Genomic DNA, 144,179 nt, shown 5'->3' with positions numbered 1-144,179 from the left:
TGTATTTTAAGCATGCTTTCCTGAATTACTATTTAACAGGGTAGAAGAGAGGGTGGAGAGAGAGGAAATGTGGAGAGACCTGAAATGAACTGAACTGATCAGGACTGGACTGATCTAAAGAAAGAACAGGTTAGGAGAAGAAAGACTGTGCAAAAACATACAGGATAGATAATAAGTAATTCTTAAAGAGTATTAATTGTGTAGACCCCTTAGCACTAATAATTATTAATTATTAATATTTCTTTCAACAATTTGTTTCAGTGTGTCATAAAAGGTAAAAGAACAATTTAGAAACAAGTGAACTGTTTACATTATTACACAGTTGCATGAAATCCATTGTTGACATACTGTTTTGCATACTTTATTGAGGAATGGATTTACTGATGGAATATACCTGGTCGATGTCCTTTAGTAAAAGCTCACTATCACTATTTAGGTCACCAACAGTCATTCTGCAGAATTGGGTGCACCCTTTGTTAAATATATATATATATATATATATATATATATATATATATATATATATATATATATATATATATATATATATATATATATATAATTAATTGGGCTGAGCCCCGGATCCTTACATACCCAGGCAACGCCCCTGCTCAGTGCAATTACATACTACAAAAAATATCACAGCAGCAATTACATACAACATAGTGCAGGACAACATAGTGCAAGACGGTCATGGTGCAAGCCAGGCAATAGACATTAAATAAGCAAAGTAAAAAAAATGTAAAATAGATAACAGTATAAGGTATGAAATATAAAAATATAAGTACAGTATGTACAGTGTGTGTGAGGTAAGTAAATGGGACAGGGATAAAGTGCATGGTGCATGGTGCCAAAGGGCTGGTGGACTGGTCTCTGGACTGGTGGCAAATCTGAGATATAGTCAGGGGGAGGTAAGTCTATATATGTCCAGTTTGAGGGAAAGTGGCTGGTGACAATAGCTACGTTATTTTTGTTACTATTAAAGATAAGTACATTATTCATTAAGTATTATAAAGGTTAGTACCTGTACATTAATGCTATGGATGGATTTTCTGTTTATGTAATTGCCTTCATGTTCTAATGGTGCTGGAATAGGTAGCATATGTAGGTTCCATCAATGCAGCCAATCACTCTAGGAAATCCTTAAAATGTAAATGGAAGTTTGTTATATACTGCGTCTCCTTTGCTTAATTTCTTTATTGTCCGTGTGAATTAAAGACAAACCAACGATGCTGTGGAATTCCTCTTTGATGTCCATAACTGGCTTATGCCCAGGAAACACCACAAAACTGGGCACTAGTCATTTTAATGCCAGACATAGTTTTCGGACAGACCGACATACAGTAGCTTTGCTGACAGATCCCGCATCTCCTACACTATAAAAAAAACTTCCACTAGCAAAAAACGAAGAGCGATGTATAACAATCTGGAGAGAATTTAGGTCTGATCCACGATGTGTAATATTTGAAATGTGACGCTTAATAATTTTATTGATGTAAGTAATGGATTGTGCTGAAAAACGATAACGTTCATAAAAAAATAATCCGAAAATGATAGGCCTATGTCTATTTGGGGTTTTATAAGGCGTTCTCGACGAAGAGCTCGGCGAATAAACTGAGCTTCAATATCCACATGATATATCGAGGAAAGGACACGTCATGATGACGTGTTTGTAACTCTGGTTCAGGTCCAGTGAGCAGGTTAGTTTCAGAGCATAAGTTTCTGGAACGGAAAACCTCGAGTTTCCATGAACTCTCCCGCTTCTTGGAATACCCCCCAGGTGCAGCGCTAGCTTTAATATTTTCTTTAAATATTACTGTAATTTTATAAAGCTCAGACTTAAAAAAAAAAAAAAAAAAAAAAAAGCTCAGACAATGTAAAAATTTTAAATCAGTTTTAATACATTAGGTGCTTGACAACATGTGCAAAGTTCTCATTTGAGTACGAACAACAACAAAAATAAGAATAAAAATAAATAACTGCACCATAACCTTTACTTAATTTTCATTTACATTTGAAGATAATCAAAACCTTCAGAATTATAATCCTACAAATTTACAATAGTGGCATTTATTTATATTATGTGCCTTATTTTCACATTTGAGTTAAATACAGAACACCGTGTTAAACACACACCTGTTGTACTGTAATCTGTGGTGAAATCATTTGTAGCAGCATGCTCAGTATTTAGTAAAGCAAATATACTAGAAATGTGTGACAAGCCAGTACCTTGGACAGAATTTAGTTTTATAAAAGGCAATATTACAACACACTCAACTTCATCAAGCCTACATATGGACCACCAAGCTCAAGGCACCATATACTTAACGACAAATTAACTTGTCCATTTTGCATCAAATAAACTAAATACCATAGTGTCATTAAAGATAGTTCAGTACTTTTATTCAACAAAATGTAGCCATTTCTTATTTATTGTGCCATAGACATAGCTGACAACTTGGTTTGTTTAGCAGCAAAAATGCACTAATGGTTGCTTTCATCAAACAGTGATCGTGAGTTAATTTGTCAGTTACTAGGAAATGACCGTTTCTTTAAACAGCACTAATATTAAAAGGAAGTGATGTTACACAGGCAAGCAAAGACAGCCATGTCCTTACTAATCTCCTCAACCAGCTGGGTGATCCTTCGTACTGAAAAGTTTGTTCTGGAGTAGAAGTGACGGCTTTGGGCTTTTCACATCAAGTGTTCCTTGTCTGATGATAGATTTACAGGTTGTGCGCCCACAGAGTGACAGTCTTGTCTGCGGAGGAGGACAGGAAGGACAGGTCTCGTGTGTGCCACCGACACTGAATCACTTTGTCTTTGTGTTCACCAGCCACCGTTACTGGGAGCGGCTTAGTTAGGTCCCCTGTGGACACAAACAGTACCAGCTTTGTAACAATCGGTACAGGATGTACGTTACAGCAGACCTCCATATCCCAGGCATATACAACAATCTCAGCAATTTCTGCAGTTATGATCTTAAAAAAGTTTTAAAAGGTAAGAATAACTTGGAAAAATATGTTGCACTTCGGCATGTATGATGTAGGAGAGCTGCTGTTTTTGCCCATGTCACATGACCAGCTCTGAAAAACAACAAGGAAAGGTTCTTGTGCACTGCCACACTACCTACCTTGTAGATCAGTGATCATGACTTTGTTGTCATAGGAACCAGTAAGCAAGTAGTGTGCTCCAGGGGAGAAGCGGACCGAGCGAATATCACTGGTGTGGGGGTGGTACGCTTGCACCGTTCGACCCCCTCTGATGTCATACAGCAAGCAGCGGCAATCTTCCAATCCCACGGCCAGGAGCCTCCCACTGGGGTCCACCGCCACCGAGGCCACAGCACTTCCTGAGTTTTGAACAGAATTCACTGTCTAAGGAATGCTTTAAGACATTCAAGGCAATTCAGTAATAAACACAAAAAAATACATTCATTTACAACCTGTATTTATATCATTTATATCCTGTATTGTTCACCATCGCGCACAGTGTCAGTTGCTACTGATTCATTTTAAATGTTAAAAGAAATTCCCACCAGTCCCATGCAGGGTGGTTCCAACGACTTTCACACAGCTGGGCACACGTAGGTCCCAGAAACGAACAGTCTTATCCTGAGAGCCTGATGCTACCATCCAACCACCCCAAGTATAGAGGGACAGAATGTGCCCTAAGAAAACAGAGGATACATTCGTTTTCCAGGAGGCTTGGGTCCTTTTCTCTGGTCCTTTTCCACTAATCGAGTGATTGACGTTTTGCGAGTGTGTGTACCTGTATGGCCGCTGAGGGCATGCAGGCCCTGTCCTCGCTGGCAGTCAGTGGTGTAGATGTTACAGTCCCCTGCTCCAGCACTGATGAGGATGGCCCCACCACTTTCTGGGCCCTCCATGAACACGAGGTCACGGATGGTCCCGTCATGCATGCTGAACTCCAGGTCTGGGCCTGTGGATGGTTAATTAATTAATTAAACTGCCCCTTTGTATCTGTAAGAAACGAATGAACTATCTTAAGATACTATGAAGCAGTTGTAGTCACGTTAAACAAATTCAAACAAATCCTGCGATGATTTTGCATCACCAGTTCATTACTGGTGATTACTTCATCCTGCATGGAGTAATCAAAGATGCACTGGTATCCACAGCTGTGTACAAAAAGCAGCTGTTACCTGTGGCATTGCAGGTGTCAGCATTAAAAGGCAGAACTTTAATATATTTGTCGTTGGAGCCCGTAGCTAGAAGCTGGCCACAGGCGCTCCATGCCACACAGTAGATGGAGCCTTTATGGTGCTTGTTGCGTTTGAAGCAGACATCTGGCTGCCTCACTGGGCTTTCGGTGCTGAGTCAAAGAATCAGGCATCAGAGACCGGAGAAGGTACATGAGAAGTCCAATATTTACCACGTTCCATGTAATTTCACACCGTAATGATGTACATACTAAACATTTGCAATGATGTACCTGTGTACAATTATGTACACAACTATACTTTTATAGAAAAATGCACCTTTCCTTTTTGCAGTACTTTTCTGAATGCAGTAGTGGTTATAAAGGACTGTGGTTATAAAGCTAGATGACAGTATACCTGGTGCTTAGGTTCTGAGGGTAGGTACACACACGCAGGGTTTTGGAGTTGGATCCCACAGCGTAGAGCGTTCCGGACGGGTGAAACGCGACTGCTCGCACGGCCTGCGTGTCTTCCAGCGTGTGCACCACCACAAACGAGGACTTGGGCTTCTCATCCTGCAATGCACTGGAACGTCATACCAACAGCTCACACACTCCACCTGGGCCACAGTACTAACAGACATTAGAGCCAACAAACTTACTAAAGTGTGTAACGGGGACGGAAGGGAGGAATTTCACAGGTGTTGGGCAAAGCTGTGACGGTGGACTGCTGCAGTTTGTACGTAAAATTTCTCTCACCTCCTGCTGATGGGCACCGGGGACTCGTCCAAGGAGGGCCTGCCCAGGGTGCCTCCCCTCTGTGGGGTGCTGCTGGTGACGGCGGACCAGTCTCTGCCAAAGGCGTCCGGAGTGGTGCACGCCTGGGGTGCGTTAGTGGCCTGAGTGCTGTTACACTGCTGGGCCAAGGCCTGCACATCCTCCCCCAGGTCCTCCATGCCCACGTTCAGTTCCTCCAGCTTCTGAATGGACCTATCCAAATGCCCAGAGCGTTCAGGGCACAAAGAACGGCTGGATTTGAACATATTCACTAAAAAAAAGCAGCAATTTAAAAATTTCAAAATTCTGTTTACTCAAAATGCTATTCAAGTCCATTAAGGTCCAGATTTTAGAAGCCCTCTGATATTCAGAGTCTAAAATGCCTCTTAAAACTGAACTAAACATTTCTCATCATGTGTGCCACGTTGCCTTCTCCATGTTACCTTTCTTCTGTTCCCACATTTCTAAGTAACGTATAAAGGAAACAGCACGATGTCCAATCAATCTCTCATCAGTTTATTCAGCAGTCAGTCGGAGGCCATCCTGACCTGCTAAGAAAGGTGTGTGTGAGGTTGTGCTGGCCAGCGGCGGTGAGTTGGTCGGCACGCTCCACGCCGCCCTCCAACAGCATCTGCTGGTAGAGTTGCGTCTGCTGCTGCTTCTGTACCAGGTGCTGCTGTACGCGCATACGCTGCCGTTGGAACTCCTGTAGCTGTTCCTACACACACACACACACACACACACACACTTTCAGGCAGTTATCGCACCTAACTCTTCAAGCGTATAAGGTACAGCAGCAAGGTACTGCAACACTCACACACAACCACATACACACACACAGACAAATTCACAGCCTTCCAAAAGACCATGGGTGTATAAAAGGCGATCACCAGTGTAGAAGACATGAAGGCATTTTCCTGGAAGGCATTACCATAACTGCACAATTCGGCTTTATGAATGACGATCTTTATACAGATCTGAAACATTACCTCGCTCTTCTCAGCTGAATTAAGAGCGCCATTCATTCCAGAGGGTGGAGTAGGGCAGAGAGAGTTCAGACCTTCTGAGATGTTCAGTCTTTCTTCTTGTGTCTGTGACCTGGAGGTACAGGAGCAGCAATCAGGATCAAATCAACTCTATGGACGCGATCCAATAAAATCTGCAGGGCTTTAGTTAAGTAGGTGCATGAGGACTAGATAGGTGCCGCTTGGCCTTATGGTCAATTTCACTGCTGACAATGACACCTCTTAGCAGAGGATGCACTCACAGGTCACAGTACCAATAACAACAACAAGAAGCACAGCAAAATAACAGAACAAAAACAAAAACGTGCTACGATTTACTCAACCAGCAAGGACAAAGGGGCCATACCCATTTGGGGAAGCTGCAAAGTCGCTATTGTCCGCCACGCTACGGCTGCCATTCGCGCCAAAGTTAGCGAAGGAATGAGACATGGCTGCCGGTTCATCGCTCTTCTTCTCCTTGCTGGCCAGGCCGTGCGACAGGCCGTCCAGGGCCGGGTTTAGCGAGCGTGACATGTAGGCGTCAGCCGACTGCGGGCGCCTGAGCGGCGAGGTGAGGCACGGCGAGAGGCGGGCCAGTAGCGGTGCCAGCAGGTCGCCGCCCCCAGCCCGTGCCGGCCTGGCCAGCCGGTCCACGTGCACGTGGAGCGTCTTCTGCTCGAAGGCGCACGCGAAGGCTGCCACGGGCAGGTTCTGCAGCCACGACAGCACGCTCAGGTCGGGCTGGTCGCAGCCGGCTCCGCTCAGCAGGTCGGCGGCCAGCAGCGCCTCGGCCTGGGCGATCTGCTCGCTGGTGGCGCGACTCTGGCAGAAGTCCACGCAGCACTCGTAGAGCACGCCCTTGACGAGCAGCTGGAAGAGGCGGTCGCCACTGGCGCGGAAGCCCGCCTCGCTCAGCTTGCGGTCAGCGGGGATGAACTCAGCCACCATGGAGCACGCCTCTTCAAAGCAGTGCACGCGTGCCGTGCTGGCGTTCCAGTCACGGAAGTCGGCGTGGTGCGTGAGGCGTGGCAGTGTGAGGAGAAGACACAGCTGGCTGTAAGCCTCCTTTGACGGGCTGAACTCCTCCAGGGCATGTAGGGACTTCACCGCCTCCTGCATGGTCAACTCCAGCTGAGGCAGGGAGGACAGGACAGCTAATCACACGACACTCTGCTGTTTTGAGAACACAACAATTAAAAAACTGTGACAGAACAAATACCAATACTTCTATGCTATCTACATTTCTATAAGGTGAATGTGTTGTAGTGGCAGTATCCTGTGCAAAACAGAATGAGATAGCCGACAACAATTAAACCCATTTTGTTTTAATGACACCTTTCTGTCCTTTCTGCTGCTGTGCATCGCATTTTGAATCAAGATAATGCAGTAATGCAATAAGGATATTTATTGTGACACATGCGTAATCACATGTGCAAAACACAATCAGATGCACACAGAAACTCACGTTTTGAGGATCCTCCGATGCAGATATGGCATTATTCACACAAAGAGCTTCAAGAAATTTCTGTTTTAGAATTATGAAACGAAACCTTTGGGGCAATGAAAAGTAAAACACCAATGACAACATATATAGGTGCAAACGTAGAGTGGGTGTAATCAGACTAGGGCAAGCAGTAAATAATCCAAATCTTATTGCTATAACCTCTTCCTGTCAAATTTGTCCAAGCATTCCAAAGGCTGAATGAACTGGAGAACTTCATCCCACTGGCCATCTAATATCAGTTGCCTTGGAAAGAATAAAAAAAAAAGCATAAGCAAGTTACGTTAAGTTGGACCCATATGATTGTAAAGCTGCTTTGTGACAACGTGTGTTGTGAAAAAGCGCTATTTAAATAAATTTGACTTTGACTTTACGTAGACACATGTATTTGCAACACTTTCCGAATAGAACCCACCTGAGGAAGAGCATATCGTCAGAGTACAGGCCATTGATGACACCACTCTCCTTCTCCAGAGCCAACATACTGACGTGAAGCTTCCGGGTGTTGAGAAAGTCCAAGATCAGTTTGAGGATCTCTGCCTCTTTAATGTTAATCGTTTCTTCTGCAGTCATGGTGTTTGATTCCTATAGAGTTCCATAAGTACAATATTTGTGAAAATATACCCAACATACTACCAAGACAGTACATTTTCAGTATATGCAACACATGGTGGTTTCTGTTCTTTTGAGGTCTTTCTTGCCAAGCCTTGCATAACTGATTAGAGTAGTGATTCGACTGGATATGGCGTTTAATAAGTTTGTACTCCCTATTCTAAATTTAAACTACTAAACTTTTTGGGAATGTACTGGTTTAACATATCGACATCACATAAAGCATACCAGACCGACCTCAGTGCGTGAGCCTCGTCTGACTGCAACAACTTCAGAGCCACTGACACCACTGTAGCTACAAATGCTGATACACTGCCTGCCTGTCTGGCTCCCTCTATGAAAGAGCCTACATAGCCACTACCTGCACATCTTATTGAGACACTGTCATATTCCTTTATTTACAGCGTCAAAATAAGCAACTAGATACGCAAGTTTAAACACCCTTGTAGAATGATGTTGTAATTGACCACAACGTCAGCTAAATTATTGTGTGCATGAGAACAGCAGCGGTGACTTGATTATTCTGGCGGTTTTGCAGCATGATTGTGGTTAGCACTAACAGTGCGTCTGCTAGCCATCGCCAAAGGTATTAAAACCCTTACCTAAAACCCCTCAGTAAAAACATAAATCTTACCTAAAAACCCTTACCTAAAAAACATAAACCGTCGATTATTCCTTGCGACGTTCTGTGAAACCGGTTTAACGCGCGCGCAGCGCTCCCTGACAACGTCACGCGCGTTTGTCCGACGTCCCACCAGCGGCGCGTGCTCGGTTGCCAAGCGCTTAACCGCAATCCCACCAATCACAATTATGGGGTCAAATCGAATTCAAAAATCGCGAGCGCGGAAAATCACTTCGCGGAGAGGGAAATACAGACGTTTGGTCACCCTAGTTAATTTCTCTTCCTCTGCTTTGTTGTCTCTTCCCTTGTTTTTGACAATTTTCCTGTACTTCTCATGGAGGATCATGAAGTGATTGACTGCATTTTGTCTAGTAAGTGTTTTAATCCTTTCCATACTGCAGAATGGGCTAGAGACCTATTGTCACTGTTGGGATTCTTATTTCTCAAATGCAGGAAATACTGGAACACCTGGCGATTAGTAGGAAGTTGACAGCCACTGATGCTGGAGCTGTTCACTTGTATCGCTGACCACTTTCCCGCTGCGTAGTTGTCTTCCAGATGCCATGATCACAGCTCAGTTCACAATCTTAAATGAAGATATAAAATTTAATTGATTCAAACCTATTTCTCATTGTAATATGTGATCATTGTGATATATGTACAATAGAGTAAATTTTTAGGCATGTATCATATGATGTCATCCTTTCCAATCATCAAAAATATGTATGTTTTTGCATTAAATATAGTTAAAATGTACATAGTGTCTATGTGTTTATACCACATAAAAGACAATTTTATTACATATCATTTGGTACCAATGTCAAAGCTACACTGTAAAAAAAAAAGTCGTAAAAAAACGGTAACATGTCCGGCAGCAAAAGTTGCCAAACAGTTACCGTAAAATTACAGTAAAATACCACACATAATTCAACAATGAAATACTGTAAAATTATAGATTTCCCCTGTATTTATTCTTTGTAATTTCACAGCCAAATTTGAGTAAAATTACTAATTTTCGTTGTAAGAAAACACAGCTAGAATGTTAAAATAACAGCATAATTAGGTTACTTCATGGTATTATTTAAACAATCTACAAATGAACTTGTCAAAGTACAGAGGTAATCTGTGAATATATGTTCATATCCTATAAACTTACAGTGGATAACTGTTAAATGTTGGTTGATCAACGCACAAACTCTTACAATGTACTGTTTATCAATGAGATTTCAACATTAAAATAATTGGATTCTGTTTTTTAAATACACAAAAATAATGTAAAATTATATATTTTTAACCCTATATAAAAGTAGTTTCAAAAGTTATGTGTTTAATTTAACATCCAATGGTCCAATAAATATGCTACTCTTTCCTATTAATTTACGGTGCTTGGGATATATTAACATGTTAAGTTTCTGTTAAAACTACCAATATTACAATACATTTCTGTAAACATAAATATTTTTGTGGTTATTTTGGTCTTTAAATTCCAGCTTACAAGAACATTTTACAGTTACCTTTTATTTCAGCAGATAAAAGAATGGTGTACTTACATAAATTAACAAACAACATTTTAAACAATGTAAAAACATTAACCAAAACAATAAAAGCAATAATAAAAGCTCAGCCATAATACATACTTTCAATCTCTTTATTTTGACAGTTGAACTTCAACAATCATGACAACTGAACTGACTCTAAAAAAATATAAAAAACACAAAAAGATGGTTACTATGGATTTTTACAATGTTCTCAAAGTTGAAAAGATTTATATTAAATGGGATTGTAAAATATAAACAATAATGTGAACTAACAGCACTAGTTATCTTATATCATTCTCAGTTTATTGTGTAGTATTGACTGTAGCAGCACGTGCCAATTAAAAGATTCAGATTAGGATTGCTTGGGAAAAATGTTTTTGTTTCATTTACACACCCAGTAGAAAATCAACAACTTGAAAAATTTAGCTACACTGAATATGCTTCTACAACGAGAACTTTTAATTGGTTAATACAAAGCACAAGGGCCAATCACAGAATCTAATACTTCAATAATTGTTACAGATCATAAAAGGGCTTACACAGTTGTTTAAGGCATTTTCAACAGTAACAGTAAGATGTTAAAGGTGCTTGGCTTGCTCACTGGGGGCTAGGACTCGGCACTTGTAAAGCTGCTTTGTGACAACAACTGTTGTAAAAAGCGCTATATAAATAAAATTTGATTTGATTTGATTTGAAATTATCTTAAGAATTGCGCCTAGCTATATGAAACGATCACATCAAATATCTCATAGAACAACATCACTTCATTATCACTGTGCACTTGTGTTCAGTCCCAGTTCACACACTGTTAGCTGTCACTACATAACAGTTTATCATTAACTTTATCAAAAAAGATGTCGTATTAGGACACATCCAGAAGGAAGAAAATTCCATAACTCCAGGTTTTGAACATTATGGCAGTTTCTCTCAATGATCTTGTTAGGCATCTGTCACGTAGGGCTACGCCCCCTCTCCTAGCTGTCACTCCAGTTTCCCTGTTCCTCGTGTCTGTAGTTCCTTGACCGTTAGTCCCGCCCAGCTTGTCTGTTTCTATGGTTTCTCATTGTCTTCCACGCCCTTGTCATCAGTGTTGTCACCTGGTCCTAGTCTAGTCCTCTGTATTTCCCATGTCTGGTTATCGGTTGTTTTGTGCATTCATGTTCCTTGTGATCTCTAACGTTCGTAGTTTTCCGTTTCATGTCTCGTTGTTTTCCCCATGATCTCCGTGTGTTCCTGCCTGGTCCGTGAGTCCTCCTAGTTGTGTTTGTAATTCATGTCCGGATTGCCTGCCCGTTTTGACCCGCGCCTGTTACCTTGACCACGTCTTTGGAATTCCTTAGAATAAATCTCGCTCTCCTCAGCGTTTGTGTCCGCCTCCCTGTTCTGCCTCACACAGATCGTTACAGCATCATTAAACCAGTGCCCACTGCCGCATCTGTGAAAAGAGAAAATCAAATGTTTCTGTTTTAACCTGCAACCTGTAGGCTATATAGTAATTCTGGGACATCATGTGCACTTTTTAATCAATTTAGAATGCATAACATTGTAACGTAAAATGCAAAACAATTCTGAAATCACAATAACCCTAAATATCAGACAGTTTTGTTTGACATCCAGGAAGATACGAGGCATGTTGGTCAGAATTGGGCCTGATTTTGGCAGCTGTGTATGGTTTTTTTGACATTTTTACAGGGCTTGCAGTTGTAGAGTTCTTGCCCCATTATTCAGTTTCTAAAGTAAACCCATCCATTTCTGACCAGGCTTTTATTGGAGTTTGTGATTGCTTAAAGTGGAACAACTTTCAAAAGTGACTGCACATAAGCTCATCATGGGACCATTTAAAAGTCATACAAATGTTTGTATACATAACCAGAAAAAATAGCTGTTTATCAAGGGTTCTGACACGCAGGAGAAAGAGAGATCATATTACACCTGCACTCCACTCACTGCACTGGTTACCTGTCAGCTTTAGAATATATTTTAAGGTTCTAGTCATGGTTTTTAAATGTCTTCATGGTCTTGCCCCTCTTTACCTAAGTGAAATGATGGTTAGATATGTTCCAGTCAGGTCTCTCAGGTCTTCAAACAGTAATCTACTGGTCATTCCTAAAAGCCGATTAAAGATTGGCGAGGGTGCTTTTAGCCACTATGGCCCAAAGCTCTGGAATTCTCTTCCTGAAGAGCTCAGAGGCATTTCATCCTTGCATAGTTTTAAGAGCAGTCTCAAAACATTCCTGTTTAGATCCGCTTTTAGTTAAGAAACTCTATCTTAATAGGTTTATCTTATTTACTTTACGTTTTATTATCTTACTTACTTCACTTTTTACTTTTTATGTTACTTTAATATTTTTATCTTTAATTTCTTTTAACATTTTCTTTTTGTCTATTTGTCTTTGTCTTATCTCCTTTTAATGTTTCTTTTATTTATACTGTAAAGCACTTTGAGTTACATGTATGTATGAAAGGTGCTATACAAATAAAGATTATTATTATTATTATTATTATCAAGTATTGAAATAGTATTACTCATACTGGTGCCTTGATTTGTGTGCACATACTAGTCTTGAAAGAGGAGTTAGCAAAGAACATAGTAGAGGTGAAACAAGTGTAGATAGGGTGATGTGTCTGAAGATAGAAGTAGAAGGTCTGACATTGAATGTTGCCAGTGGTTATGCTCCACAGGTTGGATGTGAGGAAGAGGAAAAAGAGAAGTTTTGGAAGGATCTAGATGAAGTGAAAGTATTCCCAGTGAGGAGAGAGTGGTGATTGTAACAGACCTATATGGACATGGTGAAGGAAACAGATGATGAGGAAGCAATGGGTAGGTTTGGTGTCAAGGAAAGGAACCAGGAAGGACAGATAGTGGTGGAATCTGCCAAGAGGATGGAAATGGCTGTAGTCAACACTTATTTCACACAAAAAGAAACATAGGGTGACCTATGAGAGTGGAGGGAGGAGTACACAAGTAGACTACATTCTGTGTAGAAGACGAAACCCGACAGAGATTGGAGACGATAAGATTGTGACAGGAGAGAGCGTGGCCAAACAGCATCGTATGGTGGTGTGTAGAATGATGTCAAAAAAACGTCAAGCCAGAGAAGACCAAATGGAAACTGAAGAAGGAAGCAATGTGGTAAAGAGTTAATAGAGGAGCTGTTAAAGGCGCTGGGTTAGACTTGTTAAGGATAGGAATGGTAATGTTTTAACAAGTGAGGAGAGTGTGATGAGAAGATGGAAGGAGTACTTTGAGGAGCTAATGAATGAAGAGAATGAAATTGAACAAAGAGTAGAGTTTGGAAAGTTTTGGAGGGGATGAAGAAGGGAAGGCAGATGGACCTGATGACATACCAGTGGAGGTATGGAAATCTCTAGGAGAGATAGCAGTGAGGTCTTTGACTCATCTATTCAATGGTATGGTTGAGAGTGAGAAAATGCCAGAGGAATGGAGGAGAGGTGTGCTGGTACCCATTTTTAAGAACAAGGGTGATGTACAGAGTTGTAACAACTACAATGGAATTAAGTTGATGAGCCACACATTGAAGATCTGGAAGAGAGTTGTAGAAGCTAGACTTAGACAAGAGGGAACTATTTGTGAGCAGCAGGGTGTCATGCCAAGAAAGAGCACCACAGATGCCAACTGCTTTGAGGATGGACAAGTACCGGTAGGGTCAGAAAGAACTCCACTGAGTGCTGTCTGCTTTTAGAGCTTGTCAAAGCAAGCTATGAACAAAAGGGAAAGATCTGACTTATTTTTATATTCCCTCATTCCGTACATGGAAAAACCACTACCACACTGGCAAAGGATACTGGTTTGCGTTATTTTTAAGGAGGCTGCCGGTCTAATTAATTTACATTTCAACACTTTAACATTGTTGGATATCCTGATATCGATGTGAAACACAATAAATTAAGATTCAAATACAGAAATGTAATGTCTCTCTGAACAGCAGCATGTTAATTTGTTTTGTTTTTTACTGTGTAATGAATCCAGAATAATTCCAAATATTTTGCAGGTTTATTCAACAATAGATGAAATCTAAAATTAGATAACACGTGTACAAGTAATAATAGTGCAAACATTTTGTGCAAGGCTGTGTTCTCTCAACATTTAGTAATAATAAATAATAATAAAACATAAGTAAATAATAGAAAAATAAGGTTAAAAAATAAAATACAAACAAAAGCTCTCTTTTCTGGTAATAGCACAAACTTTTTATAGCTAGAGCTCAGCATCACAGAAGCAACATAGCCAACATAAAAGCACAAAAACTTGCAGTTTTTTCTAAAAGTTAGGTATACTCTGTAAAATGCTGTTTGTCTGTACAACCTAAAAAAAGACATTAAAAGTATTTATTTAAAGTTGATTAAACACTTGGCCTGGCTGTGCTCATTTTAACTATGTTTATACTTTCGAGACTGACCGTAGCGCGCAGGCCAGAACATATAAAGTGAGGGGGCGTCAGAAAATTTCGGGGGGGCGAACGTAAGTTGTTGAGGGGGGGGGGAGGGGGGGGGGGGCGGTGCGTGTAACGATTGTCGAGCGGCCGAGGGGGCACCATGTAGCGATTGTTGTAAAATAAATGGGTCTTATTTTTTACATTGAGGGGGCAGGACACCTCGCCTGAGGGGGCGATGCCCCCATTCGCCCCCCCCCCCCCCCCCCCCCCCCCCCCCCCCCCCCCCGTGGCGCCGGCCCTGGTTGCCACCTACTCCCCTCCGCACATCGCCACATTCTTTGCAGTGTTGTCCGTAACGATATGTGATAGTTATAAAGAAACACCCCTCAAAAACGGGAAGAAACATTTACCTGATGAATTTTAATGTTGCTTTGTGTTTCAGGTTTGAAAAGTGCTGGAATTTAGGCTAAAGTACTTGAAAATGCTTGAAATTGAAACTACTTCGTTTCACAACTGTCTGACTGAACAGTTCCCTTGTATAACCTTAACAAATACGAGCCTCTTGTAATTCCAGGACGAAACATGAGAGAACGTGAAGACGTTAAGATTTGGCGTTTTGAAAATAAACAACCATTAAATAATGTGATAAAAAACGCCATGAACAGATCAAAATAAACTGGCTAAAACACGTTTGAAACCAAAACTACTATAACACAACATGTCAGACAACAACTTGTCGTCAGAATGCTACTCATAATTCAGTTGATATTGAACACAGACACTTGGCGTGAACTGGTGCTTCTGTGCTTCAGTCGTGCTCGTCTTTACCTGCGATTCCGTGAATAACTGAACGTAACGTCTCCAGGCACCTGGCGCTGAAATTCAAAGTAGTGGTTCTCGGCATTCATTGGCTGAACAGACCAGGCACCCACGATTCTGTCCAATCACCACACAGAACTGTTTGCTGATCTGTTTCCTGATGGATGAATGTATGGATGGGTCTGTCTGTCTGTCTGTCTGTCTGTCTGTCTATCTATCTATCTATCTATCTATCTATCTATCTATCTATCTAACTCACTCACTCACTCACTCACTCACTCACTCACTCACTCACTCACTGGGAAATTTAACATAATATTTTACTTCAAATCTTAATTCATTATAATTCCAGCTTTGGTCAAATGTAGATGTTAGGCTGCTGTTTTTGGTTAAATATAATTTCTTTGATAACATGCAATTTTAATATGCCATGAATTTACTGTTTGAAAATGGAAAATTACTGTGAAGTTACAAAAGGCATTGTTCTGTGTTTTTACACTGAAAACTGTATTTTTACACTGATAACTACTAAATTAAAACTCAAGACCCTTAAAAAAATATACAATCCTGTTATAAAACAAGAAATTCTTGTAATTTAAATTTACAGACTTTGACTGTATATTTAAAGGAGTTTTCTTAAAAAAAGTCATTTTCCTGTATTTTACAGGTATGTTCTCTTATTATGAAAAAGACAGAAAAATACTGTATTTATTTACAGTAAATATCTGTAAAAAATGTTTTTTTTACAGTGTATAACATCAATCTCTGGGAATCTACAATGAAAACAAGGTCATAAAATCCTGAATTTTGAAGCGTTTTTGAAAAACGTCAACAATAAAAATACAGGGCTCTTGAGGTAGGCATAGCCAAGGTCCAAGATCAAAGTAACTAATATATTTAGTTAATTTAGACCTTGGAGAACAGGAATAATATCAGTTTCAATAAGTTTAATGAAAAAGTAATTTTTTTAACAGGTCTACAATAACATAATACAAAACTGTATCATCCCGCGGTAGGTTGTTCTTCACATGTGTGGCTACAGACGACCGTATATTCGTCATGTTCATTTCGCCTTTCAACCCGGCATGTACCCATGCCATAGACACAGAGTGTGACAAATTTTCTGAGCATCACGCCAGTTCTCGTTAAAAAAAAATGTGTTGAACATTGTCCGTGTAGCCTGCCAAATGTGTCCGGATCTTTGCAAACTTCTCAAACCAGGTGTGCTCCTTGCTTGTGAGGGAAAATGTGGCTTTGCCATAAGTTCCCATTGCTCTCTGGTTGCTGACATTTTTGATGCGGTGGTCTCCCTCTTGCTTTGCAGACTGCACTTCGTGAACTGTGATATCGCCAAACACGCAAGGGCAATGCCCAGAAACAAAGCCTGTGTAGCCGGCTAAAATGCCAAACAGCAGATGGCGTGCAGAGACGTCGTCAGGTTTTTCCATCAAGTCTTCTAAAAGTTCTGGAATGGAAGCAGATGCCTCCCCCTGAAATCTTTTCAGGTCCACTACACTGAGCATCTTCTGGCTTTTCTCTTCCTGGACATTCTGCCGATGGATTGCCATCTCCATACTTAGTGATTGCAGCTCCATGGACAGAATGGACAGGAAGAAACTTGAGGTAATTCTCTTGAGGCGCACGTATATCCTGATCTCATATTCTTCTATATAGTGAAAAAAATTGTAGACTAAATATGTAATGACATTGTGTCATCACTGTTTTCTCTCCTTGCTTCTGAAACCATAGTTTTAATCTGTCCTCATCTTCTATGAAGGAGAGGTCTCTTCCAATGTCGGATGTGCTGTTCCACATAAATGTTAAACATTTCATCACATGATTTCCATTTAGGTCTTGTCCCCCCATGGAATCTGCGAAACTTAATGAGTACTGATTTGATTACTGATGATTTTTTTGAGTCTTCAGCTGTACTCGGTTCTGTGCTTGGGTCATGGCTGGTTTTCCCCCAGGTTTCTTCACTGGGTGTTTGCGCTTGGAAGTTTGCAGGTCCTCACATAGCATGTTGAAGGCAGACATTCCTGAATGTAGCCTGTCTGTAGCCTGTGTAAAGAGTGATAGCACAAGGAAGCTGTTGCTTGATGACCCTGGAGGGGAGGGAAGGTACCTCACCTCATCACCTCACCCATTCACCTCACCTCATCACCTCACCCATTCACCCCACCTCATCCATTCACCCCACCCATTCACCTCACCTCATCACCCCACCCATTCACCTCACCTCATCACCTCACCTCATCACCCCACCCATTCACCTCACCTCATCACCTCACCTCATCACCCCACCCATTCACCTCACCTCATCACCTCACCCATTCACCCCACCTCATCCCTCACCCATTCACCCCACCTCATCCCTCACCCATTCACCCCACCCATTCACCTCACCTCATCACCTCACCCATTCACCTCACCTCATCCCTCACCCATTCACCCCACCCATTCACCCCACCCATTCACCTCACCTCATCACCTCACCCATTCACCTCACCTCATCACCTCACCCATTCACCCCACCCATTCACCTCACCTCATCACCTCACCCATTCACCTCACCTCATCACCTCACCCATTCACCTCACCTCATCACCTCACCCATTCACCCCACCCATTCACCTCACCTCATCACCTCACCCATTCACCTCACCTCATCCCTCACCCATTCACCCCACCCATTCACCCCACCTCATCACCTCACCCATTCACCCCACCCATTCACCCCACCTCATCACCTCACCCATTCACCCCACCCATTCACCTCACCTCATCCCTCACCCATTCACCTCATCTCATCCCTCACTGGGTCTTAAGTAGTAAGGAAGGAATGGTGTTGTGTTCCACTCACCTCATCCTGCTCACAACGGACCTTTAGTATCTGGTGTGATGGGGAGGTGAGTGGCTACAGCTACAGATGATGAGGCACCAGAGGCTCCTGTCTGGGTCCCACTGGGCAGCCATATACAGGGCAGTTGTGTACAGCACAGGATCTGCACCTGGATGAAGGGAGCAGTTTCAGCACCTTGGACAGCAGTCAATCTAGGAGCTACAAGATATTTTGACTGTGTCATTGGTATATAACTCAATATGTTTTACTAAACACTGTCCTTATTCAATGATGTTTTTAATAACATCTACATCTCTAAGCACAAAGTTATTGATAAACATGATCTCTTGTTAAGTTTATGTTTAATCTATGTTTACAACATCAGGTCTTTGTCCATCAGTGCTTATTGTGTGAACCATGAGAACTGAAGCTACCACAGACACCAGACCACAAACACGTGTCTGTTCTCTAGGTGTTAAAGCAGCTCGGTTTGCACATGTGGAACTCATACAGGACACAAGACGTTCTCTTTATGTATTTACAAATCAGCCTCAAATAAAGCTTCCAGGAGTAGTAAAAATAAGCAGGAAAGTCATTACATAACACAAGATGTAAGTTCAGTGTATGAGTGTGTATGTGCGTGTGTGTGTCTCATAGTTTAGTTTAGTTTGATGGTGGTATATACTTGTATATACTGGTTGTGTTACTCCAGTCTACTATAGAGTACATCACATCATCCTGTAAAGAGAACACAGCAAACATTAATGCTCACAGACCACCACACAACCACACAGTCTGGCACTGCTGTCTCTGAAGGGAAGTTCCAACACATCCTTTATTACTTTAGCTAAGGAACGATGTGCCTTTATCCTTCATGGTCCTACACCACACCATGTACGTCTGTGCAGACCAGCCACTGTGCAGATGTGCTCCACTGTCACAATGTTCATGTTCATATCCATAAAACGGTTGTGGACAGTTTGGGTTGAGTTGCGACTCATCTCCATCAGGCCGAAAACCTGTTACAACATTCAGGTATTAGAGACAAGCCAAGATGGATGGTATGTGAACACTCACCTGTGTCTGCTGAGTGTGTTAGTGTTTGAAACTGATGACAAATATCACTTGTCACTGTGATTTGTGTGTGTATGTTTGTGCTAGTCAAATCACCTGTCCATCATCTCGTTGTGGTAATGTTTTACACATGTGGCTTGTTGTTTTCTGGTTAGGGGTGTGACGAGATGTAACTCAGCGATATTTCTCGTCGCGTTAAAAATCATCTGTCTCTCGGGATTTGTTATCCAGCAAGCAGCCAGAATGACGTCGGAATTACAGCTATTAATATTTAAAGATGCACCCGCCACTTTCAAATCGTTTGTTTGGCAGCATTTTGGGTACCCGGCGGAAATGATAAATGGCAAGAGAGTGACTGATAAGACGCGGACCATATGCAAACATTGTATAAAAATAATGCCGTACACCACGGCCAATACGAGCAGGATGCAGACATTTAAGCACACCGCAGTCAAGCTATCCACGCTTTTGCGATTCATCCGTGCTTTAAATCTGATTGCGCCTATATGCTTGATTTTACAGTATTTTGCTGCTCACCACATACTAAGGCTGTCTAAGCACCGAGAAACTCTTTGCTATTATTTAAAGAGCTTTCTCTACATTCATAAATACTTTACTTGATTTAACTAATTTACTTGCAACATTAAACACAATTAGTAATGTATTTCAATTGCTTAATAAACACTGAACAAAATAGTTTTAATGTTTGTCTTTAGTCTATTGTAGGTGTAACGTTGGCAGGGGACAGGTGTGACGCAAATGCAAGTTTAGGGGTTTTAATAAAGACAACAAGAATAAACCAACACCAGACAGTACTCTAAAGGGAAACACTCAAAGAGAACAAAATCATAAAGACCACAACGGAACAGGATACAGCGTAACACACAAACAAATGCTACTTGAAAACCTAGGGAGGGGATACAACAAAACGGGTATGCTAAACAACAGGGAACATGAATACATGAGGACGTACAACTAATAAACCGTGAACACATGAGCAACATTGAATACAGGGGCAAAGAGATATAAGAACAACAGGAACACGACAGAATAACCAAACAGAGAACGAATACATTAACTACGTATACATACTGAGGACGGGGAACACACCAACAAACACACAGGCGAAACATATAAGGAACAAAACCAACACAAGAGTAGAGGGAGCAAAACCGGACGAGAACCAGAGAAGGGAAGCAAGACAGAGGAGAGACTAGGAACTCACGCACAAGGAATGACCGACACGGGGGTAAAACACTAGGGGGTTTTTATGCACTGAAAACAAGACGGTGAAACGAGAGTCAGGTGTGTGAGACTGACGACGAGGGCGTGACAGACAGACGGATGGACGAATGGGAGCGGGGCTAGGCGGGACCAGGGAGGAGGGAGGGGCTAGACGTGACAGTAGGGCTCGACTACCAGCAATAATGGAGTATTGCAATGCTGCAAATGTTCAGGGCAGGGGGTTACTCCATGACTATACATGTTTTTAATAAATCTAGTCCTTGTATTTGTAATGATGTTTAAATGTTTGTTTAATTCTGAGACTGTGGTTTCCTATTTGTCTGAATTTTCCCATAATGCCAAAAAAATTCTACTACCACCCAAGAGTGGGTAGCCTTTGTTTATCCCCGGTGCAAATGTAGACAGATTCTGCTGTACCATTTTTCAAAAATCCACATTGAAGTCTTAATGTTGTTAGGGCTTGGAGATAAATTTAAATGACATGATTTAAAGCACTCATGTCAAATAGGCTGAATTAGGACATCAATTTCTCAGAAATATCCCTTAATGCCAAAACAATTCCACTGCTGCATAAGAGTATACACTCTTAACTATCATCACAGTAAGTTTGAACAGGTTTCACTGTATCATATCCTCATAAATCCATTTTAGGTTCACAATGCATTTAGGCAAATTAAAGCACTCATGTCAAATAGGCAGAATTAGGACATCAATTTCTCGGAAATTTCCCATAATGCCAAAACAATTCCACTGCTGCATGAGAGTATGAACCCTTAACTATCATCATAGTAAGTATGAAGAGGTTTCACTGTATCATTTCCTCATAAATCCATTTTAGGTTCACAATGCCTTTATGCGAATTAAAACACTCATGTCACATAGGCTGAATTAGGACATCAATTTCTCAGAAATCTCCCATAATGCCAAAACAATTCTAGTACTGCATGAGAGTATGCATCCTTAACTATCACCACAGTAAGTTTGAACAGGTTTCACTGTACCATATCCTCATAAATCCACTGCATTTAGGCGAATTAAAGCACTCGTGTCAAATAGGCAGAATTAGGACATCAATTTCTCGGAAATTTCCCATAATGCCAAAACAATTCCACTGGGGTGGAATGGTCAGGGGTAATTTCTTGACTTCTTGTAATTTTAACTTTTTCTTCTTCTTCTTCTTCTTCTTCTTTCGGCTATTCCTGTTTAGGGGTCGCCACAGCGGATCAAACTCCTCCATCTGGTCCTGTCCTGAGTGTCCTCCACTGACACACCAGCCACTCTCATATCCTCTACCACTGCATCCATAAACCTCCTCTTAGTTCTACCTCTCCTCCTCTTGCCTGGAAGTTCCATCCTCAAGACCCTCCTACCAATATACCTCTCCTCCCTCCTCTGTACATGTCCAAACCATCTCAATCTCACTCCTCTAACTTTATCTTCGAAACATGCTACATGTGCTGATCCTCTAATAAAATAATTTCTGATCCTATCCTTCCTCGTCACTCCAAATGAGAATCTCAACATCTTCATCTCAGACACCTCCATCTCCCTCACCTGTCTCTTTGTCAGTGCCACTGTCTCCAGTCCATACAACATAGGAGGTCTCACTACTGTCCTATAGAACTTTCCTTTCATTCTAGCCGACACCCTTCTATCACAGATCACCCCAGACACTCTACACTACCCTGCCTGCACTCTCTTCTTTACCTCTCTTTCACTTCCTCCATTACTCTGTACCCTCGACCCTAAGTAGGTAAACTCGTCAACCTTCACCAAATCAACTCCTTGTAACTGGACCTGTCCACCGTCTGCCCTCTCATTCACACACATGTACTCTGTTTTACTCCTGCTCACTTTCATTCCCCTGCTCTCCAATGCATATCTCCATCTTTCCAAGCTCACCTCCACCTGCTCCCTACTCTCACTACAGATCACAATGTCATCAGCAAACGTTATAGTCCAAGGGGACTCCTGCCTAACCTCGTCCGTCAGTCTGTCCATGACAATTGCAAACAGGAAGGGACTCAGGGCTGATCCCTGACGTAGTCCTACCCCCACTTTAAACTCGTCTGTCATTCCTATCGCACATCTCACTGCTGTCACACTGTTCTCATACATATCCTGCACCACCCTCACATACTTTTCTTCTACTCCTGACTTCCTCATACAATACTACAGCTCCTGTCTCGGTACTCTATCATAAGCTTTCTCTACGTCAACAAACACACAATGTAACTCCTTCTGTCCTTCCCTATACTTCTCCATTAACACTCTCAAAGCAAACATAGCATCTGTGGTGCACTTAGCTGGCATGAAACCATACTGCTGCTCACAGATCTCTACCTCTCCTTTAAGTCTAGCTTCCAATACTCTTTCCCACTGTTGACTGATCAACTTTATTCCCCTGCAATTACTAGAGCTCTGAACGTCGCCCTTATTCTTGAAAATCGGCACCATTATGCTTCGTCTCCACTCCTCAGGCATCTTCTGAACTTTCAAGATTCTGTTAAATAAGCCAGTCAAAAACTCCACTGCTGTCTCTCCCAAACATTTCCATGCCTCCACTGGAATACCATCCGGTCCAACTGCCTTACCACACTTCATTCTCCGAATTGCAGCCCTTACTTCCTCCTTGCTCACCTGTGGCACTTCCTGATTCACAACCTTTACCTCTTCTAACCTTCTTTCTCTTTCATTCTCTTGATTCATCAGTTCCTCAAAATACTCCTTCCACCTTCCCAAGACACACTCCTCACCACACAACACATTTCCACCTTTATCCTTTATTATCATAACCTGCTGCACATCCTGCCCATCACAGTTTCTCTGTCTGGCCAATCTGTACAGATCCTTTTCCCCTTCCTTAGTGTCCAACTCATACAGCTTGCTATATGCCTTCTCTTTAGCTTCTGCCACTGCTCTCTTTGCCTTACGACACATCTCCTTGTACCTCTGTCTACTTTCTTCATCTCGCTGAAATCCCAATTCTTTTTAGCCAACCGCTTTCCTCTCAAACTTTCCTGAACTTCCTCATTCCACCACCACGACTCCTTGTCTATCTTCCTCTGTACTGAGGTCACACCAAGTACCTTCCTAGCCACATCCCTCACTGCATTTGAAGTCTCATCCCAGCAGTGGTGGATGCTGGTCTTTCAAGGAGGGGAAGCTCAATTTCGGCTTGAGTGATAGAAGTCAGTCTCCAAACACAAGCTGCTACAACAAAAACCACCAGAAATAGAAGCTTGATTTGTCGCTAGTCGTTTTTAACGAAGAAAATCCCACTAAGAGGATTAGTGCTCCCGTGGAGGTTTACACCAAAAGATCGCTGATTCATTCATTTCGCTGTCATTCAAAAAGGGATTCTGCCTCATACAGATCATCCAATCATCATGCAGATGCTGTGCGTCCAGGCCAGCCGAGTCCAGCCCACTGCCCCATAGACCCCCAGAGACGCTGAGCGTCCGATGTGCGGAACAAAGCCCAGCATTTATCCAATGGCTCGTCTCGTTTCGCTGCACTCTTTGCTTCGCTATTGAACTCTGTAGACGCTCAGCGTCCACACCGTTTAAAGCACCGTGAAGCTGCGGGACTGAGTGAGAGGAAAGCCGCGTCGTTACCAGTGATAAGAAGCTGATTCTGAACAAAAGTTGCGCGCGTTGTAGCGCATATTTAGTCAATGACATGTACACACAACAGTATATGTTTGATCACTTATTTTTGACATTTTAGGGGAAGCTGAGCTTCCCTTGCAGTCTTAGAGCAATCGCCACTGCATCCCAGGTATCCAGAACTCCACCACCATTACTCAGTACCTGCCTCACCTCATCCCTGAATTTTACACCACAGTCCTCATCCTTTAACTTCCACCACCTGATCTTAGGTTCCACTCTCACTCTCTTCTTCTTCTTCATCTCCAAAACCATCCTACATACCACCATCCTATGCTGTTTAGCTACACTCTTCCCTGGTAACACCTTGCAATCACTAACTTCTTTCAGGTTTCGTCTCCTACAGAGGATATAGTCGACCTGTGTGCATCTTCCCCCACTCCTATACGTTACCCTGTGCTCTTCCTTTTTCTTAAAGTAAGTGTTAACTACAGCCATCTTTATCCTTTTAGCAAAATCTACCATCATTTGTCCTTCTGTATTCCTTTCTTTAACACCATATTTACCCAACACCTCCTCATCACCACTGTTCCCTCCACCAACATGTCCATTTAAATCTACTCCAATAACCACTCTCTCTTCTTTAGGAACCTGCAAAACAACTTCATCTGACTCTCTCCAGAATTCTTCTTTCTCCTCCACATCACAACCTACCTGAGGAGCATAAGTACTGATGACATTTACACAGATCACCCTGTCACTTACTCTCTTTACCTCCACTACACTCTTACTAAACTCATCCTTCAGGATTACCCCTACTCCATTTCTCTTCCTGTCTACACCATGATAGAAGAGTTTGAAGCCACCACCAATGCTCCTGGCCTTGCTCCCCTTCCACTTGGTCTCCTGTACACACAGTATATCTATCTTCCTCCTCTCCATCGCATCACCTAGCTCTCTCCCTTTACCTGTCATAGAGCCCACATTCAACGTACCAACTCTAACCTCCACCTTCCTGCTCTGCCTCCTCTCCTTCATCTTCAGAACCCTCTTCCCCCCTCTCCTCCTCCTCCTCCTTGTCCCAACAGTAGTCCAATTTCTGCTAATGCCCTGTTGGACAACAGCACCAGTGGCAGTCGTTGTTAACCCGGGCCTCGACCGATCCAGTATGGAATTTCTATTTTTGATCCGCATCATTTGATTTGCCGCAGTTTTTACACCGGAAGCCCTTCCTGGCGCAACCCTCCCTATTTATCCGGGCTTAGGACCGGCACTAAAATACACTGGTGTGTGCACCCTAGTGGCTAGGTTATTGGCTATATAGTTAGTGGCTATTTGACATGAGTGCTTTAATTCACCTAAATGCATTATGAACCTAAAATGGATTTATGAAAATATGGTACAGTGAAATCTGTCCAAACTTAATGTGATGATAGGTAAGGGTACATACTCTCATCCAGCAGTGGAATTGTTTTGGCATTATGGGAGATTTCTGAAAAACTGATGTCCAAATTCAACATATTTTACATGAGCGCTTTAATTCGCCTAAATGTGGTATGAAGATAAAATGGATTTATGAGGAAATGATACAGTGAAACCTGTTCATCCTTACTATGATGATACGTAAGGGTTCATACTCTCATGCAGCAGTGGAATTGTTTTGGCATTTTGGGAGATTTCCGAGAAATTGATGTCCTAATTCTGCCTATTTGACATTTAGTGCTTTAATTTGCCTAAATGCATTGTGAACCTAAAATAGATTTATGAGGATATGATACAGTGAAACCTGTTCAAACTTACTGTGATGACGGGTGTATACTCTTATGCAGCAGTGGAATTGTTTTGGCATTATGGGATATTCCTGAGAAATTGATGTCCTAATTCAGCCTATTTGACATGAGTGCTTTAAATCATGTCATTTAAGTTTATCTCCAAGCCCTAACAACATTTTAAGACTTCAATGTGGATTTTTGAAAAATGGTACAGCAGAATCTGTCTATATTTGCACCGGGGATAAATAAAGGCTACCCACTCTTGGGTGGTAGTAGAATTTTTTTGGCATTATGGGAAAATTCAGACAAATAGGAAACCACAGTCTCAGAATTAAACAAACATTTAAACATCATTACAAATATAAGGACTAGATTTATTAAAAACATGTATAGTCATGGAGTAACCCCCTGCCCTGAACATTTGCAGCATTGCAATACTCCATTATTGCTGGTAGTCGAGCCCTACAATAGACTAAAAACAAACAGTAAAACTATTTTGTTCAGTGTTTATTAAGCAATTGAAGTACATTACTAATTGTATTTAATGTTGCAAGTAAATTAGTTAAATCAAGTAAAGTATTTATGAATGTAGAGAAAGCTCTTTATATATAAAAGAGCTTTATATTATTTTTGATAAATAATATCAAAGAGTTTGTCTGTGCTTAGACAGCCATAGTATGCGGTGAGCAGCGAAATACCGTAAAATCAAGCATATAGGCGCAATCAGATTTAAAGCGCGGATGAATCGCAAAAGCGCGGATAGCTTGACCGCGGTGCCCGACCGCCTTGTGCCTAACTCAAGGACACCTCAGTTATGGCCTCAAGGCTGGGAATCGAACCCAGGACCCTTTGGTCGCAAGATCAGTTCCCTAACCACCAGACCATAACTGCCCCCACAGTTTGTGACATTTATAATAAATCTGAGCAGAGGTGTGTGTGTGTGTGTGTGTGTGTGTGTGTGTGTGTGTGTGTGTGTGTGTGTGTGTGTGTGTGTGTGAGCGAGAGAGAGAGAGGGGAAGGGATGTATGATGTTCAAGCGTGCCCATGTGTATGATGTGGCTCTTTGCTGTAACACAGTAAAAGTGGCTCTTGGTCTCTGACGGGTTGGCCACCCCTGGAATAATAATGATAAAAATATAATTTAACATTATAAAAGAATATAAAAATGTGACATAATAGAAATGACATCAAATTTACTTCACAAATATTTAACACTGTACACTATATAAATAAATAACGAATAATTGTCACGAGTAACATAATTAGATGTAGTTAGTATAAAGATTCATGAATACAGAGGGGGGGTAGCGATTTCTTGAAGACACTATTTAGTACTTAATACTTTAAATACTTATCTTCTATTAAACTTTGTTTTACTTTGATATATTACCCATACTTCCCACTAAGGTTTAAATTGCAACGACGGGCATCATTACATGTTCAGACAACGTTGCGTGTACAGATGATATAACGTCAAAGTCAAAGTAAAATTTATTTATATAGCGCTTTCCACAACACATGTTGTCACAAAGTAGCTTTACAACGTGTGCAGACGATATGGCTTAGCCTTCAACACTTTTCCAACACAGAGGATATGTCCAACACAGAGATTACATGGTGATGTTTCACCTTAAGGCTACACCTAAACCCAGTCTGTGAAGAGCGTGCACATACTTGTTCTCTGATCCATTAAAGCACATTTCTGATAGAATATTCAACGGTGGCCACACTGAGGTAATTGGGTCTTAAAAGCTCCAGTCGTGCTGTTGCTGCAGTACCTGCCTGACCTATTGCGCTACTGGACTCGGGCAGTGACCCGCAGTATCTGTGATGTGAGGTGCATTTCACCAATTAGTTCACATGCGATGTTACGTATTCAGTTTTACGGCTGCAGATTACCAGAGGTGGGGACTCGAGTCACATGACTTGGACTAGAGTCAGACTCGAGTCATTAATATTAAGACTTTTGACTTGACTTGAAAAAATATTCAGAGACTTAGACTTGACTTGGACTTTTACACCAATAACTTGGGACTTGAATTGGACTTGAACCTGTTTACTTGCAAAGACTTGATTTTTTTAAACCCCAAATCTAAATTTTAAAACGCATATTAATATTTAGAAAGTGCACCCCATTAATTTCCTTTCCGTCCTTCTGACGCAGACCGGTGTTACACCAGATTCTGTGACCGTCGAGTTTTGTGACCACAGGGGGCGCTATTTCACAGTTTCTGTTCAGAGGCACAAACGCTTTACGAACGCTGATGCACTTTCTTTACTCGTTTTGTTGGTGTCCACGAGCCAAAATATGACAGATGTTTATATTTACATTTTATCGTCTCTTAATTACATAAATGTACTTAAACAAGATTTACCATCCCCTCACCATTGCAGCCAACAAAGAAATCATGAATGGGATGTACAGGTGAGCCTTTTTAACTGGGGTCACCAATTCTGACGGCAGCCATCAGAATATGTGACCCCACTGAATCTCCAGGTAACAATAGTAGCCTACACCGTGACCCCACAATAACAGAAAACAATGAAAAAATAACCCTAACCTTTTATTAGTCTATATTTAAACATTTTATCCAAATGTTTAGAATAACCATTCGTAATGACAGCATCTTGCTTACAATGAAGCTTGCTATTTTCGTGTAAAATGATGTAACGAAACATTCTTGTTTAAGTACATTTATGTAATTAAGAGAAGATAAAATGTAAATGATCTGTCATCTTTTGGCTGGCAGACACCAACAAAACGAGTAAAGAAACGCATCAGCGTAGCATTCGTAAAACGTTTGTGCCTGTAAAAAAAAGACTCGAAAGGACTTGAAATTCCAAGTTTCAGACTTGGGACTTGACTTGATGGTTGCCTGTCTTGACTCGAGACTTGACTTGAGTTGGCTGTCTTTGCTTGAGACTTGACTCGGGACTTGAGGATAAAGACTTGGACTTACTTGAGACTTGCAAAACACTGACTTGGTCCCACCTCTGCAGATTACACTAGTGACCAGTTCAACTCGTACACAATGTTTCCAGAGAAACAGGACGTTTCCTCATTAGCTATCTAACCAAAGTGCTTCATATTTTTATTTTATATATATAACATGTTGTTTCTCTCATTTTCTCTGATTTGTGGACTATTGTGGACATGTTGCTCCGAACCTGTCCCGCCCCTCCTTTTTCACACACCAATCATGACATCCTTTTATGCAATGGAGAACTTGAATAGTTGCGCAAACGCTTTCAATTGGTGCGTGTGTGAATAAGACCGCGCGGGGATCTTCTGAAGTGCCTGCTCACAGATGCACGCCAATGGCTACGGTCCGCTGCTAGAAGGAACACGACCCTGGCCATGTCAACAAAGCTACACTCACGATGACTCCTCAACATGAGTACTCTTCTTTTGCGACCAAGGAGAGTTCATATATTCGTTTGCATCACGCTTCTTGTGCTGTGGACACAGAGTAAGTACATTTTTGCAAGCTATTTACACTTGATGTGACGGGTGGTCCACCTGATGATGCTATGATGTAAATGAAGATGATGATGTATAATAATATGATATATAACACCATTATTATTACTATTACTTTTTAATTATTATTACTAATATTATTGTTGGATTTCTGCTCTGGGAACACTATCTGTCTAGCTATCTGCCTGTCTGCCTGTCTGTGTCTCTGCCTATTGTTGCTGTGGTTACTGTGGTGTTGGAGGTCATCATAGCAGTAGATGTGTTAATACACAGGGCCTTTATTATTTTATTAATAATATTATATATATTTATTATTATTTTATCTTATTAGGTTTTATTAAGTTCAGAAGTTCTTCTTTTTAACCAGAGCAGCTCAGTCATTTTATATGAATAAGTGTTGCAGAACACCCAGACTGTCATTTGTTTATGTGATTCATTTTGGGATCAGTTTCTAGCCTTAATTTTGGCATCAGTGACAAGAGATGAAAGAGGGAGAGAGAGGGAGAGAGAGAGGGAGAAAGCATCAGAGTGAGCATAGCGAGAAGAGGTAAAAAAGGCACTTAAAAACATAAAAGGCCAGACTTCAAAGATTCAGAGATCTCTCATTTCTATGAGACGTAGTTGACATCAAAACCAACACTTGTTTAGGCTTTTAAGCCTAGATGGGTAATTCATAGTTCTGCCTTGTGTACTTAAATGAATGTGGGAATGTATTTTTAATGCCCTATACAATCTTACAAATGTAGAATCCTTTATAGATTGAAAGTCTATGAATGTGTTAATGTGGCTAGAGAAATTCAAATTTTGGGTTCAGCATCCTTTTTTTTTTTTTTTTTTTTTACCAAATATTCAGGGGTTGTGCTGTGAACTGGTCTATATAAGCTGAACAGAAATTCAACATATGTACACATTCAAAGTTGACCAAACATGCTATATTCTTCTTATATTATATTCTATTCTTTTTAAACCATTTTTAACTTCAGGTCTAACTATACCTCAGAAATGGCACTACATGTCTAAAAACAGTTCCCAAAGACATCTTAGTGGAGATATTTGGAGTTTTATTATTATTATTATTATTTATTTTAAGATTTGCTTTTTTATTATTGGTTGGTAATGATGTGTGTGTTTTTGATGCCATTTAATGCTTTGATTTGCTCACTCAACAGACTTCATCATAATTAGCCAGATAACAGGTTATAAATACTCCATACTCCACTCTCTGTGTTACCTTAGTGACATTCAGTCCATTTTCTGTTACATAAAAAAAAAACATTTGTGATCATGCCTGGATAAAATTATGGCAGATGATTGAAGCGGTGTGATTTTGGCCAAATGGTTTTTTAAATATGCTGTTGTGCATGTTAATGATATGAGGGCTCTCCAAAAGATATATCCACTTCAGTAGTATATTGCAAAACTATTATGCATGCGCATAATCTTTATATGGGTTCTCTTAACCGACCACAATGCATAAAGAGGCAATTCTGCTCCTCAGGTGACCGCATCGCTGGCCTTAAAGACATGGTCTGTGAATGTATGTCATTCATGTACTGATAGCATGGCCTTCGCCCACAAAAACCCCATTAGTACCAGTGGTGTTTGCCAAGGCTCAGCGCTCCACCTGAGGAAGGGAGACAGTACTGTCTGAATGGTGTGAATAGAATGGTAATCGCCTCCAAAATGACTGACTTATGTCTGCGATCCATCACCATAGCAACCCAGCAAATGGAGAGACATGAGCGTGGAATTTGTTGCCATGGTGGCATGATCTGATGCTTCGTCTGGGCCCCTAAAGTTTGCAAATGTCCTTATTGCGCTTGCGGGAAGAGAAAGGAGCTTTTCAGAGAGCGAGAGGCGTTTCTCGCTCTGATAACAGAGCACGGTGGCTACTGCCATTCTGAACAATGAGCCCCTGAACAGGATAGAGACTAATGGGGTCTATCTGTTTAGATAATACACAGGGGAGTGACACACATTTTAGATGCTTGGTGACACTATTACGTTCTTGGTATAAATTATTTCTCTAGCATCATGTAAAAGAAATGGGCTTTGGGCTCAATGCACAATTGTCAGTGTTGGATCTTGCAGCTTGCTGTGTTCTGTTGTGGTCTGGTAATAATGACGGTGTGTACGTGCGTAGAGGTGGAAAGTGAGTGAATGCTCCATCTTTCAGACTGTCACAATGAAACTGTTTAGTGCAAGTTCAAACAACTCTTATTTAACTCTTAAATGTTCTAGTGCCAGGACTTTAGTGTGCCAGGAATCAGCAGTCTAAATAGGGAATGCCAACAAACTCCTATATGTTTCAGACACACAGAGGCAAAACAGAGGTAGGTTGAGGGCTTTCAGAAAGAACAGTGGTGATGTTGGGGGGGGGGGGGGGGGTATGTTGAATGTAAAAATAAAGCAGAAACAGGGAGACATTACCAATGTGACAATAAGATTACTTGTGTACAGCTATAAATTAAATTCTGCAGAACAGCACTGAGGGCATAGTGTTACATAGTGTTACATAGTGTTACTTAGTGTTACATAGTGTTACATAGTGTTACATAGTGTTACTTAGTGTTACTTAGTGTTACATAGTGTTACTTTCAGGAGAACGTTTTTTTTTTTTTGTGGACTGTAGTGCAAACACATCTTGGAGTAGCCTTATGGAAAATAAACGTTTCATAGTCACAGCAGCTCCCAAAGACTCTAATTTGTTTGCTAAAACCAGGTAACTGACCAGCTAGAAGAAACGTTTGTTGAGGTCACATAAAGAGACGGTTTCTAGGCTTTCATGTCACCAAGCAGGGAATGTCAACAACCTCTCAAACAGGGACCTCAGACACATGCTGCTGGCTCTTAGCCGTGCTGCAGATGGAACTGTTGTTGATTGAAGTGCCCGTAAGTGTCTCAGATGACTGCATGACTTGCCCAACTGACAGTAGTGAAAGACCTGATGAGGTCTCACACTGGCTCCGCCCACCATGCTAATGGCAGCTCATACATATAAATACACTCATATACATATACCCATGCATATAAATACACTCATATACATATACCCATGCCATATAAATACACTCATATACATATACCCATGCATATAAATACACTCATATACATATACCCATGCCATATAAATACACTCATATACATATACCCATGCCATATAAATACACTCATATACATATACCCATGCCATATAAATACACTCATATACATATACCCATGCATATAAATACACTCATATACATATACCCATGCCATATAAATACACTCATATACATATACCCATGCCATATAAATACACTCATATACATATACCCATGCCATATAAATACACTCATATACATACACCCATGCCATATAAATACACTCATATACATATACCCATGCATATAAATACACTCATATACATATACCCATGCATATAAATACACTCATATACATATACCCATGCCATATAAATACACTCATATACATATACCCATGCCATATAAATACACTCATATACATATACCCATGCATATAAATACACTCATATACATATACCCATGCCATATAAATACACTCATATACATATACCCATGCATATAAATACATATACCCATGCCATATAAATACACTCATATACATATACCCATGCATATAAATACACTCATATACACATACCCATGCATATAAATACACTCATATACACATACCCATGCATATAAATACACTCATATACACATACCCATGCCATATAAATACACTCATATACATATACCCATGCCATATAAATACACTCATATACATATACCCATGCATATAAATACACTCATATACATATACCCATGCCATATAAATACACTCATATACATATACCCATGCATATAAATACATATACCCATGCCATATAAATACACTCATATACATATACCCATGCATATAAATACACTCATATACATATACCCATGCCATATAAATACACTCATATACATATACCCATGCATATAAATACATATACCCATGCCATATAAATACACTCATATACATATACCCATGCATATAAATACACTCATATACACATACCCATGCATATAAATACACTCATATACACATACCCATGCATATAAATACACTCATATACACATACCCATGCCATATAAATACACTCATATACATATACCCATGCCATATAAATACACTCATATACATATACCCATGCCATATAAATACACTCATATACATATACCCATGCATATAAATACATATACCCATGCATATAAATACATATACCCATGCCATATAAATACACTCATATACATATACCCATGCATATAAATACACTCATATACATATACCCATGCCATATAAATACACTCATATACATATACCCATGCCATATAAATACACTCATATACATATACCCATGCATATAAATACACTCATATACATATACCCATGCCATATAAATACACTCATATACATATACCCATGCCATATAAATACACTCATATACATATACCCATGCCATATAAATACACTCATATACATACACCCATGCCATATAAATACACTCATATACATATACCCATGCATATAAATACACTCATATACATATACCCATGCATATAAATACACTCATATACATATACCCATGCCATATAAATACACTCATATACATATACCCATGCCATATAAATACACTCATATACATATACCCATGCATATAAATACACTCATATACATATACCCATGCCATATAAATACACTCATATACATATACCCATGCATATAAATACATATACCCATGCCATATAAATACACTCATATACATATACCCATGCATATAAATACACTCATATACACATACCCATGCATATAAATACACTCATATACACATACCCATGCATATAAATACACTCATATACACATACCCATGCATATAAATACACTCATATACACATACCCATGCCATATAAATACACTCATATACATATACCCATGCATATAAATACACTCATATACATATACCCATGCCATATAAATACACTCATATACATATACCCATGCCATATAAATACACTCATATACATATACCCATGCCATATAAATACACTCATATACATATACCCATGCCATATAAATACACTCATATACATATACCCATGCCATATAAATACACTCATATACATATACCCATGCCATATAAATACACTCATATACATATACCCATGCCATATAAATACACTCATATACATATACCCATGCCATATAAATACACTCATATACATATACCCATGCATATAAATACACTCATATACATATACCCATGCATATAAATACACTCATATACATATACCCATGCCATATAAATACACTCATATACATATACCCATGCCATATAAATACACTCATATACATACACCCATGCCATATAAATACACTCATATACATATACCCATGCATATAAATACACTCATATACATATACCCATGCATATAAATACACTCATATACATATACCCATGCCATATAAATACACTCATATACATATACCCATGCCATATAAATACACTCATATACATATACCCATGCATATAAATACACTCATATACATATACCCATGCCATATAAATACACTCATATACATATACCCATGCATATAAATACATATACCCATGCCATATAAATACACTCATATACATATACCCATGCATATAAATACACTCATATACACATACCCATGCATATAAATACACTCATATACACATACCCATGCATATAAATACACTCATATACACATACCCATGCCATATAAATACACTCATATACATATACCCATGCCATATAAATACACTCATATACATATACCCATGCATATAAATACACTCATATACATATACCCATGCCATATAAATACACTCATATACATATACCCATGCATATAAATACATATACCCATGCCATATAAATACACTCATATACATATACCCATGCATATAAATACACTCATATACATATACCCATGCCATATAAATACACTCATATACATATACCCATGCATATAAATACATATACCCATGCCATATAAATACACTCATATACATATACCCATGCATATAAATACACTCATATACACATACCCATGCATATAAATACACTCATATACACATACCCATGCATATAAATACACTCATATACACATACCCATGCATATAAATACACTCATATACACATACCCATGCCATATAAATACACTCATATACATATACCCATGCATATAAATACACTCATATACATATACCCATGCATATAAATACACTCATATACATATACCCATGCATATAAATACACTCATATACATATACTCATGCATATAAATACACTCATATACATATACCCATGCATATAAATACACTCATATACATATACTCATGCATATAAATACACTCATATACACATACCCATGCATATAAATACACTCATATACACATACCCATGCATATAAATACACTCATATACACATACCCATGCCATATAAATACACTCATATACATATACCCATGCATATAAATACACTCATATACATATACCCATGCCATATAAATACACTCATATACATATACCCATGCCATATAAATACACTCATATACATATACCCATGCCATATAAATACACTCATATACATATACCCATGCCATATAAATACACTCATATACATATACCCATGCCATATAAATACACTCATATACATATACCCATGCCATATAAATACACTCATATACATATACCCATGCCATATAAATACTCTCATATACATATACCCATGCCATATAAATACACTCATATACATATACCCATGCATATAAATACACTCATATACATATACCCATGCCATATAAATACTCTCATATACATATACCCATGCCATATAAATACACTCATATACATATACCCATGCCATATAAATACTCTCATATACATATACCCATGCATATAAATACACTCATATACATATACTCATGCATATTTCCCCCCTGTGTTCACTCTGCTGTGTGGAAGTGTTTTTGCCTCAGTGCTTAATTGCTGCTGGTCCTCCTCTGTTGGCAGGTGTGGTGCTGCTGAAGGTCTCCTCTCCCTGTCAGTCTAAACCCTGTCAGCATGGCGGCGAATGCCAGGACGACCCCTCCGCCTTCCTCTGCCAATGTCAATCTTCAGCGCCGTCCGGCACGCCGTGCACGTCTTCCAACGCCCTCTGCCAACCCCCCATCTGCCAGGCCGGCGCCACGTGCCAGCACACTGGCGCCCGGCCCGGGGAATTAGCATGCCGTTGTGGGGCAGGTTCGCGCGGGCACACCTGCCCCGCCACCGCTCAGCTCTGCGCACGCAGCCGGTGCGGCGGGAGCGTCCGCTGCCTGACCGTGGCACGCGGGGGCCCCAGGTACGTCTGCCTGTGCCAGCCGGGCTACGCCGGCGCCCAGTGCCAACGGCGGGTCGACCGGTGCACGCCCAACCCCTGCCGCAACCACGCCATCTGCAGGGGTGAGGCCGCGGGGCCCGCGTGCTTCTGTGTGCCTGGCTTCCAGGGCGAGCGCTGCGAGATAGAGGTGAACGAGTGCGTCTCGCAGCCCTGCAGGAACGGAGCCACGTGCGTGGACCAGGTCGGGCACTACGCCTGCCTGTGCAGCCCAGGGCACACGGGTCAGTCACACACGGACACGTGCATTGCTTCAACAGAGTGGAAGTGCTCAGAAATGTAACGTATGTTTATGTGGGCAGAAATTAAATCAGTAAGACAATTTGTTTGGAATTTTTTTTAAAGACATATTTGCATATGTGCATATGAGTAAGCAATATGTGCATATTAGTTGGGGGAATGCATCATGTTGATATATATCGGGTATTTAGTCTCAATGGAAGTTCTTAATTTCAAATATTTCTACCTGTCACCATCTAGTGGTACAATCTTAGTATTACATACTTTAACGACGCAGTGCTCCAGTCTTACCAATAGAAGTAATTCAAAGCATTTTGCATACAAAAAATTATGGTATGCAGGGCTTTAAAGGAATTTAAAGGGCTTAATAGAACAAGATAAATATATTTAACATTAAGAGTACATTACATTAATTACATTAAGACCTGTTAAAGGATGACAAGCAGTCCGGTTTAGGAATTTATGGATTCCTTTAATGAAAGAGATATTAAGGATTTAACCCATAAAACATTTCGTTATGAAGAGCAGAGACTTAGATAACATTCTTTACAACAGCTGAAATTAATACAGAAAAATAATTGAGAAATTAGGATAATTTTGCAAAATACTTTTCTGTAGCTTGTTAGGAGTACCAAGGGCAAGTGTGTGTTAACTGGCATCTTCTCTGTTATTGCAGGTGTCAGCTGTGAGATCCAGATTGATGAGTGTCAGTCCCAGCCCTGTCTTAATGGTGGCAGTTGCCATGACCACGTCAATGGCTTCTCTTGCACCTGTCCAGCTGGTTTCCAAGGGGACCATTGTGCCATTAATGTAGATGATTGCATAGGCCACAGATGTCAGAATGGAGCTTTGTGCGTCGATGGAGTCAATACGTAAGATGCAGTTTCATTGTTTTCAAAAATAGTTTTACAATTAGGTATTTGTTTATATTTCTACAGAAATTGTGTATTTGAGATGTTTGAAACCTCTTGCAGCTACAGTTGTGATTGCTCCCAGAGCGGCTTTTCAGGCTCGCATTGCGAGGTTCCTCTTTCACCGTGCTGGTCCCAACCCTGCCTCAATGGCGCCCTCTGTCAGGATGAAGGGGGGAACTACACTTGCAAATGTTGGCCAGGTAACCATTGCAATAGCACACCAATGAAACTGTTGAAAGCATCTGTATAAAAAAAAAAAAGTATATTTATGAGGCTTATATTATTAAATATCTGCTTTAATACATTAGATTTAGAGATCTGTATTTTATTACTTTTAACCTGCATTTTACAACGTCAGCACTAAGTCAGCACTAACACTGCAGCCGAGCGTGCAACGACAAGCCCTGAGTCCTAGAAAAAAGTCTCTTAACCAAAAAAAAAAAAAAAACCAACAAAAATAACCCATATTTTATGAGCATGTGGGGGGAGGGGGGAACAGAATATGCACAGAAGCAAGAAACAGTATCTACACTGTTCATCACTAATCCTGCAGGGACTGTGGTGGATATCTGTAGAAAACAAAATGAAAAGATACAGTCATCAATAGCTTGGATTACCTAGACCCAAACATCACTTGTCTCAGGACCCAACGTCCAGGTTCATTCTAAAAACTATGATGGTCTTTGGCTGCTACTATCCGTTCATTTCCCTGTTCTGCTCATTTCTGCTTGTCACATGGTCATGTGACTTACATTGCTCACGTGCATGATGGTCTCATCTGACGCGCTGGATGATGTTTCCGGTCCTGGACGGCAGGGTTCGAGGGCCCCCACTGCGAGCTGGAGGTAAACGAGTGTAGCCGCGGGCTGTGTCGAAATGGAGGCGTCTGCGTGGAGCGCTGGGAGCCCCGCTATGGCAGCGAGAGCCTGCCACCTGACCCCCACGACCCCAGCCGTGCGGCTGGCTACGTCTGCCGATGTCCACCAGGACTCACAGGTCAGGAAGTGACATGGTGGGGGCAATCGCAGACCAACATGCAGTCTGCCAGCGTCTGGGTGCACGATACAGTGCAGCGAGGGACGGTAACAGATAAAACGTTGCATAAACGTGGACATACAAGCATAACTACTTATACTTTTGTATGTATTCTAAGGTGTATGAACTGGTTTGGGTTCATGAGATACTTTGCAGTCATCTCACAGCACTGCGATGGATTATGAATGTACAGGATACACTCTGGGAATACCAGGCCAATTGCTAAGATAAAAAACGGGTTGTTGTTTTCATGTCTTTTGGGTCATCAGGTCAACAGTCTAAGAAGTGATTTAGGTATATGTTGTAATTGGATCTTGCATTTGTGAGATGCTCAATTTGCATTTAAATATTCGGACACTCAGACTGCTTTTAGTTAGTTCTGCATTGAAAGACTTGTGCATATCCTAATTGCATAATCAGATTGCATGAATATAGTTCTTCATTAATCTGCATAATCCTGCAATATGACTGCAGTAAAATGGCATTACGGTGGCAGGGATTAGAACCAGACACCAGGATTTAGCAGGAAAGCAGTGTGCATGTCGGCCTGTGTAAACGGACCATGTGCAGAAGGAACATCTGCACACAGAACCACAACCACATTAAGGGTCGGTGACTACTGCAGAATACAGTGCCATGAGGAGGGGTGGGATTTCAGTTCAGAGGTACCTAATTCCTAGTCTGTACTCCGTGGCAGCGGTGTGCAAATCTGCCAAAAGCAACAGAAATAAATAAATAAGTGAAGCGCAGGTAGGATCCTGACTGGAACAGTTTTGACAGTTTTATAAAGTGGACCTGTGCTGGGTTTGTGATAGCCGTTTCCAGGACTGTTACTGCAAAGGTTTCTTTTTTCCGCCTTAAAGAAAGGTTACGTAAAGAGTGTGTACTTACGTAAAGGTTTCCAGACCATTTCATCATGGAGCATTTTTTTAAAACTGCAATTAATTGAGTGGAATGGGTTTTGCTCATTTTGGGGCACGAGACTGAAAGTGTGAACTTAATAATTTAATAATTATAAGACTGCGCCAGTTGGCAGCATTAAACTCTGGGCGTTATGAAGCCCGTTTTGCATGGCGGTCTGCTTGAGGAATGATCAACTGACACATTCTCAAATTCCTTGGCATCAGCTGTCAGAGAAAACTTTCTACTCTCTCCCACAAATGCAGAAATCAAGGGAGTTGATTTCTTATTGAAGATGTGCCAGTTCAGAGTAGTTCTTGTATGGCGGATCGATAGTTAGATATTAATGTTGTAGTTATTAGTATTAATGTCATAGTTAGGTTGAAATCTTGATTGTTTTGAAGAGCATAACAGGGATAGCTGTATGATCTTCATCCTGGTCATGCCCATTCAGGTGCACTGTGTGAGGAGGACGTGGATGATTGCTCTTCATCTCCATGTCAGAATGGCTCCTCGTATGAGAACACTCCTGGCGGCTACATCTGCCCGACGGGGTGGAACTGCACCGAGCTCCTGGTGGGCCGCGAGTCTCACAAGTGCCAGCAGGGGGCAGCGTGCGTACTCTCGTTCCATAGCGGCGTGCATGGGTGCTCCCGTCCGGCGGGGCACACCGGCTCCCACTGACCGACGTCCACCGTCTTCTCCTTCGCATCCACCGGGGTCCACGTGAACCCGCGTGAGACTCGCCTGGACGCGGACATCCTCTCAAACCTCACGCTCAGCTTCCTCACCGCGCTCCAGGACTCGGTGCTGGTCCAGCGTGTGGGTGGCGGGACCGTGCTCACCCTGGAGCTCCGGGGGGGCCACCTGCAGCTCACCTTGCAGAGGGGGGCGGGACACGAACGGGTCCCGAGGTTACCCCAGCACGTGGCCGACGGCGAGTGGCACACCTCGGAGGTCGTGCTGGGCGCCAACACGTTGCTCCTCCGGATCCTCCGGCCCCGTCGGGGGGAGCAGTGCAGGGCGGACGCTCGGGCGGAAGGGGCGCCGCCCTCGGCCTTCTGGACCACCGTGATAGGAGGCCGGGTGGAGGGAGGAGCTTCAGGCTCGTTTGTCGGCTGCATGAGGGACCTGTTTGTTGACTCGCAGCTGCTGGGGCCCGAGGACTGGCACGACACTTCGGTCATGGACGTCATGCAGCGCTGCATAAACGCTCCATGTGAAAATCAGGAGTGTTTCCACTTGTGGCAGGGCTACCGGTGCAGGTGCCAGCGGCCGTATGACGGGCATTGTGCTGATGGTGATTTGCAAATTTGCAGTTTTTTTCCCCAATGGTTTCCTAACTTTCCTTAAAAGTTCTGAACTATTTTTGCACGATTTGAACTTTATGACAGAAAAGCAGATCAGTAAATGCATAAACTTTTAGGAGTGCCGTTGCTACACTCCGTTATATCCTAAAGTTTCCCAGGTTCGGTCCTAGAATATTGCATTTGAATATTTTCCTGCACACATTTTAATCTTCTTGGTGCCTAATTAACAAGCAGTTTGCAGTCACATAAATGTGCACTGCAAGGGTCACAAAAATCCAGCTGTAAGGAGGCAGTGGCCTGCAGGAATACCCCACCAGTGTTTCAGCTGCACACGTGATCATGTCCCTTTTAACGTAGGTGGAGGGTCAGACTCAGACATGTCACATGGGAAAAGGTATCTGAGCTATTTTGTTTATGTCTGTCTTCATTTTGCTTATAGAATATATCCCTGCCGCTTTTGGCCAGGACGACGCGTGGAGCTACGCCGTCTTCACCATCGTCGACGAGCCCGACCGGGTGGTCGTCACCCTCTCTATGCTGCTGCGTGTCCAGGGTGAGTCGGGCCTGCTCCTCGCGCTCGCCTCCGGGACCCGCCCCTACCTGTGGGTGTGGCTAGAGCGCGGGTGCCTGAAGGCGCAGGTGGACGGTGCCTGGGGCGCGGCGGGCGGATGCGGCCTGAGCGGCGGCGAGGTCCACTTCATTAGCGTCGCTGTTGGGCGGGGCGGGATCACCCTGCGGCAGTCCGGTTTCACGGTTGGCCACGTTGACGTTGGACCGGTCCATGTTCGTGCTGGCGACAAGGTCTATGTGGGGGGCGTGGACGACGCGGGGACAGCGGCTGGGTTTGGTGGCTATTTTAAAGGCTGCATACAGGACCTTCGCCTCAATGAGCAGAGGCTACAGTTCTTCCCGCTTAGCACACCTGTGCCACCGTACAGCGCCGAGCACCTGGTTAACGTCTCTGAAGGCTGCACGGGAGATGACTCCTGTGCTGTAAGTTACAATGTCATATATTCTAATCTCGTAGTTAACAGCGAGCATGTACACACCAGTTTAACCAGTTTAATTTCATTTAGCATATTGGTTTACTTGTTCCCTTGATGTCATTTGATGAATGCTTTGGTCCCGGATTGCACTGGAGATTCTTTTAAGTCTTAAGGCTTCGACTTCATCTAGTTCGGGGAAAGTGGCCCTGTGACTTTGTCCTAACTAACGTTCTCACCAAAACTGCTGAGCGATCAATTCCAGCTACCTGCGCAGCTTTTTAATTGGCCCTCTTTTCAATCTCTCCTCCTCAGGGCAGCCCCTGTCACCACGGAGGGGTGTGTGTCTCCGCGTGGGGGGGCTTCATATGTGCTTGCACCCGCGGAGCCTTCGGCCGTCGCTGTGAGGAGGTTCACAGGTGCCCCCCCCCAGCACACCGTAGGCCTGTCCACCATGGCTTCCAGCGTGAGTACAACCTGCTGGTGTAACCGTTGCCTCAGACTGCTGCTCTGAGAGGCAGTTTTATTCTTTTTTTTTTAAATAGTTTGCATGAAATATAAAGACTATCTATTGTTTTTACTAGAATGGTGATACGGGTGTATTCATTTTTGGTTTTCTAGATGGTCCATCTACCAGAGTTGGTCTAATTGGTAGTTGTGTTGATACTGTGCTGTTCAGGGTTACAGTTGGAGAAGCAAAAAGCAAGTGCAAGCCACTTTCTGTTGAACATTAATAAAGTACATTAATGAAGTATATTAATAAATTATATTTTAATGTAGGCCCTCAGTACAATGTTGAGGTCTTAATTAGATTAAATCAGGACATATTTCAATGGCATCACATCTCTCATAATGTATTTAAACTCAAAATGCTGTAGGTAATCAAAATGTAACTGATGTAAATGAGCATATGTGATATCAGTATACAAGACAAACACAATAGACATATCTAATGACTCCAAGTTTCCATGGAAAGGTCAGGTAGATCCTGGACATTTTGAGGTGATGTGGTGTGGGATCACTTGAGAAAAGCTTCAAGTAATTTACCATTTTGTCACTTTTTTCTAGAAGTGGATGAATACAACCAGATCCTAAATCCTGAATGCAAAGAAATGATTGGACGATATAAATTGTCCCCAGTTGGTAAATCTAGTCTTGACAACAGATGAGGAGATTTGCTTTTCAAATCTAACTTTGGAATCATAAATGGTACCATGATTCATAACATGGTAACGTTATTATGAGAGTACCCCTAGTTTTATTATTAGGGGATTAAGGTGCAATAAGAATGATAAAAAAAATATGGAGATTTATTTCAGTTGGCCATCCAATGCTTTTTAATATTTTATTTTAATTTTAATGTTATGTTGGTTTGCAACCTGAGCATTTAGGTCATTATTCATTAATTTCACTATTTTCCAGAATTTGATAAACCTTTGATGAGAATCATTTATAAATTCAGTTTACATAATTTTACAATACATTTTCTTGGAAAATATAAAGCTAGCAAAACATGCAACAATTCTCAATATCTTTATATTTAGAATCTTTATATACTATACTAAAGAGAATTATTTACTTCTAATTAGGACCTCCTAAAGAGTACAGACTTCAATAAATTACACCATAAGGGAACTGTCAAAACATTACATAACCTGAAACCCTGCCTGAAATATTTTCTTTAGTTGCAGGCATTTCCAGCGTTACGTTTCAGAATGGCGTCACTCTGACATTCCGTGGCAACGGGCTGATTTCACGCAACATCACCACCATCTCCTTCAGGATTCTCACACGGCAACGCAACGCAGCCGTGCTGCGCGCAGACAGCGGCTCGGGCTTCGTGACCGTGTCGGTCCGCGACGGCTTGTTGGCGCTGGAGCTGCTTAGCCCATCTTCCTCCTCCTCCTCCTCCTCATCTTCCCCCCTGCTCCTGCGCAGTGCCAGGCCCGTAGCCGATGGCATGTGGCACAGCGTGGAACTGCGCATGGTTGCCCCCGCAGCCAACGCATCCCAGTGGGCTCTGCTTCTGGAAGACGACGGAGAAGAGCCCGTCACGTCCGTCTCGGAGGCGGGCAACCTGGATTTCCTCCGTGAGGGCGTGGACATCCTGCTCGGGGGGCTGGGCCCAGGGGCGGGCCAAAGCGGGACCGTGTGCCTGAGTAAGGTGGAGCTGGGCGGGATCGTGCTGTCCCACTGCGAAGCCAAGACGGACCCCTGTGCCCGTCTCTGCACGCACAACTTCACTGGGCCTAACTGCACGTGAGTGGGGGGGGGGGGGGGGGGTCTAGGTCGCCCCTGCATACATGTGACCAGTTGGTGTGACCAGTTGGTGTGACCTCATTAAGATGTTCTGCATCACACATCTTAAAACCGGACTGATCACGAACTTATTGATCTCAGCCAAAGCAAGAGAGACATACCAGACTTCACTTAAATCAGACACTCATGAAAGCAACATTCTCACTAAGCCGTAGGTGGGCTTTTCAAAAGGAGAATCTAAAGCCATATTCTGTGCTTTGTCCATTTGAATGGGACATAAACTCTCATATAAAAAGCACAACAGCATATCTCTTGACCTAACCACCTCAGGGAATGATCTGCCACCCTGAAAATGCAAAAAGGTTTTTTGTGGTGTTACTTCTGAGCGAGAGTGGATTTGTGGTGATGTGACTGCCACCATAAAAGTCATTTAAATGCAGCGACATCAGTTGTAACAGGGCTCTCTGGTGAAGAAGCCTCCTCCCTCCCCCCCGTGAAACTGCTTAGCCTGTGGGGCAGCATCAGAGGCTCGCTTGCAACCATTTATCTCGTAAACGTATCGCGCTGCCAGATTTCATCCTTGTACCCCTTTGAAGGTGTCTCACCCATCCATCTTTGCTCCCCTCCAGAGCAAGAGGGACATCTTTTGAACACACTACCTGCTGCCTGTTCGCTTTGCCCCACTCACAGGGGCCGAGAACACGGCCACTTTTATCCCTCTAGTTGTTGGTGTCCTTTGCTAATCCACAACACTTCTTCACAGCACAAGGAGCAACCACACAAACTCAGTGGTCCTGTAGAGGTCAGACATGCACACGCACGGCCATATGAACCACAGGCACGAGCCCAACTGTATCTGCACCTCTGTATTTACCATATCTTCCCCTCACCAGTGCACTGATGTCGACTGTGCCAATGTTCATCTTAAGACTCAATAGCTATTTAAAACACTCTTGTTGTTTAGCGGTTGGGGCTCCATTGAGATGCTAATTTCATTTCCCTGCATGCTGGCTAATCTGCTTATGTCCCCAGTAGAGGAGGGGGGGTGTCTCCTGGAAGTAAACAGGGCTCGTCTGCTTCACTTTCATTTATTTTCCTTTCTTTCTCACCCCAGAGGCTCCAAGCTCCCGGTGTCCATCTGTGGGGATGAGACGCAGAACTACACATGCTTCATTGGGGGTGACTGCTCCGACGTGGGCTTCACGTGTGACTGCCTGCCTGGCTTCCCAGGACCTCGGTCAGCATGGCATTGTTCACACATTCACTCCTTTTACTTAGTCTCTTCTTTCTCTCTTGCGCACTCTAATCGAGGGAGCCGATTCGTTAACACCGTTTGGCCCATGAATAACAAATCGCTGCTGTGGTTAATTAATAAACCGAGTTCCAAGGGAGGAAGCCATCATGGCAAAGGCGGTTTTGCAGGGTGACTAGAGGACGTTTTCTCTTCCACGTGCAGGTGCGAGGACACTGGCCCGTGTTGGAATGAGGTCTACTGCCTTCGTGTGGAGGGAGGGTTCCCCTGCGCGTGTGAGCTGGGCTACGCGGGCGACGCCTGTCAGATCAACGTAAGCCGCACCGACTGTTGCCTGATCTGCTGGGGTGGATCCTCAACCAGCCGCTCTCCTACAGAAGCTGGAGGATGATGCACCAGTAGATTCACAGAACAGTCACGCAGATGCGCACGCATGTGTGCTGCGTGTGCGTATGTGTGTGCGCGCGTATGAGACAGACAGTGATCATGACCGAGAGTCTAACTCTGGCTCTCCACACTGAAACTATCAAACACTGCCTATATTTGCTGGTTTTGCTTGAATTTATACAAGTAGCACAAACAAAATGCATCTTATTGTCAGAGTCCGCAAGAGAAAGTTTTTTCTTCATAAGTCAGATGTGCTATCAAAGGCAGTAAAGCGTATGTGCTCACCTCACAGATCACAGCTCAGGTGGTGGTGGTATCAACTACATCTAACTGTAGATATCTATCTATAGATAACCATACATATAACCAAGCTACATTGCATTTGTTGCAAAGTTCCTATACAAAACAAGCACACCTTTTAATCAACAGTTTTGTGCCTTCATATCATTTAAAACTATTATTACAGCACATTTCTAAACATCAACCTTTTCAAATATGATAAAACGACATTACAATGCAGCTTAATTAGCTATCTGCTAAGAACAATAAGAAAATTACTATTAAAACTATTTAAATAGCTAGTGTGTACGGAATATGGCATAAAACATGATTGTTACATTTACTCCAGTAAGGAGGCACTTGTAATAGTGTCCTACCCTTAGCTTCTATTTACTTCTATGTCTATGTTCTTGACTTGCTAAGGTTTTGTTAGAGTTTAGTTTATCGTAAAATAGACATAGCATATTAAAATATATCCCATTAATGTCTGTTCCATATCTGCACCATTATATTACACATATAGTCAACTCTAGAAACATTGGCACCCTTCTAGAAAATGAGCTACAATTAACATAAAAACAAACATACAATGAGTGATATTTTAGACCTTGTGCTTTTTTTTGTGAAAAAGATTTTTGGAACAAAATGTTTCATTCAGTGACTCAAATTTTCTTAACAATGCAGAGTTCTATCTCACTGTTGATTTTGAAATGGTGAAATCCCAAGATGGAACTACACTTAGCAGTTGTGAAACTGATCTTTGAGCTTATTTCCCTTTGTGCATGGAGACAGTATGCAGATTTGTCCCTTTCATTTTCATTTACTACAAATACAAATTGTAGTTACTATAGCCCTACGTGTTCTTTCTGGTCATTTGTAGTTACTAAAGTCCTACATGTTCTTACAGGTCTTTTGTAGTTACTATAGTCCTACGTGTTCTTACTGGTCATTTGTAGTTACTATAGCCCTACGTGTTCTTTCTGGTCATTTGTAGTTACTATAGACCTACGTGTTCTTACTGGTCATTTGTAGTTACTATAGCCCTACGTGTTCTTACAGGTCTTTTGTAGTTACTATAGCCCTACGTGTTCTTACTGGTCATTTGTCGTTACTATAGTCCTATGTGTTCTTACTGGTCATTTGTAGTTACTGTAGCCCTACGTGTTCTTACTGGTCATTTATAGTTACTATAGTCCTACGTGTTCTTACAGGTCTTTTGTAGTTACTATAGTCCTACATGTTCTTACTGGTCATTTGTAGTTACTATAGTCCTACATGTTCTTACTGGTCATTTGTAGTTACTATAGCCCTACATGTTCTTACTGGTCATTTGTAGTTACTATAGTCCTACGTGTTCTTACTGGTCATTTGTAGTTACTATAGCCCTACGTGTTCTTACTGGTCATTTGTAGTTACTATAGCCCTACGTGTTCTTACTGGTCATTTGTAGTTACTATAGCCCTACGTGTTCTTTCTGGTCATTTGTCGTTACTATAGTCATATGTGTTCTTACTGGTCATTTGTAGTTACTGTAGCCCTACGTGTTCTTACTGGTCATTTATAATTACTATAGTCCTACGTGTTCTTACAGGTCTTTTGTAGTTACTATAGTCCTACATGTTCTTACTGGTCATTTGTAGTTACTATAGTCCTACATGTTCTTACTGGTCATTTGTAGTTACTATAGCCCTACATGTTCTTACTGGTCATTTGTAGTTACTATAGTCCTACGTGTTCTTACTGGTCATTTGTAGTTACTATAGCCCTACGTGTTCTTACTGGTCATTTGTAGTTACTATAGTCCTACGTGTTCTTACTGGTCATTTGTAGTTACTATAGTCCTACGTGTTCTTACTGGTCATTTGTAGTTACTATAGCCCTACGTGTTCTTACTGGTCATTTGTAGTTACTGTAGCCCTACGTGTTCTTACTGGTCATTTATAGTTACTATAGTCCTACGTGTTCTTACAGGTCTTTTGTAGTTACTATAGTCCTACATGTTCTTACTGGTCATTTGTAGTTACTATAGTCCTACATGTTCTTACTGGTCATTTGTAGTTACTATAGCCCTACATGTTCTTACTGGTCATTTGTAGTTACTATAGTCCTACGTGTTCTTACTGGTCATTTGTAGTTACTATAGTCCTACGTGTTCTTACTGGTCATTTGTAGTTACTATAGTCCTACGTGTTCTTACTGGTCATTTGTAGTTACTATAGCCCTACGTGTTCTTTCTGGTCATTTGTAGTTACTATAGCCCTACGTGTTCTTACAGGTCTTTTGTAGTTACTATAGTCCTACGTGTTCTTACTGGTCATTTGTAGTTACTATAGTCCTACGTGTTCTTACTGGTCATTTGTAGTTACTGTAGCCCTACGTGTTCTTACTGGTCATTTATAGTTACTATAGTCCTACGTGTTCTTACAGGTCTTTTGTAGTTACTATAGTCCTACATGTTCTTACTGGTCATTTGTAGTTACTATAGTCCTACATGTTCTTACTGGTCATTTGTAGTTACTATAGCCCTACATGTTATTACTGGTCATTTGTAGTTACTATAGTCCTACGTGTTCTTACTGGTCATTTGTAGTTACTATAGTCCTACGTGTTCTTACTGGTCATTTGTAGTTACTATAGTCCTACGTGTTCTTACTGGTCATTTGTAGTTACTATAGCCCTACGTGTTCTTTCTGGTCATTTGTAGTTACTATAGCCCTACGTGTTCTTACAGGTCTTTTGTAGTTACTATAGTCCTACGTGTTCTTACTGGTCATTTGTAGTTACTATAGCCCTACGTGTTCTTACTGGTCATTTGTAGTTACTGTAGCCCTACGTGTTCTTACTGGTCATTTATAGTTACTATAGTCCTACGTGTTCTTACAGGTCTTTTGTAGTTACTATAGTCCTACATGTTCTTACTGGTCATTTGTAGTTACTATAGTCCTACATGTTCTTACTGGTCATTTGTAGTTACTATAGCCCTACATGTTCTTACTGGTCATTTGTAGTTACTATAGTCCTACGTGTTCTTACTGGTCATTTGTAGTTACTATAGTCCTATGTGTTCTTACTGGTCATTTGTAGTTACTATAGTCCTACGTGTTCTTACTGGTCATTTGTAGTTACTATAGCCCTACGTGTTCTTTCTGGTCATTTGTAGTTACTATAGCCCTACGTGTTCTTACAGGTCTTTTGTAGTTACTATAGTCCTACGTGTTCTTACTGGTCATTTGTAGTTACTATAGTCCTACGTGTTCTTACTGGTCATTTGTAGTTACTGTAGCCCTACGTGTTCTTACTGGTCATTTATAGTTACTATAGTCCTACGTGTTCTTACAGGTCTTTTGTAGTTACTATAGTCCTACATGTTCTTACTGGTCATTTGTAGTTACTATAGTCCTACATGTTCTTACTGGTCATTTGTAGTTACTATAGCCCTACATGTTCTTACTGGTCATTTGTAGTTACTATAGTCCTACGTGTTCTTACTGGTCATTTGTAGTTACTATAGTCCTACGTGTTCTTACTGGTCATTTGTAGTTACTATAGTCCTACGTGTTCTTACTGGTCATTTGTAGTTACTATAGCCCTACGTGTTCTTTCTGGTCATTTGTAGTTACTATAGCCCTACGTGTTCTTACAGGTCTTTTGTAGTTACTATAGTCCTACGTGTTCTTACTGGTCATTTGTAGTTACTATAGTCCTACGTGTTCTTACTGGTCATTTGTAGTTACTGTAGCCCTACGTGTTCTTACTGGTCATTTATAGTTACTATAGTCCTACGTGTTCTTACAGGTCTTTTGTAGTTACTATAGTCCTACGTGTTCTTACTGGTCATTTGTAGTTACTATAGTCCTACGTGTTCTTACTGGTCATTTGTAGTTACTGTAGCCCTACGTGTTCTTACTGGTCATTTATAGTTACTATAGTCCTACGTGTTCTTACAGGTCTTTTGTAGTTACTATAGTCCTACATGTTCTTACTGGTCATTTGTAGTTACTATAGTCCTACATGTTCTTACTGGTCATTTGTAGTTACTATAGTCCTACATGTTCTTACTGGTCATTTGTAGTTACTATAGCCCTACGTGTTCTTTCTGGTCATTTGTCGTTACTATAGTCCTATGTGTTCTTACTGGTCATTTGTAGTTACTGTAGCCCTACGTGTTCTTACTGGTCATTTATAGTTACTATAGTCCTACGTGTTCTTACAGGTCTTTTGTAGTTACTATAGTCCTACATGTTCTTACTGGTCATTTGTAGTTACTATAGTCCTACATGTTCTTACTGGTCATTTGTAGTTACTATAGCCCTACATGTTCTTACTGGTCATTTGTAGTTACTATAGTCCTACGTGTTCTTACTGGTCATTTGTAGTTACTATAGCCCTACGTGTTCTTACTGGTCATTTGTAGTTACTATAGCCCTACATGTTCTTACTGGTCATTTGTAGTTACTATAGCCCTACGTGTTCTTACTGGTCATTTGTAGTTACTATAGCCCTACATGTTCTTACTGGTCATTTGTAGTTACTATAGCCCTACATGTTCTTACTGGTCATTTGTAGTTACTATAGTCCTACGTGTTCTTACTGGTCATTTGTAGTTACTATAGTCCTACGTGTTCTTACTGGTCATTTGTAGTTACTATAGTCCTACGTGTTCTTACTGGTCATTTGTAGTTACTATAGTCCTACGTGTTCTTACTGGTCATTTGTAGTTACTATAGTCCTACGTGTTCTTACTGGTCATTTGTAGTTACTATAGCCCTACGTGTTCTTTCTGGTCATTTGTAGTTACTATAGCCCTACGTGTTCTTACAGGTCTTTTGTAGTTACTATAGTCCTACGTGTTCTTACTGGTCATTTGTAGTTACTATAGTCCTACGTGTTCTTACTGGTCATTTGTAGTTACTGTAGCCCTACGTGTTCTTACTGGTCATTTGTAGTTACTGTAGCCCTACGTGTTCTTACTGGTCATTTATAGTTACTATAGTCCTAAGTGTTCTTACAGGTCTTTTGTAGTTACTATAGTCCTACATGTTCTTACTGGTCATTTGTAGTTACTATAGTCCTACATGTTCTTACTGGTCATTTGTAGTTACTATAGCCCTACATGTTCTTACTGGTCATTTGTAGTTACTATAGTCCTACGTGTTCTTACTGGTCATTTGTAGTTACTATAGCCCTACATGTTCTTACTGGTCATTTGTAGTTACTATAGTCCTACGTGTTCTTACTGGTCATTTGTAGTTACTATAGTCCTACGTGTTCTTACTGGTCATTTGTAGTTACTATAGTCCTACGTGTTCTTACTGGTCATTTGTAGTTACTATAGCCCTACGTGTTCTTTCTGGTCATTTGTAGTTACTATAGCCCTACGTGTTCTTACAGGTCTTTTGTAGTTACTATAGTCCTACGTGTTCTTACTGGTCATTTGTAGTTACTATAGTCCTACGTGTTCTTACTGGTCATTTGTAGTTACTGTAGCCCTACGTGTTCTTACTGGTCATTTATAGTTACTATAGTCCTACGTGTTCTTACAGGTCTTTTGTAGTTACTATAGTCCTACGTGTTCTTACTGGTCATTTGTAGTTACTATAGTCCTACGTGTTCTTACTGGTCATTTGTAGTTACTGTAGCCCTACGTGTTCTTACTGGTCATTTATAGTTACTATAGTCCTACGTGTTCTTACAGGTCTTTTGTAGTTACTATAGTCCTACATGTTCTTACTGGTCATTTGTAGTTACTATAGTCCTACATGTTCTTACTGGTCATTTGTAGTTACTATAGCCCTACGTGTTCTTACTGGTCATTTGTAGTTACTATAGCCCTACGTGTTCTTTCTGGTCATTTGTCGTTACTATAGTCCTATGTGTTCTTACTGGTCATTTGTAGTTACTGTAGCCCTACGTGTTCTTACTGGTCATTTATAGTTACTATAGTCCTACGTGTTCTTACAGGTCTTTTGTAGTTACTATAGTCCTACATGTTCTTACTGGTCATTTGTAGTTACTATAGTCCTACATGTTCTTACTGGTCATTTGTAGTTACTATAGCCCTACATGTTCTTACTGGTCATTTGTAGTTACTATAGTCCTACGTGTTCTTACTGGTCATTTGTAGTTACTATAGCCCTACGTGTTCTTACTGGTCATTTGTAGTTACTATAGCCCTACGTGTTCTTACTGGTCATTTGTAGTTACTATAGCCCTACGTGTTCTTTCTGGTCATTTGTAGTTACTATAGCCCTACGTGTTCTTACAGGTCTTTTGTAGTTACTATAGTCCTACGTGTTCTTACTGGTCATTTGTAGTTACTATAGTCCTACGTGTTCTTACTGGTCATTTGTAGTTACTATAGCCCTACGTGTTCTTACTGGTCATTTGTAGTTACTGTAGCCCTACGTGTTCTTACTGGTCATTTATAGTTACTATAGTCCTACGTGTTCTTACAGGTCTTTTGTAGTTACTATAGTCCTACATGTTCTTACTGGTCATTTGTAGTTACTATAGTCCTACATGTTCTTACTGGTCATTTGTAGTTACTATAGCCCTACATGTTCTTACTGGTCATTTGTAGTTACTATAGTCCTACGTGTTCTTACTGGTCATTTGTAGTTACTATAGTCCTACGTGTTCTTACTGGTCATTTGTAGTTACTATAGTCCTACGTGTTCTTACTGGTCATTTGTAGTTACTATAGTCCTACGTGTTCTTACTGGTCATTTGTAGTTACTATAGTCCTACTTGTTCTTACTGGTCATTTGTAGTTACTATAGTCCTACATGTTCTTATTTTTGTAGCCATTGCCCAGTCAGTGCCACTCAGCAGCTGTATTTTTTCTCATTTGAGCTGAGAGCTCTTGGGTCATAGATTGATGACCCATTCAGGGATTTTACACATGTTCCCTCATGTTTAGGTCATAGACAACAATCCTTCCTGTACACTGAAAGCAAAATCAGGAAACATTTCTCCATGATTATTTTGGTTTTATTAATATTATTCTTCCAGGGTGTCAATAATTTTGCTACGTATGTTTTTGACAGAATAAAGGGGTCTGAGGTATTATCTAAATGTATCATTCTTACTGTTCATTTGTGTTATTTTACACGTTAATACTCATGGCCTCCTCAACAGGTTCCTTCACCAGGTTCTGTCCTCAAATCAAATGTTCCTCCACATTCTGTCCATCCTCACATTGTTTGTCCTCCGAGAATGGAGTTGCTGTTTCTGCCGCCTCCGTCCTGCTCTCTGTCGCTCAAGGACTGTGATCGTGTCTGGAGCTCTTCATGTAGCACGCGGGGTGCTGCTGCCCCATTGGGAGAGGCAGCCCCACTTCAAGCGGGCACGTCGAGCTCGCCACCCGGCAGTGTGCTGTCAAAGCAGGGGGTTGCCACACGGCACCATGCGCTTTACGACTGCCATGGGTGTACCGCTCACTTTTGAAATAGCTTGACATTATTTGAAACAGGAACGACGTCAGGGTTCAGACTAGTACTAAGAATATTGATGTTTTGTTTTTGGAATTCAACAGATGCAAAATGTTGCTCGCAGTCATTCACAGGATTCACATTCAGTCTGAATTTGAGATTTGGACCATGCGTGTGTTTTATTACCAAGAACTCAGGACAGAGTGAAACAGAGGCGTGTGATAACTAGACCTTAAGTCTGAGAAACAGCTCTGAGAGATTTCTTCTTCATCGTTTTTTCAACCTATGAGTAGTGGTACACTTAAAAATAGCCTCTTTGCTAATCCTCACTGACAGGCAAGATACAAGACTGGGAAGACACCTTACAGTACCCACAATTCTGAGATCCACTGTGACCCCAAGAGCTTTCATATGAGGGGCAAATTTACCCAAAACTCTACTTATTGACCTACTGCCCCATCAAAAGCAGCATGTCTGTTAAGTCTCTTTTTAACATGTAATCTCAGTTATGTTACAGTGCTTTGAGTTTAAGTTAGGAGGTTAGGAGCCGAGCCATTGAAATCACAATATCTAAAACAACCGGAAAATCTTAATCAAAAATAGAAGGTAAGAGAGTCAAACTGGAGAGGATAATTTATTATGAATGTTGGGGTGGGGGTGGGGGGGGGGATGAGTTCCTCTTCATGCGAGTCACAAATCGTGTGACAGGGAAGAAACCGCTGTTTTTTAGGGCCAGTTTTGTGCCTGCTGAAGCATAAATCTCAGAGGATGTGTGTGTCTGTGGCAGCAGCTGAACGCTAGATGTGTGCGCCTTCACAGTGCCGTAATAGTGCTGGGCCAGCAGAAAGACGCCACACGCTCTCCTGTGAAACGCAACTCAGCAGAGCACTGGCAGCGTCGCTGCAGGTCGGGGAACGCGGGGTGGAAATATGGGAGCAGCTTATCTCCCTGACAGGGTCGTTCGTCTGGAGGAAGTCACGCACGCACGCGCACGCACGCACTCACGCACGCGCACGCAAACACAACACCCACGGTCACAGAACAGGTGATGAGCTAAGCTCTGCTCTTTCGAAATTAAGTCTCGAGGGCCTTTGAGCCCATGTCTGTCACTTATAAAAGACCAAAGTAAACGTCTCAAGAAGGAAGCAAAGGGGAACGGTTCGTTCGGCTTGAAAGGACAGACTTTCGTTATTTTGGCTATGCAAATACCAATAAGCCACAAGCATAGTTGTCTGCAGCGGTAATTTAAAGTGTGACTAAGTAATTTAAGACGTGCGATACCTTAGGTGGCGCTGTTGCTTCCTGTGGGTAGTCAAGAGCAGCAGTTCTGCAAGCTTCCTGGAGCTTCTTCTTCTTGTCCTCTGGGAACCATTTTGTTCCTGCAGTTCTAAATGGCTCCTGGCGATCAGCATGCAGAAGTGTGCTGGGCCAGGAGAACGGAGGAGAGAATATGATGCATGCGTGAACTACACCTTCATGACATTCATCATCCCTGCATATAGTTTAGAGAAACGCGTAAAGCAACAGCCGTTTCATACAGTGGACCATATATAAAGTGTAGTAATAGATGAACTCACTGACAGGTCTTCACCATTGCATAAGCTTAGATATGGAAGGAAATCTGGATATTTCTTTTAAAACCACCACTCCATTTTAATGCTTAAATTTTTTAGGGTTAGGGTTGTTGTTTAATTTTTAAGGTTTTAACAATCATTATGTGAATGATGGATAAAACCACCAATCTTGTCTTCCACCAGATACATTTATATAACTTTTTAAATACTAATTATGCATGTACATAGTATTTGAAAGGTTACAGAACATGATATACAGAACATTATTAATCAGTGCACCGTATAATGTTAGTTGTTGTGCAGTAGAGTCCATCACAAAGCACTGAAACCAACAGGATTTAATCTCCTGACGCTCAGCTGTGAGCATCTGTCTAGTTCTTAGCTTATTCTTGCATGTCATTTTTGTCTATTATAAATTATAGTGTCAAAAATGGGGTTTCCACCAAAAATCCCATTCTCAGTGCGTCTGCGCTCTGTCCTCTTCTAGATGACCAGGACGAACTGGACGGCAGCATTGGCGTTGTGGGTGGGCCTGGCATTAGCCCCACTGGCAGCGGGCACGGCCCTGGCACTGGGGCTGGTGCGGCGTCGGAGGGCCACGCGTGGCACCTACAGCCCCAGCCGGCAGGAGAAGGAGGGCTCACGTGTGGAGATGTGGAACATCTCACAGCCGCCGCCCACGGAGAGACTCATCTGAGCAGGGAGGCGTCCTCCAGAACGCTCCCAGGTGACAGGGTCTGCGATCAGACTGCCAAAGGAAGCTCCTGCTCAGACAGCTTAGGAGAAAAAATAATAGAGAGAGAGAGAGAGAGAGAGAGAGAGGAAAAAAAAAAGAAAAAGCATCTTGCGAAGAACTGGCCCAGTGGCAGCTGCAGAGGTAGATTGTGAAGTTGTGTAAAGGTGTGTAGTTGTGTAAAGGTGTGTAGTTCGCTTTCTCAGAGCAAAAGTAGAACTTGTGGAATTTTGAGGAGGGGAAAAAACAAACAAACAAGTGTTTACATTGTTGAGTTCAGATATACGTGGCCAAACCACTGCTTCACGTTAGACTAGAACAATCTCAGTGTAGCGCTTTATGTCAGTTTGTTACCACATTTTGGGTTAATTGCCCCAGTTCTTCTCCTTATACAAGTCCAAGAGGCGACGGACACATTAAATTTTTTAAAAGGTCAATTCAAGGTGACATCAAACTGGCTTATGTGCAGGAGGCATAAAGAATTACAACCGCATGAAAGTTGCATAAACATCTAGAATTTATTCTGTTCACAGTGAATATAGTTGAACAAGTGGTTCCTGAATTAACAGTGTCAGATTAGCATACACTGTGCTTTGAACACTGTTACTTCAATAGAAGACATGCAACTACATCTGGAGGTACTTAGGACCAAAAGTCAAAAGGATACACTTCTGCGATTATTGTACCTGACACATCAAGATAGTTCTTGGTGAAATCTTTGTGCTTACCAGGCAGTGTTCATTACTGCTCTAGGAAATGTTTTTCATTTGATTAGGGATTGTACGTGCCAGTATGTTGAAACAAAAAGACATTGTTTAGTTTCAATATGTATAATTTAGAACATTCATTTTTCTTATTCGTTGCACCCAGACTCAAAGTTACAAAGTTAATTCAGCTTAAAGCCTTCTGCCATGATCAGGCTTTCTCCTCGTATCTAGACACTGAGGCACAACGCCTGGAGTGAAACGTCTGCCCTGACTGAAATACCTGGAGTCTGAACACGAGAGCGCACATACGGCCACAAAACACCATACAATGGGTACAATGTACAGAACCGTTGTTACAGCGCTGCCTAAACGCTCAAGGGCACGCACAGGTTTACACAGAATAACTCAGACGAACGATTTTGATTCCACTTTGTTTGAACATACTAAAACACATTCTGGAAAGCAACAGTTCCATTAAAATATACAATGTTGAATACCTGCACAGTAAAATCAATAAAACAATAAAGCTAAATAACAAAAAATATTATTATATATGAAATCATGAATATACTCAAAAACTTACAATACAGCAAGTTTATTGCATTAAAGATTTTTTCATGCACTTTCGTAAAGCAACTCAAGTATTGGGAAAGTAAGAACAGTAGTTAAAATCTTTCAAATTATAAGACAGCAGAAATGGATATTTTTAGTAGCACTGGACTTTACTAAACTGGCTGTACCACAGATCAAGTATTACCCATGTACTTTAAAAACTGGCTTTCTTCTGAACATGCATTTGCCAACTACCTGGTGCCCAGTAGTGTTATGACTGTGGTTGGGTAAACTTGGTAATGTATACAACCAGATTTTTGTATACTAAAATGATAAAATATACTTCTACAAGTTGCTTTATGTGACGACAACAAAAAATAAAAAATAAAAATTACATATATCAGAAAAACGAGGGGCAATTGATCAGTTGATGCATTACCACCAACATGCACTGTCTGAACCATCTCAAAAAGATGTACCTCAAATCTGAACCATCTCAAAAAGACGTACCTCAAGTCTGAACCATCTCAAAAAGACGTACCTCAAATCTGAACCATCTCAAAAAGACGTACCTAAAGTTTGACGTCACAAAAACGGAGTAAATTAAATAAATTAAAACAATTACACCAGTGTAGTAAACAAATGTTTTTTTTTGCCTTTTTAAACAAAGTGGCATGTGGTGAAATGCTTTCAGGCAGGTTTTAAATGCTTAATACTCTAAAACACAACCACAGATCCTGTGTTCATTTGATGGGTGTGGGCTTGTGGTATTACTTCCACTCTACTGACACGTTTACATTTTATCCACCTAATGTCTCATGTTCTAACCGTCATGTAAGAGCTGATTTAACACTGACATTCAACTCTACAGTGTCAGTTTAAGCTCAGCTGCATGTATTCGGTTAGATCTTTTTTTTTTAAAGGGGAGATTTAAAAATTGTTTAATACAGACATTATGTGCATGGAAAGTGAAACACTGAACTAGAGGCAAACTGCAGAAGGAAATTCAGACATGTCTGGCATAAAGTAACGCACCTACTCGGTGTTGAGAAGCACTCACTTCACGCAAGGCACACCCTTGAATTCCAACTCCAGGTCTAAGCAGATTATGCTATTGCTTTCATGACACGTATGAATGGCACAGACATGGAGAAACCTCGTATAAAAAGGTTTTCTATAAAGTTCTCTCTGGATTAACAGCTATATCAAGTTTATGACAAAACCATCTTGCTGATATTATTCAGGGAGCAGGAAAAACAAAGGTTGTACATAATATCAGCAATATCTACACTCAGCAGCGCCTTCATTAAACACCTTCCTTGTGCCAGCGCCACTGGCCACGTCATTAGGTATTAGCATTTTAGAAGGGTACGATTACAGACCATCTATAATTGGTCCATCTGTTGGCATGCTCAATTCTCAATGAAGACTACCATCTTCTTCACTGGTCAGTTTTCTGCCACAAGCCCCCTGCTGATTGGATATTATTTGGGTGGTTGAACATTCTCAACACAGCTTGTCCATGTTCACCAGGCATAGCACTAATGCTGGTCCATGTTCACCAGACACAGCACTAATTCTGGGCTTTGTCCAAGTCGTTGCTGAGCTAAGAGTAGTCTGGCACCCAGAAACATCAGTCCCTTAGTCACAAACTGTCCACCGGTCAAAGGCAAGAGGATGGCTAAGACGACTGTGCTTGCAAACAAAAAACTATACACCTGCATTGTGCTTTGATTAAACTGGCTGGTGGGTGAATATCCTATATAATTCAGAAAACACCAGTGTGATTAAGAATGAATAAAAGATCAGGAAAAACACTCTTCTGTTAATTTGCCTATTTGCTTTACACATTCATTAGCAACTTGAACTTTTTCCATTTTGAATCTTAGTACCATTCATATGTTGAGATTCAAAGCTCCTCCATAGCAGCAGTTTAGATTACAGCTAACTCTTTTAAAACTGACATATTTAGCTGCATTTACCATCTAAACTTCATGAGAGATTCATAATATTCTATTATTGCAAAGAAGAAATACATGGCCGAAACTATCCAAAACGCATTTGCATAGTTCTTCAGGGATCCATTCAAGGTCCTGCCTATATTTTGAGGAAAGTGCAAGGGAACGTTCTCGTGTATCTGTTCATGGCGTCTTCAGGCTCAGCTTTCGCCATTCAGAGAAGGAACACTACAGTGGCATTATGGGATGACCAAGCTGAGTGGTGGCAATCCAGTTTGGATGAAAAATGTCTTAAAAAAAAGAAACCGGTGTGCAGAAGGCCATTAAAATACCTGTGCAAATGGCACGTGGAATTAATCACGATCCCTAAATACCTGAAAAGAACTGGCCCAAAAGAAACAAGCAATCTGCAAAAGCGAGATGCCCCCCTCACTCGATACCTTCAGCAGTTTGGGAGTGAACAGAAAGAGGGTACTGAACTGAAATGGGATCAAAAGTACCAAAACAATCATTAAACAATGGTCACTGTTGGGGGGGGGGGGGGTTACCAAATTTGCAACCAGTTTTTAAGCACATGTCCAGCACAGTAGGGGTCATATATTTCTGAAATAGGCAAATGGGCAAAATGTTAATGAAGGTGCTGTGTCCTTGTACATTGACCTATAACTCTCAGTTATTTCAATACGTTTGCAGCCTATTCTACCACAAGGCAAGTCCAGAGTCAACATATAAATACTAATTAGACAAAAAAAAACCTGAGAATAATCTTGGAAAAAAATACCTCTAAAAATAAACATTTCATCAATTACTTACGAAGCAACGACATAGCCCACAGTAACTCTCTGAGCTACATGCATACACCTCCACAAAATTCATCATGGAGGAATAAAACTGACCCACAGTTCCAGAGGGGGCAAGCTAGCGTGTGTGCGTGTGTGTGTGTGTGTGTGTGTGTGTGTGTGTGTGTGTGTGTGTTCTCATGATCCCAGAGTGACACACACATGCAGCAGCAGAAGCAAATCAGGTTTAAGGTTTAAGGCATCTTGTTAGGCTAGAATTTGAACATTTGTAAAAATACATTAATCTGGACACTTGTTCTTAAAACAGTTACAGTGAGCAAATAATTGTGCAACTACTTTGTGTATATGTGTGTGTGTATATATATATATATATATATATTATATACATATATACACACACACACAGTTGTGAGTGAAAGAGAGAGATGAAGATAGTAGAAAACGGTAGCTTTTAAATTCACTATATTTTCCCTTTTGACATGCCTGCTTTACATGCGTTTCATACAGAACGAGGGTCTAATATTCACAATAACTTGACGGAACCCTGAAACACAAGTAGAGTGAGCGCTGAACACCCTGTAGTCTACAGTAGCTGAGCTGCGGGGGGACGGGGAGGGAGGGGTGGTGTGCCGAGACGTGTCTGCACTCTCAGCTCTCGTCCAGGCCGGTGCTGTTGTGGACTTGTGTGAGCTGCAGACTGGAGTTCACGGCCATACTGAGGCGACACACAGCCTCGATCTCCTCCAGCAAGCCTTTCTCCTGCACCCCTAGCGTCTCCTGGACGTCCTGCATACCGTCCCCGCTGCCCTCCTTCTCCCAGGGCACGAGCATCGAGCACTGCCTGCTACCCTGGCAGGCTGCTCCTCCTTGCTGGGAGCGCCCTTGGTAGTGCCTGAGGGTCTCTCTGGGGAGGACCTTCCTCCGGAGGGCCCCGCAGGTGGCCGGCCGCTGCCCGTCCGGGTTCGGCTGCGGGTCTGAGAGGCTCTCCGGCTGAGTGGGAGGCTCGGTGACCTCGCTCACCTCTGAGGCCGGGGGCTGAGGGGATGGCTCGGCGGGGGAGCTCCTCTGGGGGGGCTGGGGGGGCTCCGGGCCAGGGAGCTCCTCGCCGGGTTTGGGGAAAGGAGTCGGCAGAGAGCGAGTGCTGCCGAGGCGACGGGGTGACGGAGGGAGGTGCTTGCCGTGGACGGCGCTGTCGTCCTGCCCCGTGTTCCGGACGCTCGGTTCGTCGCCGACCACCCTGGGCACCGCGCCTTCCTGACCCGCACTGCTCCCACGCGGACACTTGGCCTTGCTCTGAAACACACACACACGGCCGAGACGGCGGTGTCCACGGTGTCATTCCCGGGTGTCCAAGATTTGGAAACCAGGTGAAAGTTTAACTAGAAGCAGCTAGGTCAAAGCAAACAGAAGAGCATAAACGGAGCGCCCCTCACCGAGGAGCTGCACTCAAGGTCCTCCATGGACCTCAAGATGTCCAGGCTCTTGGCGGCGGAGAGCTTGCCCTGCTCCACACTGGAGGTGTTCAGGGAGTCCAGAATCTCCTCCAGCAGATTCATCTGCCCCGCCTTTTCAGTCTCTGCCTCCGGCTCACATGACTCATCGCTGTCCTCTGTGTAGGACGGTAACTCACCACTGTCCTCAGAGGAGATTCTACAGTCCCCCACACACACACACACACACACACACACACACATCTTTATCTATATACATAGTAGCACCAAATCTAGCAACAAGACTTCACTGTTATCACAATGAAGTAAACAAAGATCGAGTATCTCTGGCAGGAAAACTGAAAGGGACTTTCAGTTTTATTTTATGGCATAATTCATTTGGTTAGATGAGAAATCATCCTTCACAAAACCCCTCTACCTCCTTATATCACACAGAATGCCCAAAAGTACATCCTGTTTAAGAATAGTAACAATCAGGGTAACAATGAACACTAGATGGCAGTATTGCTATGATTTAAGCTGCACTCCAGATTCGACATCCTGCTCATGACCAGCTCAGACTGCTGTATTTGTAGCAAAGTGAAACCACTGATCATTTGATTTCATGGCCTTACTTGCTGGCTGCATCCAGCTCGTCTTCCCCATCGATGACGTACTCCGGAAGGCCGATACTCATGGGGGACTTTTGACGCTCGTGCTGAAAGGCAAGAAGGGGAAATCTTAAAAGCCGAACACGACCTTGGCGGTCATGTCGGGAAGCTGAAACTAACTCGGCGTCCGAGTGCCGTGCGTGCGTTTATTTTCCGTGGGCGATGTGCGGGCTGCAGGGCTGAATGCAGGGTTTCCCACCACACCTGTGTGGAGCTTGTAACCCACGATCGAACGTGGCGAAGCAATACAGACGGCAGTTCCACGCCAGGCCCAGGGCCCGTCATTAAACGCCCTTTCCGTGGCGCCCGTATGCCTAGGCCAGCTGCCGGGGGAGCCCATAAACCGCCGTTTGCCACATTATCAAAGCCGGCCGTTAAAGTGCAGGCCGTCTACGGTGTCCGGGGGCTGGAGTGCAGAGCAGACGCTCCTCACAGACGTCTGGGCCGGCCCAACCTTGACCAAGGTGCCTCTTTTGAAGGGTATGGCCATGACCTCCGCACCCCACCACCTTGGCTACACAGGCCTTCTGAAAGGGTTAGCCACCATCCTCTCTGCAGAGCGAAAAACACAATGCAGAGAAAAGCGTGCTGGCCACTTGCTGTAGGAATAAACAGGAACACATGTGGGGGGCACTGATTGTCCCGCTTGCTGGTAGCTATAATGAAAGCGATTACAGGGGACTTTAGGACTTAAATTCCCCAAAAGGCTTTGATGGATTCCTGTGTCAGGGTCATAAATCTGGGGCGTGAGCTGTTCCGGTACGAGTTAACGTGCCGCGTGCACCTGCACACCACGGGTCCGTTCACCCAGACGCTTCGGGCAGTCTAGTCTGCAGGCTGACTGCAAAAGCATCGTCCAGGTCTGGTTTATGTGTGTTGCTATTTGCCCTCTAACCCTGTTTGGTCATTCGTTTAGGCAGCAGGGGCGTGGTGTGCAGTCAGTGTCCCCACAGCTCTATGAGTGGAAGTCTCTATTAAAACAATGTGAGTAGAGTTTAGCCATAGCCAGGGACACAGGGACACAGGGACACACCCCTCTCCACATGGCAGTGATCAGGACACACAGCTCACCGTCAGCTCTTATCCTGACCTAGCCTCACAAAACACTAAACAATAATTAGATGAAATGAATCTACACTTGTTCAAGCTCAGTTTGTGTGCACGCTCCACGTCAAAGCCGATCCACCACTGTACCGCGCCTGAAGATCAGAGCAGGGGTGTGTGTGTGTATGAGAGAGAGAGAGAGAGAGAGAGAGAGAGAGAGAGAGAGAGAGAGAGAAAGAGAGAGAGAGAGAGAGAGAGAGAGAGAGAGAGAGAGAGAGAGAGAGAGAGAGAGAGAGAGAGAGAGAAAAGCAGTTTTAGAAGTGTAGGATAAATAATATGAATTGGCCCTTTAACCTCAGTACTCCACTGATTGGGGGTAAGGGGGTTTTCTTGTAAACAGATTACACTGCCACTTTGCCTTTCATACTTTCCGTGGTTATATTAAGCGTGCAGAGAGATGCCAAGAAAATACACATGAAATAAAAAGACCGAAAACGGGTTTAAGCCATCGGGCCGAGGCCGGCCAGAAACCGTTGGTCTGGAAGGAAAGGAGGCATTGGGCTAGCCGGTCCCACCGGCCCGCTCTACAGACACACTAAATCAGCAACACCACGGCGGGCAGCTCTGGGTCAGCGTCTCCTAGCGCCCCCCGCAGGTCTTGGTGGGAAAAGAGCCGAGTCAAGACACAGCAGCACCCCGGCACACGAAGAACTCAGCTCCCCGGGGCCAGGATGAGCCAGTAATGCTCAACCTCACGATGTCCACAAGTCTGGTGAACGCGGATGCATTTGCATCTAGAGGGCAGGAAGCAACAGAATAAAACTAGAGTTTGTCACGTCTTCAAAAAAAAAAAAAAAAACAGCAAAAAACAAACATGTTTAGCATGACCTAAAAACATATTTATTTTGGTAATCATCACAGGGAGATATCTTCACAGAGTCCAAGCTGTACGAAGCGATCACAGAGTGGCCCGATGCAGACACTCCCCTCAGCCTCCCATTATACGTCTCACATGCTGTTTCAGACCACTGATCTCACCCGCCTGGCAGCGTTTTGGAGGCAAAGGCAGGCCTGGAAAACGCTAAACAAAACTCCAGTGCTTTGGAGCCCAAACCGCAGCCAGCGTCTGCTTAGACGCTTGGTCCCCCTCCTCCGAAATAAAACCCAGGATCTCGTCCCCGGCGTGGCCCGTTCCAACTGGCTCTCGGTGAAAGTCGCTTTCAGGACCATCAGAGTGAGGCGCTTCCGAGCACCGTGCCGCTCCGAGCCAAAGCCTCGCCGGCCGCAAAAGCCGGCATGTGCGCACTGACCCGAAGCGTCCAGTAGATGGCACTTTGGTTACGGGCCAGGCGCTCTGCCCCCCCCCAGGAGGAAGCCGGGTGGCGGCTGGTCCGGAGGCCGCTGCCTGCCAGGCAGCCCAAAGCCTGCGTGGTGGTGTGGCCGTCTCGCTGGACCCGTGCAGATGTGTTGCGCTCGCTCTGATGCGTGCGGACCGGCCAATATCGCTTCCTCTATTTGTATGTCAATGTTTTTTGACACCCAACAAATGGCAGTCCTCCAGACTCTCTCTCTCTCTCTCACACTCACACACACACACACACACACACACACAGCCATATAAATAAAGATCAGCCAGCATGGATATAAAAATTAAATAATTTTGAAAAATAAGGCAAACTGCTCTAAATCTAAATCGTTAGTACAGCATGCACAAGGAACAGACACTGTTCTCAAACTTACATTATGGATTTGAAATTTCAAACATTTGCTTATACTGAAAGTCTGAAAGGAGACAGAAGAGGGGAGACAGAAGAGCCCAATAAAATGTTGGAGTTTTGCTGTTGAGAGTTCACAGGTCTCAGATCAAGCGCTGTGGTGGGAGGAGTTGCGAGACGAGGACGGTGGTGTGCGGGACGTTCACGGCCAGAGGAGGGCCTCTAATATGGCCACTCCATAAAGCCGCATGGAAATGAAGGCAGAGGAGCTGGGAGCTGCAGAGGAGATGGCTATGAATTATACACTACTTCAACCGGCCGTTCTGGGCTTTAATATGCAGAGTGCTTCCACTGGTCCTGGCTGAGGGGGATCCATCTGCCTAGTGTATCCAGCACCCGTGTGTGTGTGTGTGTGTGTGTGCGTGTGTGTGTGATCCTCCCCCAGAGGCTATGTGACACTCCGAGGAGTTGGCCACACACACACACATCATAAATACACTCTCTCTCTTTCACTCACACACACACACACACACACACACACACAGCTTCATTCGAGAGGAATGAGTGGCAGAGCTGTGCTGATGTGTGGGAATCAGTAGCGTTGTGCTCAGGGCAGCTGCGTGGATGTCCAGGCTGGGTAGCACCACCCCTGGTCATGCCAGCCTCACCACCACCCTCTCACATCCACCCGTCACGTACGCACTCCTCCCACACCGAGGAGCCTTGCCCTTTAACGACCTTAACGCCACACTACAACCACCAGCTAGCCCACTTTCACATCATCACATGTCTGGTGTTTATAATATAATAATAATAGTAATTATAATATCAACGTCCGAACCCCAAGCGGAGTTGGGCTGTGAGACCGAGCCGTGGCCCGAGTTGGGACCGGTGGCTGATGTGTGAGCAGATGCACATGGCCCGTTTGTCAGGAGTTCTTTTGAAGAGGATCATGGCACCAGTCCGCTGATTGATTTGGTCATTGATCGTACAGAGGGCCTTCGTGTCAGCACTAGCCATGCTTGTGAGCCATACACAAAACCGCATTCACAGTGATGGACATGCCATGCTGTGTGTGTGTGTGCGGCGTCCCTAGGGTCCCGTTACTGTGGAGCTGAGCGGAGAGGGTGGAGGTGATGGTGGTGGAGAGTGGGGATGGGGTCCAGACTTCTTCTGAAAGGCTTTAATTGGAAGACCTCTGTCTCTACACCTTTCTGTACAGCTTAATACTACTCCCCCGCCACCAGAACACACACACACACACACACACACACACACACACACACACACACACACACACACACACACTCACACACACACACACAGCAAATAACTGTGCTAATTAACACACTAGAAAAAACACAGGGAAGGTGGCCGAGGGCAGGAAGGGGGCGGGGTCAGGCCAGGGTCCGCCCACCACCCAAAACAAAGACTGTGGAGGAGCAGGACATCCCACAATGCCGTGCCTGCAGGACATTTTTTAATGGCACCAAAAACTTCAGTTGTTCTGCCCTCTATTCAGAATTTGGACCAGCTTGAAGACAAACCTTCAGGCTGCCTTTCTGCTAAGAGAGATTTGTGAGGCAAGTTTTGCTGTGATGTTCACAGGCACCTGTCTGTGGGCGTCTGCCAGCTCGTACGGGGCGTGAGGACATTTGTCTGTGACAGTGGCGAAAGTGTGTGGCCTTTTCCTGACGGCACAGGAAGTACAGAGTCAGAACACACTGGTCTGCAGATGGACTCAGGAACTCAGGAACTCAGGACTGAACTGACTGAGTTCGTGTGTCACAGTCCCACTGGTGAATTTAAAATGTTAAATGATCTAAATGAAACTCAATTATGTTATATTTACAGTTATCCTCATCTTTTCATCCCAGAAGGAGTGTTCTTGGTAATAATCCAAAGTGTGTGTGTGTGTGTGTGTGTGTGTGTGTAGGGTTCTTGTGCAGCCGCTGCTGAAGCAGTGTCAGGCTGAGCAGTGACACGGGTGTGGTGGGGGTGGTGGAGGTGTGGGTGGGGATGAAGGACTGGGTCGATGTAGTCAGCACAGCACTGCAGTCCCAAAGGCTCTATGCCACCATCCATGGGTGAGAGTCTCGCAGAATGTGTGTGTGTGTGTGAGAGAGAGAGAGAGAGAGAGAGAGAGAGAGAGAGAGAGAGAGAGAGACAGAGTTAGAGAGAGAGAGAGAGAGAGAGAGAGAGAGAGAGAGAGAGAGAGAGAGAGAGAGAGAGAGAGAGAGAGAGAGAGAGAGAGAGAGAGAGAGGGGTGGGGGAACAGGAGTGGAAACGGTGGCTGACATCCCCAAAGAACTTGAAGACAGAGCTGTACAGGCCAATACCCAACACACACACACACACACACACACACACACACACACACACACACACACACACACACACACACACACCCACGCGCGCGCACCATACCAACACACACAAGCAATACCAAACACACACGCGCAATGCTCAACACACACAACACCTGCACAGTAACACCAACACACACTAAATACCCAACACCCCCTCTCTCACACACACAAACAGAATACCTACTTTGTCTCACAGGCAAAATACCCAGCACCAATTCTCTCACGCACAACTGCTACACACACACACACACGCGCACATGAATTTTTAAATGTATTAACACATTATTAATGGGTATTAAAACACAAATACAAGAACCACATTTAAATGATAGAATGATGCATGAAAATCACTACTGTAGATCTATGTATCAGATGTGGAATACACACATGCTCCTATAGATGTGTGGACAAAAGGTCTTAGGAACAAATCTTCTGAACGCATATCTGCATGAGCTTTTTTTTTCATGAAACAGGTTTTCAAAAAATTTATAACAATGATATTCCCTCATTATATATATATATATATATATATATATATAAAATTAAAAAAGCGCACACACAGTCACAAGCTGGGCCCTCAGCAGCAGAGCGTGGTGTTGGTGGTGAGGAAATGGTGGGGTATCTGTGGCCTATTTGAGAGTGAAATGGAGACAGGATGGAGAGGACCAGGAATTGAGGCCACCTCCTGTGCCTGTGAGGGGCTCGCGTCTCCCTGCCTCAGCTTGGCAACACATCACTGAGCCTCACACACACGCGCGCGCACGCACGCACGCACACGCACGGAGCGGCCAGCCACTCCACAAGGCCGCCTCAGCCCCAACTGTCAATCAGGCGGCCTCCGGCCTACTGGTGTGCAAATGGGCGATTCTTTCAAGGGCTGGACTGTCCGGGAGCTCATTGGCGCAAGTGTGTGTGTGTGTGTGTGTGTGTGTGTGTGTGTGTGTGTGTGTCCATACTCACCCTTCTCTTCTGAACCCTCCTGGGTGAGAGGCTCTTAGTGCTGGTGGGAGAGTCGGCACAGTACGGACCATCGTCCTCCTCAGCATCCTGCAGACAGAGGAAAAGAAAGAAAGAAAGAAAGAGAGAGTGGAGGGGGGAGATAGTGGGACACAGGTTGAGGTAGACAGACAGACAGAGTGAGTGACTGAAACTGACAGTGAAGAGAGGCTGATAGACAGACAGTGTGTGTGTGTGTGTGTGTGTGTGTGTGTGTGTGTGTGTGTGTGTGTGTGTGTGTGTGTGTGTGTGAGAGAGAGAGAGAGAGAGAGAGAGAGAGAGACAGGAACAGGGTGCTAGAAATTACAGACGTACAAGTGGAAGAGACCCAGCGAGACGGAGGAACAGAAGGGCTGCCACCACTGACACACACAGGTTCACGTTAAGCACCTGAACCTGAACGCTGGGGCTTTGGTCACATACATTCACATACGCGTCTTTCACAGCCACGTTCACCGAGCTCGGTGGGAGGGCAGAACCCAGCGGACTCGCACAGCACCACCTACAGCTGTCCAACATGCCCTAGTCTGTGGAGGCGGAGCTAAACTGAGGGGCGTGGCCCAACCGGGGATCCCGGGCGGAGGCAGGGGCCACCGCCTCACAGGCCCGTACCGCCGTGGCTTCATCAAAGTCAGTGCCGCTATGGAAACATACAGCTCGTTACGCTGCCTTTGATGAAATCACTCGCTCGTTGATGAAATATGCAAAAACCATGAAGGGGCACCTGAGAGAGCACGTGTGTCATGGCAGCTCAGTGCCTGAGGCTGGCTCGTTAAAAAATGTACACTCACGAACACAGAGTCGCTCCGGAGTCCATTTGATACCTTGAGCTCGAGCCTTACGTTCAGACACACTGTGTGCGTGTGTGTGTGTGTGTGTGTGTGTGTGTGTGTGTGTGTGTGCGCGCATGTGTGTGTGTGTGTTGTGTGTGTGTGTGTGTGTGTGTGTGTGTGCGTGTGCGTGTGAGGGTGAGTGTGTGCGTGTGTGTGTGTGTGTGTGTGTGAGTGTGTGTGTGAGTGTGTGTGAGTGTGTGTGTGAGTGTGTGTGAGTGTGTGTGTGAGTGTGTGTGTGTGTGTGTGTGTGTGTGTGTGTGTGTGTGTGTGAGTGTGTGTGTGAGTGTGTGTGAGTGTGTGTGTGAGTGTGTGTGTGAGTGTGTGTGTGAGTGTGTGTGTGTGCTCACCTTGTGTCTTATCCTGTCCTTCACACCCCGGAAACCTTTTGTCGCACGAACTTTGGCCTAAACAACAGTAGAAAGAAAAATGTTCGATTCAGTTTTTTGGCCACCATGAGAAACATTTCAGGAATCTGGCTAACACAAAGTTTTGGGGCAGCGCAGAAGGAGAGAACGCTGACAAAACCTTCATTTACAGTGCAAGAAATACCACATTAGAGAATATGTTAGCGTTGCTGAATAGCCCAACGTTAAAAATTATGAAGTTTAAGAGGAAAAAAAAAACGTACATTCTTGTATGCAGATTTCACAGCTGGGCTTGCCTTATTCACTCCTTTCTGTGCAGCATTAAGAGAGAGAATAAAAACAGAAAATCATTTGAACGGGAAAAAATGCCTCACCGACATTTTTCATTAGTTGTGCTCACTGAACATAACATGAAATGTCATTACTGAAAAATATAATTTAATGGACATGTCGCGTAAAAACCAGGCTGCCAACATAGTGCTTCAAATCATTATCAGGTGAATTAACAACTTGTGCCTTGAGCCAAAACTTTAACGACGGTGCCCCCCGATGTATGTAAAATTGCTCCAAAAATAACGCGTTTGGCGCCATTAAATCCAGCTATTAATGAGGCGAGCTCCCAGAAGGCTGGGCAGGCTAAGCTGGTGTCACACTGTGTGTGGACCAACAGAAACGGCAAGGAGTCGCTAGAGGAACTCCACCCCGGTCCTGCTCCACGCCCACGGAACCCTCAGAATTGGGTGGAGCGATGCAAGCTTGGCGCGCTAAACGCCTACGGAGGTGCGCGGGCGGAGGCCTCCCTTATGGATCTGTGTCAGTCAGAGCACGTGAACTTTGAACGGAACCTGTTTTCGAACAGCACTGTTCAGGACCAATTCAGCACGGGGCTGGCGGTGGTGGTGATGGGGGTGCTGAGGGTGGTTGACGTGTATCGGGAAAGGGGGCGGGGGAGGGGTAGGGGGCTAGGGGTGTGTGAGGGCTTCTCCTTCATCCAGTCTATTGAGTAATGGCTGTGTTTCCTGCCAGAATCCATGTGTCATCTTGGATGACTGGCTGTCACATCATATCAATGCCGTCTCGACATCTCTAGCGTCCCCCGCGCTCGTCTCCCTCTGACTTTCACAGCACGTCCCCCCCCCCCCCCAACTTTCTCACACTTCAAGAGCAACTGGGTATGTTCGAATCACTTAACTGTCAGCGAGAAACAATACCTGCAACTCAGCAACAGGCCCACTCACAGGTGGGATGAATATTCATTAGATACACAAATTAATCGGCGAATGCCGCTTACCTTCACCGAGTGCATCCACTGCTGATAAGACCATGAGTTACCTGAGGAATAATGTGGGAGGGAAGGACTCCTGTTACCACACTGGGCATATTAAACTACAACACACAAACTGGGCATATTAAACTACAACACACAAACTGGGCATATTAAACTACAACACACAAACTGGGCATATTAAACTACAACACACAAACTGGGCATATTAAACTACAACACACAAACTGGGCATATTAAACTACAACACACAAACTGGGCATATTAAACTACAACACACAAACTGGGCATATTAAACTACAACACACAAACTGGGCATATTAAACTACAACACACAAACTGGGCATATTAAACTACAACACACAAACTGGGCATATTAAACTACAACACACAAACTGGGCATATTGAACTACAACACACAAACTGGGCATATTAAACTACAACACACAAACTGGGCATATTAAACTACAACAGTTCTGTGATCTCAGAAAGGACGTGTTGTTCTTAAAAGTACATTCAGGCCTACATGAGGGAGAGAACTGCACTTACTTAGTTTACCTCAAGACTGGGCATTTTTGTGCATCTAGTAATGTAGTGCGTGAACCTTTCATGCAACCCCCTGGGCTATGCCCTGAGGTAAAGGTGTTGGGCCTGCTTCATCTCCCCTCCATTTCCACCTCCGAACAGAGAAACGCCACTCACTTCCACAGAAGCCCCCCTCTGTGATCTCCTCCTCAAAGACGTCTGTGAAACCTCTTCCTGCGTTTAATTTGGTCAGTCTGCCATCAATGAACTGCAAACATAAATCAGAGTATCACAGGTTATTAAAATAGAGAGAGAGAGAGAGAGAGAGAGAGAGGCTGGAGAACACCAGTGAAATTCCATCCAATCTGTTCCATACAGGTTCACTGAGTGTGTGTGTGTGTGTGTGTGTGTGTGTGTGTGTGTGTGTTTCTGTAATTCACATCAGGTGGACGATTAACATGGCAGACTGGCATCTTGCGTCTGCAGTGCTTTTTGGGAAATGCAATTTCCTCCCTTGTCACGTAAAGGTTACGAAACAGCATTCAATACATTTGTCCAATAGTTCCAGGCCAGTGTCTGGCCTTCGACAATCAACAGGATAAAGCTGAAAGTTCCCCACGCAGTTTCCTATTACCGAAGTCGCTTTTACTCTGATCACCACCACAGAAGCCTCGGAGTGCGGGGACAATTCTCCGGCGAGCCCAATACCAAACGCAATGTGTCAGGAGGTCGTGGTCCTACGTGAAGCGGGGCGGAGCAACCCGGAGCAGGGTGGAGCCACCGGCGGCCCAGGATTTCACAACACGTGCGCTCAAGGTCTCGGGGGTCCGGGGGGCTCCACGCTGGCCGCTGACGAGAGGACGCCGTCGCGCCAGTGACGTTAACGAGCGAGGAGCCCATGGGACCCCGCCTCTGCCGGCGTCTAATTAGGGCACATAATCACAGCAGATTAACACGCAGACGAATCCCCGCTCATCCCCTACAGGGTCACGTTACGCACACACACCCCCGCTCCCCCAACCACGTCCTCCGCCGCGCGGACACATCTCTCCACGGCTGGCTATTTTTTTCCCTCCTTTGTCTGCTTATTTTATTTCTTTTTTTACAACCAGCGAATAAGGTGCATTAATTATGGTTTTGAGCGATATTCAAATAAGCTAACCCTGATAATGCACCCACATGGCCATTACACTGTGTCGAAATGAAAGGTTACGGGGTGGTTACAATCAGAAAGCACGTACCTGCACACTGTAAACAACACAACAACATCCACATACTCCACACGTGACCTATGCAGCCCTTTTACTGTGCACTGTAATAAGAGACAGATGCTATTACAACTTCTTCCTTCACCATAAAAAACATACCCTGCAGCATGATGGAGAGAACACACCAAGATCCAGCTTATATGTAACAAAGCTGTACACACACAAGGGAAAAGAAGAGGAAAAAAAACAACAACAAAAAAAAAAAACAACAAGAAACGAAAACACATGTCGTCCTACACGAGAACACTAAATGGTTAACGAGATGAGAGCTACGAAACGGTGCCAGTTAACTAAACTAGGGCACGGTGATGTGTGCGGACGCTCGCGTGTGTGTCGGGGTGCGTGAGTGCATGAAACTTTCTCGCAGGCAGTGTGAACATGAACTAGCGTCAGAGCAGGAGCAAAGCTCGGCAGCGCGCGTGTGTGTGTGTGTGTGTCAAGAGGAGGGTCAGAGATAGAAAGCAGGTCGTCGCCGACAGGCTTCCCCCGCCTTTTCTTGGCAGCTAGCCTCTGCGCGTTTCTCGGCACGGCTGCCCCCCCCACCCAAACAAGCGCAGCGGACGCGGTTCATGGCCAGAACAGGGCACGGCCGCCCCGGCCTCCCCCGGCCCGGCCCCGGCCCCCCGATAAGGGGGCCCTCCCGGAGCTACCGCGCGGGCAGGAGACCTGAGCCCCGCGCCTTTGAACCGCTGGCCACTATCTGTAGAAAGTTATGCGGATGGAGCAGCAAAGGCGTGATTAAGCTCACATCCACTCCTTCCAACAGATAAATTAAAACTTATCCGGGGGGTGGGGGGGGGGGTACAGAGAGCCACTATCAGCACTATAAATAGAAAGGGAAGCAGAGATACACTGCAAACTGAAAGAGCAGGAACTGGGCTCTTAAATCATGGATGCTCGGAAACCAGTGATAAAGGGTTTGATTAAGACGTACTTTCAGTTTGGGTTTGGTTTTAAGAAGTACTGAGGACAGAGAAACCGAAGATCTGAGATCCTTATCATAATCTCAACACACCTCGCTATCAGGGACTGATTAGCAGCGCAATCACCCACTCAGTCAAGAGTCGGGTCATTTTCAGGACCCCAGCTGAAGGACAGGCTGGCTGAGGTGACGGAGGTAGCGGGTCTCCACCTCTTACCTGCTTGAAGAGCTGCAGGTTCACGGCCATTTCGAGGAAACTCCGCATGGTGCTGGAACGGTGCGCCACGAAGCTCTCCTCGCAGAACGTGATTGGCTCGCCCTGGAAAGAGGGAGGGCAGCTTCGGTGACACTCAGGCTGTAATAAGGCTAAAAAGCAGGGGAACGATCTTTCACATCTTTGTGCAATGATATTTCATAATATCTGCACAGACCTTCGCATGCAACTATTCACACTTTTTCAATTCGCCCTCAAGTTGCCAGAATAAGAAATTGACAATGAGTAGAGTAGAGTAGAATGAAGATTAATTTACATTTACGGTATTTGGCAGACGCCCTTTTCCAGAGCGACTTACATTTTTATCTCATATTTATACAAGTGAGCAATTGAGGGTTAAGGGCCTTGCTCAGGGGCACCTCAGTCATGGCCTCAGGTCTGGGAATCGAACCCACAACCCTCCGGTCACAAGACCAGTTCCCTAACCACCAGGCCATGAATTTCATGTTTGCATGGATGTGCAAACAGAAACATCAAAGTTCATATACCCATTTCATTTCAATCGTTCATCTGAAAGATTCAGTCCCTCATTCCTGTAAACACATGAGCAATGTCCCTTTCTCTGTTGTAACTACATCTTCAATACGTTAACGTATGTGTCGGGGCAGCGTCGTGATGTAGATTCGTTGATGGGGGGTTAAAGCGCTCTGATGAGCACGGGCGTCGACCCCCAGCCTCAGAGCTGCTAAGATGCAGCATCTCGAGTTAAACGTTTACGTCCGTTTCGTGACCTTCAAATGACACATCAGTTTCCAACACTGACGGAATGGCACCAAAGTGCATCATCACGTGCACAGATTAACAAACGTCCTGGATGCATAATTAGATGATCTGAAATGCAGGCTAGATTAAGAATAACCCATTTAAACGATAGCTTTATATGTGAAAACAACAGAAAAAATTATTTGAATTCTATAAAGATTTGAAGCAGCTGTGCTCAATTGAGACAGAGCTTTGAAGGTTAAGAGTTGTGATTTTATTTTATTTTTTTTAAATCTTTTTTTTATGATCTCAAGTGTTTTTCCATCGAAGAGAAGTCAGTTTGTGCACACAGCACCGTTACAACATCAATTATGTATCCTCATGCTGTGGGTCTATGCAAACCAATTATTCTCACCCTTTCCAACAAAGACACTCGTATTTGACAAACAGGGAGCGGACTTTGTTTTTGGCCGGTGCTGGGTGCCACTGCTCAGCTTCAGGAGCTCAGAGGGCCGGAGAAGAATACCACACCAAAGCTGAAAGAGCTTCAAAGAGACCATCCTGCCTTTTCAACTTCTGACATTTCACTGACACAGACAGGCCCACCTTAACTCTCGCCTACCCCCACCCATGCCCCCTTCTTTACTGAAGACGGAGGGCTGCTTGGCTTTCCTTCAACGGCCATTTGAGGACTGGAGGCCAACCCGACCCAAGGAACATTAGCCTGGGGTCTGTCCAAGACGACGTTAACCTGGGTTCTGTCCAGGACAACGTTAGCCTGGGTTCTCTGCGGGATTTTTTTTAAAGCACTGACTGCACAGGGAAAATATTACACGAAGACTGCGGTCGTTAAAACGGCCCGAGAATGTTTTACCAGGAGGCGGCTGGTCTTGAAGTCAGCTAACGATTCAAATGCAAAGAGGCCACACTAAGCTGACTTAGCTGTGGCATAACTGGACGGGTGTGATTGGCGACTGTCTGCTGTGAGAGAGGGGGTAGGACAGTGGAGGAGAGAGAGGGGAGGACAACGGAGGAGAGAGAGGGGAGGACAACGGAGGAGAGAGAGGGGAGGACAACAGAGGAGAGAGAGGGGAGGACAGTGGAGGAGAGAGAGGGGAGGACAGTGGAGGAGAGAGAGGGGAGGACAGTGGAGGAGAGAGAGGGGAGGACAACGGAGGAGAGAGAGGGGAGGACAGTGGAGGAGAGAGGGGGGAGGACAGCGGAGGAGAGAGGGGAGGACAACGGAGGAGAGAGAGGGGAGGACAGTGGAGGAGAGAGAGGGGGGGACAGTGGAGGAGAGAGGGGGGGGGACAGTGGAGGAGAGAGAGGGGAGGACAACGAAGGAGAGAGAGGGGAGGACAGTGGAGGAGAGAGAGGGGGGGACAGCGGAGGAGAGAGAGGGGAGGACAACGGAGGAGAGAGAGGGGAGGACAGTGGAGGAGAGAGGGGGGAGGACAGCGGAGGAGAGAGAGGGGAGGACAACGGAGGAGAGAGAGGGGAGGACAACGGAGGAGAGAGAGGGGAGGACAACGGAGGAGAGAGGGGGGAGGACAGTGGAGGAGAGAGAGGGGGGGACAGCGGAGGAGAGAGAGGGGAGGACAACGGAGGAGAGAGGGGGGAGAGGCTCACTGGTTTGTATCTTAGAGCGTCTCGGTAGGAGCCAAACAGCGCGGCCTGGCAGCGCAGGAAGGCGCGGGCCACTCCACTGCCTGTGGCCGTCGACTGCTTCTTCAGCTTACTCTTCAGACTGGAGACCTGAGGGGGGAGAGAGATAGAGAGAGAGAGAGAGAGAGATAGAGAGAGAGAGAGAGAGAGAGAGAGAGAAAGAGAGAGAGAGAGGGGGGGATGGGTGGAGGGCAGAGAGATAGAAATGAGAAAGAGAGAAAGAAAGAGAGAGTGTTAAATTAGCACCTCTGAAATTGGTGGAGAGAGAGGTAAAACCATTCAGGGTGTGAAAGTGTCACATTTGCAGGTCACCCCTGGAAAAAAGAGGAAGAAAAAGAAATAAAGAGGAGGCTCCACTCCCCTGGCCACTGTGCACGGCTCCGGCGGGAGCACCTGCTGCTCTGTTAATTGAGGCAATGGCAGGACACGGAGGTGGAGCTGTAAGGGGGGGTGATAGCTGAAAGCAAAGAGACCTCAACAGGGCATCTCTCCCTTTACCACCACCCCCCCATCCTAACACTACCTCCACATGCAGAAGCTTTAATTATTTGGCCATCTTCCTAAAGTTACTGTACCACAGAATGAAAGACAGAGTGAGAGAGAGAGCGAGAGAGAGAGCAAGAGAGAGCGAGCAAGCGCAAATGGCAATGAAGTGCATGCGGTTTCCAGAGAAGCAGGATATTTCGGACAGAGGGACGGAGGGACGGAGGGACGGAGGGACGGAGGTCCTTCATGATTGTGAAAGTTGTTGTCATTTTCACCAGTTCTTCATCCTTTACTTCAGTAACCCGCGGTTACTCCATGGCATGGATAAGGGTTAACGAAAATGGATGCAAAAGTCAACATATTTCATAAACAAAGAAAAAACACACACACACACACACACACACACACACACACACAAGCCTATTACAGGCTACTTTACATATTCTTGGTTACTATAGGAGGCATTTCCACCCAAGAGTGGAACTAAACAGAACTGCTCATTAGCACTGCTGAAGGAGCCGCTAGCGTGTAGCTGCCTGCGTGCCCCTTCTGCTGACATGCTGAAGGGTTCTGCAATGTTAGCAACATGACAGGAAATCTAACCAATTAAATGTATGACTTTCACTAAAGGGGCGGGCCTATAGTGGCCTGGTCCATGGTCAACGTTATTAGTAAAATGTCAGTGCATGTGCACATTCCACCTTAGCCTGTTAGGGGGGGTGTAATTAGACGCACGCTATACATCCCACTGGACATCACTGGACATCCGCTACCCTGACAGGACATATAGAGATTTCATTCAAAGGAGCAAACTGAAATCAAACTAAAATAGAAGGAAGGAAGGAACCAGGAACAGTAATGCCCTCTAAAACTGCTCCAGCGATACACTGTCAGACATCCTTAAATGTGACCATCACCGCCAAACAGACTCAAACCCAGAGCTTTATCAGCACCGCTTCAACATGCAAGATAAGGCAATTTTGGACATTTGGATTACGAAAGCGCTCTGCATCCGCTCAGTTGGCCTTCTTTTATCACGGAATGTCGAGGGCAGATTGGAAAATCTTAAGGCGACATTTACAGGAGCTTTTCGGAACAAACTTTTTCTCCACGTTAGACGCTCCAAGAAAAGGTCTGCTCGATCGGAACTGGAGGGAGGCTCTTCAGCATCACATGCGGACAAAAATCGACAGGTTTTCCAATTAGCCACATGGTTTAAAAATGCGAGACGTGTCACGCAAGAAGGAGGAGGAGGTGGGCACCATTCCCCAGCCAGGCTCGGAGAGGTCGTCCAATAAACACGAAAAGTTCAGAGATAGTCCACTCTGGGCTCAGTGAATGACATCGTTACTGACTGTCGCTCTAAACGTGCGACATCATGGGGAAACCCATTGTTGTAAATTCCAAAAATGCTCACACAATGTCTTGCTATTCATCCTGAGCACTTTGTAAACTCCACCCTCCCCCCATTTCTCTTTTTATTTTATTTTTTGTTCGTCTCCATCAGAGCGTTGTTTTGCGCTCACGGCATCCCCAAGCTGCCACTGAAAATGCTCACAAGCATCAAACAGAAAGTTTAGCGCTGCTAAATTAACAAGTGTCATCTTGATAGTCACACTGGACCAACCACTTTTATGTTTATGTAAAGCTGTCGCCATATTAATATTTCATGTTGACGCATTTACTGTTCCACACCCACCCACCCCCCCCCCCCAAAAAATTCCATGAAATTGTCTTCTTTTCTATGAAAAATCAAAGACAACAATCTGTCATTCACACACGGGAGAGTGTACTCAGCAGGCATGTTGAGAGGAGATATAACAAGAACTTATTCTGCTCAAAGAGTCATCTGCATCTAAATGTCTACGATGATGCATGGCAAAAATTTCCAATACAAATCTATAAATACTTTAAAGTCTTAATTTCTGACAAATGCTGAAATAAATGAATCGTTATATCAAATAATGAATGCATCAAATGTGTCTTTTCTTCAAATGTCTTTAAGGAAATCTTTCATCCCCACACACACACACACACACACACACACACACACACACACACACACCACAACCAACACACCCCACCCTGTTTTATTACCACGAATGAAGAATAAAGGAAATAATGCTCAAATTAAGAATAGGGTTTTGATAGCAGCACACACATCTCATCAGGCATGCAATAACAGTAATTGATCTGTCAGACTAATTAACTATTATACTTTGAGCAGCACTAACGAGACATGAGGGGGGCATCAGAAAGAAGCTTAGCTCTACAGGTGATAAACTTATTTGGCAGTGACATTTTTTAGTGTAAAGTCACTCGGCCTATGATCTGATCAAAGGAAGAGTCCCCCATTGGGTCCAATTATAAACCGTGGTATTGTGGGGGGTGGGGAGATTGGGGGGGGGGGGGGGGGGGGGTAAAGAGAGAAAGGGGAAGGAGGGGTGATGTTGAGTTATGATATTCATAATCTATGCAGAGAGGCCTTTCCAGTATAGGTCTTTTCCCCATGGCTGTGATCTTTTCAATTTACATCAAGGGAGGACGGTTTGGGATGAAAGTGTTGCGTCCGACTCGCTGGGCCCACAGAGGGCAAACACGGGGCCTCATTAAACTCTACTGCATGGACTCCCCAACAGGGTTTGAAGTGCGTCAAGTAAAGAGCACGAGGTCAGAGGTGGCCCAGAAAACAGATCTCCATTTAACTCACCAGCTGGAGATGATAATTAGCAGGTGCATCACTGTCTCGTTTCGGAGGAGGAGGATGATGATGATGATGATGCTGCGGGCCTCGCTTCGACGGTGGGCTGCCGCTATCCACTCACGATGTGCATATACACGCATGCTCGTTCACACACCCACGCTTACCCACACCGGCCACATGACCACCGAGCTGCATATACTCAACGTAGTCTATATAATTCAACCGGACAAGCTCTGACCACAGATATACAGCATCACATGCAACACCATAAATGTGTAGGCCTACACATGCACTAATAATATTCTGAACGATAAAACAAATGTTTCTCCACTCTGTTGACAGCAATGCAACGGATATGTTATTATTCTAACCGCTTAATCAAATCATACCTATGTAAACATATGTTAACACACATTACCTCTACAATGAATCCATGTAAACACATCAATAAATATTGGCATCGCCCTCGCGAAGAGCAACTCAAGCTTTTGATTTCTTTTTGTGTGTGTTCCTAAGTCAGTGGTGGTGAGTGGCGCCTTGTTACAGATTCTGTCCGGGGACGGAAAGCCGTGGGGATGCAATTAAAAGAACTCCAAAAGAAGAAAGGAACAGTTATGAAAATCTGCTGCTCTCCTTTGATGTGTAGCAGAGAAGTGTGTGTACAGACAAGCGCGCCATCGAACAGAACACAAACACCGCTGACGGTTCAGACGCCACCAGACCAGCGGCGAGATAAAGGGGCGCGCACTTCTGTTACGGTGAAGGAGAGGCATCCATTCCAATTTAATGGCGATGGACTAAATGACAAGGGTTATATAAACGTGTTTAACGTGGCTGTGTTAAGTGTTGTGTCTGAGCTCTGAAGGGGCAAAAGAAACAGAAGCCAAAGAAAGACCCTGCACTGAGATATTCTAGAGTAAAGAAAAGGTAAACTAATACAGAAGTGTGTGCCTTCACAAGGCTGTGAGAGGTTATATGGGGCGAGCGCAGGTGTGTTTCAGCATGCCGCCCCCACCCCCCAAACATTCGGAGGCATCACTCGTGTGAATAGGCCGCTCAGTCATTACCAGGAATCATTGAACCCACCCCCACCGCGAGGGCATGCGGGGACACCCGGAGAGCTGAACCGGGCAGAGAGGTCGTGACCTTCTCCCCGGTGAGAGCTTTGAACGTAGCCTTGACTTGTTTGTGATGCGGAAGCAAACAGTGGGAAGAGTAGAGACAGCAGATGTTACGAAGCCAAACTTCCCCACTCTTGACTCTAATTGTTTGACATGTTGGCTAATGTAGTTGTTGTTGTTTTTGTTGTGGTTGTTTTCTCACTGCAAAACACTGGAAGCTTTTCACAAGTCCCAATTAAACACCTTGCGTTGGGCTCGCCGTGCCAGGTGATCTCAGAGGACACGCCTCCATATTGTAATTTTCATTCTTCATTTGTTAACTTTCATTTGGCCACTTAAATGTGCATGTGGTGGGTGTGCAAACTCAAATTCTCACGGATCTTCTGGAGAATGTGAACGATCAAACGTGGAACTATGTAAATATCAGCTGAATCTACAAAAAAATAACACAAAACAAGGAATGTCATCAGAAACGGCAAAAAAAAAAAAAACCCCAAAAAACAAGATGACAAAACAAGAAAGAAAAAACAACAAAGCATTGTGCTTCTGTCGCCTGTAATGAAAAAACGAAAGAATTTCGCGGAGATGTCGATCTTACGACTGACGCATGGCCTGCGAACACTGGATCGGATCAAAATCACACACAAGTCTCTGCTGTTTGGTACCATAATGGATTCATAATTTCCTATTTTTAGAAAGTTTTAATGACTACAGAAGTAAACACGCTTTCCCGAACTCCAATTACAACTGAACAAGCAACTGTAGCAGTCGCACCGCTTTTTGGTTTTGGGGGCCGAGAAACACCTTCATCTGTTGATGGAAAAAAAGAAATGAAAGCCAAAAAATAAAAAAAGCAAGTTTTTTTTTTTTTTTTTCCCAGCAAGTTCAACAACCTCTTACTAATCAATTATATTTCACTATTTTTACAAATCCCAACATAACATGCAGGAGTATTTGTGAAACATGTATATAAGACAAAGAAAAGATGAAAGTTCTCTTCAGTGCAGAAGAGAATTTAGATTACCCCCAGTGTTTACAGCCATAGTGATAGAAATTCACATTATATATTATTATTGTAAAATATACATGTAGCACTTTCTTTAAAAAAAAGAGAAAAAACAACAGATCTAAAGTTACAGTGAACATAGGGAACGGTGAGAAGCAGCTAGCTACATTTAAAGACTGGTGAAAACCATATGAAAACTACATTTCTACACAAGATATATAAGCACCACGTCAATGCAACTATGCACACACAGTGCGACAGACTGTGAACCAAAAATGCAATTAACACAATACTTTCATCTTGGTCACATTCAATGTTTTGTATATATATATATATATATATTAAAAAAACAGACACACACACAAACACGGGTAAAGAATCGGTCCCAAACAGACACACGGGTAAAGAATCAGTACCAAACACACAGCCATATCCTCTGTGAGTGTCCCAGTTATCCTCTCCATTTGTAAATCTGCAGTTTTCACATGGAACGGAAGCAATACCGACATGGTAGCATTTCTAATAGTCAATAAATCTAAAATATTATGTGCGAAATTGAGTAAAAAAGGCCATTAAGGGACAGAGAGCAGAAGGATCAGCATAGGGTCCCGTCTGGAAAGAGGGCCAGGTAATTCATGACAACTGTGACCTCCGACCTGGAGGGAAGCTAGTGGAGTGGTCAGACTGGCCAAATAATGGACACCACATGGGAAAGCCAGACCCTTCGAACTGCCCCAATCTCCAAAGGTTCTGCTTAAATGAACATAAGCCTTTAAAGAGCAGACAGCTTCAGGGATGGTTACGCTCCTTTTTTCATTTTAAGCAGTAGATATTTTCTTTTAATAAAGGAATGTTAACGTTCTTCATTTATATAGCAAGAGGCCACAAGGACTAATTGGTGCACCACTGCTAACAGAATTTTGCTAAAATGCAAAGTTCTGAGGTTTAAAACTGCAAGTAATCTCTTAATATAATTCACTCGTTAGTTTTCAGTTCTACCTGCGTGCTCCTGCAAATCATATTTGAAATATTGATTCGAAGGCCGTTATCTCGTATAAAATGCCATGTGACGGGCAGTTTAACTAGCAAACGAAGAAAAAAAAAAAAAACCCTCTTCGCATGCCCTGCTCAATTAGAGCCCATTCTTTTTGTTATGAATTTTAATATCCCCAAAGGTAAGATAGCCAGAAAGAGAGAAAGAAAAAAATGAATTTTGTGGCAATAAATATATTATTGCAAGTGACATTTACATTTCAGGTGGGGTAATTTAACATGATATGCAGAGCATGTCCTATCATTAGTCAATGAAAAATTGTGTGAGAGGATCAAAGCAAACATCTTGCTGCCACTTAATTTATCATACCATGAAGACAAAGGATTTTTTTTTTGCCTTCCTGTCAGTTTCAAAAGACCCGAGTCCTTTTTATGACACGCTCAGTTTGCAATTTAATTTACAAATGGAATGTGGGCACCGAGGCGGCATCACGGAGCGTAGAGGCCCTCCGCGCGCCCCTTCTCCTCAGACAGGCAGGGATCCGGCGGGCGGGAGAGCGGGGGCGCGAGGGGGGAGGGTGAGGGAACAAACTAATTCCTTAATGTTCAAAAGGACAGATGACAGACATATTTCTGACCCTGACGGTAGCTGCGTTTCCTGCTGCACTGACCGGTGTCACCACAACATTAATTAAAGGGAGAGGCGCAGGCAGGTGGCTGGAACACGCGGCTGGTAATTGGGCCCCGTCCTCCCAGCGCCCGCTGAAGATCCAGCTCGCCGCAGCTCAGCGCGGCGCTGGGCGGCCCGAGAGGCACGCGTTGGCAGAAATAATGATTAAAATGAAAGGGGGGGGCAGAGATGGGGGGAAAAATAAAGAGAGAGAAAAGAAAAAAGAAAAATAAAGAGAAAGACGAAGGAAGGAGCTGTATGTTGGTTACACAGTGACTAGACCTTTACTTCCCCCATGAGGAGACAAGTTTACTGATATACCGCCTGAGACCTATGAATGGGGGGGGGGTCTCCCTCTCTTTCTCACACACACACACACACACACACACACACACACACACACACACACACACACACACACACACACACACACACACACACAGAGACAGAGAGAGAGAGAGAGAGAGAGAGAGAGAGAGAGAGAGAGAGATGGGGGGGGGGGCATCTAATACTTTTCTTTTGGCCAGAGCACAGATTTGTTAAAGTGTTGGAGCTGATGAGACAGGAAACATGAAAGGCGGGAGAAGCTTGTGGAAGACTGTGTGCTGCGTCTCAGAAGAGCCAAACCAGTAATGGGCAACAAGACCACCAAGAGTATTCATTTCTGTGTGTGTGTGTGTGTGTGTGTGTGTGTGTGTGTGTGTGTGTGTGTGTGAATGAAGCGTATGTGTATCCGAAGCGAAGCTACTCACCACATCACTGGGCAGGTTGTGCAGATCGTCAGTGGAGCTCTCAATGGTGTTGGTGTCCACATTGAGTATGACCACGTCCTCCAGGGACTTGCTCCTCACTCTCTGTGAGGACACAATCAATTAGTCAGGATTACAGCAACACACGTCGGGACGAGGCTCGTCTCAAGTCGGGACGAGGCTCCTCTCACGTCGGGACGAGGCTCCTCTCACATCAGAACGTGATTTGCAGTTACACGACAAAAGCCATGATAGCTCTACTCATGAGGAAGATAAATTGCCACTTAAGCATCACTAATTAAGACGTAGAGGTAATGTCCAACATGCCTGATGAGGGAGACTTATTGAAGTAGGACAACAACTATACCACCATCACACAGAGAGACACTGGCAGAAAGCACAACTGTGTTCAAGTCACTAGATTGACATTTTCATAAAACACTATTTCGGTGGACATGAAAGCTTAAGATAATAACAGATGCTACTCAATGACAAAAGTAAAGAACATCAAAATCAATCAAATTAATATTCATAAGGCCACAAATACAGTAGAATCCTGCATTTTGATCCGCATCATTTCTGTTTTGATGCAGTAGAATCCTGCATAATTATGAATATTCAGAACTGATCTCCAATAATATTTAGTGCACGTATAATGTGCAATTTTACATAATTTTGAACACTAACAAATTTTCAGCAATATCCACCTTTCCGTAAAAAAGCACCATACTGCAGGGGACAAACCCGAACCCACTTCTCCCAGCTCATCAGAAATGGGAAGAGCTGCTCTCAGCTGCTTCAGGAAGGGAAGCGTTTTGTCGAGACGCCTCGCACATCCGCACGAAGGCAGCGGCGCGTCGTGGTGGCAACAAAATCGCACAATTATCCTGCCGCTGCAGGTGGAGGAAACGGCAGAGTGTGAAGAAGGGATAAAAAAACCCCCCAAACCCAGGATTGTCACTCTCGACAGCCGTGGCTAAGGAGGCCCGTGTGCGGATGTGGTTTAATTACGCGCAGGCAGTTAGGGGAAGCGCCAGTAGCGCGGGAGTGGGAGACCAGACCAGCGGCCCGATCACACCGCCGAGGGTCTGCCTCTGCACCCCCCACCCCGCAAACCGGCGGATCAAACGCAGATTTCACCGAGGTTTCCGCGTGTTTCTGCGCAGGGTCTTCAGAGTAAACACTGTGTCGTTAAAACCGAATTTCAAACAACTTCTGCGGATTTTAGGCGCGGTTACATTCCGTACGGCTGGGGGGATTTGGAATGTCCGCGTGCCTACTGCACGGTGACAGGGAGGGACTCGAGGAACAAGAGGTGGTGAGATGGTGTTAAAGGATGTTGCCGAATACGTCCAATAACGGCTCGGCCCTCAGCGGGGAGGGTGGAGAAGAGCTTAGGGGGAGGATGAACAGTAAGATGGAGCTTACCTCCAACAGGCTGAGATGAACTCCAACCAAATACGGCATCGGGGCACTGTGGGACAGACGCAAGACACACGCATTAGCAACAAACCAGCAACATGAACGAGGGTTTACTGGGGGGGTGGGTGAATAGACTGCTGGTCAAATCCAGTATAGTTTAGATTTTTTAAAACACGAGTTTGTGCCAAAGTGACTCAGACTTGCTTCAGACGAGCGTGACGTGATGACGAAGCTGAGCGGTAACGGAGCGTCGCGCACAGAAAACCCACAAACATGGCGGGCGAGGCGCGCTCCGGGAGGGAAACTTCATTAGTGTCGGCGGCGGTTTCCAGGAAGGGCGGAGGATGATTAGTGTAATTGGGGCGCGCTAGTGGACAGGCCCGCTGGAGCGCAGAGGGACACAGGGCCCTGTAATTAGATAGCTGTGGGTTGCTGCTGCCACGGACGCTCAATTGAGTTACGCGCGGCTAATGGGAGAACCCCACCACTGTCTCTGCTACGGCCTGAGAGAGAGAGGGAGCGAGGGAGCGAGGGAGGGAGGGAAAGAGAGAACGCGAGAGACCCTGCAGCCAGTGTTATTGCCGGCCATGTCTGTAATTTCATTTTATTCTAAAGGTCTAGTGATTATCACTGCCATACCCATTTTTCAAGACATTATTTGCAGTGTACACTACAATATTTGAGCAGCTGACAATGTATAATCAATGTAAAAACAAAACAAAAAAAAAAGTCCCGACAAAACAGAATTTAAACCCCCCTGCATGTCAAGAGCAAACCTTTCCAGAAAAGGAGCCTTCGCTTAAGATGTACGGATCACTTCGGAGTTGTGAATCAGCTGGAGGGCAGAGATGGCCGCACAGGCTTGGATAAGAGAGCAGAGGCGTGGCTAAGAGAGCAGAGGCGTGGCCTAATGTCACGGTCACAGGCCGGAACTGGCAGACGACGTTCCTGAGCGGAACGCGTGTGGACGCCCAAACAAGCAGAACTTGGTCCAGTGAAGCTTGATCTAGCAGATTCACCAGATCTGGACCATTCAAATGTACCTCTCAGACACACTGGAAGAGGTGCTTATCAGATAATCATCAATCATAATCATCCCGAGGTGTGTGTGTGTGTGTGTGTGTGTGTGTGTGTGTGTGTGTGTGTGTGCGTGTGCGTGTGCGTGTGCGTGTGTGTGTGTGCGTGCGTGTGTGTGTGCGTGTGTGTGCTCTCACCAGCAGTAGTCCAGCAGGTGGGGGGGCAGGACAGGGATGTAGATGTGTTGCCAGTACATGGGGTAGAGCATGGTGGCCGCTCCGTGCACACAAGCGGTTAACTGCAGGGTGACGACAACACACACACACACACACACTCATTCAGAAACCCACAGGAGAACATAGCTGTTGAGGGAATGGTTTGGGGAGGTGGACTGTAATTAATGTGGGCAAATTCAGAGATGATTCATTACTTTTAACAATAACTGAATTGTAACAATAGCAGTACATGTACTTTAAACAAATTTCTATAATACTTAATGGAGATGTTCTAGTCAAATGTTTAAAATAAAAAATAAATTATAAATATTATTGCAGTTTTGGCATGGAATTAAAGAGTTGTAAAGAGTTATAATAAGAAGAGTAAATACAGATAGTAAACAAAAAACCAACAGCTAATTGCACGAATGGTGTGGATGTCTGGTGGGAGAAAACCCACATGAACCCTCCTCACACTCTCATTCGTGCTCATGGCTACCTAGCAATTGTAATGACCCCCCCCAGATTAAAATAACATGATTAAATATGGAAAAAGAACAGAGGTCTGAAGGCTCCTCAGGGACTTCATTAGGGCAAATTGCCAAAGAATGAAACATGAGTTAGGCGAGAGAGACCGTGAGCCACTGGTATACCGCAGGGACTCTGGCCGGGGGAGGATTTGTCGGGGGGTGGGGGGTGGTGTCTTGACAATCAGAGCTTCCAGTAATGTGTGAACCCCGGCACCAGGCTATCGTGAGACATCCCCTACCCCCCACCCTAGACTGTCACAACTGACCAGAGAAACCAGCCAAGCTTAGCCATGGCACCACGGCCAGATTAACAGACATCCTCGTACAGACTGCCTTCCTGTCCCTTGTACAGACTGCCTTCCTGTCCCTCGTACAGACTGACTTCCTGTCCCTCGTACAGACCGTCTCCTGCCTTCCTGCCCCTCGTACAGACCGTCTCCTGCCTTCCTGTCCCTCGTACAGACCGTCTCCTGCCTTCCTGTCCCTCGTACAGACCGTCTCCTGCCTTCCTGTCCCTCGTACAGACTGTCTCCTGCCTTCCTGTCGCTCTGCCTCGTAGAGACTGTCTTTTGCCTCTCGTACAGATTTTAGTCCTTACTGAGCTTTGGTTTCAGTCTGGACCTCACTGGCCAAGTTACATGTGTACTTTTGTATTCTGTTCTAAACAACGATAAAAAAAACGCACACTCTATGAATGCATTCGCTCGGGCTAAGATAAGCCTTAATTAACACAAACCGAGACTTTGTTCTGCATATTTACATATGCAAATTAGGTGTGCCATTTCTTTGTAAACGGAATACCTTAAACTGTGACATATCTAATTGTGCTTGGGTAATTTAGGGCAAATAAATTAATATTAATATCACTTCTCACCAGATGGGTATCAGATGACATTTAAACCTTTCTGATTTTATCATTGTGACCCTGTGACAAAAGTAAATGATTTTGAAGGGTCACAGAATTGCTCACAAAAACGCTTTTCTTTAAACCCTCAAACTGGTTTCTGTCTAATTTGCTGGACAAAAACCACAGAGAGATGGGAAGACAACTTGGTAAGACAGACCCACACTAGTAGAACAGCCTAAATCCGGTCGGGGTGATTTTCGCTGAACTTGAAAAGGAAGCACTATTTCCCCTCAGAGGAACGGAGAGCAGGAGTGGTGGTGAGAGCAGGAGAAATATTTGTGAAATTTGAAAACAAATTAGGTGCTTGATTTTATTATTATTATTATTATTATTATTATTATTATTATTATTATTATTATTATTATTTATTTTTTGCCTTTTCATAAATTAGTTTTATAAAATGCTCTCTATTTTGGCATTAAAGAGAAAAAAATGTTTGGTATTAATGAGGAAATGTAGGTGTGTTAAAGTCCAGCTTCCATCAATGATATTCAGCTGCTGCAGCCCAGCTGCTCATCACATATTTGCCAAACTGATTAATATTTAATGACCAAAGCCAAATGGCTAAAAGAGAATACAAAAAAAACAAACAAAAAAACATGTAGGGGTGTGTGTGTATGTATGTATATATAGATGTTTGTGTGTGTGTGTGTGTGTGTGTGTGTGTTTGTGTGGTGTGTGTATACGACTGATATTCCATTGGATAGAAAAACAGATCATATTCCTGAGAACAAATACTGGATTATGGCTTATTTGGGAGCAGCACCAGAGCCCACTGGGGCCCGGCGGGGCCGTCTGGGCTGGGTGGTTAATGAGCAGGCGTGGGGCATGTTAAGTACACGGTCTTCTCACCGCAGTGCGGCTCAGGCACATGGTAGATTAGACCGAGGTGAGCAGGCTCAGAGCAACACCATTAGGGACGAGACTCGGCAGGGCGTCTCCTGCGTGTCCCACATGCGCTCGTTTCGGAGACGGACCGGGGACACGGCGGGGGAGACGCACGGGTCAAACCCGGGTCTCTAACGACCTCTACCACCGAGAGATTTAAGGGATTAGTGAACAGCAAATATTTAAAATTAGCATAGGAACCGCTTTAAGAGAGCTGGGTATGTACATGAAACAGAAGCTTCTGTTCAAGTACTTGCTGTCGAGAGACATGAAAAGCGTTTGGGTGACGCGGCGGAGCTGATGGAGACGTGGATGATGGAGAGAGCACTGATGGAGTAGTAAGGCCAGATCATTTACACCATGGGTGTAGGAAGGGAGACACAAATTTCCTTAAAAGGCAAAGGCAGATTGTTTTTTTATGTATATTTTCTTTATATTTGCACCTTTATAGAAATCCTTTCCAAGAACAAGCTGCATAACAAAAACAACTGGATTTTGTGGGTGAAAAATGAAAAATCTGGCAGCGTCCCTTAAACTCATTCAGAGCGAATGCGACGAATTTGGGACTCATCAAGCTGGACGTTTGAGGTGGGTTTGGAGCGGGGTCACGAGCACAAGCTTGGCAACACGGTTCCCCAAGCCCAACCGCACAAGCCACAGTCATTTATGACCACGTGAAGAAGTTAGTAAACAGCGCCGGAGAAGCAGAGCTTGTCCGTGGCAACATCTTGAAAGCAACGAGCCAGGACCGAGAGTTCCTGATCTTCTGTTGAGCGCGGCACTGCAGACAGCGGAGTCGCCATTTGCGGGGTAGACTGGAGGTGTGATTCTCCATGACACTAGTGACAACCCCGAGGTGCTCCTCACCTGCAGGAACCCAGCGGCCCCCTGCTCCTCCGCTCCTCCTCCATGCCTCCCAATTACCGCGCCTCCCCCTCCGCTGCTGCGGGCCAACTCGTGCCGCCCCGATCCCAACGCCGCCGATAACAAGTAGGTGGCACCGGGGGGGGGGGGGGGGGGGGGGGACAGAACGGTGTGCTGATCCATCGCCACCGCACACGGGAAGAAGAGAGGACGCAGCAGGGGGATGAGAGGGAAGGATTAAAGGCGAGAGACGCTCGGAGGGAGAGCCGAAAACGAGGCCGCAGACCAACGGGGGTGGGGGGCTGGGGTCTGACAGAAGGAATGAGAGAGAGAGAGAGAGAGAGAGAGAGAGAGAGAGAGAGAGAGAGAGAGAGAGAGCGGGCAGGAAAAGTCGAAGGCCAAAAGGGACCTGGGTGGCGAGAGGCGCCGGCCGAGCCAGGGATGGGCTCTTGTTAGCATACCACTGACAGGATGATGAGAAGGCTGCTGTCACGGCTCTGGGCCGGCCCGAGGGGGCCCGGCCCATGAAACGCGCCGTGGCCTCCCAGCTGGCTAGTTAGGGGGCGCCTGATGCAGCACAATTATACTGGCACATGACAAGGCTCCACGCACCGCTGCCCGGCCGGGCTGGCCCAGAACAGCGCCGTGCCTCACCTCCGCTCGCAAAACAGCGCAAAGTCAACTGATGCGTCGTTGTAAGATCATGATTTATTCCTTTGCTTTCCGAGGCGGCCGAGACTCGCGTGCATGTCCTGCTAGACCGACACAGCAGGTACACTCGCCCCCACCGCCCGCCCCCAAACATTTCGGGCCAGGCTGGAGCATACATAATGGATGCCCTCTGTCTCTATCCGCATCTCTCTGTGTAAGGACGGCGGCCCGAGCCAGACCACACCCCGCCAACATCGCCTTTGGACCGCGACGGAGATTAAGAAAAAAATGATGGTGCCGTTTTTCACGTGGGCCCGCCCCACATAGGAGGGTTCGCTAACAAAGGAAGACGGATGGGACCTGGATCTGGAGAGCCGAAAGGTTTAAGTGAAGGAGAGACCCAACACTGCCGGGCTTCACGCGAAACACACCGGCATGGTGGTTACACGGACGGCAGGTGGGCCATGGTCTCCTCCTGCAAAACAGTAAATCAGGCGAGAGAGAGAGAGAGAGAGAGAGAGAGAGAGAGAGAGAGAGAGAAATAGGGGGGGGGGGGGGGGATCCCCTTTACCCAAGAGGCCAATGATTTACAGGTTCTAAGCCCTGGTGTCAGTGAGGGTGTGGAATGAGCGCGGCGGGCCGGAGGAGTGAAATACTCAGCAGGTTGGGTCATCGGGGCAGGCTCTCCCCGGGTCCGTCTCCGCCCGGGCCCAGCGCTGTGGGCGCGACCCGCTCGCTCGCCTGCCGCAGATAAGCCCGCAGCAGCGGAGATAGCATGCACATGACCTCACGCTCAGCTTCTCCTCGAGCCGTCGGGAAGGTCTGACCCCCCCTGCCCCCCCGCCCCACGCGATAAGCACCCACTCCCTCTCCAAAGGGAGTTGGACAGAAAGTATGTGAACGGGCTGGATCTGTACTCGCCGATAACGCCGAGCGCCGTCGACACCGGAGCAGAGCGGCGGTGTTGCGTAACGGGCCGTTGCCGTGCCCACGTACGCTCGTCCGGCGCCGCCCGCCGGGGCTGCTGGGAAGGTTCACTCACCGTGCTGAGCTTGCTGGAGGTGATGATGACCCGACGTTCGTGCAGCAGGCTGGCGTACAGCTGCAGCATGTTGGTGACGTCCACCGCCACAAAGTACTCCGTCAAGTTCCGCTGAAGTGGGCAGATGAACAAATGAATAAAAACTTTACCCACAGGATTTTTTTTTATAAGAGGTGATTAAAGGCTTTCAAATGATTAAAGGTTTATAATCAAGTTGTGAATGCACACTCACACTTTCAGGTATAGTTGGGAGTCTGCTAATATCCGGGACTATGAAGTAGGAGTGCTGAGGGGAAACGGAGGAAACGGAGACATGTCAGGACGGCGTGAGACAGACGCGTCCCTGCATCCCCACCCCACCCCCCTCGTCTGGGCGTCCGGGCCCAGGGGGGCAGGCGCACGGGCACCAAAACTTTTATACCGGCGCACGGCACAGGCGTGTGCTGGAGCTGAACGCCGGTGGTGACGCTGGGCCCCGCGGCACTACCTCAGGAGCGGAGTGGTACGTCTTCATTAAGGAGGCACAAAAGGCAACAGCCATGTTGTGGAAGGATCAGAGGGGTCTGCCAGGCGCAGGCCAGCAGGTCTAATGTCTGCATCAAAGAGGCTCCGGTGCAGAGATCCCACACTCACCGCCAACGTTAGAGTTTGTGTTTGCCTGCGTCATGTTCCTAGCTCCCCTTCTCTCTCTCTCTCTCTATCTCTCCATCTCTTTCTCTCTCTCCCTCGGCTGGGCTACTCCTCATTGTGTTTGAAGAGTGCCCATCTGTTGCTGAGTGCCCGGGTTCAACTTTCTTGCCTTTGCATATGCTCAACAAACAAAAGCAAGTTTAACTCGTGTAATACAAAAAAAGGAGCTTGATTCGAATGATTTAAGTACAGCACCGAGATGGAGTTGTTATGAAGGGAACACCACAAAGTGCTAGACATCAAATCAGGCTTCCCTTCTTTGTAGGACCAGGAGGAGAATATATATATATATATACACATACATATATTATACACACACACACACACACACACACACACACACACACACACACACACACACAGCTATGAAGCGAGTGGAAGAGGTCTGAGCAGTGCTGTCCGTCCCCAAGCATGCGCAGACGCGTGTGTTTACGTTCCCACGCAGAACGGCGGCCTCGGTGTCGCCGGCTGCCACTCCAGCTGGCCGCGGACCGGCTCTGCGCTCCCGTGTTTACAGAACCACACGTTATCGGAGAGCATGCTCTCTCCCCGGGCCGGGGCCAGCTCGCCGACCGCTCTCCCTGGTGTCAGCAGGACCCTAGATACTCGCTTCCTTTCACACACACACACACACACACACACACACACACACACACACACACACACACACACACACACACACACACACACACACACACACACACACACACACACACACACACACACACACACACACACACACACACACCACCAGTGCTTTCTACATTGCTGCACAGACAGTAGCGCAGGGAGGCACTTGCGGTACCAGGTCACAGAGCCAGCGGACCTTTTCCGGAGAACGGCGCGCAGAGGTGAACCGGCATCCCGGCGAGAGACAGCCCTCCCAAGCACACGTTAAAGCACAGGACGCTCTGAGAAATCCCTTGCGATGACCCCACGCGGACTGGCACCCAAACAGCTACGTCACTCACCTCCGACGATGGGGTTTGTCAGAGTGGTGTTAAAACGACTGAGTGACTGTCACACTTAGTCCGCGTCGCAGTTCCACGGTTAACGGCAAAACGGAATTTCTTTATGAAATGTCTAACGGTGGTGGCATTAAAAAGAAACTATTCTATTACGGGGAGACGGGGAGGACAATCATTCTAACACGCCACTCCTGCCTCTTGAGCAGATATTTAAGGATGCTCAGGGCTGGGCTGGGACTCGCTTACATTCTCTGAGCAATGTTTATATAAAACCACGAAATATGGGTTCTCAAAAAAAAAAAACCCATCAAGGAGATTTCTTGAGCGCTGCCTTTTGCTTTTAGTGCTAAACTAAAGAATCTTTTTGATATTCAGAAAGAGAATACAGTAGTGTGGAAGAGCATTAATCATTCAGCAAGTTTGATTGTTTTCCAGAACAGAAGAAACAGACACCAACACCCAGGACGGTTTGTTTTTGCCATATTTTAAAAAGGACGGCGCTGGTTTCCTGAGCTCCAGTGGAAAGCCATCTCTCCCATGCAATTAGTCGCGCAGGTTCGGATTCTCTCAAGTTTAGTCTGTCTCTCTGTACTTACCGGATTGGGGCTTCCTGGATCTTTTGCAACCTGCCCCGGGGCAATATGCAAACACTTGCTCTTGCACATTGAGAGAAAGAGCAAAACAGGGTTGATACTCAAAAGGAGACCAAGCCTTTTTTTTTTACCATTTTGAACATACTGATTAGTTAATTTGTTTTGTTCAAGTTAACTGCACCACTTCAGAATTTGTTGTGTTTGTGAGGGGGGGGGGGGGGGGGGGAGTAAGTGTGCAGAGATTCACAAAATGTATATGAAATGATAAATGGCAAATAAACAGGTTAGTTTTTTTTAAATAAAAAACCATAAACTTGTTAACAAAACTGCTTTTGTATACACAATATGAATATTTATGTCCATTTACATTTTATTTACTTTCATTTGAACCAATAAGAAGTCTAATCTAAATCACAGTAACAATTACTCTCCCATAGACGCAAGTGCTGCAGTCAAGTAAGATCAGCCATATCATTTGAATACCACCAAAATCAAACGGCCCCACATCACCGGCTATAAGAAGGTCAGGGGGGTGTATCGGTAGGGCGTATCGGTAGGGCGTATCGGTAGGGCGTATCGGTAGGGCGTATCGGTAGGGCGTATCGGTAGGGCGTATCGGTAGGGCGTATCGGTAGGGCGTATCGGTAGGGCGTATCGAGGAGATCGGCGGGAGTGGAAACGTGCAATCAGCTCCGACGAGTCCCCCTGGCCAGGTACCTACCACGCTCAGACTCACGGACGTGTTCGGCTTCGGCACGGTCAGATCGTACAGCGTCTCCAACATGTCGTTCAGTTCACTTTCCTGGAACAGACGTGAAAAGGGGGGGTTACAAGCTCAAAGTGTTTTAAGTGTTAAAGAATCACAGTAATACGGCAATTGTAACGTAATTTTGCGTACGCACGCACGCGTCCCTGAAGCGAGCCCAAAGGGGCTAAAAACATCCGACTGACAGATTTAACGAGCGATCCTGAGGTTAAGAGACGCTAAGCTATGCCGCGGTAGACTCTTATTATTCTGCGGATGATTTATGGCTAGCATGGGCTGTTTGTAATTAAGCATGCGTCCTCGCTCAGGAAGAGAGGCTTGAAGAAACCAAACGGGCCCCTGAATGAGAGCTCTGCCCTCTTCACCAGCTCCCATCACACGGGCACCATTGACTTTCTCAGACTGCACAGTATAGGATAGCAGGGAAAGACAGAAACAGACAAAACAGGGAAGTCATGTTTATGTTACAGCTAATTGTGTATGGCTTTTACCCTTATTAGCTCTTTTCTTTGTGCGTGTGTGTGTGTGTGTGTGTGTGTGTGTGTGTGCATTTCAGCGCAGCACGGGCTGCTGTCATGAGAGCCTGGATGCTCACACGCATGGTCAGTAACACAGCCTGAGGAAACACTTCATCTCCCCTCGTCTAAAACCTCCATCACTCCTGTCCTCGCTCGTCAGTCAACATCCGCTGCACGCGCAACGCCACAGCACACACACACACAACGCAACCGTGCACGTCCACACACTCACCAAACAACTAATCCATTTAGCACACACTTTGTTAGACAAGTTTTTTTTTTTTGGGGGGGGGGGGCTATAAGAAGTGGCTAAAATACAGCACTGCATTCAATCTAGTGTACTGCAACCTGCATTTGTTTTAAGTGCTTAAACTCAACCAGTAACGAGCATCAATAAACAAAAACGGGAATAAAATAAAGAGCAGTTAACTTTCCTCTGAAACACAATGAAGCGAGGCTCATGTGCGTGTGCGTGTGTGTGGGTGTGTGTGCGTGTGCGTGGTGGGTGGGTTGGCGGTGTGGAGCAGTGTGTGTGTGCGTGTGTGTGGGTGTGCGTGCGTGTGCGTGCGTGGTGGGTGAGTTGGCGGGGTAAAGCAGTGTGTGTGCGCGTGCGTGTGTGTGCGTGGTGGGTGGGTTGGCGGTGTGGAGCAGTGTGTGTGTGTGTGTGGGTGTGCGTGCGTGTGCGTGGTGGGTGGGTTGGCGGGGTAAAGCAGTGTGTGTGCGCGTGCGTGTGTGTGCGTGGTGGGTGGGTTGGCGGTGTGGAGCAGTGTGTGTGTGTGTGTGTGTGCGTGCGCGTGCGTGGTGGGTGGGTTGGCGGTGTGGAGCAGTGTGTGCGTGCGTGCGCGTGCGTGGTGGGTGGGTTGGCGGGGTAAAGCAGTGCCCCGTTTCGTGGCCCCGCTGACTCCCAGTGTACTTGGCCTGTGATCTGTTTGTGTTAAGGAGGTTTCAGGCCTTCTTCTCTCCTCTTGCTGCAGCTGTGTGAAGCGTAGCTGCCTGACAGCCCACTGATGGGGCAACTTCAAGTCCTTCCACATCCCCTGTGCCCTCAACGCTGCTGCTTTCAAGACCAGGGTTTTGTTGCTTTTAGTTTGTGCTTGTTATTTTTTTTGTTTATTTTTCTGCAAGCTGCATATTTCTTAACCCCCCCTCCCCGCAGCCGCCCGTCCCAAGCAGTTACCGTACGCTTTACTCTTTGCAGGGTGGGGGGGTGGGGGGCACAACAGCAAGAACAAAAGGTTTGGCACAGTGGATTTCCCTGCGATTTGTTTCCCAGTAAATCACTGAGGATTGACTTCCTGTTCGATGTTTGCTCTGGTAAATGTCAACAACACAGCGGAGCGGAACAGGAGCGTTGCCGTGGCGGCGAGCCTGATGAACCGGGCCGGATTAGCCGCACGCCCGCGTGAGAATACGACCAGAGTCTGACGCGCGATGCAGCTCCCAAAGCGAAAAGTGAAATGGCTCCGAATTGTGGAAAACCTCCGTTAACTCACCTGGTGTTTCATTAAGTAGTCTGTGAGGGTGTTTAGCAGCTTGTAGTAGATCTCAAACCATGGAAGATAGCTGTGTAGGGAAACAGAGACACGGCGTTATGAGCAGAGGGGACTGAGGTAATTACGGTATGCGGCTGTGACGCTCAGAGAGCCACTATGGGTGGCGGGAACGCCGCGCCCTGTTGAAATAACCCTGCGACCGTCCCGCGGGAGGAGGATCCAACGGGGCCCCCCCACCCGCCTCACTTCCACACATCTGACCCGCCGGCTCGCGGCCTGCTCCAGCTACATGAGCAGAGCACCGTCCCCATTATGGCATTCTCCCTACTCGGAACATTCCGGGCAAGACTGTGCTTTGAGAAGCGGGAAAGAGGAGGGGAAATGAAAGGATTTGATTTCTTCAACAAGAAAAAAAAAAGCTACACTGTAGCCTGTAATAAACCAAAGCACTGCAAGGTACAAAGTGGCATGCAATGCTTTACAAGCATGCTGGGTCCAGGTGCGGCAGGGTAGACCATGCGTCTTACATTAGCCACTACGGGAGGGGTCCCCCCCCCTCACACCACTGTTTAAAAAGATTTCAACGTGAGCTGACTGAATTAAAGCAAAAAAAAAAAAAAAAAGTATAATTTATACTGTATCGCTGTATAACAAATGTAACAAATCACACAATACCTCGCCAAGAGAGATACAGTATCGTGTGTCTGCAGCATTGTGCATTTTGTTTAGCTTGACAGAATCTTGGCGAAGTTGACAGGATTCTGTAGGTGGAACAGGGCCAAGATTTTGTTTTGGCTTAGAGGTTGCAAGAACACACACCATTTATTCTGTTATGAAATCTAATGGGGAGAAATGTGGCCTGCTTGCTTTGTGTGTGTGTGTGTGTGTGTGTGTGTGTGTGCTTCTGTCCTTAAATGCAAGCTTGACTTCATGCATTCTGACAAACTTGAATCTTACAGTTAATTAAGACTGATCACATTATCTGGACCACACATTTTCCAGTAGTCTTAATTGTGATAATTTGTTCCAATTGTGATAAATACACATTTTGCATAGTTATCGCTAAAAAAGTATAAGAATATTTAATGATAAGAAAAGTTGAACAATACAAACGTATTCCCAGTTATTTTCTAGTTATAAAATCTTAATAAAACTGGCTCCATATCCACACCCAGACAGAGGGCTGATGGGACGCCCCCCCCCTCCTCTCTGCATGGGTCACTGAGCGCTCTGGCAGACCGGAATGAACAGACAACAAGAAAAAGACAATAAAGTGAGCGTAATGCAAATGTTCCGTAGCGCTCAAGTCCACAGAGGGGGCGAGTGGTGGCCCGTTCCCAGGGTCGGGCACTCGAGCGTAAGAGCTGGAAGTCTGAATGACCATTAACCTGAAACGATCATCTCCTTACCCGCCGCCGTTTTGACGTACGCAGGGCCGCGCCCCCCCTAGCCGGGTCACGCGCTATCCAAATGAAAAATGTCCGCGCGAAAGCAGATATCGCGCGTGCGGCCCAACTTTCAGCGAGGACGTGCAAACAAACTGCCACCGCAGACAGACTGTGGCGCAACGTCAAGGATAAAATGCTCAACTCACACCTTGAGCACTGATAAGAACAAACCTGACAGTTATCTTCCTCACCCTCCATGTTTCAAGTGCCAGACTCCTGAATGCTAATCCTTCATTTTTCACCAGTGAAAGGGACTTAAATAGTAGCCTGTTCTGTCAGAGAGGCTCAACAGGTCCCGAGATCCATAAACACTCATTATACTCCTGAATGAGGGAGCCAGTGAACCTTTTGTTTTAAAGTCAAATAAACTACTGCTGTTTGCCTCTCTATGAAGAAACAACCCTCACACAAGCCTGCCCCGCTGTGCTCTTTCAGTGGAATAAACTAAAATCACACCAATTTCTTTTCCGCTTTTGTAACTTCTTTCTTTTGATATTGTTTGTATTTGATAAATTCTCTGATAAAGAGGCATTTGTCACTGCGGACCGAGCCGGGCCGGTTTGCCCAGCCTTTACTGTTCTCGGCTCAGCTGGGCCACGACTCGGCATGTAGTCTTGGCTAATCTCAAAGCTCGCTCGCGAGTCCGTACGTGTCCTAGACCGAGCGGCCCACCTATACAGCCAACAAGGCCTCGATAAGCAAGACCTCCGCTGTCTATTGGCACACACCAACAAGCACCAGCCTTTAAATCAAGAATGTATATTTCCTTCATAGATTTGTGTTCGGTTTTATTTCTTGAACTGCCTAACAAAAAATAAACCCCAAGCTTGAAAACCATGATGTGAAAATTAGATACTGCAAAATATACTGTACAGACAATATTTTAAATACAGCCATCATATATTGTACATACATATAAATGACATGCAAACTTTGTGCATGTCTTGCACTCATGGGTGGCGAAGCATCGTATGTACAGAGCTTAAATGATCAAGTTCGCACAGACGCATTACTTAAGACGTCCTGGCACCTTGTAACGAGCTCACAGCGAGATGAGACAGTTCATCTTTCTCCAGATAAGCGTTCACGCCAAAGAGCAGGAGTTGTGCTCCGTCCGAGCTCCCGAGCAGACCGCAAAGGTCTCTGTCATCAAAGAAGAGCAGGGGGGAGAGAACCTGCTTCAGCTCTACCGTGCGGACGCTCCCGGCCACGCGCCGGTGACTAAGCAGTGAGTGTTACCCTTGTGAAAGGAAAAGGAGAAATGAAAACAGAATGATTCTGCTTTTAAAGTTTGGCAGGTTTTAAGCTGGGTCCACATAAAAGAGTACCTTCTTATGAGACTGCTTCCGCTTGTACGTGTGGCTGACAGTTTTACGGTCGCACCATTTCGACAGTTGCGGGGATGCAATCCGTTTTAATGACTTTATACTCGGGTGGAGAGGCCATGTGTATCTGAGGGAATGACTTGAAGAGTTTCCATTATCATATTGTCACTGACCTCAGAATTCCATTCAGTGCAAATAAAACATTTATTTTTAGTTTTAATATAAGCATTATTTTTTTTGCTTTATATAAAAATATATTTAAAAATGTACTTTTTTTTCACTGAGACAAAACAATTCTTTTTTAACAAACTAATACATCACAAACTATTAACTGTGTTTATCTGCATTTGTGTTTTCCCCCACTGACACCACGCAAACAAAGAACTCTGGGACCCTTTTTTTTAAATATATATAAAAAAAAACTGAAACTTTGAATGCATTTCTTATTATGAATGAAGTAAGCCATGCAAACTACTCAGAATGCATAATGAATTTTATACATCATATGTCAAATGAATTAGCATGTAAAACTCAGTGAGAAGGACAGGGGAGACTTGTGCTAATTGGCAGTGAGTCTTCATGCATAATTATCGGCGTGGCGTCTCTGGCATGCTTCTGTGCCAGCAGCCGAGTAACGAGCGGAAGGAGGGGGGGGGGGGGGGGGGGGGGCCAGACCACGGTGGGGGGGGTGGAGGTGCTCATCAGCTTCAATGATGAACCTGCGGTTGTCCATCAGTATCGAGCGCTTATTTCAGCGGGATCAAGACAAGAGTCTTGCTCTGCATTTCTGAATATGGATTTTAATAGACCATCGGAAACCTCCTTTGAATTAGCAAGGGGTTTATGTGTGTGTTTTGAAATAATTGTAGGTTGCTTGAATTGCAGAGTTTGGTTTCGCATTCTCACGTACGTTATCATCTTGGAATTAAGCACAAAGGGTGATGCAGTCATCAGGAACGCCTCCTTAATACAAATGACAGATGACAAAATTGGTGATGGTTTAAAGTGATAAAGGAGGCGAGAGGAAAACCATGTATTGTATAATCCTGCAAAAGGACCACGCCTTGCTGGATATTTCTGAAATCTCTGTAATCTATATTCACACTAAACACACAACACTGAATATTCACAACTTTTGTTATTTTTTTCAGAAAGTTCCCCACCCTGAAAATGTTTTATAGACACTTATTCTCCCAGGTCACACCTTTAATTTGATAAATAACCTGTTTGTTCAGTGTATCACAAAAGCAAAACAAAGGGGGTGGGGGTGCCCAGCATCATGGGGGTGCGGACACCGAGACCATGCCGAAACGTGCCCACTCACCTCAGCAGGCACACACACATCTTGCAGCCGGAGGTCAGGCGGCAGAAGCCAAATCGCTGCTTGCTCTCGATGTCGGTGAGCACAAACGTGAAGTTCTGGCCCACCTGATTCCTGGACACTCTGCAAAGAGCGTGCACGCACACACACACACACACACACACACACACACACACACACACACACACACACACACACACACACACACACACACACACACACACACACACTTCAAAGACTCCACATAATGGCAGTGAGTTTAGACCATGCTTGGGGGAGGGTCCTTCATTAATCTGTCCTCAATTATCTGCCATATGAGGACACAGCAACTTTTTAAACCTATACATGCAGGTCAATTGAACAATACTGCTTACAGGCAAAGTAGTTTTACATAGCCACAAAGCTGCCACAGCAACTTTTATTTGATTTGAGTTTGAGCTGAATTTGCCATTATCTGAGAGTCCATCTTCAGTTTTGCACTTTTTTAATGTCTGTATTCCTCCACCTCTCTGTGAAAGGTTGAATAATGCATAACATAAGAAATTCAGCCAGGGAGAAGGAAGGAATATCGCTACTCCATAAAAAGAGTGGTTACTGCGGTCCCAAACCAGCCTGGCCATATTAAACCGCACATCTCAGCGTTTCGAGGGCTTTGAAGGGGCGCCATTGCATTCTCCTCCACTAGATGGCAGCAGTTAAGCTTCGGCGGGAAGGAGAAGCCCTCTCCTCTACCCCTGCCTCTCGGAGCCTATAAACTATACAAAGGCACTTTTCACGTTTTTATTTCCACCAGCAAGTCTACACTGCACTCCACTGCTGGGAGAATCAGGCCGCAGTATGTCGCCAGGCGACCCGTATCACAGCAAACACACAGTGGGGGTGAGGCCCTCTCTGCAGGTGTTTGGTTGAATTTCAGTACGTGGTTTTAAGAGTAGCGTCAGGTAATTAAAGATGGACGGGGAAAAAAAAAAAAGATATCTGGCACATCCTGCTGTTCATTTAGCGTGCGTGTGTGCGCGTATATACAGTCTGGGGCTTGGCATAGAAAATCATCGCTTTTCACCTAATTGGTAGAGTTTGGACACAGGAGCGCAGCAGAAGGGTTTCTTACCTCTCCACATCAAAGGGGAAGCAAAACTTGGCCACCGTCTGCAGGACCTCCTGCAAGAGAGAGCAGGACACATGATTATGGCAGGGAGCAGGGGGGGGCGTGGCCTCGTGACAGGACGGGCCACCGCCAGGACATCCATGGCTGGACGTAGTTACAGCTGAGCGACGTCCTGACACTGGGCGGTTGAGGTAAAGACATGCAGTGTGTCACAGAGCCCAAACCACGCAAACAAAAACCCCCCGTGAAGTGTGAGAACGCACTTATACGCGTTTGAGTCAGATGTGTTAAACTACGATCCCACGGCCATGGGGCTAGCAGAGGTGGTTACCACAGACGCAAGCTATTAGCTACTATTAACGTCATGCCCTCGCAACGTGGAGGGTGGGTGGGGTGGGGGGTTTGGGTTGGAGGGGGGTGGTAGAGATGGTGGCACAGGGCACTGGGCACCGGGCACCGGGGGGTTTGAAAAGCCTTAAGGGCTTCAACTCCCTGCGCTAGCCCAGTGGGATCATGGATGACCCCATCCAGCGTAGCACCATATGGGTCAGCCATGTCTGCCCCGACCCGGACACCACAACCTGGCTATGGAGACACCCCCCCCCCCCCCCCCCCCCCAAAAAAAAAAAGCAGATTCCACTTGGAGGGAAAGGCGTGGCGTTCGGCGCATGTTTGTGTGAGCGCGGGGCTGACGGCTGCTTGCTGTACAGCTCGGCGGGGGGGGGGGGGGGGGGGGGGTGTAGGGGCGGGTGTAGGAGTGGAGCAGTGATACGGGTGGAGGAGAGGAGACTGAAGGCTCTGGCAGGCGGGGCGGAGAGCTCGCCGAGTCTGGGCTCCGCCTGGCGGCTGGGGTTCAGCTTCCTTTTTTTCTTTTTTCTTCTTTTTCCTCCTTCTTCTCCGTTGTGGAGAAAGTCACACACAAGCGAGCGCGGCGCTGCCGTATGTGCCGCTGCTATTATTAACCGCCACGGCTGCACCGCAATATGTTCTGCTGCGTCTCACTCCGCCAGCCCTGCATATGGCGCTGGCCGGGCCCGGAGAAGCCCGTCTCTGCGCCGCTCGCCGTGAGACGCCCACCCGGACGCCCCGGACCGTGTTGTGCCACGCCACGCGGATATACCCCCCCTCCCCCCCCATGCTGGCCCTGCCCGGGTCCCGTGCGACGCGCAAGAGTCTCGCTTGAGCTGAAAAACGTCCTTTAAATAAGGGAGAGGGGCCAGGAGAAGTTGCACATGCCGCAGTTAGAACGTTTGGACACGGATTCACGTTCTCTCAAACGTAGAGAGGTGTTGGAGGGACGCCATCCGTACATTTAAAATGTCAGTCACCGATAGTAAACGGAAATAAAAGAACAAATACGTGAAGTCGCCATGTCACGTTTTGTGACAAACTCCTGGGCGCTGGTATACAAATCCCCACGCAGGGGCGGCTGGGTGGGCTCGGACACAGGCCCACCGCCAGGGCGGGCCGGAACGTTACCAAAGCCCTCCGCCAGGCGCCGGCTCACACCGTCACCGCGGGGCCGCACGTGTACCACACACCTTCCTCCTCCTCCTCCTCCTCACGGCTTTATTACCATTCATGCAGGTGATAAGGGGACTATAGCAAAGAGCGTCAGGGGAGAGGCAACACTCTCGGTGGGGGAGGGCGGAGGGTGGGGGTGTGTTGCTATTGTTGTTGTTCGGTTGTAACCCCTGCGCCCCCCCCCCCCCCCCCCCCCCGAAAAAAAAAAAAATCATTCTTTCCTTTTTCTCACTTCCTCCCAACCGTTTTCCCAAGACAAAAGAATATAAAGCAGCTAATACATTTACAACTCACTAGAGGCAGCAGGGTGAGCAGAGCTGCCTGCATTATTTATTTACTGTTGAGACACGGATATCACTCAATGAGACAGCAGTCTCCATTCGGCCCAGGTCCCTCTGCGGATGCCTGCAATCGTGGCCTCTCCTCTCCTCTCCTCTCCTCTCCCTCCACGGCCTTCATTTATTACCCCCCCACACATCGACAAGAACCCCCCCCCCCCCCTCCACCCGGCTTCTCCAGGGCCGGCTGGGTTTTGGGGGGGGGGCAGAAGCAGCTGAGGACCTGGCGAGTGCCGGCCGGGGCCTGGACGCACGGCCGTCTCGCTGGCGGTGAAGACGAGGGGCGGGTATTTAAATGGGAACCACGGTACAGGGGAGTCTCGGGGGGGTAGGTGGGACTCTAGTGCTACTAGGTAAATGACTGAAATGTAGAAATAACACACGTACAGGCACACCCACCCACAAACAAGCCCACTGCGATGATATGGTGGGCAGGAAGAGAGGAGACAGTGCGACTGCAGGAGAGAAAGAGAAAAAGACAATGGCAAGAGAGGGGAAGAGAAGGAGAGAATTAAATGAGACACAGACCAGGAAAAGACAGAGTGTGTAAGACAGAGAGACAGACAGAGACAGAGAGTGGGGGGATAGAGACAGACACACAGAGAGAGAGAGAGAGAGAGAGAGAGAGAGAGAGAGAGAGAGAGAGAGAGAGAGAGACAGAGAGAGACAGAGTTAGAGAGAGAGAGAGAGAGAGAGAGAGAGAGAGAGACAGAGAGAGACAGAGTTAGAGAGAGAGAGAGAGAGAGAGAGAGAGAGAGAGAGAGAGAGAGAGAGAGAGAGAGAGAGAGAGATCGCCCTTCCATTCCTCTTCAAGCTGGTGGGATTTCTCCCTAGGGGTTTCAGTCTTTAAACCTCCACGCTCTTTTAAAATTCTGCCAGCCAGCAGGTCTACACGCCACTGTGGAACTGTCTCCGGCAGGGTGTGGGTGTGTGTGTGTGTGTGTGTGTGTGTGTGTGTGTGTGTGTGTGTGTGTGACTGGCACAGCCACCATGCTGATGGCACAGAAGTCATGGTGACAGGTTCAGCAGGCCTGCGTCCCCCCCCCCAGATCAATGCTGGAGCCCCTGGCCTCTCCCTCCTCTTCCCCAATTAGGTGCTCTCTCTGCCCCTCAGGCCAACCGGGACACCAGCCCACGGCTGGCGGGGCAGGGAGGCCAGGCCGCTCCCACACACGCCTCAGCGTGCAGCGCCACCTCCTGGACACACGGAGGACTGGCGCTGCCATTTTTCTCATTTACCAAAAACACGGCATGTTAGGTCCACGTGCTCCACAGGGCAGGGGACACCAGAAGTGGACATTCTGCAGAACGGCGCTCCATTGGACTTTGGACTTGCCTCAGTAAATACAAGTCCAGGTAGTATAGTGCTAGTATAGTACATATACTATATAGTACAGACACTGTAGTCAGCTGTTACAGACATGACGTGTAATGCTGCAGTGTTAGCTCTCCATCACAGTAGCAAAACATCACAAACGCTTCTGGAATATTCCTGCTTCATCATCCAGGCACACGGAACATCTCATAAACCATTTCTCCAGATCTGCTAATATCGTCCTTTATTCTTCATCTGCTGGAGTGAACGGCCGGGCGGCCACTACCAAACACGGACCACGTTGGACACCTGGCGCAACACGCCGGCACACAAGAGGCTGAAACAGCAAAAGACCTGCAGCATAAATCACGATTTTTAAAAATGAGTAAAGAATAAGGAGCCTCTACATGTACACCACGCTGCATATGACGGTTCATGTCAGGTCTTGAGGGTAAGACCATCTGATGGTAGCTTAAACCTGCTGGCATTACTAATTTCAGTGACTAACACCCACGGCTGACAGTGAAGCACTTTGAACGGGGCAAAGCAGACGTGTACCTGAAACAGCCACTTCTCCCCCCCCCCCCCGCCCCCCCAGACGGGGTTTGGTGCCGTTGATGTTACAAATTACAACAAGCCAACAGTGTCGTGTCGGTAGGTACTTTTACGCCTGATAAGTTTTCTGTTCTTGTCCGACGGTTATGGCGAGAATAGGAATGAGGAAGTCTGATCCTAAAACAGCACGCACGCCTTTACCCGAGGCCCCCTGACATCCCCACGCTACTGCACACAACACACGGCATTACTCCCTTCTCCTTCTCCACCAGGGTCTGATGCAACGACTGATCAATGGGGGGGGGAGAGAAACAATCTCTGCCTGCACTCTTTGAATCCTCCTACTGAGATTCCTTTCATTACGCTTTAATGGCGCGCCATTGCCTGGCTGTTTTCTGAGGCCGCGCTCGGCACCTTTAATAAGCGCAGACTTCGCCCCTGGACCGAACACAGCCTCCAAAGGGGAAGTGCCCGTCCCGCCGCACTTTCAAAGTGACACTGCCAGTTCCATTTTCACGAGCCGAGACTCTCCGCCTGACCCCCGGGGGGGGAGGAGCCAATATCAGCCACGCCTGGCAAGGGGGGCCGCCCCCCCCTCCTCCCTCCCCCCCCCCCTCTCCCTCTCTCCCTCACCCACACAGGCAGCAGGACTGCTTACGGAAATGCAACAGGCGTGGCAGTGATCCACCTGAGCTGCGTGTGGCAGGACCACGGGGCAGACGGAGCGGATCGGTCGGCCTGTCCGCAGAACCGCCAGCCCATTCAGTCCAGTCACAGCCGGAACAGCCAGGCAGACTGCATTTGTAAAACACAGACACTTAAGACTCCAAAAGAGTCAGTTAGTACAAAAGAGACCAATAAAAAAAGACATTTGAAGGTTGAGACAGCTAATACTACAATGAAACCCATACAGAATATGATTGGAAGAATTCAGTGAGCTGAACCTGACTTCAAAGGCGAACTCAGGAGGAGATCTGATTTTCCAAAACTCTCCACGCTGAATAAATTATCAAGCGCCGGGCGGATGGTTTTGTTCTTCCGATACAACTGATATTCTTCTGGGCCAAGTGGAGACCCAGTCCCATATGCCCCAAACGTGTGGAGCCAGAAACATCATTAATGCAGTGCCAAGTGGCCTGGGGGACTTTCTACATTTAAGCTGTCATCTCCCATCGGAGTGCTCGCTCGTGCACACTCTCTCTCTGCCTCACTCTCTCTCTCTCTCTGTCCCTCTCTCTCTATCTCTCTCTGTCCCTCCCATGTTCTCTCTCTCTCTCTGCCTTTCTCTCTCTCTTTCTCTCTCTCTCCCTTTCACACCCCCATCTCTGTCCCTCCCATGTTCTCTCTCTCTCTCTCTCCATCTCTCTCTCTCTCTCTCTCTCTCTCTCTCTCTCTCTCTCTCTTTCTCTCACACCCATGTTCTCTCTCTCTCTCTCTCTCTCTCTCTCACACCCATGTTCTCTCTCTCTCTCTCTCTCTCTCTCTCTCTCTCTCTCTCTCTCTCTCTCTCTCTCTCTCTCTCTCTCTCTCTCTCCCACCCATGTTCTCTCTCTCTGTCCCACCCACCCATGTTCTCTCTCTCTCTCTCTCTCTCTCTCTCTGGGAAGCAGAGTCACCTCTTCACTTTCTCACCTTTCTTTTGTTGCTTTGCTCTTTGACCTCCACTGAAGACATACAGCGTAATGGTGGTAAACGGGCAGAGGCCGTAGTTCTTAGTTCACTGAGCAGCTGCAATTGAGGGGAGTTATTAAAATATACATAAATAAACCCCATTTTGCTCATCACCATACTGCATCAACATCACATTTAATACGAGAGTTCTTTTACTTAAAGTCCTCACAAGACACTGTTTGCATGATTAACACAGTGAGACAAGAACCACCCCACTCACTTGTGTTCACCTGGGCAACTGACCCAGCTTACAGGCTTTGGGCGTAAAGCGTAAAGAGTCCCAGTTTTGACCATGACACCAGCCCTGAGCTCAGGCTAATCAGGACGTGCAGCCGACCACGGTGCCCCAGACAAGGGGCTCCTCCCCGGGCAGCTCACCCAGGCTAGCCTGACCTTGACCCACATCACGGGCACCTCCCAGAGGCTCCGCGCCCTGGAGAAGCAAGGAGGGGGAGGGGCCTCGGCCCCAGGATACGCGTTACAGGCCCCCGTGCGAAAGCCCTGTTGGCATGTGCAGCGAAGGAGAAAAAGGCGTCTCTGCCATTCTGACCCCGCGCCAATCCCCCCCCAGCTGCTGAACTCTGATCGCAACCCCCCCCCCGTGACCGATCTGACGGGCACCCTCCACGCTAAAGACTCGGCCGGCAGCGTTGGCGCGCCCCCCAGCGCTGCGGCACAACCCCCCCCCCCCCCCCACCCCGGTCCCCATGGACATCCTCTTAAGGGCACGTGTCGAAGAAGAGGCCACCAATCATGAGGTGTCAGACTCGGGCCGTGTGATTGAGGACCATGTCAAAGACATACAAATATTTGCTGGCTGGAGCCACAGAGATGGCGGCCCCCGTCAGCAGGGGCTCGGGCAGCGTGAAGCCCGTCGCCGCTCGACTCGCCCATTCCGCCCGGCGCGGATAAATCGAACACGTCACGGTTGGCCTCAGACGTGACCCCTGCGTCTCCCTGACAAACTCAGTCATCCGTGTGGACCACATCCACTTAGTTTTGACCATCGTAGTCATCAAATAGAACAGAGATGTTTGTGAATACATGTAAACACACGCTTGTTTCAGACTACACACTCGCAAAGCTGACCAAGGTTAAACAGGAAGTGCTGGGCTAATTCTGACTTCGATATTTTTAAAAGATAAAACTTCCTGTGAATTGGTCAACATATTTCCTGCATACATATGGCTTCCTATTTTTAGTGCCTAAAAGAACGAGAAAAAAAAGGCCCTGATCCTAGTTTGGCATCAAATCAGAGAGAAGTGAAATGGCACAAAAAAGAGGAATTTAAATCCCCCAACTCCTTAGACAGGGAAACCCAAAGAGATATAAGCTGGTTTCATTTTTATTAGTATAATTTGCTGTTTTTCAAAGAACAGCAGTTATCCTCCCACAACAGAGACATGAACACACACCCAAAGACCTCATCCAGCACATAAACCTGCCTTTTAAAAAAATATTTATTTATTTGTTTGTTTTGGGTGGAGATCAGAGTTCGAGAGGAAAAGAGCTCAGATTTCCATCTGTCCTCTTCGTTTGCAAGAAGCGGCTTTGCTGCGAATCAAGCGGACGCCCCTCTGGCCCTCTGGCCCCTCCACATGACAGCTGTAGGTGAGCAGGACCCTGGCTGGTCTTCAGGGGCCGAGGTCCCTCTCACACTTCATATTTAGCCGTCCCGGTCTGGTCCTCGCTTACTGAGAGCGGCTATTTTAGTGGCACAGGCAACAGAAGAGAGCACGGGGGGGGGAAAAAATCAATCCATATTTCCATAATCCACACTTGTGTGTGTGTGTGTGTATTCTCTCTCCCTCTCCCCTGGGGTAGACTAACCCCTGCACCCCTGTCCACGGCCTACAACTGTCATTACGCTCCGCAACAATAACAGGGTAAACAAAAGGGGGCCTGGCGAGTTTGGGTCTGCTGCCACCATATGCTGGCTAACTTAAGGAAGAAAAGGATTTCTCTGGCTACAGAGGGAGCAGCTCCACAAAGAGGAAAAGGGCCTAATCCTGGTAATGAGGCGACTCAATGAGGGGCTTTATGTGGACGTGGTGGAGGCCGATCCATCTGCACACACTGGGCGGAATAGCCGTCGCCACGCAGAACCGATCCCTGCTTAGAAAAAAGACAGAGTCCCACGGACGGACGGGGATGGAGCCATAGAGGGACTGAAAGAGACAGAGAGACGAAGAAAAAAAAAGAGAGAGAGGTACAAAACAGCAAAGGAGTAGATGTCTAACTGGTGATGCTTTCAGAAAGCACGAGCCACTCTTCACTGTGTGAGGGCTTTCTCTACACGCCCCACACACACACACACACACACACACACACACACACACACACACACCATTGTTATGGGCCATGCGGTGCCAGTCTCGTCGCTGCTAGCGCTTTCAGCTTCAAAGCGTAAAGTCGTTTCGACTGCGCTACAACCCAAGAGCTCATATTTGGCCTTCCCTCCGTCTCATTTTTGATCCGCAGTCTGTTCAGATTAGCGTTCGAAGGATCGCTAACAGCTCCCGTCACGACCGCGGGTGGACGGCCACGCAATCAAACCACGGAATGTTGCGACAAAATCCCGGATCACTCAAGCGTCCGACGGCGGCAGGCATGGCGCGCAGCTCGAGGGGTCACCGACAAGCCAAGCCCCGCGCATTCTAACGTGATCCCAAAAACGGTTACATTAGGTGCGGTCCTCATTTGAGTAGCCCCTGAGGCTTTTGCAAAAAACATGAAGGTTCGAAAATGTATAGAGAGATCATTTGAGGCAGAAGTGGAGAGCGTTGAACAGGAAATGAGCCAGGCGCTCGAGGAAACACCTTCCAAGAAAACACTCTCAAAGGGATGGAAATGGTAGAAGCTACGCTTAGCGGTGCCAAAGCGTGCCTTGTGATCCGAAATTGTCTTTACGATTCGCGTTCGAATCCCAGCTGTGCCACGAGGCGTCAGGGAAGAGCGGGCCTGGAGACGCCGTTCTGGATCCTCCGGTCCCCAAGCAGCAGAGCAGCGTACGGACTGTGGGCTTGGTCAGGAGGTCCAGGGGCAGCAGGCCTCAGGAGAACGAGGCCCTGCGCGTGGCTTAGAGAGATGAGCAGACCGGCCGCATGGACAAACGCGCTAGAAAGAGGCCGACCTTCCTTTTCACAGACTTCTAAACCAGTGCTACTGAAAATTCATAAAATACGCTGATTGAAACTATCCAGCGGTGTAAAGGGCAGACCTTCAACAACCTTAGAGCCTAAATCAGTAATGGCGGTTAACCGTGTTTTCCTACTCTGTAAAGATCCCTGGCTTTTGTTAGCATGGTGAGTTTGATTTTAGCAAATGCGCTCAGGCTAAGAGTATGAAGGAATAAAATGCAAGCAGACAGGTTCTGTGTGTGTGTGTGTGTGTGTGTGTGTGTGTGTGTGTGTGTGTGTGTGTGGTGTGTGTGTGTGTGTGTGAGTGTGTGAGTGTGTGTGTGTGTGTGTGAGTGTGAGTGTGTGTGTGTGTGTGTGTGGTTGTTGCCTCATCCTCTGTACCAATTAATCGTGCTTAATTTGTTCTACGGTTCTCCTGTGGTTCAGCACAGCTTGTCATGGGGTCTCTTCACACTCACCCTGAGACCCATCAGGAAGTCAAACGCACTGCGGGAGCGACCGCTGGGAGGGAGGGGCCACTGGGGGGAGGGGCCACTGGGAGGGAGGGGCCACTGGGGGGGAGGGGCCACTGGGGGGGAGGGGCCACTGGGAGCACTGACTGGTTCAACCATTGGGCTCCGTTACAGCAGCACAGGCCTCATGCGTTCCCGCCAAAACAAGTGGAACCTTCTGAATGGTCAATATTAGCCAATTAGGACGGCATGCTGTGAAGAGCTGGGCTGCTATAGGCTCAAATAAAAAAAACAAATAGATGTGGAGAAAAAAGGAAACGTCACGCTACAGAAATTAAGACCTGCACATCCCACGGCTGCACCGTCCTGATCCTTTCAAGCATCAGGATGGGATTTAACCTCACCACAGAGCCGTGTGTGCACTGCCTACACATCTACTATGAGAAACTGCACCACATGAGAACACATTTGGTTTAACCTCATTTTAAAGTTAGGTTGGATAAAGTGCACCGTGTAATGCTGTAATCCTAGGTAATGCAATAGTACAGCTACTTACAATTATAAATCAGCAGTTGACCTGCTTCAGCTGAACGCAGGCCGTTCTTGTTGGCTTGCATGTACTGAATGATAAATGTCGTTTTATTAGAATGCAAAGAACACATCAGAAATGTGTTGATTCCTCCGTTTTTTTTTCCAGGAACGGCATGCCGTGTGCATAGCAACAAGCGGCGGGCGCCTGCCGTCTCGGGCCGTGGGTGCGAGGCGGTTCTGGAGGCGGGGTGTGAAGGCGGCCGGCTCGGGCTCGGCGTCGTGAGAGCGCCAGGACGCCGCCACACTCTTCCCTGTCACGGCTGCATGATAATTAGCCCTACGTCAGCTTAAGGCCCGCTCAACGCTTTCCATTATCAGCCATAGCTCGCTGAGAGGTGGGGAAGTGTGTGTGTGTGTGTGTGTGTGTGTGTGTGTGTGTGCGCGCGCGGGGGGGTCAAAGGAAGGAAGAGGGTGGGGGGTCTGGACATAAGGAAAAGGGGGGATCGAGGATGAGATGCAGAGACTCATTTAAGCATAAATCAGTGTGTGTGTGGGGGGGGTGTTTCTCTGTTTCCAACCTGGTCTCTGAAGTCCTGGGGGAACTTCCACAGCACTGTCGGATCTGTAAGCAATTGACAGACAGCATTAATCAGTGGCTGCACGACACCACGCACCATTCAGAGCACATACATATTCATGAAGGGGGTGGGGGGCAAGGGTGGCTTCTCCTATGTGCCGGCACACCGCAGCAGAGAGCAGGAGCACGAGGATTTCTGCATATGCTAATATCAGCCGCACTGAGGCTCACAGACATACAAATTGTACATGGTCTGAAAATTTCATATTTCAGAAAATCTCAAGAAATGTGCACAGCATTATTGCTGATATGGTCACAACATTCATTATTATCATAGAATAATGCTCAAATTCTGAGCTCTGTCAGAGCTCTGTTAATATGTATGGACAATTAATATAATTATTAATATATGTCAATATTTTTTCAGCCCTGGGTAAAAAAATTTAATGATTTTATTTATTTATCTATTCCAAGTCACCATACTTTTCCTTGATCAGTGAGCTTCTGGATTATAATGAACCTTAAAAAAAAGTCACGTCATTAGAACAAAGGTCAAAATTCAGTTTTCTGGGTGCGACCGCAGACACCACCACTTTTATAATCAGAGATCCACACCCCAGGAGAGCAACTAGGGCTGACACGTGTACTGAAGTGTTGATCAGTGTTGATCTATGTGGAAAGCTAGACTAAATAAATAAATGAACCTCAAAAAAGAGGAAACTATTTCCAATGCAAGCATCTCTTATAGGAAAGATTCATAAAATAAAAATGCATCTTCTCAACGTAGCATGTTAGCACAGTGAAGGCATGAGACATGAGTATGGGAAACGAGGTAGAATCGGGACAGCTTTGTTACTGCTATTTTATCAGGTACCTCGGACAGAAGATAAAAGACGTGGTATATAGCAGACATCTCTGTCTTTGTGGCCCTTCTGGGATTCATCACTAATGTTCAACCATCTCCCCCAACACTGTTCAGACCCTACTGACAGAGCCTCTAATCTAGATGAAGCCATAGCAACAGGATGTGCCCACCAAATCACAAACAAACAAACAAACAAACAAAAACACTAGATCAGCCAGACTCTCTCACTTATAGGCACGGTGGTGTGTGCTCCATAGAGACACAATTCCAACAGGCTGTGACTGCCCCACAAGTGACAATCCCCACGATTCTCCTCTCCACCCCTCTCAGGTGAAGCCCACCTCAAAACAACCCACCACCCCCCATCTCATCCAGCCTGTCCAGCCTCCCTGCACCTCCTTCACCCCCCACGATGTCACAACATGCTTGGAATGGTGCAACTGCGTTTTTTTCTTTTGGGGGGGGTGAGGAGGGGGTTGGTTACGCAGAGAAAGGTGTATTGCATAATCCCATTGCAAGATTTCACGGGCCTGGTCTTATACGCTTCTCCACTAAGAGCGAAGCTCCCTCTCTCTGGGGACGACGGGTCCACGTCCTCCATCTGATCTGGCACAGTTAGGTCAATTTTATGCTGATTTTATGGGCGAGAGGATGAGAACCACTGGCAGAGAGAGGGGGGAGAACGGAGAGGGGGAGAGAGGGAGAGAGGGAAGGGCAGAGGGTGTGGAAACAGAGGAGAGAGGGAGTGACAAAAAGGGAGGAGAGGAAATAAACTAGGACTGTTGCACCTTCTGCGGGACATATCCCGGAGCGTCCCGTATGGTGAGGTATTCAAACATACCTCGAGTCACATGCTTATTCGTAAGAAGACCGGCAGGACTTGCAAATCTGGGCCCCTGGGGGACCACGCCCGCCCCTCCCTACACACACCAACACCGCGGGGGACTCGGATCAAAAGCCCAAAATTCAGACGGGCTCCTTTCATAAAGCCCCACAACTCACCGTCCCACCTCCAACACGCCTGCTTCCCTGCTCGGGGTTAAATGTCCCACGTCTCGTGCAAACCTCGATAAGAGCTTGAACATCGAGACACATCAGGCAAGCAAAAAAAAAAAAGAAAAACAAGAAAAAAAAGAAACGAGAAAAAAAGAGGAAATTTTAGGGATGCGGACAGGAGGTAAGTGGAACGTTCATGGAGATGTTCCTCAGTTATGTTGACACTCTCTAATGCAGGAAAGTGGAGACCGTGCCATGTTCTGCACTTAAAAAACACACACACACCCACACACACACCTCTTCTAGACGAAATGTTGCTTTTTATTTGAAGCCTGAAATTTCCTATCTGTGCCTGCTCCGAAATCTCTGAATCCACCAGAGGGAACGACTGATCTGTTAATCAGTGGAAAATAGTAGGCCAGAATCATTGTTCGCTCTGATTTAGTCACCAACTGTCTCCTTATTTTAGATGGGGTGGTGGGTGGGAGGGGTTTACACTAGGGAGTGTGGGGAGATGAAGGCCCCTGTCTGAGGGTGAAAAGCTGTCAAAGAGACCCCGGTTCCTTGCCTCTGTGGGCTCCCGCTGCCATATTGTGGGCGCCGTGCGCAGGGGCGAGGCTTTGCGGGGCGGGCCCACACAAAGGGGATTAATGGGTTAAGGCTGAAAGTTGAAGGGTAGGAGGGTGAACCTAACCCCTACTGCTGAGCCAGAGAGAAATGTCACCATGACAGACCTGAAGCTGCTTAATCCCCACCGCCACCACAACCCTGCACCAACACCCCCCCATAAAAGGCCACGCCTCTGCCCAATCACCCCCCCCCCCCCCCCCACCACCACCACACACACGGTTCTGGCGCACTTAGAACGATCCGGTTCCCAGCAGGTCTGTGAACCGCCCAAAGCCAGCACACACGTGCTTATGTGTACACGGACACACACACACGCGCTACAGAAACCTGGGAACAACCACAAGCTTTGCACTACACACTACACTTAGCCATGGCAAAATAGGTGGAGAATTGTGGATTAAAGAATAAGAAATATCATTCTTGCTCTCTGGTGGTATTGAATATATCTCACCCAAGCTGATCACAGTGCCAAAGAGCACTGAAGGTGTAGACCCACGTTGAGGGCCAGCGCTACAGTGACAGACCGGCACAAGGCCGCCTTGCTGGACTCAGACCGCCTGAATAACATCTTACAAACACTTTGCCTGTCGGCGACGGTGGGAAAACAATCGGGTGCCCTCTCTCTCTCTCTCTCGCCCGGGGGGGGGGGTGTCATTTGACTGGCCCGCCGACACCCACTAATGGGTGAGAATTGAATTGAAATCACCTCGTAGGAGTGAGCCATTTTCGATTGGTTCGCACCCAAAGCGTGGAGGGCCGGAGCTGACGGCAGCCCCCGCGAGAACCCAGCATTGATCCCCACCTCCAGGCGCCCACCCTCACCCCCACCCCCACCCCCAGGCGTCCTGCGTGGCCAACCTGCGGGCGCGCGGAGGCACGCCGCTGCCCCTGAGCAGCTCGGTCGCGAATCGATGTTTTGACGTGCCGGGGACGGCTGCCGTTAAAAGTCGATAGGCGGCGCTTTGATGGGGCGCAGGCTGGGGGAGGGGTGGAGGTGAGCGGGTTAACAGGCGAGCGGCGGAGAGGGACCCCCCGTCTGCCCGCAGGACGAACGGTGCAGGACACACAGACAAGACGCACGGGCGGAGGTCCGGGCGGAGGTCCGGGTAGGCCCTGGCCCTGCTGCACGGCTGGCCGAGTATGTTAACAGAAATGCTGAGGGCTTTCAGTCTGTGTGCAGCCTTACTGAAAAGCTGTACTGATGGCCAGTGCGTACTGGGTGATATTAGATGGGACCAGGCTGGTGGGAATCCCAAACAGAACTGGCTGGGCAGATAAGTTGAGAAAGGTATGAATAAAATGAAATAAATAAATGCTTTCTTACCAATTTCTTCAATTAGTATTCATTGAATGTAATATGATTTAAATGTAAAAAAAAATGTTTAACAAACACAGGTTTATTTGCTCGCAGCAGTGAGGTGAACAAGAATACAATGATCTGTTGATCTGTGTACAATGGTCTATATACTTAAACCCAGATTATTTATCGTACACCGCACAGTGTTTAAACTGTAAACAGTGAGCAGACAGGCAATTGGCATTATACGCAGTCCATGACATGGAAGTTCTTTGGAAGGGCTTTGAAGTTCATCAGTTACACCCCCCTACACCCATATACACACACACCTCTACACCCATGTACACACACACCCCTACACCCATGTACACCGTATGCGGTTTATAGATTAACAATTGTTAATTAGATTTGAAACTACTTGGTGAAGGCACACCTGACATTACACTCATTACAAATTGAGTATTGAGTCTGGTAGGCAGGCGTACAGACAGCATCTCTCAGGTTTCAGTTCTCAGGTTTCAGCTCTCGTATTAGAGACACACTAGAGGAATCCCATGCACGCTGGTCCAGGGCTGGAGAAAGGAGATCACCACGGGTGAAGTTCAGAAGTCCCAGCTGGGAACTCCCTCCACTAACTGTGCGTTTACACCGAAAGCGATAAAATCGCTCTCCGTCGCCGAGTCGCCAGCATCGCGTCGTGTGGGGGCGTGTCCAACATCACGCCTGCATGCAGCACGTGACAGATATGCAAATCACGTTTTTAAAGCAGGACGCAGTATTTATTTTAATCTATTGATTACAGGACACACGATTATAAAGGAGTGCGTGTATAAAACATAGTGTGTGTATAAAACACATAGTATATAAACCTAAAATGTTTATGTATTTTTTTTACTTTTTACCCCAGACCCAAAGATCAAACAGGAATTTAAAAAATCATAACCAATAATAGGGTATACGCTAATTTATTGCAGATGTTTTTTAACAAATGAACAGTATTCCCTCCAAAAATAAACATCGTAAAGTGCGGGACATCCAGAGACAGCCACTATTAATCTCTCCTCCATTTTGCAATCGGAACTAATAATCAGTAGGAACCAAAGTCAGAGGTGCGGTTTCGGAGGAGGGTGCAAACAGATAAGCCTTTTTCACGCAAGGAGGAGGGGTCAAGTTCCGGGCGAGGTGATGTGTAAACCTATTTCCGGTTAGCAGCACCGCTACGAGAATGGATGCGTTTTATTACTCTCCATCTTTGGCTGACCTTCCGCGCTTTAGGCAGGACGATGTTGCCAGAACCGTCGAGGAGCTATCGAGGACCAAACGAGCGAAACTCGATAAAGGATACAAGTTTTTTTTCGAGCAGTTTATTTTTGATTATGAAGGTAAATGGATCCAGTTCTGTAGTTTAGTTTAGCCAAGTTAACTAGCTAGCATGCCTAGCTAGCGTCTTAGCTCCGTGCTCACTCAACATTCTATCATTTATGCCTTCATCAAACTGTTTATCTTATTTTTAAATAAAGCATGTGTTTTATTGTACTATTATAAGTGCCTGCATTATTGTGTCTTGTGATTTTGTGTGTTCAGTGTCCAATGTTGTAGATAAGGAGATCCGTGTAAGGGCTCGGTGCTACCGGTCCTTAAAAAAAAGCGAGGAACCACACAAGCTAGAGGTCAAAGCTCACGGTTTTTTATTTGTTTCAAGCATTTTCAAGCACTTTAATCTTAATTCCAGCACTTTTCAAACCTGAAACAAAGCAACATTAAAATTGGTCAGGTAAATGTTTATTCCCCTGTTGTTGAGGGGTGTTTCTTTATACTACCACATATCGTTTCGGACAAGCGGTTCGAGCAGGGTCTCGCGAGGTGTGCGGACGCGCACGCTACGGTCACTCGCGAAAGTATAAACCGAGCTTAACACAACGAATCTGACCAAACACCTGAAGGCACGCATATTTGTACAAAACATTCCAAGAGGTTGATGATTATTCCCATTTCTAGTATTATAGCATACAAAATTGTGTCCGATTATGGTATCCTAGCATAGTGTGTGTGTGTGTGTGTGTGTGTGTGTGTGTGTGCTCTAGACCCAAAGCCCAGACAGACTTGTACATAGGATGTGCACGGAAAGCCTCTAGGCGGGATTTCACTCTGCTGTACACAGACTGCCTCGCTGGCCGAGTCCAGCTGAAACGACGCGGTATAGCACCTTTCTTCAGCCACGTTTTGCCCTTTGCCGTAACGTAGATGTCTTGCGGCTCAAAATGTGCGCTACACACGTGCGTGCTGTTCCTAATAACCTGGAAATTCGGCCCCTCACTCCTTCTAATGGCTATCAACCACTTCTTTCTGTGTTCCTCGTCAGCTGGGAACGAGTGGAAACTCAAATAAGGCTGTTTTTGTTTGGAATTAGAGCACAGCGGTACGCTGCAAAAACACTTGCTAGTCACTTGCGCCATGGCAGAAGTACGAACGCTCCAAACGGAAATGATTTTACACAGAACTGTCTAGACCGGAAATGTCGATCCCGGAAGCGAGAGAAAGGCCTATTGGTAGTCGCCGCCGCGCGTCACTGCTCATTTGCATAAAGTTGAGCCAAGCTCAACTTGTTCGCGTCGCTCGAATCGCTCACTTCGCGCCGCGTCGCTGGGTGTCGCTCACTCTCATTGAAAATGAATGACTTCCGGTCGCCGTGTCGCTCTCGTCGCTTTCGGTGTGAACGCACAGTCACAGACACAAGCAGTAGGCCACGTTAACTCCTCACGCACGTCCACATCCACACGGATTTCTAAACGTTTCCTGGATTGGAAATCAATCCATTCAAATGTTTACACTCAAACATTTCACGTGTTGGGCAAACACTACAGAGGCAAGCAAATGTAGCATTAAGACTCTTGTCCAAAACGGTTCTTGTCGGTATAGCATAGAACACATGACCAGATGGGGTTTGAATCCTAATTCCCCCTGGGGGAGACTGAATTGTTACCCACTGCATTATGCCTACCACTTTACATTTCACCAAACAACTTAATAGCTAACGTGTTACTGCGGTCACTATACTGGACTCTCTGAACCAAAATAAACCTGGTGCTGGATGTCAGGTAGATACCAGTTCAATTCTATTTGGTAGGTCAACAAATGCACATTTTAAAATTGCTTACATTTTCAGTATTGAGTCAAACAGGTGAAATAGGGTGATTACAAGATGATTGAACAAAGCAAATATGTAATTAGCATTTGCAAAGAGGAAACCTCTTGCACGGAAGTTAAAACACTTAGAAAGCAAGAGGGATTAAAATCAGTCTTCAGAAAGGAAGCAGTCACCTCATACCCAACACCAGCGGAGCGCATGTACGCCAATCATCATGTTACATCATATCATGGGAACCAAGAGTCCGAATACTGACATATAATGCTGAATACTGACATAACGTCAAATATAATGGCCTCAGATTATATTTTCATTGCCAATACTCCACCCTCTATGATAATGTAATTAGGTTTCTCGGTTTTTGGCCTAATGACATTTCATGATAATACGCAATACGAGTAGAGTAACTGATATAAGGAACTAAAACGCAGTCGTTATTAAACATAATAGAATCAGGACACGTGGAACCTCAATACCCAAACTTACCAATTGTCAGTCGATTTACCACAAAATTTGCTTTCTGTAACTACGACTGTAGTGAAGAATGGACCAGCTTATTGGATTTCACTGACGGTCACTTCCCAGTGTACTGGGGCAGGTGACAAGGTTGTATTCATCTTGCAAACATTTTACATTTTGATGTCATTCTGCCAAATTACCTTGACAGAAGAGAAATGTGGCAAATTAGGACTGAGTGCAAGAGTCCTTCAGTGAAAAGAACTACCCCATAAAGGCCATGGCAGGCCAGCATTCACCGGGGACACAGAGGACACACAGCGCCCCCAAGTCCTGCCTTTCCGGTCCTGACCGCCTCGTCACGGCCATCCTCTCCCATATTCTGGGCCAGAGGTTAAACTGCTGAACTCTCAACCTCCACGGTGAAGCCAGACCCCCCCCCCCCCCCACTTATCTATAAAAGATTTATTTCACAGTATGTAGTAGTGCGGATTAGCCCACTCCGAGCCACAGAACAAAGCCATTGTCTGTGTCCTGTGCACAGAAGCAGCCAGTTAGAGGAACCTGCCGCTACTTAGCAGCCACAATAATGGCATTGTGAGCGTCGCACTGGATGGGCCGGGGCTTTCTCTCGTCCGGGGCTTTCTCCCGCGGCTCGTCTGGACCCGGAGCGAGACGGCGGAGAGGAATGGGGGGGAAAATCCCATCAAGCAGTGGAGTGAGAGTTAACTAAGGTTACCTGCTGTGAACCTGATGAAGATGTCAACCGAACATATGGCCAAAAAGGGAAGGAGAAAAAAACTATTGTCAGAACAAGGAGCCCCCCCCCCCCCCCCCCCCTCTAGAATTAAGGGGTGTGCAGAGAGAGGAGGGGGGAGCAACGTTTGAGGGCCAGGAGCAAGAAATAACTGCGGTCATCACTTTACTTCTGGATCAGTAGCTTTCTTCCAGCTACGAGCAGCTACCCCCCCCCCTCCCCGATTAAAGGGCGTAAGCAGATTAGCATCTTTGAAGCTCAGAAAGAAAGAAAACACTCGCAGTTGTTCCAAAATGGTTTTTCTCTACCTCCTCTTTTTTTTTTTTACTCCTCGACTCGCATGCTGCAAATGGTATTACATTTCATGCTGCTTTAGCGAGCAAGGCCTTCAAGAAAGGATACAGGACTCTGCAATGACATGCTACTTAAAGTTATCATACCAATGACATGCTCCTTAAAGTTATCATACCAATGACATGCTCCTTAAAGTTATCATACCAATGACATGCTCCTTAAAGTTATCATACCAATGACATGCTCCTTAAAGTTATCATACCAATGACATGCTCCTTAAAGTTATCATACCAATGACATGCTACTTAAAGTTATCATACCAATGACATGCTACTTAAAGTTATCATACCAATGACATGCTCCTTAAAGTTATCATACCAATGACATGCTCCTTAAAGTTATCATACCAATGACATGCTCCTTAAAGTTATCATACCAATGACATGCTCCTTAAAGTTATCATACCAATGACATGCTCCTTAAAGTTATCATACCAATGACATGCTACTTAAAGTTATCATACCAATGACATGCTACTTAAAGTTATCATACCAATGACATGCTACTTAAAGTTATCATACCAATGACATGCTACTTAAAGTTATCATACCAATGACATGCTCCTTAAAGTTATCATACCGATGACATGCTACTTAAAGTTATCATACCAATGACATGCTCCTTAAAGTTATCATACCAATGACATGCTACTTAAAGTTATCATACCAATGACATGCTCCTTAAAGTTATCATACCAATGACATGCTACTTAAAGTTATCATACCGATCACTCTCTGCCTGGGAACATTGTTTTCCTGAAAGAGACCCGTGTCTTGCGCCCTCTCCAAGTGCCAGTCTGGCCCTTTTGACGTTAAAGGCTAGTTAACTTGTTTTTCAGGCATGTAGGACTGAGTGGTTAGAGACATTCACATCATTATCGACACTACCTGTCCTTCACTACAGTCAAATGTCTGATTTGTTTTTAAGCGCTACATGGAATTAAGCACGTGTTGGATCTGTACAAGAGAATTTGTTTTCCTGTAAGGAACCATCAGCCTCGATTCCCAGACCTGAGGCCATGACTGAGGTGCCCTCGAGTAAAGGCATCTAACCCCAACTGCTCCCCGGGCGCCGGGCAAGGGCTGCCCAAGGGCTGGGCACGTGTGCACCACAGCCCCCTAGTAATCACTAGTGTGTGTGTGTGTGTTCTAACTGCACAGATGGGTAAAAAGAGGAGGACGAATTTCGATTGTGGTGAAAAAATTGGCCGCCTTGCTGGACTCGGGTGCCCTCTCTTTCTCTCGCCCGGGGTGGGGGGGTGTCATTTATGGCACATTTACATTACATTAAATTTTAATAACACCAATACTGGTACACCACTAAATATCAGGACCAGAGTGCATCAGACAGACGGCGGTGTTTTACAGGCTGTATGTGCACTTTTTAAGCCTGGTCCTATTCCAAGCTGTTCTGTAAAGTGGTTTTTCCCCACTACGCTCTGGTTAAGACAAATATATCACAAGCTTCAACAGTGAAGGGCATATTAAAACGTCAACCGGAGGAAACATCGGACCTAGAGGGTGACAGCAGTCGCTAAAATTGACGAGCACACAAGTTTCCTTAAAGCCACGAGGTCGTCACTTTCAGGACTGGTGGTTAACTAGCTGTGGGGGTTGATGCATTCGTTAGTCTACTCAGCAATGACAATCATTTCCAAAACATATTTTAGGCTGTATTCTCCACGATCATAGATGCAGAAATAAATAGAAATCATCAATAATGCTTTCTAATATAACAGATCAACAGGAACATTGTGTGAATGCACAAACAGATCTTCCTAGGGCGGCTGGGTCAAGATGCTTAAACATCTTCAGTACGCTGAAACTGGAACTAGGAAAAGACAAACAGTGAAGTCCTTAGTACCCTTAGTTAGTTGGTTTTTGGCTTACTTACAATTGACATGTTAACAAATACATATAATTGATATTTTTCTCTCCTCATTTTTCAGAATCACTTCCAAACTTGAAGAACCAGCCAGTTCCTCCTGCACATCTGAAGACAACTTCTCAGCACACTTTATTGTCGAAGCACAAACTAACCTAAAATAACAGTTTTCCTCGTGCTAAACAAATGAACATTTCACCATATCATCGTTGCAATATGTAAAGCAAATACATTTGCACATGCATATTCCTAAGCCTCTTAGTAAACAACGCCGGGGAAAAAATTAATATTAGCAAACGAGAGAGAGAGAGAAAAACACGTGTGCATGAAGATTGGTGAAGATGGGTAGGGGTGCAACCCAATTTCACAGCTTCATGATTGAGTGGAGGAACATATGGATGTCGGCTATGTGACAGTCCCAGCATATCACTGTATATTAGTGCAGTCTGTCACAATACGTGTCCAAAGCCAGGAATGTTTATCAACCGTCTGCATGTGAGAGGATCCCCCCCCCACCCCACCCACCCCCCATCTCTCTCATAGCAGCTAGCACTGCCATGCGACCCGCGGTAAGCCACAGCTCGAGGAAGAGGAGGCCCGACATCATCAAGACCTTCCTCACTCTCATCAGAACTGTGCTATTTTATATGTGTGGTGCAAAAGTTTGGTGGGGGGGGGGGGGTCCTTCTGTTGTGACGTTGCAGCTAAGTACGCTAATCATGTCTGTTACGAGTCCGCCTTATCACAAGTTAGGCTAAATCTCACGGACATTAAAATGTCTTTACCTCTTAAAGGGGGCGGGCGCAACTCCCGTTTGGGGGTGTGAGCAGAAAAGCAGGGAAGAGCTGCAGCAGGTAATCACAAGTTGCAAACCATATGCTCACACCATCTGCCTCACACACACACACACACACACAAAAACACGTACGCACAAACCTTAAAGCAGACTACCTAAAAAAAGAAAGAAAGAAAGAGAAAAACCTCAATTATCCATTCAAGGAGAGAACAATTAGCAACTGTCCACAGACATGGCACTCAGAGTCAACAGTGGCCGCCTCTACTGGTGAACCTGTGCTAAACCCCTACACAGAGTCATCTTACCAGCCTACGAGGTCATGCATCACGTGGCACGTTGGGCATCAACCACTTTGAATTGATACAGCCCACAGATGAACTGCCATGAGAACAAATCACGGCAAAGAAGTTCAGCGATGAGAGAGGAGACGTACTTGCACGCACAATGACAACACTGTATATGCTTATTACGTCTGGCACGTCGCAGGGCGTGGCGCAGGCCAATCAGGTGAGGGAACACTGTGCCATGTGACAACAAAGACCTCATGGACGAGTCACATGACGCTCAATGACAAATAGCACCGCTAAGCCCTCACAGAGAAAAGCACAGGAACTGACCTATATTCAGCTGTGAAAAATGGCCTACAGCCTAAAACGGCCAGTATTCCAGTATGAAACTCAGAAAACTGTCATTCCCCATGTGAACATTTCGAGGAAGTATATAATATGGGCAAAAATAGCCCAACTCGTGCTGAAAGCTTAGCTTAAGAAAGGCTGAGAGATTTGATAATTTAGGAGGGCAGTTTGTACAGGGTTCAGTGTTTGGTTGAAAAGCGACTTGAGGATTTTGGATTTTGGTATTGTGATGGTGGTGGTGTTGCTGAGGAAGTCATTAGTTCCATTGAAACCAACAGAGGATTCTGTCATGGGACACTTCAGCAGGAGTGATAAGCTATAAAGGAACAGGTTAGCTACTACCGTATTCTGAGTTTTTATGGAACCACAAGGTGGATTCTCTTTTCTGAGTTCTCCATCCAAAATACTTTCACAGGACAGGAAAGAAGACATTTAACAAAACTAGACATGTTTTGAAGCAGTATACCATAAGAAATGGTCAGTTTTGTACATAAGGACTGCTAAACTAATACAGCAATGATTATGAACTTACGCAACCTCACAGTTGAGATGTGTTTATAGGACTCCCTTCTCAGACAGACCTACAAATAAATCAGGTCCCGGCTGCAAAACCCTATATCAGTGACCAGCACTGTTGGTATAGCTGCACAGACATAAGTCATCTAAATGAGCAGGGCTAATTGTTGATTGCCCTGCCAGTGATGCAAAGAAACACCTGACTTTGGACATTTCCCTATGATCTCACTGACCTACTCCAACAATACGCTAAAGTCAGCTTTGGAAGTGAAGCTTATTGTGGGCTAGCGCAGGCTAGCGTGACACGTGCTAGCTAAGGATGCCAGCGCGCTATTGCTAACCACCATGGTTAGCCGCCTTTCCCCACTGCCACCGACGTCTTCCTCAGCTGCGGCGCCCATTCAAACCTGACCCTTTCGGGTCCAGCACAGAGCTGGGAAGGTCAAACCACCTGAGAGGAGCCAGCCCACAACCACCCCCCCACCACCACCACCAGCCCCCCAGGTGGAGGTGGACTGTTCCCGTCACAGCCGCTGATCCTCAGTGCCCGTGCCAGTGCAGCACGTGTGCCAGCCAAGAGCGGCACCAGCTGCCAGAGACCTCCAGACCCGCCCGAGTCTCCTCGCCACTGACACATGGCACTCAGTGAAACGTGACCTAGAAGTGTTAAAGACTAAGGACAGATAGAACAGAACTAATCACGAAGAGAAGAAAAAACATAATTGGACAGTTTGTTTAGGTGATATTTCTAGATATCGATAGTGAATGATATGTTTTGTATGACCATGTGAATCACTTCCTAGTAATTGCTTAGAGGGCTGAACGCATAAAGACGTCAAGACCAGACTTCAATGTTAAGAGTTTTATTAAAATAAACGTAAGTCTCTTAATTTATTAAGCCAGCCTCATAAAAGACAAAAAAGCCTCCCCACCCCTAAGCCAACTGTTCACTCTGGTCACGCAAATAAACAAGTGCCAAATTAGCTTCTATGTTTAGGCTATAACGGAATTTACTAATTAAAACATTTCGGTTTAAACCTGACTTACATCAACGCATTTAAAATATCAGGTTGCCACCTTATTACAGACAGTGAACCTTTTAGCTAGCTATCTCCACATCCTGTTTGCCACTTTAAGAATCCACATTAAATGTTTTACTGTCTGCAAGAATCCAAGAAGAAAATAAAACTGACTTCTCCATTATTGATTAAAAAAACTGCCATTTAATGGCACATTGCCACATAGACGGGTTTTTGTCCAACTATGAGATATTCATTACATTTGTGGCCAAATTTATGCAACTGACCAGAGAGTATGTTTAGATATGCAGACAGCAAAGACAACTGGAATCATTTCAACTGACTAACTCATAACCAATTCCAAATACGACACATGAAATGTGAATGCCATGCCTTCTGCCAATAGAGCACTGGTGCTATGATGATGCAAGTGCAAGAAAACGAGATTCAGGGAGGAAGCGTTCACACAGAGCTTGCAAATAAAATACAATGCAACATTGATGGCTAGTGTCTGCCAATATGAATTTCACCTAGTGACAAAACATCACTCAGCACTAGGGAAGAAAGTTAACCAGATCATAACTAAGATTCACTTGAATTATGAAAATCATAAAGCACCCAGCTAACCTAGAGGCGAGTCCTGTGCCCGTAATGTAAATCAACCAGTCATGTGTTTGTAATCTAGATCTAGAAATGCACACTCCAGAACAAATCACTTTCTTCAACAAAAATCAACATATTCACACTCTTTCACACTCTATTCATTCAACTCTCTGCAACTGTTTCAGACTATTCAGAACCGAGCAGATACAAAACTCCCAAGCAAAGCAGCATCTCTAAATCTCCATGAAGTGCAAATCAGTATTTGCTCACAACTTGCATAACTGGAGGTCAAACTGAATTGAGTTATTAAGCGGAGGTGAGCGGCGTGGCAAGATCCATCTCAAAGAAGAGGCTTTTCATCATGCCATTTTAAGAGACATCTTAGGTGAGGGTCTATGTGGGGGTGGGGGGGTCCTTCCTACATGAAATTTCGCAAGTATAATGAGACCAGATCAAATAATGCAGTCTGCACTGACAAAAAGACCCCTGCCCGCCTTCCCACCCCCCACCCCACCCTAAAAAATCCACAAGGAAAATCACTGTCGCCCGTTATTACTAATGACCAATCAACACCATCTTATTCACAGTGCTATCTGTTAGTCTGGCTGTGAACCAGCCAAGCTTGCTCTGACCCACAACTAAGGGCCTATAAGAGATCTTCTGACACACACTCACAATTTCTCTTTGAATTAAAAGTCTTTCTCTACCTTTATCCAAGTTATAATGCACAAGCACTTAAAGGCTGTGGCTGTTTGTATTCAGATATAAAGAAATAATTCACTGATAAAATACAACATGTAATACAATGTAATACATGTAACCTTACTCAATTACTGAGAGAGGAATTTCATTATGCCTAAATAAACACCATCTATGGCATTTGCAAACCTTTGCTATTTTTGCAAAATCAGTACTCTGCAAGAGGTTTTACAAAATACGTTATAAAGACTTACGCTACAGTCAAAATCAGATCAAAGAAATAAAACTGCTGGTCATTAACGGAAAAATTATTTCACTAATTGCTGCAGCAGTGTAGTCGTAAAATTGCTTCTCAGATCCATTATCTTTACTGCTTTATTACTGGGCGCAATCTGGATGAAAAGAACGGAACGACAGGTAGCATCTGTCTCCACCTACTGCCTTGGCACAGTTAGCATCATCTGCTAGCTTTGGCGCAGGCTTGGAAAAACATCAATATGGCTCAATATAGCCGAGCACAAGCATGCCAGTCATGCTCAATGAGAGTTGGCCAAATATTCCACTTCTAACATTACAGCTGGGCTAAAATAAGCCGGGCGGTGCCATGCCTAAGGTCCCATCGAGCCAAGCTACACTTTAAGCTAACAAAGTGAAAGCATTATGTTTCTGAAGAATTCCCTCGTGACGAAACTTGTGTTAGGAGGATGTGTGGATAGTTTCAAACCAAGTCAGCCAGCGATCGTCAGAGACACCTAACAAATCAGGTCGGGGGATCGTGAAAGACGAGCCTGTGATGAACATTAGCCTCCGACATTTGAAACCTCGGTGGTCTTCTTCACAAGAGAATCCTGCTTGGAGAAGAGTCTCAACAGAAAGTGAAAAGTAAAATTTAAGACGATAACTGCCTTATGCATGTCCGGTGGGTGGTGGGGGGAGCACTGACCTCCACATGTGTTTAAATTTGTGGTGTGGTAAAAGGACAACTGCTAAAGAGAATCAGGTCTCCATGACTGCAACAACAACAACAACAAAAACAACAACAGAACACGCTACCCTGCCATGAACACAGAACAAGTGATTCCTGTTTCAGGAAGTGGTAAAGCAAGGTTTGCACACCATCTGCTAAAATTCTTTTTTTTTTTTTTTTTTTGGAAAACATTCCTGTTGCAGCCCAAGAAATCATGTTTTGCTGAGGTTTGAAAAACAGACGGCACATCCCAGCATACATTGTTGTTGTCTTAACAAGCTAGTTCGTACGCAAGTTCATACATAAGGAATCTGGACACCCTATAGCAAAAAAGCACATTTTTAACAACTTTTAATATTGATATACTAGCTATAAATATAGCTTCAAGGTAAAATACACAATTAAGAATTTAGCAGAGTTCTCGTCAGGATACAGTCTGATAATTAGTAATAACAGTCCAACACCTAGCTCATCCACTCTTCTGGCCCTAACGGTGCCTGGTTATCAAATATTCTGATATACCTGATATACATCAAGCATTTGTCCATACATCTGCCGACACAAGCATATTACGAAGAATCAAAGTCATGTAGTGAAGTCCTGCAGTTTGGGGCTCATGTATGATGACGTGTGTTCAACTGCAGCCACAAATGATATCTTGAAGCCCCAGAGACCTTCTGCTTCACTAACAGAACGAGGCTTTTAAAGATTATTCTTAGGACCAGTTTCTCAGGGCCAGATTTAGCCTAGCCTTAGACTAAGATAATGTCCAAAGGTGATTCATCATTGCAATTTAGTTTAACATGAGCATGAATCAATTCTCTGGGAAATCAGGCCTTGGGTGCATTTGCTTAGGTGCATGGAACAACAACTCAAATCTAGAACAAACACCTCCTACAAATTAATATAAAGCCAAAAATACAATATAATAATACAATTAAATTTCTCAGATACACCTGCTGGATTGTGCTCTTAGAACTACGCATTCACAGTCTGACATTCTGTAATAAATGAACTCGCATATAGTTCAAATTACAATCCCAAAATTGTTCATGCAGGTATGACATTAATTCATCAGAAACCGAGGCAGGAGTGTTTAAACAAAAACATTTGATATGCAACAAGATCCTGAAGGGGCTTAATCATACGTGATGTATGACATGTCCGGAAACTTCCCCATCCCTAAAGCAGTTACGCTTTGAGAGAACACGTTGAACTTCTCCATGGTCATAAGCTGTTTGAAACATGGCTGCACTCCTGAGAGTTGGGGTCAGGAAATGAGACTAACCTCAGCAGATCATGGGGGAAGCGGGTTATAACTAAATCTGAACGTTTTACATTACATCCAAGCGCACAAGTGGGGCTTCCCTTTTTTGGTCATGGTGATCGTGACCATAGCAGCCCACCTGTGCCTCACCTCCTTAATGTCAAAGTCAATGACGAATGATACAGGTGTGGGAAACTGCATGCGATCCATACACCAAAGTTCAATCACATACCTCGTGCATAATATTTTGTATCAGCTTGCAAACTTGGGTTCGATTTCCTCTACTAAAAATGGGATTTTATCCAACAGCTGAGTGATGGTTTGCTGTTCTGTTTTTCTTCAGGCTTGCAGAGGAAGAATTTTACTGTACAAACATATTTGCCAAGCAGCTGAATGTGAAGACTGACCAATAACCTGAGTGCTGAGATATAGTGAAAATACAGACATGCTGACCCAAACCACACCATGTTCTCAATGAGGGCTCCATAAAATATTGCATGCCTGCCATGCAGGCATAGGCCTCTGTAATATGACAATCACACAAGGTGCCATTTTACATCCCATTAAACGTCATAGTATGCATAGTATTAGATATTATATGCATAGTATTAGATAGGCCCTGCCCATCTGAAGCACCCTAACCACATCTACCAATTTCACTACCACAAACTTAAAAACCTAATATTTAAAAATCTATAACAGACAAAACATCTCTCCTCTAAAGAGCACCATTATACTGTATGACCAACTGAGTACGGCCGAGAGGCGTAGGGACATGGAGCACACAGGGAATGCACTTAAACAGGAAGTTGCAATAGAATCATCCATAGACTACACAATGTATACACACACACACACACACACACACGTTATATATAGATGTATAAAAAGAGCTAAGATCCTGTGGGACTTCCATACAGACTGACAAATGATAATATGGCTGACCAAGCAGATGGACAAACAGCAGAAGAGGGCCGTAGTGATTGATCCAGTAATCCCAAGTGTCTGGTGATTGTCATATCAGGAACAAGGAACATGAAAAGCTAGAAATACCAAGATCTGAGATAAGGGCTACATAAGATGTGGGAGGTGAAGGCAACAGTAGCTCTAGGGGATGTGACCCCAAATGGCTGCAGAAGATCCCAGGAACAGTGTCTGAGATCTCTCCAGAAGAGCGCTGACCTCAGAACAGCCAAGATACCACATATATATCACAGACAGGAAATTTGTAATATATCTCCCTCATATATGTACAAATATACATTAATATAGCTTCTGAGCAGTCACTTCCTCCTTCAAGCTTTGGCCCTCTACTGCTGGTCTGTGAGCTGAAGTGTCCAGTAGTATCTTATCTGTTTCCTGGACCGCACTTTTCTGGATAGAGATACTGGTTTATTTCACTTTTCCCAGCAATTTAGCAGACAAAAGCATCTGTCCAGTGAGACGATCACTAAATACTGTGGAACCACAGCTCCAAAGCGTTCTCATGACTTTTTTCATCACAAACTGTGTGTATATGTATTAATGTATGTATACGCGTACACACCTATATAACCTTCATATAGAAACGTTCCAACAGACAGTCACACTAACTCGACATAAATCAGACAAGCCAATGATTGCATGTAATTGCTGTGTGGTGACAGAAGCCATTCAAAATATTTATTAAGATATAAACAGCTCAGCCATACACATTAGAAGCATACAGAGCAGAATCATTACCTAAAAATGTTTTTTCATTGCCCAAATGAAACAGAATAGATTAGGCTACTAATTATTCCACTATAATAGCAGACCGCCATTAATCAGTCCGACAGCCCTGATGACGGAGGTCATCAAATGGATTTGGTGTGGTCCATACTACTCATGAGACTGAATATTAACTTAACACTAGTTTTTGTGGTGCAAAATGTAATGCTACACAAGAAAATATCGAAACCACAAAAATACAACACCACAAGTTATATTAAACAAAAAGCAAATGTCTTACGCTCACGACCGCCTTCTCGTGTAATTTTAAAGTCTGCACTTCACTGTACGGTGGCTGTTAAATATCAGAATAAGAACCAAAGTGAGAAGCACTCTGTCCGCAGGCCGAGGGCTTGTTTGTGCAACAAGTAACAGACAGACGGGCTGAAGGTCTGTGGTGTCTGTAGGTGTCTGTGGTGTCTGGAGCAGCAAGACTTCACTTATGTAAACTGAGTGACAACTGATCACTCACCTTCATGTTCAGTCGTTGGACATGCCACTTGTAATACCAAATCAAATGTTCTCTCAGGATTCTCGCTGCAACAGATAAATTCATAATAATCAAGTTGGAGCTTTTCTCTTTGTTTTATATTACAATAAACAACTCATTTTCACCATCACCAAAGAGGCTCTTCATATCAGCTGTTTGACTGTCTTCCGTGTGGACACAGCCATGTTCAGCCTACCAGCCAGGTTACCTCAGCTAACGTTTCACAGGTAAATACAGTCTAGCGCATTTTACCACTTATATATAATATATGATATATGCTGGTGTGGTTCTTGAGGGGGTTCGTGTGGTAAACCCTCACCGACCCGCTACTGGACCACAACCGGACACACCGGCGACGTTTCTGACGACCGGGGCGACGCGTCTTCCCTTAGCGAGCTATCAAAGCCTTGAAGCTAGGCTAGTAGTTGTCTAACCTAGTTGATGTCAGCTTATAAGAAACTGGTTCTAGTGTTCCGTCTGGTTCTGTGGGCTCAACGCCGCACATGAAGGTCAGTAGTCAAATAAAAGCCCGTCTCACCGTGTCCTGCTGTCCATGGCTACAGCATCGCGACGCCGCCCGCCGGCTCGTCTCGGCGACGCTCGCACAAAACCTCCCGGAAGCCGCTATCGCTCTGTACGCTTTGCTTCTCTGGCTGCCTAAAGCATTTTTTTAACGACACTTCATGTCCGTTACGCGTGCAACAACTTTGCTCCCGGTAACTCGAGCTCGCAACTGGGACGTTTCACTTCTCCTGCGGTCTCCAGCACCCGGAAGCGCCGCCGCCATGTCGTGACGTCACGTGGCTCGGTCAGCACCTGGGCGTCAAACACCACGAAGATGAAGATGTCCCTCACACACAGCTCGCCTGGCCACGTCTGCCTGCTTAGACGTAAACAAATGATTTTACGACCATTCAAAACGAAAGAAGATCCACTTGTTTGGGAAAAAAAAATCAATTTCTTTCCATTTTCTTTATTTTAATGTTTCCCCACTGTTGCATCAGCATGTGCAGCAGACACACCAAGTGACTGGTGTGTCACACAGAGGCTACAGTGGCAGAGCATGCTACTGACATGCTAGAGTCTACATGAAGAAGTCTAGAATAATGAAACTAATAATAACGCAAGGTTGTAGGCTCGTGGTGTTGAGGAGGAAATAGGGCTTCTTCACACACCACCCACTGGTTTTGATATTAATCATTTGAGGAAATGGCTGTCATTGAAGAGGGGCATACTTACAGGAAAACCATTAAGACCATTTTCAAATTCTAGCCAAATATTGCAAATACTGTTTATTGTAACTGCACATTTGACAACATTGCTCTATAAGATCATTAAAAACCTTCAGTTTCCAAATGAAGTAATATAGATATACATCCAGTATGTCACATTTTCAGTGTTATACAGTAGCAATGAAACTCTGATATATTGTACCACTGATATATTGGTGTTTAAGTACAAATACAGTGCTAAGTGTGTTAGAATGTTTTCTTAGAGGTAGAAGGTCTCCATCCTATAATAGCTTGTTAAATCTTTCTATGGCCTCTCAGATTGAACCACTAAAAGCCAGCTTCCCATTGGTCCACCACACCTCTGTGCAGGGGCGGAGCTAGGGGCGGAGCTGGGGGGGGGGGGGGGGGGGGGGGGGATTGCGACAAATTAAGTATTATCAACCGATCGCCAGTGGTTAAAATGACCATTTCCAGAGGGGTGGCACTAGGGGTGGCACAGGCTCTGTTGGGGCTCTTGGGGGTGCCCCCCCCCCCCCCCCTGGCTCCACCACACCTCTGTGCAAAGCCCCTCACCTAAAAGCATACATGTGCTGTAGTGTTCACTGTTTTAGACCATTTAAAGTATCACTCTTGTTATTTGTTTGTTTATTAATTTAGTTGGTTATTTGATTAATTGTATATATTTATATATTTGTTTGTTTGTTAGTGGTGCTATCTAATTGACAGGTACAAAGGACCACCTACTTTCAGAAGTGCCTTTGTGGGTTAATACAGCTGAATTGTGTTGGAAGTTGTTGATTAGAGCTCAGGGCAGACAGAATTTTTTTTTAATATTGTGTTTTCTTCTATTCAAAGTTTTGCTGAAAGCAGGCCACCTCTGTGCTACATTTACACTGACCAACAATTGTTGCAGTCATATTCTTACACTTTTTCTGTAACAATGGTTGAGTAAAATGAAAAAGAGGCACAATGCTGTTACTCAGGTAGGCTATAGTCTGGATTTACTTAGTCTTTTGTGCTTGTGTACTATAGTACTATAACCCAACCCAGGGCCGGCGCCAGAACATATACAGTGAGGGGGCGTCAGGAAATTTCGGGGTGGCGAACGTAACGCCATGTAGCGATTGCTGTAAAATAAATGGGTCACCTCGCCTGAGGGGGCGACGCCCCCATTCCCCCCCCCCCCCCCCCCCCCCCCCCGTGGCGCCGGCCCTGACCCAACCTAAGCTATGGAGTTATGGTGTTTTGGTGACACTGAGATTTGGAAATACATCGTATTTCTGTTTACAATGTCTTTTGATATACATTTATATATCTTAATTTGCATTTGTCATTTTATTATTTTCAACCTGAGCATTTTCACTCACAACAATCAAGCAGTAAAATGTGTAACTATCATTTTAGTTTATTAAAGTTGCAACCGTGCATTAACAGCTTCTCCGCCATTTTAATTTTCCTCTGAAAGACAATTCAAAGACATTCCACTTCTTTAAGCTATGGATTTGAGATCTCAAGGGCCTCGCCTTGCAAGTGTCATTACAGATCATTTTATTGATATAGCCCTTTAAATGCAACCCCAGGGACACAAGTCAAAGCAGCAAGGGCAAATCATAGTTAAAACACTATACAAGTAGCCAGTGAATTGAACACCTTCAAAAATCCACTCAACCATGAAATCATAGTATGAAATCATGGATTATTTATATATGGCGGCTGGAACATGTAATACACATATATTTTCAATAATGCTACAAGCATAATGGCAAATGACTTTCTTGGAACTATAGGTACAATGAACTTAAAGTATATTGCAACACCGTAGACGCTTCTGGTGACCCAATTGGCTAAGATTCACTTCCGCCATCTGACAACCGCAGAAGTGCAGTTGTACTTGAGTGAAATGTTGCTGGTGAACGGACTTCGCAGGAAAAGCATGAATCTCTCTGCTTGTCTAAAAACGGGTCTATCTGGTAATGTGATGTCAGTTCCCATTTCCAGCGAATGTTCCCCACTCTGGGAGGTGATTTTGACCTCCAGCCACAAGAATGAACCAAACTCCGAGGAGGTCGGTGCGGAAACGACGAGCGAAGACGCTCGGTTGTTAGAAAAAAGCAAACTTTCTGATCAGGAGAAGTTAATTGAGAGGGTTCACCAGGAGGCTTGCGAGGTAAGAATAAGGAGGGCATTGACACCCTGAAATACAGACGTGGTCGTTCTCACCTTAACTCGTCCGCGTTGTGTCGTTTGTTTCAAGGAAAAAGACAAACGCAATCATGAATAACATCATTTTTGGTTTTACACAGCAAACGTTTTGAGTGTTAGACTTGTGTACTTGAATATAAGCAGTAACTTGTGAAGATACGCGGTCCTTGTGGCTGTCATCTCTGATGGTGCAGTCAACCCTGATGGCGGAGAGGGAGTTGGAGCAGCCGTGTAAGTTTGGCGAGTGCTCGGAGCAGCGGACGGGCGACAGTGTCAGCTCCACTACGGTCCCGCACACGGCGTGTCACTGCGGCACCGCGGGCACGCGCCGCGGGCACGCGCCCTTGCAACCTGCCAGAGCTGAAACCAGCCTGCTTGCTTTTTAAACGGACTCGGAGATGGCGTCTACAAACCTCTGAGTGGCTTTTCTATTATTCTCTATTTTAAATGAGTCCAATAATATTACAGAAAATATTGCAGAAAAATATGACGCCAATTCGTCCCAAATATTTGTGTACTGATGTATACTGTTGCCAGAGCAGGATGGCGATCTCTGGACTGTAAACATACATTGGACTGAATTTGTATGCTTGGTGTTCATTTTCAGGCTGGGGAAAGAACATATATCGACCCATTATCTGGCTACAAGGTGTTCACTGAGCTCGCGCATAAGAAAAGGGGGAGGTGCTGTGGAAGCGCGTGCAGAAATGTAAGTCCCGTCATCCAACGTCTCCGTTATTTGGGCAGGTTACGCGCTGATCTCATCTGCTCTGATTTGTGGCAGTTACAGTTGGACTAAGTTTATGTGCATAGATCAGAATATCTTAGAGTCTCGTGCAACATTGTCAGTGTGGGCTAATGCATTCACTGAAACTACAGAGTTGGAAAAGGTGACGGAAGTGATGTTCAGCATAAAATAATGCAACCTGTAGGCCTGATTTCAAATGTGTTATATCGACATTAAGCTGAAAGCGCTTGTGTTTTTAACTTGTTTTGTTATTATCTTTTACAGTGTCCATATGGCCAAATTAATGTGGAAGATTCTTCTAAGAGGAAAACCTTCAACTCCTTTTATGTGTAGGGATATGTGTAGAGGGCTGCTTCGAGTCTTTTTGTGTGTGCTCACACTGATTTTGGATTGTATGTGCATTCTCCTTACTCTCCATTTGAAATGATGAAATACTGCACACCAGATGTGCAACCCACACTTCTTGAACTAGTATGATGAATCACATCTCTCCACTGTGATTTGAGTCACCAGGGGTTGGCCTCATCATCAGTCCCATGAATTAAATAAATTTGGTTGCAACACTAATATATTCATATCATCACACGTGATGCAGTTTTGACATATCTCAGTCACAATGCAATCATGACATGAAATAACTCAAATGTGAACGAGGTCATAGAATATTCATCTACAATACCTCAGAGACAAACCTCATAAAATATATCACTGATCTGCGGTTATATTGTGAACAGTCTCAATGTGCTGAATGTCTACTTAGGAAGAAATACCCTTTTATCTATTTATATTTAGATAACATCTACCAATGACTTTGTCATCCACGAGATTCACTTTTCCTTTGTCATTGTACATTTACTGTTCTTTTTCAAGATTCTGAGTAATACATTGGATTCAGCTTCAATAGGTCACTAAACCATTACCAAATAAATGTTTTCATCAATAAGTGTCAAAGAAAATACAAATGTAAATAAAACTTCATTCATTCATTGCAGATCTTGAAACCATATCAAACTCTTAAAGAATTTTGAATTATGGCAGATCTTTAGAATTAAACTGATGCAATATTATCAGTGTGGCTGTAACTGCGTGACATTAATCAGTGCCTACCCATGCTACTGGCCTGCTCTTATGTGAGCTGATGGATTCATACTGTTAACAAACATGCCACCTACATCAACATATTAATTTTCATCTGTGTACACAGCGTTGACTCCTGGCATTCATCTACTTCTCCATATCTCCCTGAGGGCTCCTACCAAGTATAGTCACTGTCATTCTCATTTCAAAAAAGATGCAGCTTCAACGCACCCAGGCATGTATTTACATATAGTGTAAGGGAGAAAACGCAATGCCTAATACTGCTTAATAAAAGCTTAGTAGCAGTTACACTTAAAATGAAGGAATATTGCAGATGTTAGTTGACCCTGTTGATTCTGCAGTGGCAGAGGCAGCACTTTCTGGCGTTAAATGTCCTGTTTGGCCTGTCTCATCGTGTCAGTCATGACCAGTAGTGGAATGCAGGAAGCACTATTGCCCTTGGGTGCTCCACCCAACCCCCACCCCCCAGCCTATCATCCTCCATCAGTGCACATGGGGCACTAGGGCGGGGGGGGGTGAACAATATCACAGTGTGGGAGTTTATCTGCTGCAGAGCCCCATGGCGGCCACCCCCTGCCGGCACGGCCACCCCCGTCTCTCGGCAGGCGGGTCCCGAGGCAAGTGCTCGATGATCGGGGAGCAAAGCCCCCACGAGCCCCGACAAGGCGAGTCATAATCGCAGCAGTGCCGGGGCGGACGGGTTGGCGAGGCCGCCGTGCCTCCGTCAGTCCGCGTGGGGAGCAAATTTATTTGGGCGAATGCCGAGGCGAGAGGCAGCGGAGCGTGCGGCGACGACGTTTCCAGCGGAATGGCGAAGGTGTCACGCTCATCAAGAACCCGGGCCTGCCTGCCATGGGCCTGCTCATTTCGCCTAGGGACTTGTCTGTCACATTAAAGTAGACGCGTCGCCTTTCAGGACCCTCCCCAGTCCCACTGCCTGACCATAAAATAGGCCAACTTTCATGTCTGCCTCACTCCTCGGCATTCTCCCACTTCAGAGATGGCCTCCTCTTGTCTCTCTCTCTTCTCACACCGTTTCCTAGCGGTTGGCGAATGAGGTGCAAACGGCGCGCGGCTCCCGGCCCTCTGCAGACAGATTTCAGGGGGCCTTGCTGGAGCAAAAGGACTCACCAGTCAAGCACTCACTAGTCTTGTCATGTGCAGGGACCCAGTGTTGAATTCATAACCACTGAACAAGCAAACATGAATTTGAGCACTTGGCAGAGAGAGACAGATGAATTTGAAATCTAATGGCAATATATTGGAAATAGCAGCAACTGGCTATCCATGAAAAATATGAGTGAGTAAACCCTGAGTTTCCTTAACACCTGACCACTTATCAGCACTTACATAAAATAACATATAAATGCACACATAAATTATAGTAAATAGAAATAATCTTTGCTCATGCCAGGTATGTAGTTGCCATCTTTCATCATCTAACGTCTGCTACAAGCATCTTGTCATATCTGAGATTGCTTTGCTAACAGGTCAGTAAGTAGTGTGCACTTTCCCCCCCCTCGTCAGCGTGTCACCTGTGTTCTAGTTGTAATCTGCCTCGTGTTCTGCCTGAATTGCACCGAGCAGCCACCTGAATCAGCAGAGCTGTGTGGTTTGAACTGACCTTCAGTCGGAGTATATGCTACGCCAGAGTATCGTGCGCTTCCACTGGTCGGCGTGGGCGCGGGCGAAGCCAGGCCGTTTGGACTGCGGTCTGTGGAGAGGTCCGCGTTCTGGCCGACGCCGGCCCGGACCCGCAGACGGCCACCGCCTCCTGCTGGGTGCACGCTACAGCCAGGCTGCAGACAACACGCACTTGGCCAGGAGGAGTGCACGTCTGGGTGATGGCTGAAAAATCAGTCTCAGCATCTGGGCTGTCCCTCTGAATTAGGCAGTGTGTGTGTGTGTGTGTGTGTGTGTGTGTGTGTGTATGTGTGTGTGTGTGTGTGTGTGTGTGTGTGTGTGTGTGTGTGTGTGTGTGTGTGTGTGTGTGTGTGTGTGAGTGTGTGGGTGTGAGTGGGTGTGTGTGTGTGTGGGTGTGAGTGGGTGTGTGTGTGTGAGTGTGTGTGTGTGTGCGTGTGTGTGTGTGGGTGTGTGTGAGTGTGTGTGTGTGTGTGAGTGTGTGTGGGTGTGTGTGGGTGTGTGTGAGTGTGAGTGTGTGTGGGTGTGTGTGGGTGTGAGTGGGTGTGTGTGTGTGTGTGTGTGTGTGTGTGTGTGTGTGGGTGTGAGTGGGTGTGGGTGTGTGTGGGTGTGAGTGGGTGTGTGTGTGTGTGAGGGTGTGTGTGTGGGTGTGAGTGTGAGTGGGTGTGTGTGGGTGTGAGTGGGTGTGTGTGTGTGTGTGAGTGTGTGTGTGTGTGTGTGTGTGTGTGTGTGTGTGTGTGTGAGCGTGTGTGTGAGTGTGCATGCGTGTGTGTGTGTGTGTGTGTGTGTGTGTGTGTGTGCAGTTGGGACAGTGGCGTTGTTCTTGTTCTAGCCTGTGCATGCGTGAGTGCATGCGTGTGTGTGTGTGTGTGTGTGTGTGTGTGTGTGTGTGTGTGTGTGTGTGTGCGTGCGTGTGTGTGCGTGCGTGTGTGTGAGTGTGCATGCGTGTGTGTGTGTGTGTGTGTGTGTGTGTGTGTGTGTGTGTGTGTGTGTGTGTGTGTGCAGTTGGGACAGTGGCGTTGTTCTTGTTCTAGCCTGTGCGTGCGTGAGTGCATGCGTGTGTGTGTGTGTGTGTGTGTGTGTGTGTGTGTGTGTGTATGTGTGTGTGTGTGTGTGTGTGTGTGTGTGTGTGTGTGTGTGTGTGTGTGTGTGTGTGTGTGTGTGTGTGTCTGGATCAAGCAGCAGCTGAGCAGCCCCCGTATCACCGTCTGGTCGTGCAACAGAGACAATGTCACTCAGCCCTGGGGCTGCATGCTCTCCAAAGTGGTCAGATGGACAACCAGTTTCCCTGTGGATCTGCCAGCACTGCTGGAAAAGCCCACTACATCTGACTGACAGTCACACGGCCAGATTCCTTTGGGCAGGGCTGCAAATAGCCGCACAAAACAGTAGGGCATCTCCCCAAGACCCCTTCAAGTGATGCAGCCAGAATGTCTCGCCATATCACGCCAGATGTGCTATTATTCTGGCCGGATACAGTATTCAACTCGCTCCATGGTCAGACATGCATTTAATTAGTGCCAGTAAATATTTTGTTTTCGATGCTAACCCACATGAAAAATTAAACCATGAAAACACTTATCACCCCACTGAGGAGATATTACATAGCATATCATCTTAAAAAAATAAAGGCTGATTCATTCCTGTAAGTGAACACTTTTTAGTGTTTTATAGAGCATCTATGAAGACACAACAAGGTCTAAAACGTAAGCCACAACTTTTAACCAGGCAATATATCTTACTCCGGGATCTTAATGCAGACCAGTGATTCTACTGGTATAAAATTCACGTGTATTTGATGTATGCTGACATGGATCCTTTAAATAAATAAATACATACATACATAAATAAAAGCCTTAATTATTCAAGAATTATAAAGTAGACACGATGATCTACCTAGAACCCACAACACACACGAAATCACCATGTCAGGAAACTGATACTGGATCACGTGAGTCACGGCTCGGATGTGGTACTGGCGAACCAATGAATGTGCGCGCGCACCTCTATTCAGGAACGCGCTCTGGCTTGGCGCTGATCCATACCGCGCGTGCTGACGTTCTGTGTCCTGTCAGAAATATCATAACTAAAGGCGACTCTCATATTTAGCAGTACTACGTGGGTTTCAGTTACAGATTAAACTTGAGCTTATAAAAAGTATTCGCAACGTCTTGAATTTGTATTATTTAAATGGAAACAACATATCTAAGCCAGTTATCTGTGGTATGTTTTATAGTGGTATCTGCTGTTTTACTGAATGCACAGACGCTTTGGGGAAACGCGACTAAATTGCGATGCACGAGGTGCCAGGTATCGCGACATTTAAATCATTGAGGTATATGTTTCTTAGGTTTCGAGAAAGATCAGATTTTGGATCTGCAGTTTTAAATAACGGTTCAGATGCAATGATCACTCAGCTCTGAATTACACGGGGAAAAACAGTGGGGTAGGCAGCAGTTGGACTGGAGACACTAGTCATGCTACAGAGGCATTCTCCATCTGTCAACACGCAGGGAATTGTGATTGTAGCATCAGCAACGCAGGGCACAGCATCAAGAAACCGGGGAGTGAGGAGGGAGAGAGATGGAGGGGGAAAAGTTTGTGTGTGTGTGTGTGTGTGTGTGTGTGTGTGTGTGTGTGTGTGTGTGTGTGTGTGTGTGTGTGTGTGTGTGTGTGTGAGAGAGAGAGAGAGAGAGAGAGAGAGAGAGAGAGAGAGAGAGAGAGAGGGAGGGAGGGAGGGGGAAGCACACGTTTGGGGTGCGGAGGTTGGGGGTGTAAATTCTCATTAGGCTCTTCAGAATTAACGTCCGCTATTAGAATCAAAGCTCTAAATACCGGTGCACAGCAATCTGCTGCGTAATTCAGAGCCTTCCAGAAATGCTCCACCACTCTACAGGAGATATTCTGTCCGTGTCCTTATTTACGTTGGTAAACACCGCAGCGTGGTTCGGGAGCCGTGAGCTCCGTCAGGGCCACGTTACAGGTTCTGTGGCTACACGTCAACTCGACTGAACCATGAATGAACCGTACCTAACCCAGAATAATACTCTTACATTATATTCCAGTAGGGACTAAAATATTACAGGCTATTTCCTAAAAACCTGGTACGTTTTATACAAGCCTATATTTGGATAAAAGGCCCACTTTGAGAATATGACTTCGTTTTATTTTCGGCTGTAACACCTAAAGTTAATACTGTTAATGATAATCTCTGAAAAATGAAACATAATGCCAGAATATGTGTATGTTACCAAACACTGAAGAATTAATAAGCATAGCCAGATGGGCTGTCCACGTAGGCCTATTCCGGGAGAGAAGTGCACCAGCTCCAATATTGCTTCTACACGTTTTTAATAATTCTTTAACGTTTGATTCTTATTGGAAAAATCACACGAAACGTTTTCCCTTGGATGCTGAGGAAACAAATGTATTGAACTAAGGAATATTGTTTCGACCTCGTGGATTTTCTTCACGCTTATGTGTTTTCTGAAGAATAACTTTAACTCGAGCAATAGGCCACTCGTAGCTAAATTTAACTTAGTTTGAAGAATTGATTGAGGCGCACGCACCTAATCCGTTGGATTCTACACCTCAGATAAAACGAAAAGTAACGTAACCTAATTAAGAGTTTTTTTCCAACTATATGATGTTTTCCAAGTGACACTCACGCGTCGACGCATTCAGAAACATATAGTTAGTTTAATTTCCGATCCACGGCGTCACACTTTCTATGAACTCGAAAATGCTTTCTTAAATAAGCCAAATTGCTCAGATGCAGTTCCGAGTGTAGACTACGTTACTGATACATACACAGGCCCCAAATATGTGCCAGTTCCTTGATCAGTAGATGATGGAGCATCAAATTAGGCTGATTATAGTATATGTTAATATTAGTGTGACTTGTGGTAAAATACTACAGCTGACTCAATGCAGACGTTGGTCTTTGCAGTGTATCATTTTTTCAATGCAAGTCAATGCACGTGATAAACTTAGATGACATAATTCGTTGTAAATGAAGCGATTAGGAGTGCCAGTCAGATGTTTAACTGTATCCTATTACATACACGAACACGTTGACCATCTTTAAAGAAACAGGTACAACAATCAACGTTTATTCAGACACTAACTGAAACAGACTTGATATGTCATACACGAAAACCAAAATGATTGGGCCCATTCATTTCACGCGCTCTCAGGTTAGACCAGCAAAAAATGAGAGTTATTTTCACCTGTGTCTTAAAATCCGAACAAGGCCTTGTATTTTAGATAAATTATAAAAATGAATCACATGCATATATATTCTTTCCTTGCGTGGGTTTGTTGTAATTGACACCCACATGGACAAGGAACAAGGAACAACCCCCATCTGGTGGTAGGATATCTCTCCCGTCTCTGTCTGTGCCATACAGCCAACCCATCCTCTCTCTGTCACGGGTGGATACGGGACGGAACCGACGCTCACGGTAAACCACGATTTTCTACATGCACTCACAGGATCACAATATGTTTCTATTTAAGGCATAAAGTGCGCAATGCTCGTTATTTCCGGATATAGGGGTATTACTTATATGACGAGTTCAGGGGCAAAATGTGCTATAACTGGAACGGAGAGCTTGGGTCCAAGGGCTATTTACATTTATAACAGACAGGTAAGATCAGACAACGCAGATCGAAAAATCACATGAAATATTCAAATTTCTGTGTTTTCAATTTTTGTGATATCGCGCTAATTCAATTCGGAATAAAAAACTATTTCGGCGTAAACAGCATGATATGTTTGGAGCTATATTTATGTTATGAGTTGGCCTATTTCTCACCTCAGTCTGACGCTGCAGTCAGAAAAAAATGGACTCTTTAAATGCGAAAAGCAACATGATTACGTACACCAATTAAGATTGTTGTCATGTTTTTGTTTTTAGGGAGAGCACATATCATGTAAAAATACAAAATGGCTTTTTATTGCGAACTAAGTTAATTTCCTAAGAAATCTGTGTCTAATTAGATTTCCGAATAATTGTTTCTGTGTCATTCGAAGCCGTACCACAACAAATGATTAATTCTCTTTTAATCATTTTATTCATCCACGTGAACAGGTAAGGACTAGTGGGCTTGGTTTGAGATACATGAAGTAACACAAGGTTTTAGTGTTTTTAAAGTAGGCCTAGAAAAAAATCATTTGTAACCTATTAAACTGCTTAAAATTAGACAAACTTTTAAAAACCAAATCAATATATTATTTGCGAATAGCTACTTGTCTAATGCTATCAGTTCAACAATTTACCATACGACCACTTAAACGCTTCCGATCATACGGCAGACTAATTATTTTTGAGAGCAATAAAACTTGGCAATTGCTATTTGCACGTGAGCCTAATTTTCAGTGTCTTTTTCCATCATGCCTCAGACGAGAGTATCAAACTGACAGAACGAAAAAGAACAAAAGCATTATCAAATTAATCTCACGGCAGGCGGATTATTGTAAGGCCTAATTGGATTATTTATATACAGTGCTCTTAACAATGTCGATCATCCAAATCATAGATGCTTTTTTAAATAGCCGAGTAAATAAAACATATATGAATAGACTAGCCAGTGTATATCGTTAAAAGCCTATTGAGAAAAAACAATTTTGAATGATTAAAATGTCTTAAATAAACATAGCTTCAATTTCAATACCACCTTACCATTAAAAATCGTTAAAATCACCAACGGCATGCTGTTTCCTTTTCGACTGTTCCGAAATAATTTCTATATTGGCTGCAAAATGTCATAAATAAATGGTTTAACTAATAATCACACAATGTAAGAGTACAAAAAATAAACCGCGAAAATGCCATGAAAAAACCATTTATTAGGTTAGTTGTTTCCCCGTTATAATCCCGTTATTTCTCTCTCTCTCTCTCTCTCTTTCTCTCTGTGATACACACGCACGCACGCACACACGCACATAAATACACACACACACACACACACACACATAAATACACACACACACACACACACACACACACACACACACACACACACACACACACACACACACACACACACACACACACACGCACGCGTCATCCATATACTTATGTTTGTACCTTAAGGAAAACCATTTAGTAGTGAACTGGTTTTAATCCAGTATCAACATAATAACAAAAAACAAACGTAAGAATGTACATCTAAATTCTTAGTTTGTTTCTAAGCACATACAAGTCCATGCACACACACACACACACACACACACACACACACA

General features: G+C 45.0%; 4 protein-coding genes and 1 long non-coding RNA gene across 10 annotated transcripts in view; 3 read left to right on the top strand and 2 right to left on the bottom strand.

The window, feature by feature from the left end:
- Nucleotides 1–1,892: 1,892 nt before the first annotated feature.
- On the bottom strand, nt 1,893–8,813 carry wdr47b (WD repeat domain 47b). Of its 5 annotated transcripts, none has more exons than XM_077024315.1 (14): nt 8,690–8,807; nt 7,859–8,028; nt 7,606–7,689; nt 7,408–7,492; nt 6,310–7,073; nt 5,928–6,036; nt 5,487–5,656; nt 4,921–5,151; nt 4,580–4,747; nt 4,166–4,335; nt 3,772–3,942; nt 3,539–3,670; nt 3,134–3,352; nt 1,893–2,869 (listed from the first exon to the last, which is right to left on the bottom strand). In XM_077024315.1, exons 2-14 carry the CDS (start codon nt 8,014–8,016, stop codon nt 2,727–2,729), a joined length of 2,604 nt encoding a protein of 867 aa, XP_076880430.1. In that variant the 5' UTR covers nt 8,017–8,028; nt 8,690–8,807; the 3' UTR covers nt 1,893–2,726. The 5 variants fall into 5 exon arrangements, with proteins under 5 accessions (XP_076880430.1, XP_076880431.1, XP_076880429.1 ...); XM_077024316.1 differs by lacking the exon at nt 8,690–8,807 and adding an exon at nt 8,293–8,615; XM_077024314.1 differs by having other exon boundaries at nt 1,894–2,869; nt 8,704–8,813.
- A 20,325-nt stretch (nt 8,814–29,138) lies between these two features.
- Nucleotides 29,139–56,282, top strand: crb1 (crumbs cell polarity complex component 1). Its single transcript, XM_077024313.1, is given in 12 exon segments — nt 29,139–29,442; nt 36,542–37,132; nt 37,825–38,020; nt 38,123–38,262; nt 38,879–39,058; nt 40,452–41,297; nt 41,747–42,300; nt 42,606–42,756; nt 43,976–44,549; nt 45,664–45,786; nt 46,006–46,114; nt 55,959–56,282. Coding segments are annotated over 12 exon segments (3,750 nt in total). The 5' UTR covers nt 29,139–29,366; the 3' UTR covers nt 56,169–56,282.
- A 415-nt stretch (nt 56,283–56,697) lies between these two features.
- dennd1b (DENN/MADD domain containing 1B) lies at nt 56,698–131,851 on the bottom strand. Of its 2 annotated transcripts, XM_077024311.1 has the most exons (23): nt 131,550–131,851; nt 130,994–131,058; nt 111,885–111,928; nt 101,784–101,833; nt 100,676–100,795; nt 96,579–96,648; nt 94,523–94,603; nt 93,805–93,864; nt 91,783–91,836; nt 91,551–91,661; nt 86,651–86,751; nt 85,443–85,488; nt 84,018–84,119; nt 76,250–76,375; nt 73,862–73,963; nt 71,632–71,722; nt 70,936–70,976; nt 69,908–69,955; nt 69,627–69,683; nt 68,411–68,497; nt 62,287–62,369; nt 61,655–61,871; nt 56,698–61,514 (listed from the first exon to the last, which is right to left on the bottom strand). In XM_077024311.1, exons 1-23 carry the CDS (start codon nt 131,564–131,566, stop codon nt 60,870–60,872), a joined length of 2,418 nt encoding a protein of 805 aa, XP_076880426.1. In that variant the 5' UTR covers nt 131,567–131,851; the 3' UTR covers nt 56,698–60,869. The 2 variants fall into 2 exon arrangements, with proteins under 2 accessions (XP_076880426.1, XP_076880427.1); XM_077024312.1 differs by lacking the exon at nt 93,805–93,864 and having other exon boundaries at nt 131,550–131,846.
- LOC143528560 (uncharacterized) lies at nt 130,971–135,492 on the top strand. Its single transcript, XR_013134489.1, has 3 exons — nt 130,971–131,238; nt 135,053–135,154; nt 135,458–135,492. It is a non-coding gene; the product is annotated as an uncharacterized LOC143528560 (long non-coding RNA).
- A 6,776-nt stretch (nt 135,493–142,268) lies between these two features.
- lhx9 (LIM homeobox 9) overlaps nt 142,269–144,179 on the top strand; it is an 11,428-nt gene continuing 9,517 nt past the window's right edge. Inside the window, exon 1 of the mRNA XM_077024308.1 lies at nt 142,269–142,395. The gene's annotated coding sequence lies outside the window, so the exon portion shown is untranslated. The remainder of the gene's footprint in view (nt 142,396–144,179) is intronic.

This window comes from Brachyhypopomus gauderio, chromosome 12 (genome assembly GCF_052324685.1).
Source record: "Brachyhypopomus gauderio isolate BG-103 chromosome 12, BGAUD_0.2, whole genome shotgun sequence".
Classification (NCBI taxonomy): domain Eukaryota; kingdom Metazoa; phylum Chordata; class Actinopteri; order Gymnotiformes; family Hypopomidae; genus Brachyhypopomus; species Brachyhypopomus gauderio.
The sequence above is the reverse complement of the archived record's forward strand: the minus strand, read 5'-3'. Positions and strand labels throughout refer to the sequence as shown.

Excerpts from the sequence above, each read along its gene's own strand:
- wdr47b (XM_077024314.1), bottom strand. The coding sequence starts at position 8,016 with ATGACTGCAGAAGAAACGATTAACATTAAAGAGGCAGAGATCCTCAAA. Across the intron at positions 5,152-5,486 it reads ACACACACCTTTCTTAGCAG|GTCCATTCAGAAGCTGGAGG; the intron begins GTCAGGATGGCC and ends GCATTTGGATAG. Across the intron at positions 2,870-3,133 it reads CATGATCACTGATCTACAAG|GGGACCTAACTAAGCCGCTC; the intron begins GTAGGTAGTGTG and ends TTGTGTCCACAG.
- dennd1b (XM_077024311.1), bottom strand. Across the intron at positions 76,376-84,017 it reads ACAACCTGCCCAGTGATGTG|GTCTCCAGTCTGAAGAGTAA; the intron begins GTGAGTAGCTTC and ends CTCCCCCCTCAG. Across the intron at positions 62,370-68,410 it reads GGAGGGTTCAGAAGAGAAGG|CACGAGCGTCAAAAGTCCCC; the intron begins GTGAGTATGGAC and ends CTTGCCTTTCAG.